Genomic DNA, 142,070 nt, shown 5'->3' with positions numbered 1-142,070 from the left:
CCCGAAAAACCGGCTAGGCCGTCTTTTCGGGGTGACTTAATTCCCCCTTGCATCCTCGGGTGGGCGGGCGGCGACAGCTTGATGTTCGGGAGACCTTCCATCACCGTTGCTTTTCCTTCTCCCTTGCTGCTGCGGCGTTACAGTAACGCCGCGGCATTTGGCGCAGCCATGTGCGCCAGTCAGGGCTCCTCCCTGCAACCGGAGCCCAGAGGAGACACTTGCTTCAGGCGCTTGTCACCGCCTTTTCCCTTTGCCTTCAAGGTAAAGCGAATTATTTTACAAAGCCTCCGCTCATCCCATCAGGGTCGCGCCGAGCCTTGCGAGCTGGGCAGAGCCGGAAAGCGAGCCGCGGATGTTTCCTGGTTCTGCCCAGCCCGCACGGCTCTGCCGCGGCCCTGGTGGGATGAGCGGAGGTTTTAAAATAATTCACTTTACCTTCAAAGGCAAAGGGAAGGCGGCGACAGGAGCGCCTGAAGCCAAGTATACCAACAACAAAAGGCAAATCCTCAAGGTGGGCTGGAGGAGGTGGCTATGTGCCCCCGGCTGCTTCAATGCAAGGTCCTGACTTGCAGCATCCTGCCGTTGCCGCCGCGTCCTTTTCGCCGCCGCCTCCCTCTCTGACTGCGAAACTTGTGTGCTTCGCCAAATGCTCTGAGCGAGGCGAGCTCTTTCATACATAGAGAGAGAGGGGGGAAAGAGGCGCCCGCTTTTTATCACGCCGCCGCCGCCGCACCACCGGCTCTAGGCCAAACCCCGGCCTCGCCGGAAAGCAAATACCGCGCATGAGAGGAAAAGACACGCAAACCCCGGCACAGGCGCCCGCTTGTTGACATGGGAAGGGAGGGGTGGGTGAGGCAACCCTGCTGCCGCGGACCTCCTTTGAGCCCGCCCCGCCATGAGCTCCAACCAATCCACAACTTTCAAAGCTTCGGCGCCTCCCAATGGGGATGTTTGCCAGGAAATGGCTTCGTCTCCTCCACTCGTCCGTGCATTTCATTGCCCGCCTTTGCCCGGAGCCGGAGGGTTCTGGCCATGCCCCATCGTGCCTTTCAGCTTCAGGAGCCCGTGCGCTGTTTTTTTTTTTTTTTGCACCCCGAGAGTTACGATCCCACCTTTCCGGAGAGGGGGAGGGGCGGCGCCTCTCAACCCAGCGCGTCCAGCATCCCATCCGTCTCTCCCCCCACGTGCGCTCCTCACGTGCTGAGCACTTCCTCCTGCAAATTACGCCTCGCAACTCTTCTCTCCCTTCCTCTCTCTCCAAAAAGATTGCCATCGTATCCCGCCGACTGGCTTCCAGCCACGCTGTGATCCACTAGTGAGGCTGCCATCTCGGATGGAGGCATCGCAGTCTCCTCTCTTGCTCGCTCTGAACTTCCCGTGGACCAAAATAAAAAGATCGCCCACTGTCATGTTTGAGCTGCCACTTCCGCGTTTGGAGCTCCAAATGGCGGCGGCACTCCAAACACGGAAGCGCCAGCTCCAAACGTGGCAGCGGAATGGGCAGAAGGGAAAGCAACAGCGGCGGTGCCAAAGGTGTCTGCAGCAAAGGTGTTTGGTGGGAGTAGGAGCTCTCCACGCTTCGCCATGATCGCCTGTTAGGAGCGGCTGGTGGCGAGGAATTCCTGCCCGCCGGGCGCTCCTAATGGCAAGTCTCCCGCCCTTCCCCTTATTTTGCATATTTTAAGATAGGCCTAAATTTGCGGGGAGGGCTTAATTTGATTTTATGCCCAAAAAACATGCTGGGCCTTCCTATTGGTGGAGGCTGTATTGTTGGAGAAACACGGTATTGTTTGCTCTTGTGTTGCTATGGTTAAAGCTGAAGTATTCATTGACAGGTAGGACATTGCAGTGTATAATTTTATATACTATACTTAGATCAGACCGAAGGCGGCATAGTTCTAGATTTTCTTGGTCTAGAATTTCAAGTCTGGTGGCATAAGGTATTCTGCAATGAATATATATATATATATATATATATATATATATATATATATATATATATATATATATATATATATATATATATATATATATATATATATATATATATATATACTGTATCTTTCTCTCTCTCTATATATATATATATACACACACACACACACACACACACACACACACACACACACACACACACACACACACACACACACACACACCACACTCACACTCACCGCTCTCTCTCTCTCTCTCTATTTGTTTTGTTAAGTTTTCGTGGGTATTTATATGTATGGTATTCAGCTTTGTTTGGTGTTTTCCCACGTCATTAAAAGCACAACTATAATGACGTGGGAAAATACCCAAACAAAGCTGAATACCATATATATATAATTATATATATAATTATATAATTATATATATATAATTATATAATTATATATATATAATTATATATATAATTATATAATTATATATATATATATAATTATATAATTATATATATATAATTATATATATAATTATATATATAATTATATAATATATATATATATATATATATATATATATATATATATATATATATATATAATTATATATATAATTATATTATATTATATATATATATATATATATATATATATATATATATATATATATATATATATATATATATATATATATATATATATATATATATATATATATATATAATATCTATTTTTCTTCTTTGTAAGATAAAGTATTCAAGATACCAATCTCATTTCTTCCATGGTTTTATTCATCAGCAGCCCATAAACTGTTATATTTTTTGGTGTTTTGGGGCTTGGAGTGAATGGAAACAAAGAGATGGAACATAATCAGGTGGATGTAGCGTCAATGCCTTTATAGAAGAACCCCTTTCCATTCACGCAACTTCCCTTCTTTGTGTTGAAAATCTGCACAGGACGCCGCTCAATAAAAGCTAAGCCAAACTGCTCTTCACTGTAGGAGCTGCCCTCTCATAAATAAAATGAAGACAAAATTTCATACATAAAAGATAAAAGTAAGGAAAAAATAATATATATTTTTTTAAAAAGGGAAAAAAATACATGCGAAATCTTAAGCAGGTTGTGCTGGAGAGAAGTGTGGATGTCTGGCAGTGATGAGTCCTGGTGATGATGGAAGAGTGTCCAACCGAAGGCCTTCAAACTCTTCACCTCATGGCAAGAGGCTGGTTGAAAATGTCCATCCGTAATCTGCTTGAATGGGCCAAGGATTCCCATGGACCCCATCGCCCTTCCTCTTCTGTTGCTCTCTGCTTACTGAAGAGGCCTTCCAGGTCTGATAATCCACGGACCTTCTCACACGTGGTCCTAATAGTAAGCATCTTCATATGCATCAGTCCGTAGGCAGTAAAGGATGGCTGCTCCCAGCATAAAGATGGCCGAACCCCAACCCAAACCATATCCCCAGTTGAACTCATGGTAGCTTCTCAACGGGCTGCTGTCAATGAACTTGATGGGGTAGAGAATTAAAGCGCAGATCTGGAGAACCACTGGATCGATGGAACAACAACAGGAGAAACAAGTTTGGTTAAAACCACTGGCCAAGGCGTCAATATTTATTTACCCAAAGGTGGGGAGGGGTCTAGAGAAAGGGAAGACCTACCTGCTGCAAAGAGGAGAATCGACACGATCCGATAATAGTATTTATAGTTTCCCAGGCAGAAGGCTATCAGAGACATGAGGAAGGCCAGCAGAGTGATGGTGGCAGCTGTCAGGATTAACACCAGGGTAGTGATTTGCCAATCTGCAAAAAAAAAAAAAAAAAAAAAAAAGGCAGAAGGGAAATGAAGAAGAAACTTAAGTCACAGTCAGTAACCATGGTAGGCAAATATTATTTTGGGGGTTGGGTTCTTTTGGTTTACTTTCTTTTAATTCTGAACAGAGTAGAACAGAACAGAACAAAATAACAGAGTTGGAAGGGACCTTGGAGGTCTTCTAGTCCAACCCCCTGCCTAGGCAGGAAACCCTATAGCATTTCAGACAAACGGTTATCCAATCTCTTCTTAAAAACTTCCAGAGCATTCACAATTTCTGGAGGCAAGTTGTTCCGCTGATTAGTTGTTCTCACCAACAGGAAGTTTCTCCTTAGTTCTAAGTTGCTTCTCTCCTTGATTAGTTTCCATCCGTTGCTTCTTGTCCTGCCTTCAGGTGCTTTGGAGAATAGTTTGACCCCCTTTTCTTTGTGGCAGCCCCTGAGATATTGGAAGACTGCTATCATGTCCCCTCTCATCCTTCTTTTCAATGGACTAGACACACCCAATCCCTGCAATGGTTCTTCATATGTTTTAGAAACCGTTCTCTTCAAACCAAATCAAATCAAACCTTTATTGTCAATGCACGATATGTGTACAATGAAATTGAATTGCTTTTACTTTTATATCCCAACAAGAGCTCTTGACCGCCTTTCTTGGAACTGAGCTTTTCAGAACCTCCAGGAATAATTTCAGTTTTTCATTCCCCGTATTTTTTTTAAAAAATGTTTTCTTTAAGAAAGGAAGCAAATGCTACTCGAAGGCCTTTTTTAAAAAAACTGTTGTTTCAGATGATGCAGCCAAATGGCTCTCAACTGGGTGCCTGGATATGTCTTTGTTTTTCCTGGAGAAGATCCTGCCAACATCTCCAGATACACCCTTCACATGCTGTGGTGTTCAAGTGGTGCTCCAGCTGTTCTGGGACTGCACTCAAGGCACCTATTACTATTGGTACTACACTTGCTTGCCATTATGATTATGATTATGATGATTATGATGATGATTATTATTATTATTATTCACAAAAAATGACAGTGGACACAGCAAACGAGATAACTATGCTGGGTTTCGTATCACAAATCACTAGTCAAACACTTCCCAAGCATTTAGGATTTTTATTATGATTATGATTATGATTATTATTATTATTATTATTCACAAAAAATGACAGTGGACACAGTAAACGAGATAACTATGCTGGGTTTCGTATCACAAAACACTAGTCGAACACTTCCCAAGCATTTAGGATTTATTATTATTATTATTATTATTATTATTATTATTCACAAAAAATGACAGTGGACACAGCAAACGAGGTAGCTATGCTGGGTTTCGTATCACAAATCACTAGTCGAACACTTCCCAAGCATTTAGGATTTATTATTATTATTATTATTATTATTATTATTATTATTCACAAAAAATGACAGTGGACACAGCAAACGAGATAACTATGTTGGGTTTCGCATCACAAATCACTAGTCGAACACTTCCCAAGCATTTAGGATTTATTATTATTATTATTATTATTATTATTATTATTATTATTATTACAAAAAAAATGACAGTGGACACAGCAAACGAGATAGCTATGCTGGGTTTCGTATCACAAATCACTAGTCGAACACTTCCCAAGCATTTAGGATTTATTATTATTATTATTATTATTATTATTATTATTATTCACAAAAAATGACAGTGGACACAGCAAACGAGATAACTATGTTGGGTTTCGTATCACAAATCACTAGTTGAACACTTCCCAAGCATTTAGGATTTTTTATTATTATTATTATTATTATTATTATTATTATTATTATTATTATTATTATTATTTACAAAAAATGACAGTGGACACAGCAAACGAGATAACTATGCTGGGTTTCGTATCACAAATCACTAGTCGAACACTTCCCAAGCATTTAGGAATTCTTCTTCTTCTTCTTCCTTCTTCTTCTTCTTCTTCTTCTTTTCTTCTTCTTCTTCTTCTTCTTCTTCTTCTTCTTCTTCTTCTTCTTCTTCTTCTTCTTCTTTTTCTTCAGCGTTTGTCTCGCGCTCTGGCGAGGGCCGCTAATGTCCTTGAGTACTGCTTCCACGCCTCTCTGTCTGCCACGTATGTCGGGTCTCCTTCGCGATCTCTAGATCGGCCTTGATCGTTTATTATTATTAATATTATTATTATTATTATTATTCACAAAAAAATGACAGTGGACACAGCAAACGAGATAGCTATGCTGGGTTTCGTATCACAGATCACTAGTCGAACACTTCCCAAGTGTTTAGGACTGTGTGATGTATCGGCGGATTATGCGAGCAGATCCCAGTAAGGTGGCCTTCTGCAGCTGACCAGTGGTGATCTTGTCAGTGCCAATTGTTTTTAAGTGCTTGCCTAGGTCTTTAGGCACAGCACCCAATGTGCTGAGTACCACTGGAACCACCTGCACTGGTTTATGCCAGAATCTCTGCAGTTCGATTCTCAAGTCTGATATCTGGTGACTTTTTCAAGTTGTTTCTCGTCCATTCTGCTGTCACCACGTATGGCAATGTCGATGATCTACACATTTTTCTTCTCCACAATCGTGATATCTGGGGTATTATTATTATTGATTAGGCTATATGCCATATCAACGTTCAAAGGTTCAAACACGTGTCACCAATGAAATCCTATACAAACAATTTAAAATAAGAGTAGGGTAAAACACAAGAGCTATAGGATAAAATACAACAATTGAATACAGCAACGTGTAAAATAGAATGACATAAAATTATATATCTGTATATCACCCCTGCAATCTACCCCAATCAAGTTGAGTTATCAATAAAGCAGAAGGTGGAGGGTAGCTGCAAATCACATGAGCTTTCTAGCTCTGTTTATGAAACTCACAGAGCCCTCTAGAACTGTGCTGCTGAAATTCAGCGGCAAAACACCTGTTTTCAGCAGAAAGTGGTTTGGTTTTGTCTTTTTTGTGTTTTGTTTTTGCACATTAGAATGGCAGGGTTGACTCTTGCAGAGGCTTCCGTTGTGTGGCTGAAACGGTCATGGGGGGCGGGGGGGCTTACATGAATCAGTAAATAAACACAGGGGAGGAAGGTTGTCCAGCCAGCTTTAAAAACATCTCCTTTCCCCAGTTTGCCAGAATATCCAGGCAAAGGTGAGGAGCAGAACGTGTGGCAAATTCCAAACGGAGTCACTGAGAAAGAGTGAGCATGTCGCCAACCGGGGAATTATTCCAGATCAACATGTGTGATGATGCACCAGCTGAACCATTTGGAATTAATATCCCTTTTGTAATGAAAAGGCTGGTTTCCCAGCTCTGATCATCAATCTTTAACTGAAGCTTAGATTATGTAAGAAAGAGAGTGTTTAAATTCTGGGAAGGGAATGGAGAGAGAAGGAAGGAAGGAAGGAAGGAAGGAAGGAAGGAAGGAAGGAAGGAAGGAAGGAAGGAAGGAAGGAAGGAAGGAAGGAAGGAAGGAGGGAGGGAGGGAGGGAGGGAGGGGGAGAAGGAGGGAGGGAGGGAAGGAAAAGGAAGGGAAGAAGGAAGGAAGGAAGGGAGGGAGGAAGGAAAGGAGGGAGGGAGGGAGGAAGGGAAGGGAGAGAGAAGGAAGGAAGAGAGGAAGAGAGGAAGGGAAGGGAGAGAGAAGGAAGGAAGGAAGGAAGGAAGGAAGGAAGGAAGGAAGGAAGGAAGGAAGGAAGGAAGGAAGGAAGGAAGGAAGGAAGGAGAGAGGAAGGAAAGGGAGAGAGAGAAGGAAGGAAGGAAGGAAGGAAGGAAGGAAGGAAGGAAGGAAGGAAGGAAGGAAGGAAGGGGAAGGAAGTAAAAGGAAGGAGGAAGGAAGCAAGGAAGAGAGAAAGAGAGGAAGGGAAGGGAGAGAGAAGGAAGGAAGGTGGAAGGGAAGGAGATGAAGAGGAAAGGAAGGAGGAAGGAAGGAAGGGAGGAAGAGAGAGAGAAGGAAGGAAGAGGGAAGGGAAGAAGGAAGAGGAACGGAAGGAGGAAGGAAGGAAGGAAGGAAGAATGAAAAAGAAAGAGAGGAAGGGAAGAAGAGGGAAGAGGGAAGAGAAGGGAAGGAGGAAGAGGAGGGGAAGGAGGAAGGAAGAAAGAATGAAAGGAAGGAAGGAGGAAGGAAGGAAGGGAAAGAGAGAGAAGGAAGGAAGGAAGAGGGAAGAGAAGGGAAGGAAGAAAGAATGAAAGAAAGAGAGGAAGAGAGGAAGGGAAGGAGAGGTGAGGCAGACGAGGGAAGAGGAGAGAGGAGGGGGAGGAGAATCTGACCATGTTTACAAACTTTCTGTCCAGCACCACTGCCAAACTCTTCCCAATGCCCACTTTTGAAATCAATAAAAACAGGGCCAGGCTGGTCTGAACTGAATGCCTGGTTCAAAGATTTGGAAATGGCTGTCAGCTCTTGGATGCCGCTTATGTGAAAATCTCTCCATCCCCACTGACTCTTTTGCCAACAGGAACAAATGACCTGCCCTTCGACTCAGCCCCAGAGAGCGTGCTCCCTTAAGTAAGAAAAAGATTTCCCCAGGGATGTTTAGACACGGATATATATATATATATTTCTTTTTAAAAGAAGTGTTTAAAAGTTGCAGGGAATTTTGGGACACCAAAATTAATTATTCTGTTCCTTCTCAATTGAGGAGTTGTAGTTAGTACTGGGGGCTCTGCCAACCAACCAACCGTATGCTAACTATGGAATAAATGAAGAAAAGTGCTCCCTGGTTTGCAAAGGGATTTAAAGAACAAGGGGCTCTTTTGTCTGAAAGGAGAGGTGGTTAGGCAGGCGGCTGGAAAAAGACTTCTTCGTCTCAACAGATGCTTCCTGGAAGGGCATGGAAATGGAGAAATCCAAAACTCAGTCTGGCTTTTTACCTTCTGTTGGTTTTTAAATTCAAGGCGATAAAAATCAAGGAAGGAGCAGGCTACAGGAGTTCTACAGAGGAATGATTGAGTCTGTCATCTGCACCTCTGTAACGGTCTGGTTTGGTTCTGCAAGCCAACAGGACAGACACAGACTTCAGAGAGTAATTAGGACTGCAAAAAAAAACAATTACTACCGATCTGCCTTCAATCGAGGACCTGAATACTGCAGGAGTCAAAAAGAGGGCTGTGAAAATACCTACAGACCCCTCACATCCTGGGCATAAACTGTTTCAACTCCTACTCTCAAAACAATGCTATAGAGCAGGGGTCCCCAACCTTTTGGACCTCAGGGACCACCAAACTCATAATTTTAAATCCTGCGGACCAAGAGACCCTGGGAAAATCCTCAAAAAAGTCTGCAGGAAAATCCCCCACCCTGTTTTCCTAGGAGGAGGCTGACTAGGCCACGGCCACCATGGCCACGCCCACCCAGAACCGGACAGAAAACTGGTTGCTGAAATTTTTCAAGCCCGCCCCCGGAACCATCATATGTTATTTGGGAGGGCAAAAAACTAATGTCTATGTTTACAGTTGTTGCAAAGCCACTTTTAAAAATATCTTTATTTTCCCCCTCTTTTTTCTTCTCTGTTTCATTTTTTTCCTCTTACATTTCTTTTTTCTACTTTTCTTTTTACGCTTCTGGGGCTTTCCCTGTCCTATTATCCCCATTTAATCGTACCCATTTTTTGTATTCTTACTCATGTTTATACTTATACCTGTTATTTTGTAAGAGATTGACAAATCAAATAAATAAATCTTCTCTCTGATCTCCCAGTTCCTGCAAATGGGTTTGTGTCCAAATAAAATTGCTATGTATTAAATGACCCGTCTTCCTTGGCTCGCTTTCCTTTGTCACCCTTTCAGCTTTAAACTCAGGGCTAGTAAGGAGTGTGGTTTTTCTCTCCGTTTATATTCTAGTGGCTTGCTCGGTCAGTGTTGGTGGGGGTGGGTGAAGAAGTTCTTTGGTTGTGCTGTTTAGTGTTGGTTTGCTGGGCAGCTCCAGACCAACAATGTTGGCTTGTTTAGCAGTTCTTTCATCAGACCAAGTAAACAATACCCCAATCAAGGAACTGCCAACAAGCCAACAGTAAGCAGCCCAACCAAAGAAACTCCAAATATGTAAAGTATACCTCTCCTATTTTCAGGCAAGAAAACACACACTCTTTTAAAACCTCAAAATACTTCAAATTAGGGACAAAATTTGAAATTTTGAGAAGATACTGCATGCTACTAATCACCAAACCCTTAAATTTCTAGAAAGCAAATATGTTTTACGGATATTGCAGTAAGAAAGAAAAAAAAAACAGACTCTCAGTTTGGAATAAAACCAACTCCACGGAATGTTTTTTTTCCCCTTGAAACATTTTGCCTAGATTATATTCCAATAAACAAAACTCAAAAATTTAGTGTCCTATATATAGAGAGCAATGAAACGAAAAACAAATCTCTTGTTTCCTTCTATAAAAGTCTCTTCCTCACAGAGGTGATGATGCTGTAGGGTGGACACTTTCTGCCAATGAAGTTCACTTCAGTGAGAATTGAGTCACTCCCACCAACACTAACAGAATTATCAACTGAGAGCAAGCCCCGTTCCTTACTAGCACTGATGATGTTACCTAGTTGGGTAATGAAAGGTCTGTCAGAAAACAACCAAGCTCAGAGAGCACCAAGGACCCCACAGTCCTCCTCCTCCTCCTCCTCCTCCTCCTCCTCCTCCTCCTCCTCCTCCTCCTTCTTCTTCTTCTTCTTCTTCTTCTTCTTCCTCCTCCTCCTCCTCCTCCTCCTCCTCCTCCTCTTCCTCCTCCTCCTTAGCACAAGTGATGTTACCTAGTTTGGGTAATGAAACATCTGCAAGAAAGCAACCAAGCTCAGAGAGCACCAAGGACCCCACAGTCCTCCTCCTCCTCCTCCTCCTCCTCCTCCTCCTCCTCCTCCTCCTCCTCCTCCTCCTCTTAGCACAAGTGATGTTACCTAGTTTGGGTAATGAAACATCTGCAAGAAAGCAACCAAGCTCAGAGAGCACCAAGGACCCCTGAGAGGAACATTATCGAACAGCAGTTGCCTTCTTTAAATAAGCAGCCTTATGTGCTTTGCTCCAAACATCAGAGGAGGTAGCAGAAGATTTGGGAAGCCAAACAGGTGGTCAAGTCAACGAACTGCGCATAAATCACCGGATTTAAGCACGGGGAGGGGATGGGGGGGGCAGTGTAGCCAATCTACACATCTGTTGCTCCTTGTTGCAAGCCTAAGCAACAGCCGCCTCCATTGCAAGACGAATCCAGCACACTGCCCTCACCCCATGCCCCCACCCCCTTTCAAATTTGCACGCTTGAACTGCGACAAAGAAAGAAAAATAAAAGTTTGCAGCAGGCTCCTGGCGCTGGCCCTCCTGCCTGGACCGTGTCTCCTGGTTTTCTTCCAAGAAAGGAGAATTTATAGGCAGGAATGCCAACCCTTGTCCTCTTGTTCAAGATGTTTGGTGTGGGGTTTGGCTCAAGCTTTTACTATACAAACTTGAACCGGAGAGTTGTCATGGAAACCGACATCTTGTTGAGAAGGACTGGTGTAAACAAGAGCACGTTAGATAGAGCTGAATCAGGCTTGACTCTTGCATGCATTCCTACAGAATAACAGAGTTGGAAGTCTTCTAGTCCAGGAGTCGCCAACCTTTTGGATCTTAGGGACCACCAAACTCACAATTTTAAATCCTGTGGACCAAGAGAACCTGGGAAAATCCCCCAAAAAGTCTGCAGGAAAATTCCTCACCCCGTTTTCCTACCGATCGATCATTCTTTATTTGGCATCGCAGGATATCATCTCCAGCTCTGTTCTCAGTGGGGGGAGAGAGAGAGACTTTTGGCTTCATGCAAGGAAAGCAGCAGAAGCAGCAGAAATTTTTCTTTCTCACCCCCAAACTCCGCCAGAAATGAGTCTTTGTGAGACTTGTCATGCTGGTGCAGCCTCTTGGAGCAGGAGGCCTTGCAGGGTCCCAAAGACTCATTTCTGGCAGAGTTTGGGGAGAGAGAAAAAAGACTTTTGCTGCTTTCCTTGCATGCAGCCAAAAGCAGAAGAAGAAAGAAGCGGAAAGAAGCAGCCCAGTGGCCAAGCGAGCTTTGTGGGGCGAGTGGGGCAAGTTCCCCACCTCTGCCCTTTCCCCCCTCCCCTCACTTCCTCGTGTTGTTTGCAATGCAAGCGACGCAAGCCTTGTGTTCCCGCACAGCCTGGATTAATTGCTTTGGGGGTGACGTTTCTCTGCGAACCACCAAAATTTTCTCACAGACCACCAGTGGTTCCCGGCCCACTGGTTGGAGACCACTGTTCTAGTCCAATCCCCCGCTTAAGAAGAAGACTCTAAACAATTCCAAACAAATGACTGTTCAATCTCGTCCAAAAAAAACCTTCCAGTGATGGAGCACCCACAACTTCTGGAGATTCGTGTAGATTTTTTTCTGAAAATAACCATGATGTGACTTGTCATTTTCTTCTTCTGAGAAATGTTTCCCAACTTCCCATTCTAACTTACAATTGGGGCACTTCTTCGTGGTCTCCTACCTCCAAACTCACCAGCTGAAACTTCCTTAGCTTTTCAAAGCTTTTCACCTAAAGTCACTTAGATGTTACAAGAAGACAGATGTGGAACAACTGTGTCGCAATTGAGGTAATTCATCTCCCATCCGCACTCAACTTTGAAGGAGTGAATTTTCGAATCTGCCTGAACTTCGTTGATTATGTTTGTAGCAACAGCAGCAAAATGTTTTGGAGAAAAGACACACATATTTTTTGCAGAAGGTCTACCTCCAGCAGTCACTCATCCCTTTCTAAAGCTAGATAACTACAATGTGCGGTAGAGGGGGATACTTTGGAAGGCTGTTTAGACAATTCACACATTTATCACCCAGCTGCCTATTTCCTAGGGAAGTTGGATTGACTTCCAAGAGCTGGTTGGGTGTGTGTGTGTGTGTGTGTGTGAGGATATATATCTGAATTATAAATGGAGACAGTTGAGTTCCAACCTTCTTTAGATGTTTTATACGGTAATCTGGATCCAGTCTTTTTCCCTGACCTGGAGCAGCAAAGGGACAAGTTTAAGCATATTTCCTGAATTAGCCACAATGGCTTGAGTTTGCACAACTATGAGGCACATCTTATGAACCACAATTGCCGGGTTCAAATGATCTCTGAAAACAAAGCCAAACCGAGCCAATTTTGCATGGCTGGGATGTCTCCAACCAATTTTACCCTTGTCTGGGATTAGATAGAGGATACAAGGAGGAGTGAACAGATGCTGTTTTGAAGACCTCTAGGACAGAGAAGGAAAACATCTCTACTGTGTTTTCTTTGCTTTTCTGTCATCTCCAGTTTCTTGGAATTTTTTTTTTTTTTTAAGCAGCTCATTTGGGACAGAGAAGAAGAAACATTCAGCCTTCCAAGAATCACGAGCGTTGCCATCCTTGGAAATGGTTGCAACAGAAATTTGTTTAATAGCTTGTAAACCGAGAATTATTTCCATTTTCTGGCAGCTCTTTCTCTTTTACTTGAGGTCTCTTTGACTTCTTCAATGACCAACTAGGGAACAAATAAGCACAGCTTGAATTTTCCAAAATCCACACAGGGTTATTTTTGGAGTATCTTCTTTTAATAGTGACTGCATGTAGAATTTTATAATCAAAGAACCAGATTTTTTTAAAAAAAAAATATTTCAAATTAATACTACTTTTTAAAACAATGGGGTTATCATTTCCCCTCTCTCTTCCACACAGCACTTCCATGGGTTGGGAAACCATTGCCCCTGAATGATGATTAGCCAGCAACTCTCAGGAAGTATGGTTAAAGTTAACAAGTGTGAAGAATAGAATTCTTTATTGGCTAAGTGTGATTGGACACACTAGGAATTTGTCTTGGTGCAAATGCTCTCAGTGTACATAAAAGAAAAGATACATTCCTCAAGAGTCAAGAATCATAAGGTACAACACTTAATAATAGTCATAGGGTACAATAAGCAATCAAATCATGCTAGGAAATAGTCAATAAAAATCATTAGGATACAAGCCACAAGGTTACAGTCATACAGTCACAATTGGGAGGAGATGGGTGAAAAGAAGGGAGGATTATAGTAATAGTGATAGTAATTCAGACTTAGTAAACAGTTTGACAATGTTGAAGGAATTATTTGTTTAGCAGAGTGATGCCATTTGGAAAAAAAACTGTTCTTGTGTCTAGTTGTTCTGGTGTGCAGTGCTCTATAGCGTCATTTTGACATTTCTCCTCAAAACCCTGTTATATAAGAGCAAAGATCCACCTCCATCAATCTTGTTTCTCCTATCTAGGAAGCTCTCGAGTTGTAAAGGATGTTTCCCCCCTTATTTATTTCACAACCTGACCAACAGCGATCGCCCATTTCTATATGCAGTTTCATTTCAGCTATACCCAGAAGACTCTCCGTGGGTCACCTATAGAGCACAACCAGCATCCTGTTTCTTGTAGAGTCATGGGACATCCACAAACTGGACCTGAAGGCAACAGCATGGCCATTTCACCCAGCTCATGATTATCCAGATGTGTTGGGTGACACATCAATGAATCAGCAGCGATGAACTGACTCCACACAAAGACTAAAATATACCCTTTTAGCTCTGAGAATTCCTGTTTGCTGGAGGACAAATTCATGAAGAAGGAATGTTCTTGTCTAGCTTATCGGATTGTTGCCAGGATCCATCAGGAAGGGGAAATGATGAAGGCTCTTTGGAGGAAATATAGGAATGACATGCAACCTTATAGAAAAAGCCGTGTATATTGAGATTCTCAGTCATCCAGCTCATGGTTGTATTATAAGCATTATAAGATCCCAGTATCATTTTCATCTTTGGAAAGTACACTGATTTTTGTCCCAAAGATGTTTTTTCAAGAGGCAACTGGACTTTCTGGGTTTTTTTCTGTTGAAGATGTTTTGCTTCTCATCCAAGAAGCTTCTTTAGCTCTGACTGGATGGTGGAGAATGAAAGGATTCATATTCCTTGCAGGCAGCTGGTCATTTGCATTCTTTTTAGAGAGTCGTTGACTTCACCATCCAGTCAGAGCTGAAGAAGCTTCTTGGAAGAGAAGCGAAACGTCTTCAAAAAAGACCAGAAAGTCCAGTTGTCTCTTAAAAAAAGCACTTTTGGGACAAAAACAGAGTACTTTCCAAAGATCAAAATGACCCTGGGGCTTTATAATACTCAGATCTGGAACCCAGTCCATTAGATCAGATAACGGTTCTCTTTTTCCCACTCTCTGATGGAGATTTCGCATATTTGATGGCAGCAGGGCAGATAGAAATTTTGAGAGACAGAATGTTACTCCCATATCGATGTGTAGAGTAAAACCTGGGACCAGTTTCTATCTGCCCTAGCAGCAATGCAGTGATCCCAGGGATCAACTGGGAAAATAAGAAGGAGAAACTCTCAAGGAAAAAAAAAACCCAACCAGAATAGAACTGGCAAACAATATATTGAAGTTAACGAAGGGATGCAAATTACCATTAAAAAGGTAGAACAAAAATCCTATTCAATCCAGAGTCTAAAAATGCAAAAACAATGTTATTGGTCCTAAAAGCATGTAATTGGACATGGCTTTAAAAAAATTAAAGTAAAAACTTGGGAGAAAGTTGCAAACTAGTCGAAATCCCATCCTCCTCCAGAATCACCCCCATTAGAAAAACCAGAATTGATTCTGTTCCAGCTGTTAGTTACCTTGATGCAGGTAGTCCTCAACTTACAACAGTTCATTTAGTAACCGTTCAAAGTTACAACTGCACTTAAAAAAGTGACTTAGGACCATTTTTCACACTTACAACCTGTCAACTCATAAAATATTTCTATGGTCTTTTTAGAGTTGCCAACAGAAAGGGCAGTGCGGCAGCTTGCAAAACCAAAACTGCATTCCATAAATGTTTTCAAAGATAGTAACTAGGTGACTGAAGTTTCTGCCATGCAAATATCTAACTGGAGAGCATAATTGATGACTCTTGGCTATGGATGTGTCCCATTGGAGAATATGAATTACGATACACCCAGAGAGTGGGGGGAAAGCAGAGTCAAGGGTGACAGTGAATTATGTGTCATGCCCCTGGTGGAGACTGACTCTGAGGGAGAGGAGGAACAGCCGACAGGGAGTGGAAGTTTGGCTCTGGAGGTTGTGGAGGAGGCTGGGGAAGGGCAGAGGCCGGCTGGGCAGTCAGAGGAAGACCCAGGCCCATCCCCTCTCCATCCTTGGTCACACAGGGAGGAGAGGATAAGGGAGAGATGTGGTCTACTCGGGAGGAGAGGGCCTTGATCCTCTTCCTGGGCTGCAGCTGTGACAACTGAATAAGAGGACGGACATGCGTACGGGCAAGTGCTGGAAACAAAGCATGGAAATATCTCTAGTTTATGGTTTCTTTCTGAGTTTGGCTTCCTTCCCCGTGTGCGTTCTGTTATCTGCGGACATCCTCCAGCCCTTATCTTGCCTGGTTTGTGTTGCTTTTCCCCTCCTTCTTGTAACTGTTTGTGTGGGAGTTTATTGTCTTCCATCAAGGATATTTGGAGCTTGGAAGCAAAGTGAAGGAATGAAAGGGGCTTCACTGGGTTTTTGTGACTGTGTTTGTTTTGTATCCTACCCTGGTTCATCACATTATGTGTCTCAGAGTCGGCTACACCCAGGCAGTGCTGGACATGTTAACTCCCAATAAATCCTTTTGAAGTTTTGGAAGTTTGGCTCGAGACTCATGATTTGAATGGGGGCAACTGCCAGGTTCCTGACATCCCCATGACCACGTGATCAAAATCCAGACCTTTGGCAACTGGTTCAGACTTACGACCATTACTGTGACCCTGGGGGTCCCCTTTTGTGACCTAGGATGAGCAAAGTCAAGGGGGAAGCCAAATTCACTTAACAACCATGTTACTAACTGATCAACTGCAGGGTTTCGCTTAGCAACGGTGGCAAGAAAGGTCGTAAAATGGAACACGACTCACTTAACAAACAAATTCACTTAACGGTGGCAAGAAAGGTCGTAAAATGGGACACAACTCACTTAACAAATAGATGTTTCACTTAACAACAGAAATTTTGGGCTCAGTTATGGTCATAAGTCAAGGACTATCTGTACTTTCATAAAATGAAATCTGTGCTTTTCATAAAATCTGTGCTTTTCATAAAATGTTCCTGCAGCCAAAAGCATGGCCATTTCATGTGTCTATTTATTGATTGTACAGCACTGGTAGATCTGACCTTAGTATCTATCACTCACTGATCAAACTACCGATAATTCTTGACTTACAACCATTCATTTAGTCCTCATTCGAAGTTACCGTGGCAGTGAAAAAAGTCACCTACAACCAGCCCTTGAATTTACAACCATCACACTATTCCAACGGTGGTTGTAACTTGGGGAGCAACCTGTCAAGCATCACCTGCTGTCCTCGCTTGGGGCTGGATGTGCCAGGTGAATCTGGGTATCATGGTTTGCAAGCTTGTGGTTTGTGATCTGGGCCCAACGTGTGAACCTCACCCGCTGTGGTTGAATCATTAAGCTGTGGTTAAGCACATCATTGCTTATGAATCCAGCTGGTATTATCCTAGTCTATCTGGCTTTTTAAAGGGACTCCTGTCCTAAACACTTAGGACGGACTTCCAGGAAGATGGAGATTTTTAAAAATTCCCCCTTGTATCTTACACCCCCTTTTCCCTGCTCCTTTGCCTTCCTTTGATTTCCTATTTTCTTTTCTTCTGTTTGTATTTTATATAACGAAACAAATAAAAAAATCAACACGTTAAAAATTTTAACGAGGTGCTAATGCCACTCTATAAAACCTTAGTAAGACCAGAGTCCTGCATCCAGTTTTGGTCACCACACTATAAAAACATGTCGAAAGTCTAGAAAAGAGTGCAGAGAAGAGCAACCAGGATTATTAGGGGACTGGAGACTAAAACATATGAAGAACGGTTACAGGAACTGGGCATGGCTAGTCTAGGGAAGAGAAGGACCAGGGAGAGGATAGCAGTGCTTCAATATTTGGGGGGCTGCCACAGAGAGGAGGAGGGGGTCAAGCTATTTTCCAAAGCACCTGAACGCCAGACAAGGAATAATGGATGGAAACTGAACAAGGAGAGATTCAACCTGGAAATGAGAATTTTTCTGACAGTGAGAACAATCAACCAATTGAATAGCTTGCCTTCAGAAATTGCTGGAGCTTCATCACTGGAAGCTTTCAAGAAGAGACCGGACTGCCATTTGTCAGAAATGGTGTAGGCTCTCCTGCTTGGGGGGGTTGGACTAGATGAACTACAAGGTCCCTTCTAACTCTGTTAATCTGTTAAGATAGATAGAATTCTTTATTGGCCAAGTGTGATTGGACACACAAGGAATTTGTCTTGGTGTAAATACTCTCCGCATACATAAAAGAAAAGATACATTCATCAAGAGTCAAGAATCATAAGGTATGACACTTAGAAGATGGTTTTGTGAGTATGAAATACGTAGTGAATTGCAGATAATAATAATAAAGAATAAAGAAACCTTTAGAGAGCATTTCACTGAGGCAGCCATGGTCGGCACCATCTTGGACCCAAGAGCTTTGGTTTACCAATTCCATAGCGAATTCCCTGACAAACCAAAAGGTCCCCTTGGAGGGGGGAGAGGAGGTTAAGGGCATCGCATTAACCCCTGGTTGTGTTTTGTTTATTATCTCTTTTAGGAGGTGAACTTCTCAAGGGGGGATGCCTGTCAGCTTTGGAAGCCACACAGCCCTAGAAAGTGGGAGGGGCGATCCCAACCGATCAGTTCCAAGCAGACAAAATAAAATTCTTTTCTTACTTCAAAGCCATCAAGTTAAACTTGGGAAAATAAGGAAGACCCTTAAAAAGCCATCCAAGTTAGCCAGTTGAAGTTGGATATACCATGCTCTGGCATGGCTTGGCTGTTCCCAACCTTCAATTAACAACCCCACGTGCAGCTTCCCACGATCCGGGGGATCTTCCCACGGTCTTTTCCCCCCTCGCGTTCCTGGACCCCCAGCTTACCACTTCCGAGGGGGGAGAAGCACTGCCATCCGCCCAGGAGCTCCCGACACTCCTTCCAAAGAGAGAGCGAGTAGCGTTCCGACGTGACCCAGGCCGGGCTCAGCAGCGCAGCCACATCCAGAGCCAGCGCCAGGAAGGCGCAGAGCAGCGCGATCAGCTTGAAGGGGCGCACCGTCAACCCCCGCTCTTCGGCCGCCGACATCCTTGCCCCGGAGCCCTCCACCCTCCTCCGACAGTTGCGGGATAGGAAAGAGGGAGAAGACCCGACGGGGGTAGGTGGGAAACGCGAGAAGGAAGCCGAGGAGCGCCTCGCCTTTTGCGCACTTCCAGCGGCGGAGTTGGCCAAAGGGACGCGCGGCAGCCGGCGAGGCGAGGGTCCCGCCCGCCCCGAGGTCCGCCCCCTCCGGCCCCCTTGGAGGACGGCCGTCGGATCCTATATAACCCACCCACCCCTTCTGAGCTGGACTGGGGAGCCCCGCCGCCCGGTGGGATTGGCTTTAAGAATCGGGGAGGGGGCGAAAATCTGAACCAGCTTCGGACGTCAGCACGGAGGATAATCTGTGCGCTCCCCCTGCCTGGGCTTCTGAGCTCAATGCGTTTTAGCCATGGGGTTAAGGGTCGCTCTCGACGGAATCCTGAAGGTGTCTCTACCTGCATTTATTTTTAGGATGTCTGTGGTTGTTTATTCGGGCCAGCCGAGTAGGGGAAACCTGCCCTAGGAACAGGGGTGCTGGCTTGCCAGTCGTGAAAGTTGGAGTGGCTGGACCTAGGAGATGGAGAGTGGAAGGTTCCGTGTGGGCAACTCGCCACGGCCAACTTGCCATGGCCAACATGCTGCGGGAGAACTTGCCACAGCTGACTTGTTGCAGGACAACTGGCTGCAGGACAAGAGTTACACTAATATCAAAGAAATAGTGGGATAGGATCGTTAAAGAAAGGATACCCAAGAAGGGTCAGAATGAGACGGGAATGGCAAAAATAATTAAATAGAATTGTTAAATTGTCCAACAACAAGTTGTCTTCCAACGAGTTGTCCCGTGGCAAGTTGGCCATGTTGAGTTGGCCATGTTGAGTTGGCTATGACGAGTTGGCCGTAGCAAGTTATTCTTTGGTAAGGTGTCCCATTCCCCCAGTTGATCTTGGAACTCTTGGTGATTTTGGATCAGCTCCGTTTCCTCCCTCCTTTCCTCGCCCTCCCTTTCTATGCCCAACCAACCTCACAGGGCTGTTGTTGAACAATGGGACTCAGGTGCCCTTTCTGGAGTTTCCCAGGGAAAAGTGGAATATCAATGCTTTAAAGCAATGAATGGAAGTAAAGAGGTGGAGTGTAAGTGGTTTAAATTAAAAAATGGATAAATGTAAAGAGGTGGAATAGAAATGTGTGAAATCGAGGAATAAATGAATGTAAAGACGTGGAATGTAAATGCTTTAAACAAATGAATAAAAACATGGAATACAAATACTTTAAACAAATGAATAAAGAGGTGGAATATAAATGCTTTCAAGAAATAAATGAATTAACATAAGGGTAGATTATAAATGCTTTAAATAAACAAGTCAGCCTTAGTGAATGCTTTAAATAAACAAGTCAGCCTATTTTGACATTAATGTCTTGTGGGAATGGAGGCGACTAAAAATGATAAAAATACTAGAGGTTAAAGGACAACAAAATGCAGCGCACAGCCTGTAGTGCTGCAATTAGAATTAAATTGTGTACAAAATAAACACAGGGCAACTCAAAACTACCATCTGGTTGGTTACTGTGGGAACTTTTGGTCTGTGGTTTAATCCAGCTCCCCTGTTGTTACATTCTTCTGCTGTCTAGTGCTGATAAAGAGTTTACCCACGTAAGACATGACCTGAATGAGAAAGAGCAGGGCGGAATAAGATGGAATAATACTTCTGAAAGCGAGGAGGCCCTTCGAACAGGACTTCAGCCCAGATATCGCACAATGAGCTGGATCAACCTTTCCAAATGCAGAAGAACATTTATCCTTTCTTGGAAAACCCATCCCATCCAAGCTAAAAAACAATGGGTGGCATTTAGGTAACTGATTGCAAAGTGGTTTAAAAAAAGGGACATAATATGGTTTCAAACTCCATCCATTGCAACAAAGAGAGATTCACACAATAAAATGAAAACGTGTGAATCTTTCTTTAATAAACACAGCTCGCATTCATATCGTCACGACTCTTGATAGCTTAGTTTTTTAGTTTACTTGATTGTCATTGCACCTCGTACAACGAAATTAAATGCCATCTTCAGTGTACATTATTATAACTATAAAAAAACAAAAAAAAACCCACATCTTTCACATTCTATATAATTGAATTGAAAACCCCTGATACTGCATTAATATTGCACTACGCAGTAGAATTCAATAGAGTTACTGCCCTGGGATAGAAACTGTTTTTCAGCCTGTTTGTCCTTGTTTTTATTGTCCTGTATCATCTGTCACATGATAATAGTCCCGTCCCCCCCAAAAAAAGGGTGCCCAGGATGAGATGGAACTATAGAATAGAATAGAATAGAATAGAATAGAATAGAATAGAATAGAATAGAATAGAATAGAATAGAATTCTTTATTGGCCAAGTGTGATTGGACACACAAGGAATTTGTCTTGGTGCAAATGCTCTCAGTGTACATAAAAAGAAAAGATACATTCGTCAAGAGTCAAGAATCATCAGGTACAACACTTAATGATAGTCATAGGGTACAATAAACAATCAAATCATACTAGGAAACAGTAAATATAAATCGTAAGGATTAAAGTGACAAAGTTACAGCCATATAGTCACAAGTGGGAGGGGATGGGGGATAAGGAATGATGAGAAGATGAATAGTAATAGCAGTGCAGACTTTGTAAATAGTTGAACAATGTTGAGGGAATTATTTGTTTAGCAGAGTGATGGTGTTGGGGAAAAACCTGTCCTTATGTCTAGTTGTTCTGGTGTGCAGTGCTCTATAGCATCGTTTTGAGGGTAGGAGTTGAAACAGTTTATGTCCAGGATGTGAGAGGTGTCTAAATATTTTCACAGCCCTCTTAAATAAAAAAACATTTAAGGATGTTTTGCACTTTCTTAAGGCAGCAGGAGCTATAAAGCTCTTCCAAAGAGAGGAGAAGGCAACCCATGATCCTCTGGGCAATGATGTTAACCCTCTGGCGCGCTGTCCTATATGCCACGGTGCAGTGGCAGATAGCTCATTTGGTGCAGGGATGACAACCTGATTCAAACTTTCAAAGTTTTTTTTAAAAAAGGACCAAGTTAAGACGTGATTAATAAAGGATCCAGCTCATTCTTTATGACTCTAGCGCACTGCACCTCCTCGAATGTTCAGAAATGACAGGTGTAAAGCTCAGCTTTGCGTCACGAGGGAGGAATGCACCCTTTTGTCCAGTGTGGTGCTTTATGTTCATGAATCACATTTCCCTCCACTCCACCTCCCTGGTGGAGTTTTTATAAATAGGCCGGCCAGCTGCCAGGGAGCCATGAACTCAGATAATGCCACTGTCAACATTATCCAGGAAGGACCAAGGAAACAGAATGGAATTCAAAAGCCTCTCGGAGAACCCTGCTCAGCCAATGCCGATGGCCTGTGTGGGAACAGAGTTCCTCTCCCTGATCGTGCTAACAGAACAACTTGTTGGCCAAAAATGGTGCCTGCGGGACCGATGGTTCCAGCAAAGGCAGGAATAGCAAATTCAATTGTTCGCATTTTTGTTGACGCATACAAGAAATGGGCACCACCAGCAGGTTAAAAAGAGAAGAGAGGTTTCGCTCCAAGGGGAAATCTGGGGAAATCAACTCGGCAAAAAATGGGACGTGTTCGATTCATGGATGTGTTTTTCCTGTTCTGCTGCATTTCACAGGATAGCTTGTGGTTTATCACAGCAGTAGCAGTAGCCGTAGCACTTAAGGCTTGTATACCGCTTCACATTGCTTTACAGCCCTCTCTAAACAGTTTACAGAGTCAGCCTATTGCCCCCAACAATCTGGGTCCTCATTTTACCCACCTTGGAAGGATGGAAGGCTGAGTCAACCCCTGAGACAGTCAAGATTGAACTCCTGACAGTGGGCAAAATTAGCCTGCAACACTGCATTCTAAGCCCTGGGAAGGAAGGAAGAAGAAAGGAAGGAAGGAAGGAAGGAAGGAAGGAAGGAAGGAAGGAAGGAAGGAAGGAAGGAAGGAAGGAAGGAAGGAAGGAAGGAAGGAAGGAAGGAAGGAAGGACAATAGCAATAGCTCTTAGACTTATATACTGCTTCACAGTGCTTTACAGCCCTCTCTAAGTGATTTATAGAGTTAGCATCTTGCCCCCCAAAAGCTGGGTCCTCGTTTTACCGACTTTGAAAGGATGGAAGGCTGAGTCAACCTTGAGACGGTCAAGATCAAACTGCTGACAATGAGCAGAATTAGCCTGAAATACTGCATTCTAACCACTGTGAAGGAAGGAAGGAAGGAAGGAAGGAAGGAAGGAAGGAAGGAAGGAAGGAAGGAAGGAAGGAAGGAAGGAAGGAAGGAAGGGAGGGAGGGCAATAGCACTTAAGACTTAAGTTTTATAGTCCTCTCTAAGCAGTTTACAGTCAGCCTATTGCCCCCCAACAATCTGGGTCCAACAATCCAACCCAACAATCTGAATTGCTGGGAATACATTGCAGCTGCTTTTAACAGATTAACAGAGTTGGAAGGGACCTTGTAGGTCATCTACTCCAACCCTTCGCCCAAGTGGGAGACCCTACCCCATTTCTGACAAATGGTAGTCCAATCTTTTCTTGAAAGCCTCCAGGGATGAACCTCCCACAACTTCTGAAGGCAACTTCTGTTCCATTGGTTGATTGTTCTCACTATCAGAAAATTTCTCCTTATTTCCAGGTTGAATCTCTCCTTGTTCAGTTTCCATCCATTATTCCTTGTCTGGCCTTTGGGTACTTTGGAAAATAGCTTGACCCCTTCCTCCTCTCTGTGGCAGCCCCTCAAATATTGGAACACTGCTATCCTGTCTCCCCTGGTCCTTCTCTTCCCTAGACTACCCAGGTCCAGTTCCTGCAACCGTTCTTTGTATATTTTAGCCTCGGGTCCCCTGGTTGCTCTTTTCTTTAATGTTTGATCAAATTTGTGCCATTTTATTAAGCAAGTATTCCCTGAAGCTTTTGCTGAGTTTTGCAGGCAGGTTAACTCCAGAGGTGGGATTCAAATTTCTTAACAACTGGTTCTGTGAGTATGTGGGTGTGGCTAATTTGTGGGCGTGGCTTGTGGTCATGTGACTGGCTGGGCATGGCTTGTATGTAAATATTATAAATATTGATGTAAATATTGATTTTTTTATACAAAAGAGCAACTTTTACCCAAAATCAGGCAGAGCAGGCAGGCAGATTGAGTTGCTCACAGAATCACAGATTCACTCAAGAGATCCATCTTTCTGCAATCGGCTATCCGAGTCTGTCACATAAAATTTGCTTGCAAGCAACTCATAAAACTTGCTAGCAAGCAAACTCACAAAATTAACTCATAACACGCTATGTATATAAATATTGAATTTTTTTTTATTAAAAAAGAGCAACTTTTACCCAAAACCAGGCAGAGCAGGCAGGCAAATTGATGTGACTCACATAATCATTTAGAGATCTGTGTTCCTGCCATTTGCTACCTGAGTCTGCACTGAATAATAGAAGCTTCAGGGTCAGCTCTGCTTCTGGATTATCTAGAAAGCAAGAAATCCAACGATTTCCTGCTTTCTAGCTCATCTAAATCTCCCGGCACAGAACAGCTGATGGTCGGGGGGAATAGGAAAAATAGCAACTTAGCAGACTAGTTTGATGGGGCGCAGGCCAGGTAAGGAGTGAGTGGGCGGGGCCAGCCAGTGGTACGATTTGCCGGTTCTCCGGCAGGTAGAATCCCACCCCTGGTGGAAGTGCATTTTGTGCACACATGTGCCGCCTGGACAGTTGACAAGCACTGCATGCGGGTGCATGTTTGAAAATCCTCTTCTTTCCTGCTTTTTCAACCTCAGCTGTGCTGTGCAAAGCATCTGAGGTTGAAAAAGCAGGAAATAAAGGACAGGTGAGAGCCTGAGCAGGCGGGTGGGCCAAACAGAGCAGCAGACATCGAACCAGTTTGGTGTCTGCTGCTCTTCAGAGCTACTGGTTCTATAGAACCACGCCGAACTGGTAGCATCCCACCCCTGGTTAACTGGTTAACTCCCAACCAGCCATGAAAAATATCCTCTTCCCTTCCTCCACCCTCCACTCCAAAATAGGGACGCCAATCCCCTGGAGATGCGGACCATCACAGAATCATAACCTTCAGGAAAGGAAACCTTCATCTGGCAGGCGGGCCTAAAGTTGCTGCCTTGATCTTTGGGAGTTATAAACATGAGATAAAGGCAAGATGGAAATCCAACCCAGGCTGGAGTTGCTTTGTCTGGGCTAACGGCTGGTCGGGAATTTGCGTACAACGCAGCTGCTTTGTTAAGAGAAGAACGCGGTGAGAATTTGCAGCTGCAGCCGCACTCTTTTGAGATGCTTCAGATGCCCTTCAGTTCTTCAAGGCCTGGCTCTGATCCTGGTCAAGAGCGGAGCCATTGTGTGCGTGTGTGTGTGTTGGGGGGGAGATGAAAGCAGATGCTCAAACCATCGGCGAGGGAACTTCAAGGCTGAGCATTCTGTAGCACCAGCAGGCTGAGGGGATGAAATGAGAGAAGAACACTGCTGCCAAAAGGGCGAGTCAGAGGGAGACATCTAAAGTTCCAATAAAGGAAGATGTTTGCAGCTCAGGGTTGAAAGGAGGTGTCCTTGGTGCTCCCAAGGCTGGTTTTCTTGCAGACATTTCATTACCCAACGAGGTAACATTGTCAGTGCTCGTAGGGAGAGGAGGAGGAGGAAAAACTGTGGGGTCCTTACTGCTCCTTGAGCTTGTTTGTTTTCTTGCAGATATTTCATTACCCAGCTAGGTAACATCAGTGCTAGAAGAGAGTGAGAGAGGACTGTAGAGTCTTTGGTGCTCTCTGAGCTTATTTTCTTGCAGATGTTTCATTACCCAACTAGGTAACATCATCAGTGCTAATAAGGAGTGCTGTTTGCTGTCAGTTTATATTCTGGTGTCTTGCCTGTCTGAGTGGGTGGGGACGCTCGAGATTCTTTGGTTGGGCTGTTTACTCTTGGCTCTTTGGCAGTTCCTTGATTGGGGGTATCGTTTACTTGACTGTTGGTCTGAAGTTAACCTTTGAGTTCATCTACTGCTGATCTGAGTTTTCTCTTTCAGGCTGATTGATTGTCTCTTTTACATAGCCTATAAATGTTAACATCTAGGACTTTCAGTCTGACAAAAGGAAGCCAGAATGAGATTCAACCAGCAAAGAATCATCTCCTATCTGATTCCTGCATCTCCTTGTTTGGCTTTCTGCGAAAGAGGAGTCCAGGAAATTTTCAGAATGGCTGCATTCTGTGCAATGGCCATTGCTAATACCCTGCTTATGTTCTTCCTCATCTTAAAGCAAGTAACAACCAATACACCAATTCAGATGTTAAATTCTTGTGTTTCTTCCTCCAGAGCCCATAAGTATAATATCTCTGTCCATAATTTGCCCAGCCTTATGGTTAAACAGGTTTCATTAGTTTACTGCTCTCCTAATGAGGCAGAATCTCAACGGGTGGCTTGTTTGTACATTCGATTGTGGCTTCCTTATAGGAAAAAAACAACTATCCCAGCTTAAATCTTAGACAAGCCAAGGAGAGGGGTCTTTCTGGCTAGTTTAATCACTTCGATTAAAAGAAAGAGCCATACGGGTGCAAACAGTTAATTTTGATAAGGTTTCCGCAAGGAAACACAATTTTGAAGTCCAGATTTTTTATAACGTACAATATAAAATGTTACGAAAATGTATTAAAATACTTTAATTGGGAGAGACTCTGAAAAAGAGCATTCACAGAAAGAACCCAACCATATGATATGAGATAGTAACACCATCTCCAGAAGTTGCAGGTGGGAACTAGCAGAAAATGGGAAAAACTACTATTTGTACACTGCTTTCGGATACCAGCAATGAACAGAACAAGGAGTCTTGTGCAGATTCCTCACTTTTCCCTTTGTCTGAAAATAGTAAAGTTTCCCCCCCCCCCCTCAAAATCAAAATTAACTCCTCTCGGTCCTTGAGGTCTTTAATTATGGAATGCCCTGGAAGGAAAATCTCCTTAGGATGAGCTTGTCCAGCTTAGATTTTCAAAGTTTTACTAATTAAATTCGGTTATAAAGCACCGGTTAGATTCACTGACTCTTCTGTGTTATTTGCGATAATTTTTTTCTTCTTCTTTATATGGAATGGAGCTGCAAGGGGACAACATTCAGAAGGAATCAAATCATTTGACTTTATTCCGTTTAAAAAGAGAGAGACATGCAAAATCCTTGTTCTGCAGTTAGAAACATGATAGGAACAAAAATGAGGCAAACAATAAAATAAAATATAGCGCGTTATCTTTGAGGACCCACCAGAACAGTGCATCCCGAGATAAATTAAGAAACAGTTGCTACTAAGTGCAGTAAGGACAATGGCTGCTGTGCTTATGTTATCTGACCTTGACAACTTCAAGACCCGTTATGTTAAAGAAAAAAATGAAGTCCACCATGTAAAAAAGTCATTCTTCTGCAATATCTGCTGTCCTGCTCGATGGAATCCTCACCGCCCTGAAATGCCATTTAGCAGGGGGGGCCTTGGCGTCCTCTTTAGCAGTCATGGCTGCAAGATGGAAGAAGGGGCTGGAGAAACAGCAGCAAGACAGCCTGGGGCCGAGCCCAGGAGCTCAGAATCCCTGGCCTTCCTCACTCCAAGGCAGCCAGTTCCTCTAGCAGCTCCTCTTTCTCCCTCTGCAGTTCGTGCATCCGTTGCTTGTTCTGCTCCAAGCGGTCCTCCAGCCACTGCAGCAGAGGCCCGCTGATGGCAGACATCTGGCTGCAGAGGTTCTTCGTGAAGACTGGCAAGAAAAAGAAGGGGGTGGCTGTGAGCATGCGTGGGAGTGGCAACAGGTGCCTCAAGGAAATGGTCGCAGGAAGGCCCCGAGCGGCTTTCAGCCCCCACAATGTGAATGACGCCAGTTCTCTCCGTGTTAAATGCTGCTAGCTCCTCCCCACTAGTTACCCAGTACAGTTAAAACGCCCTGTTGACAATTCTTTAAGGACCCAGAAGGGGTGGGAAGCCGTACCTGAACCATTGTGAATCTTGGTGATAGAATCCAGGTGGGTGAGGCTAAACAAGGGAAGAAAAGGTATCCCTGTTATTATTGAAACACTGATAGAAATTCCCCAAAATCACATCACGAGTATGTTTTTGGCCTAATTAGAAGGGACTCTTATTGGTGTGTGTATGAAAGAGAAAGAGGGAGGGGGAGAGAGAGAAAGAGGGAGGGAGGGAGAGAATGAACGAGATAAAATGAGCCTAAAGTCCTTCTCTTCCTCCCTTCTGGCCTAGTTGCTGAATGGCTTGACATTGGTCCTCCAACTCACCGTTATGTTAGTGTCACAGTGGCTACACTCAGTTATTTGCTTTATTAGAGGTTTATAATACAATCCAGACAGGCTTCAAAAGATTTCACTCGCCAAGGGACACCTTACCAAAAGTCTTCTTCCCCAGTGAGCCACCAGATATACAGAGAAGTTCATCCTTTCACCTTAGCAACAGGTAGCTGGTCACCAAGACAATGGCTCTCTACTAGAAGTTTCATTTAAATATCAAAAGGGACCGTTGAGCAGGCCGGTGGCTTTTCACCTTCACCTTTCGGGGCACTTTGCATATCCACTTCCATCCTCCTTTTGATGTTTCTGGGTCCGTAATGAGACAGCCTCCTACTTAAGAGTTGCCAATACATTCTTGGATGCTTTAGGACAGTGATGGCGAACCTTTTTGGCACCAAGAAAGCGGAATGCACATGCATGCCTGTGTATCTGTGCATGCCGGAGCACAAGAAAACTTAAGACCGGCTGGCCGATGCACACATGCCTGTTTTTTGGCCATTTGGGGGGGCCGTTTTTGGCCATTTTCAGGCTGTTTTTCGTGCCTGAAAATGGCCTGAAAAATGGCTCAAAAAAAAAAAAAAGAGGCCCTTTTTTGGGCCATTTTTCGGGCAGTTTTCCAGGCCAAAAAGGGCCTGAAAATGGCTCAAAAGACTGCCTAAAAATGCCCCCGCAAATGCCCCGAAAGACAGTCTAAAAATGGCCTTAAAACACCCCACAAAACGCCCGGAAAACTCCCTGAAAAACAGCCCAGAAAACGGCCTGGTTTTGGAGACCAGCTGGTCAGCGCACATGTGCATGCCAGAAACCCAAAGAGCAGCTGACAGTGGCGTGCATGGCCACTGAGAGGGTTCTGTGTGGCACATGTGCCATGGGTTCTCCATCATGGCTTTAGGAGGTGTGCATGGGATACTGGAAGACTCTGTGTAGGTTATCCCCCCTGCCCAGGTGATTTAAAAAAGGAAACAGAAAAAGGAAGCTGTCCCAAAGATGCTTTTGCAAGAGGCTACTGAGTATACTTGATTTTTTTTTCCTTGAAGAAGAGAACTAAAGAAGCTTCTTGGATGAAAAGCGAAACGTGTTCAAGGGGGAAAAAAAATCAAGGAACCCCAGTTGCCTCTTGCAAAAGCACCTTTGGGACAACCACAACTTCAGGATCTCCAGAGACAAAAAGGAAGCCGGATTTCACCTCACCTGTGGATTTTCCTATACGCATCCTGCTCCTCCTGGCACAGGATTTTTGGCAGTTCCACAGCAGATTCCAGGCACACTTTCCCAATGGTATTGTGAGGGACGACGTGGATAGGAATTTCAATCCTTTCATACCTACAGAGGAAACCGTGTACGCATCATGCAAACACAATTTAGTGTGTGTGGGGGGGAATCACACATTTTCTAAAAGCCATTTGTGTAACTGTCTTTTCCTGTTTGATGGTACTGACAAGAGTTTGGTAGAAGAGACTCAGATGGAAGAGGTATGCTACTTTTGAGCATGCATGCGACTGCCGACGCGGAAGTATAAGCCTGTCTGACCAGATTTTCTTTTCAATGCTGAACATCCCTCAAACCGTGTTTATTAATGTTGTTAGAGGAACATTATGTTATCATATTTTATTTAGCTATATATTAAATTACTGTATTTTATTCCAATTTCATTTTATTCCAATTTCATTTTAAATCGTATTTTATTCCAATTCCATTTTAAATGGTTTTTATCAGATTTTAGTAATAATTTGTGCCTGGAACTCTGCACTTTGATATGGCCCAAGGGCTAATCAATAAAGTATACTACTACATTGTTTATATAAATATGAAGCATTTCTGACTTTGCCTTTTTTCTCCTTTTCTTCTCCCACCCACCCTCTTCATCTGTTTTCTATTTAATATTTTAAGCAAGGGTGCAAAACTTGAAGCCTTTAACCCACCATGTCCTCTTTTCACCCTAGCTTTTGGCTCTCCTAGTGCCCACTTATGGCTACATTTCTCATCTGTTCTATGCATTTTTGTGTGTGTTATTTTTCTCTCTCTCCGCCTTTTCCTTTCCCTGAACCCTCTGGCAGAAATTCCTCTTCATCCCCTCTTCTCCAAACAATTCAAACCAAGAGAAAAAAGGTGCGTCCATGCGCCCTGTCTCCACCCTCCCTTCAAGGCAGTACGTAGTTCTACAGATGTCATGTTCAACCAAAGGCAAGCACCTTAAAACTGTTATCAAAGTAATCAAAGTCAATAAGATACTTATTCCATGCCATGTGTGCGTGCATGTGCACACACAGTGGATCTTATTTACAACTGTTTTATAATGCAGCAGGAAACTCTGGCTTCGTAATGTAAAAGGTGGGTAAAACAGCTGACATAGAATAGGATAGAGATAGGGATAGGATAGGTAAAGTGATAAAGATAAGTAGGTAAAGAGATTTGTTTTCTCTTCACATAGTTTACTACAGAGACAACATAATTACACACACTGGGGAGAAATACTAAAACTGAAATTGAAAGAAAAGTGTGATGAGAAGTTTAAGTTTGCTGCACGAATGTTCATCAAAATCCTTACTCAGAGCTCTTCTGGGCTTGAATGGACTGGAAACAGGTGTACAAAACCCGGCCCGTCTGTGTCAAAATGAAAGATAATAATAGTTGAGGGTGTGAAGCATGTTAGGGTTCAATCATTATTGAAATCCATAGGTAAACTATATAAAACCAATTTTGTTTTTTTCTAGGAACTCTGGATATCTGGACAGATGCTTTGAGGGAAGGGAAGCTGGATAGCTCAACAAATTGTTGCAAAGTTACCATCCTATTTAGCTGAGCTCATGCATTTTTCAAACTTTATGATTCTGTACAGGGTCACTGACACACTCAATTTACATATCAGGGCTGCAACATCATGCATGGAAAGGAAAATACATATGCAGGGAATCTACTTTTTAACACAATTTTAAAACCAACGTTCTTGCAAATCATGCTGAAATTAAAAGCAATAGAGTGGCACTATATGTTAACATCTTCTGGCCATGCTGACTAGAAACAGAGCAAAACACTTACTCCAGTATGAGGTCTGATAGCAAGATGCCCGTCCTATTAGAGGACCAAGTGCCATTTATTCATGTTCTATTTACCTTTGTGTTTTTATCTTCAATGAAACAAGAGAAGATCAGCCCCACAAAGCCTTGGTCCATCATCTGATACATTGCTTGTGTGCGCACATCTGTAGAAGATAATCAACAAAAAAGGAGATGAGATTTCAAATATCTCTCCTGTACAGTAACGGCAGTCATGGGACTATCAGCACCAGGGGATCAAGTCAAAGAAATGTTCCCTTTTTTTCCAGCAACAGCAGAAAGCTTCAGAAAAGGAGCTATCCAGAAGAGGACATTTGAAAACCAAAATCATGGTGAGATAATGAAAACAAGAGGACAGTGCAGCCATAGATTCCTAGAAACAGGCTACTAGTCCAGTTGCATTTTAAAATGTTGGAAAATACTGACTTCTTTTCAGTGTATCTGACTTAAAGCAGTATATTCCTGACCTCCCAAAAATATAATGAATTCTAGACAAGAGTTCAATAAAGCAGACTTTCCAAATAGGTGAAAATGTAATACTGTTTTGCTATAGGCCCAAATCAGTGCTGGATCAATGCATGAATATTAGAAGAGTTACACAGAGTTTAGTTTCAATGAAACATTTCTGTACTTCAATCTTCTCAGATCAGATTGGATAGAACCATAGCTTAGTAGGAGGTCAACGATTCAGTTCCAACTGCCAGACGTTTTTAGCTTATTTAATTAGAACTAATCAAGTTCAGTACAATGCCCAGCCTAAATGACTCCCTTCAAATCTTATCCAAGTCAACAAAGGCTCTCATTAGAACATTTTATGCATTCAAATAGTCTTGGGCAAGAGGTGGAAAAAAAATAATTTCAAGCATCTGATCTTATCCTTCCTACTGTTTGGGAATCTTACTCTTAATTACAGGACACCGTGTCTTACCTACATGTGATGGCCACACTGTTATGTGAGGATGAGAGTGATACCAGCCTACAACTCTCATGGTGCGTCCTGTTAATTCAGCCAATCTGTGTGTTAGTTAAGGGTGCTCAAAAAAAAGAAAAAGAAAAAGAACTACAAGAAAAATATGTACGATAGTAAGAATACTTTTTACGTTGTGGTACAAAAGCACTAAATTACATTTAGTTTATTTGCAGCCCCATCAAAACAGTAATTTAATAAATCCCTGGAATAAAACTTTTCTCACATTTAAACAAACAAGGTCGTTAAGAAGAAATACAGACAATAATCAAAGTAAACACACTTTAGTGTAAACTTCTGGAACTGGGATATGTCTAGTCTGATGAAAAGGACTAGAGGTGACATGACAGCAGTGTTCCAATATCTCAGGGGCACCATAAAGAAGAGGGAGTCAAACTATTCTCCAAAGCACCTGAGCATAGGACAGGAAGCAATGGGTGGAAATTAACCAAGGAGAGAAGCAACCTAGAACTTAGGAGACATTTCTTAACAGTGAGGACAATTAACCAGTGGAACAACTTGTCTCCAGAAGTTGTGAATGCTGCAACACTGGAAGTTTTTAAGAAGAGATTAGACAGCTATTTGTCTGAAGTGATGTAGGGTTTCCTGCCTAAGCCAACTGCCAACTGTTATTCTAAGTTCTCTTGCAGTATAGAAAAAAAAATAGTAGAAACTCCGTATCTTTTCTAGATCGCAAATATCTACCTGCTTTGAAACTACCATTAATCCATAAACTTAATAAAAAGATATCTCTGCTTCTGTTGAAGCAGCTGAGAGCTGCTCGGGAGAAATCTCCACACGGTCTTTTCTCTTATCTGACCTGCGCAGGATGATCACTGAGTGAATGTGAACAATTCGGCTTGTATCAACCTGGAGATAACAAAGAAGAAGAAGAAAAATCACTCATAGGCAATACAACACAAGGCCCATTTCACTATTGCTTTCTGCATGATATAGTAAGCCAGGTTACTTACTATAAAGAGATCCCTGCAAGCTATCATCTTATCTGTCTCCATCTCACCTCTCTGTGACACTTTTTTTAAAAAAATGCTGATATTTCCCTGCAGTTTTATGCATTGCACAAGCTTGGAGCAGCTACTCTGTTCAGTTTGTGAGTATAAGAATATGAAGCCAATCTTGTTTGATGTTCAGTTCCAGCTTGTGGAAAGGTGATTTTTTGCAAATGCCCTTGCACCACACTTCCACAGTAATAATAGACATTATTTCTATTCACTCACTGAAAATATGTGTGGGTGTGTGCCCGCACATGCTTCCTTCCTATCAATTCCCACTCTCTGGCACAATTCCCAATGTCAATTATTGCAATGCATATAATTGCACTGGGAACATGTGGAAACTGTTGTTCTAGGCCCAACTCTCCTTTTGCCGCAAAACCAGTTGCGCAGAAAGACAGTCGAAGGTTAGAGGCCTAGCATTACAATCCTGCCTTCTCTATGCAATATAGCCAGAAAGGGATGCTGTGGTGCCCAGCCTTGGGAGATTGAAGATAAAGGTTGTTGTGGGAGTATAGAAGACACGCATGCATGCAAACATATATTTATTTGTTTATTTTTATTTATTTTATTTGTCAAGCATGTATTAGATCAAGGGTCTTCAAACTTGGCAAGTTTAAGACTTGTGGACTTCAACTCCCAGAATTCCTGAGCTAACATGACTGGAGGAGGAATTCTGGGAGTTGAAGTCCACAAGTCTTAAAGCTGTCAAGTTTGAAGGCCCCTGTTAGATAATGTGTATAAGTTTAAACGTGATTATGAATACATGAAATGGATATGAATAAAAAGGGGACATTAGGACAGGGACAGTAGGCATGTTGCTGTGCTTATGCACGCCCCTTAAGAGTCTCTCTTAAGAATGGGGTGAGGTCAACAGTAGACAGTCTAAGGTTAAAGTTTTTGGGGTTTGGGGAAGAAACCACAGAGTTAGGTAGTATATTCCAGGCATTGACCACTCTGTTGTTGAGTTTGGAGCGGTTTACCCTGAGTTTGTATCTATTGTGTGCTCATGTATTGTTGTGATTGTAGCTGAAGTAGTCATTGACGGGTAGGGCATTGCAATGGATAATTTTATGTATTACAAAAGTGGTGTAATTCTATATGGTGCATGCATATGTCTATACATATGACTGTGTGTGTGTGTGTGTGTGTGTGTGTGTGTGTATATATGTATGAAAGTAGTGTATATTGGAGGTGGTGACTCTTTGAGAGCTGTATGCAACAAAATTTCACTTTAATGTATACTGAGTAGTGTGTATGTATGCCAATTATTGTCACATTCAAAGTGACAATAAAGTTATTCTAAGTCTTAGGGGAATGCATATGTGTGTGTGTGTAATGTATGTATGTATGTATGTACACACACACACACAAATATATGTATGTATATGTGTATTTAACTCGACGTTAAATAAACATAACACTTTATTTTAACACTTGAAGTATTTAGTAAAGGGTTTATTACGTTTGATATTATTTAATAAATAATAATTATTATTAAAGAAGGGACAGAACCACCATAAACAAAGCACTAACAAGCAAGCAACTCCACAAAAACGTCGGCTAACCCTAACAGATCCCGGGTATAGGCCGGGTTTGGTCTCTTCCCTGCGCGGCCCCCCAGCCAGGCGACCCCGTCGGCCGGGCACATCCGGCTCTCCTGCCCGCCGCAGCGGCCGTACCTCCCCGATGCAGAGCCCCATGACTTCCTCCTTCTCGGTGCTCAGCGCGTGGTTTAAGCACACCAGGAAGGCGTCGGCCTCCAAGTGCGCCGCCTGCACCGCCATCCCGGCTAGCTCCGCTCCTCTTCCTCCGGCGGCGGCGGCGGCAGCCCGTTCCCCGGCGCTCCAAGCAGAGTCCTTTTCCGCCTTAGGCCTGCGTTTCCCGGACAACGCCGACTTCCGGTCCGTTCCGCCGGAAGTACCCGGCCGGGCCCGAGCTGAAGCGGTCGTGAGTTCCGCCGGCGCCGCTGCCAGCAGGTCGGTTCCGGCCGGGGGAGGGGGGGCGCGCGGGGGAGTTGGGCAGCGCGAGCTGTGTGTGTCCGTGTCCGGCCGTGGGGCGAGAGAGACGCGGCCGTGGGGAGAGGGGGGGTTCTGTCTCCCGTGGGCCGCCTCCCCCACCTGCTTCGCTTGCCCTTCAGTGGTGTTGGGGTGGGTTTGTAGCGCGTGTGTGTGTGTGTGAGTGGCTGGCGAAGGGAAGAGCGGGTCGGTCTCTGCCCGAACAAGGAAGGCGGGCGGTTTGGGTCGACCCCCCTCCGTGGGGAAGGGGGCTGCTTTGACGCCCCCTCCCCCAGGGACGTTGTTGTGGGGGAGGGGCAGAGGAAAGGACGAAGCCCCTCCCCCGGGGGTTGAGGGAATCTCCGTCAGGCTGCAGTTCAACAGGCAGAGCCCCTTTCTCTGATGGGGAAGGTCGGACTTCGGAAGTCGTGGGGGCTTCCTCATCCCTGGAGGCTTTCAAGAAGAGACTGGGCTGCCCTCTGTCAGGAAAGGCGTAGGGTCTCCTGCTTGGGCGGGGGGTGGGGTGGGGTGGACTAGGTGACCTCCAAGATCCCTTCCAACTCTGTTAATCTGTAAAGAACAGAAGTTGCGGGAGCTTCATCATCCATGGAGGCTTTCAAGAAGAGACTGGACTGCCACCTGACAGAAATGGCTTAGGGTCTCCTGCTTGGGCAAGGGGGTTAGACTAGATGACCTACGAGGTCCCTTCCACCCTGCTACACCTCCTGGGGTTGGTTTCCTGTTTAATCACATTCCAATAAAGAGACAATGTTGGAAGGCAGACTTAGCTGGTCCAATATGCAGACGGCAGTGTTCACGTAACACATTGACATGGGGCTTGGGCAGGGTTCGCCAACCTTTTGGACCTCAGGGACCACCAAACTCATAATTTTAAATCCTGTGGACCAAGAGACCCTGGGAAAATCCCCCAAAAAGTCTGCAGGAAAATTCCCCACCCCATTTTCCTACCGATCGTTCTTTATTTGGGATCGCAGGATACCGTCTCCATCTCCATTCTCAAGGGGAGAGAGAGAGAGAGAGAGAGACTTTTGGCTTCATGCAAAGAAAGCAGCAGAAGTCTGTCTTTCTCTCTCCCAAACTCCCCAGAATGGTGCAGCCTCTTGGAGCAGGAGGCCTTGCAGGGTCCCAAAGGTTCATTTCTGGCAGAGTTTGGGGGAGAGAAAGAAAGACTTTCGTTGCTTTCCTTGCATGCAGCCAAAAGCAGAAGAAGAAAGAAGTGGAAAGAAGCAGCCCGGTGGACAGGACAGGAGCGTGGGGCATGTTCCGCCGCTCCGCCCTTTCCCTCCTCCCTTCACTGTTTCATGTTGTTCGCAATGCAAGCGACGCAAGCCTTGTGTTCCTGTGGGCCATGTGGGCAGCGCAGCCTTGTGTTCCCACACAGCCTGGATTAATTGCTTTAGGGGGTGCTTTGGGGGGAGACATTTCTCTGCGGACCACCAAAATTTTCTCGTGAACCACCAGTGGTCCCTGGTCCACTGATTAGAAACCACTGGGCTAGGGTGGAGATATATTGATAGGAAAGATTTTGGCTGCAAGGTTTCTCTTAAAATGTGGGAACGTGGGCCGCCCGTTTCCACTAGGCTTCCAAAATCTGAATGGAATTGACAATTGTGGGTTACCTCCGTATGTCATATGCAGAAAGCAATCTCTTTCCTTGTCCCAAGTTCAAGGAAATTGGGACAAGGCATAGGAACTCTGGAATATTGCAGAAAATTGATGCCAATTTTGCAGAACTGAGGGGCTGCAAATAAGATTTTTTTTAAAAAAAAAAACCAAATCTCATTGCTTTGAGTTGATTTATAAAATGTAATAAATAGCACAGGAGCCACTGATTCCGCCTTTTGGTACAGTTAGGAATTGTTGACTTCTTTCACTGCCTTCCATCTCTGTCTTGTTCTTTTTCTTGTAACAATAACTTCTATTTGCAATTGTCATCTATATATTTCTTTTTAAATTCACACTGATGCCTAGAAAAAGTAGTGAATACCCTCAGGACCCTATAAATGTTTTAGGAGGCTGCAAGGAATCTTGGCCTTCTAAAGCTGAACTTCAGAACAACTACTTCGAAACAGACAAACCGCTCTCACAAGAGGCTGCAGACTGCTTGCTTTGGGTCAAGGGTGCTGCAGCCACGATGCATGGCTTAATAATGCTGCTTATGACAGATCCACCTTTTGATTCAGTTCTGCCACCATCTGTACGCTGAGCCTTCTGTCTCGTGTTCCATAACAAGTCGAATTCAGCACTTAAGAAGAAAACCGAGCCAGGGTTTGAGGGTTGGGGAGAGAGAGAGAGAGAGAGAGAGAAATGAGCTGCTTTTCTCCCGATCTGGAGATGGCATTACAAAAAAATAATAATAATTACCAGGCTGGAGTACCACAACTACTCCCCTCTGGTTATATTTTCTTACTGCTCTGCACAAGTAAGAAGTCTAATAGATTTCAGCGAATGTTCTTTATTTTCTAAGCAAATCGCCGACATCAGAATTAATGGTATTAATAGAATGTGGATGTTGCAGTGATACATATACCGTATAATGCTCTGATTCTTTGTGAATAGGAGATTTTTTTGAAAGGATCCTGGTGCAGCTTGGGAAAACGTTTCTTCAAACCAAACATAGACAAAAATTCTCCCCTCTGAGTCACCCTCAAATATAGCTCCATGGTGAGAGTCGTCCTTTGTTGTTAGGGCACCAAGTGCTGCCAAAATACAAGCATGAGCATTTTTTTTTTACTCTGTTGGCTTTTTGAATTTGCAGCAACATGTTGACTCCGCAGTCCAACTTTGGTGCACCAGTTGTGTGTGTGAGAGAGAGGGGGGGGATGGACGCCTTATATTGAGTACATGTTTCTTGGGGAAAGTTTCTTGCATAGTGTGGATTTGTCCCTAATTGTGTCATTTGTGCAGCTCTTGATACATTTGGCATATTTAGACATTTGAGGCGAGCCCAAGAGGTTGTGGTGGAATTCTCAAGCCCAAAGAAACAGCTTGTACCTTCCTTGGCATACTCTGTATTCCTTCGCAGCAATGAAATGCAAAATGTTCTTTCAAAAGCTGGCCACCAAAGTGGTTAACCACATAGCTTTCTTTTCTGCTGCTACACAAAGTGTTTCTGATATGTGTTTCTTTTTCCTAGTAGCTTAGAACACCCTTAATTCTGCAGCCACCTCCATTCAACGCTAGTGTGTTAAATTTTAAAAAAACTAGAAATATATATATATATATATATATATATATATATATATATATATATATATATATATATATATATATATATATATATTATTTATATTTATTCCCAACATTTTCACCCCCTTTGCTTTTAGATTTCTGAATGTTTCTTTCCTGATTTGTCCTGGATATCAATGCTAAAAAGAATTTCACTTAAATCTTGTTTTTTTAAAAAAAAATTGCCAGAAAGAAGAGCTAAATTTGTTTGTCCTTATGCTGGAAGATTAATGGGCACCCCTGCAACTAATGCAATTGGGATACTAAATAATTTTCATTTCACTATGTTTTGCCAACTCTTCAGCAATTCAGTTTTACCCCAAAGAGGTAAAAGAATGCTCCTTTTGAGAGAGATTTTTGCTCTTCCTACTATTCCATATATCTTACTTTACTCAGCGCTTAAGCTGTTTCAAGTAGCAGCAGCAGAGAGTATATTGCCCCAAATCATCAGTTGTACCTATCTGTTCTTGATTTCAGATTGTGTAGGTTTTGTTTTGTTTTCTCCTCCCAAAATGGTCTAACATGGTTGTGGGGAGAGCAACTGAAAGAGAGAAAGGAATATTGGAAAGGCAAACTGGGAGTAACATCCAATGATGAAATTAATTACGAAGCACTCCCGAGGCCACATCCAGACTGTAGATTCACTTGGATTAGTGTTTTTCTCCCTCAACCACTTGTGGATGTATGGACTTCAGCTCTCAGCTGGCTGGAGAATTGTGAGATTTGAAGTCCACACCTCCTAAGGCTGCCTTGGTTGAGAAACATTGACTTGGTCCTAACTATTGATCAAGGCCACTGATAGCTCCTATAACTGTACCATCACACTTTTCTTCTTGAAAGACGTGTCATGCCCTTGCTAGAGTCAGACTCTGAGGGAGAGGAGGAATAGTCAACAGGGAGTGGAGGTGTGGCTCCGGAGGTTGTGGAGGAGGCTGGGGAAGGGCAGAGGCCGGCTGGGCAGTCAGAGGAAGAACCAGGCCCATCCCCTCTGCATCCTAGGACATGCAGGGAGGAACGGAGAAGGAAACGGCTTACGAGAGAGGAAGTGGCCATGATCCCCCTCATTGGTTACAGTTGTGGAGAATAGTATATAACAAAGATGGTTAAAACACAGCATTGCCAGAAGCAAAGCATGTTTTATTTTGGGCTGAAGTTATCTTGGCTGGCATCCTTCCAACAGAGTGTGCCCTGTTATCTCCTTGAAGTTGGTAATTACTTATCCTGGTCCATTGTGGAATTTCCTTCATTGTAGTTTGTTTGGTTTTTTATTTCACCTCTATCCGCTCATTGAGTTCAGACTGTATTGCTTTCTTTTGAAGACTATTTTTGAATAAGTTTTATCTCCAACTGAGAATTATTTGAACAGTGGGGCCAACTTAGAGGCATTAAAGGACATTTATTTACAGTTTGGATTTTGTTACGTTTGTGTTACATTCTGGGTCATCACAGACCTTTCCAGTGGAATCCACTTTATCTCCAAAGGGACAGTGACAGGCACAACATTTCTTAAACTCTCCCCCCCCCCCCTTTTTAACATGCTCTTCATGATGCTAGGACGGTGCATGCCACCCCTGGCCTTCCCTCCTTCCCTCCTGGTGCTGCTCCTTTGCAAGACTAACCATTGCGTATCTTTGCTCAGAGTTAAAAGAGGACGTGTAGACATGGGAACCAAGGGCGGGCCTTCCTAGCCAAATAGCAGGGCATGGCAGAAGGTGAGGAAGGTGGCAACGAAGCCCAGGTCCCACCTGTCCGCCTCTGGGTATGGCGGATGGGCGTCTACTGCGATGAGAACCAAGCAACATGGCTGGTGGCCCAAGAAGAGGTAAGCTCCCTCGTCTCCTCACTTCCGCGCCCAGGTCGGGTTAGAGCCGATTTTGGGGGGCCTGAGCTTATCCGTGACTTCTTTCTTGGGCTTCTCCCTCCTCTAGGAAGGAGGGACGCTAAAAGCCCGGATCAGAAGAATCCCTGTGCCCCTGGGTGAAGCCGTGCGCCCCAGCCGCCTTCCTGCTTCCCAGCTGCCCCATATGTGGCAGCTTTCAGCGGGGCCGCAGTACCGGGACAGTAACTCTCGCATCTGGGGCATTGAACAACACTCAACGGTAGGTTAAGTAAAACCTGGCTCGGTGGAGATCTGGGCCTGGGCCTGGCTAGTCTAGTGAAGAGAAGGACCAGGGGAAGACAGGATAGCAGTCTTCCAATATTTGAGGGGCTGCCACAGAGAGGAGTGGGTCAATCTATTTTCTAAAGCACCCAAAGGCTAGACAAGGAATAATGGATGGAAACTGAACAAGGAGAGATTCAACCTGGAAATAAGGATCAACTATCTGACAGTGAGAACATGGAACAGAAGTTGCCCTCGGAAGTTGTGGGAGCTTCATCACTAGAAGTTTTCAAGAAGAGACTGGACTGCCATTTGTCAGAAATGGTCTAAGGTCTCCCGCTTGGGCGGGGGGGTTGGACTAGGTGACCTACAAGGTCCCTTCCAATTCTGATTATCTGTTATCTGTCCACCGGCTGGGCTCTTACAGTAAACACGTCTTTGGGTCCTTGCAGGTCATGGGAGTGGAAGAACTGCTGCTGAAACTCCTGACCAGCAATTAAACCCGGTGAGCTTCTCTTCCTCCTCCTCCTCATCTCCCTCCCCATCCTCCCTTGCGTTCCTCCGTTTAGTTTCCGCTTTTCTCTGACGGTGGTTCTTCCATGCCGCTTTTTTCCCCTTGTCTTTCAGGAGCTGTGATGCTGGGACGGCGGGCCCGCTATGGTTTTTTTTAATGTCTTAACTCCTAGCGCTCAAAATGGCCGCTGCTGCCCCCCCGAGGCAGAGCACGGCGTGCAACTCCCTTAACACTGCCCACAGCAACGCCGCCCAAGAGCTTAGGACAGGCAGTCGAGAAGAGCAACATGGCCAGTTGAAAGCGGAGGGGCAGTTTTAGGTAGGCAGACCGGACCTGCCCCTCCCCTGCCGGAAAGCTGGTCAGGATACCATGATTTTAAGAGTGGAGGAACAAGCGATGCCCGATGGCCTTGGCTCTCTTGTCTGCAGAGATTCCGGAGGCCTTTGGGGGCTGGGGGAGGACGGCAAGGGGAGGGTCAGAATGGAAGGACGGACCCCATGGGTTTCTTGACCCAGTAAAACAGATCGCAGCTTCTTCCTTGGATGAACCGCCTTGAAAAGTACTGGGCTCTTTTGACCAACTGAGGATGTTGTGTGTTTGTGTTTTTTCATCTCGTTTATTTCTGGCAGCATCACCAGGCTTTTAACAGTGTTCCCTACATGTTTTTATAAGACCAGTGACTCAGAGGGGAGAATCTAGTTTCCAAAATGTAGCATGTTGGGGGGCCTTCCTCCCTTTTTTCCTCTTCATCATCCATCCTCCCTTCCTCCCTCCCTTCCTTCCTTCTATTCCTTTCCTTCCTTTTGATACCTTATGATTGACTCTTGATGAATGTATCTTTTATGTACACAGAGAGCATTTCCACCAAGACAAATTCCTTGTGTGTCCAATCACACGGCCAATAAAGATCTATTCCATTCCATTATTCTATTCTATTCTATTCTATTCTATTCTATTCTATTCTATTCTATTCTTCCTTCTATTCCCTTCCCTTCCCTTTCTTCCTCATGCACAAGAAACTACTGTCATTCAAGTTCCATTCAGTCAACGTCATTTCTTCAACAGCATGCAATCCTTTAAGTACTTTAGTTTTCATCCTTTGAGTGTGTTAATTATTTGACAAGTTTGCTTAATGGTGTTTGTAGTAAGGGAAGGCAGTGCCAATGTGTCTTTAAGTGTCATTCCAATATTCAGGACAGGAACCTACAGCTTACCAGTTGATAAAGCTCAGGATCTATTGAAGGAAAGATCATCTCTCTCTGCTTGGGTTTATTTATCATACTAAGCTAAAGAAGTTGTGATTATGACTTGGTCTATGATACGAAGCTATTTACTGTAATGGCGGCTTTTGGTTTTGTTGCATGAATCCATCAGATTTTGTTTTGGCAAGTCGGGTTTAAGCAAACCAAGTTAGCACATTGTTTTCCTTCTCAAACTTTGCTTGGCAAGCTCTGGGGAAGGCAGAACTCATGTGGACTCTGCCAGCTCTCTCAGGTGGCATGTGGGAGATTGACAGATGATCCTTTTCATGAGCAAGAAAATGGACTTAAAAGAGGATGAAGAAAATCCTTGGTGAGCTGGATCCTGTAGGAACCAATTCCAGATCGGTGATGTGTGGAAGGGGAAATGAAGTTTCTTTCAGATAGGGCCTTGGGAACTTTGGCCCTCTATTTTGCCAGGATAATGTTTTCCTTTCTGATTTTTTTTTTCTAGTTCCTTGGTTATGGCTGCAAAAGACCCCTGTAAGAAACATGCCTGTGAAATCCAAAAATGTTTGCAAGGTAAGCGGCTTCTCTTGGTTTTGTAGTATTTGATTTATCATTAAGTAAATAACATGCCCTTTCTATGCTTTTCAAAGTGTTTTTTTTGTGTGTGTGTGGAAAATATAGTTTAAACGTAAGCAAAATAATAATAAAAGTGGAGGACAGAAAAGCCTAATTTTAAAATTCACACTTAGTAGCAGAAATGGTTTAAACCCATAGACTGTTTGTGACTTCCCAGTAGTCCGTGTGCAGCGTTTACTGTTTGCTGAGGTGGTAGGGCTGAAAGTAACTTCTTTCTGGAACAAACAAGATTTCCTTCCAAGTTTAGCTATTCGTGTTTATCCTAAATTGGTGGAGGAAGTTGTTTTTGCCATGTTTTCTTACTTTGCGTTCTGTTCCTTTACAACTTGCTGTATTTTAATTACGTTGAAGCTCTTCTAAACAACAAAATGCTACGGATGTCTGATCTAGTCTATATTTGTGTGAATTTCTGGCACCCTGTGAGCAATTCTTGAAACGCCAGCTTAAATTGTAGCCTTTAATTAAAATCTTCCTTCCAGACATAGACGGAGAAGGGACCTTGGAGGTCTTCTAGTCCAACCCCCTGCCCAACGGGGGAGACCCAAAATAACATTGAGTATTGATATCGCGAAAATTTGAACTCACCAAGTATTTTGATCTCACTTTTATTTCTATTTTCATTCTAATACCGATTCTATTCTATTCTTTCATTCAATATTGATTCTATTCTAATCTAATTCTATTCTTTATTCCAATATCTATTCTAACTCAATTCCTTTACTCTATTCGGTTCTGTACTATTCTATTCTTTCATTCCAACATCAATTCTGTTCTATTTCTATTTTCATTCCAATATCGATTCTATTCTATTCTTTCATTCTAATATCCTATTCTATTCTAAATTCTATTCCAATTCTATTCTGTTCTTTCATTCCAATATCCTATTCTATTCTATTTTAATCCTATTCTATTCCTATTCCTATTCTATAAACCAGGGGTGTCCAACCTTGGCAACTTTAAGACTTGTGGACTTCAACTCCCAGAATTCCTCAGCCAGCAAAGCTGGCTGAGGAATTCTGGGAATTGAAGTCCACAAAAAGTTGCCAAGGTTGGACACCCCTGCTATAAACTGTGTGGAATGTGTTCATTTCTGGTTATAGGACTATTTTGAAGGGGATTCTGCCTGCCCAGCTGCCATTCCTCCACCACTGCTCTTCTTTCGTTGCAGCAAACAACTACTTGGAATCTAAATGCGAAGCTGTCTTCCAGGAGATGAGGCGTTGTTGCGCCCAGTACCCGAAGGGCGTATCCCTCTCTTGTTCAGGCTTCAAAGGGGTGGAAAAAGAGAGAGAGAAGCAGGTACCAGATTCCAATCATCCCCCCACTCTGAAGCCCTGAGTGAGCCCGTTCTCTGGGAGGGCCCGAGCAGCCTTACCTGCCGTCTACGTAGCTACCGCGCTATACCTCAAACCTGTTCTCTTGCGTGGGAGGGTTACTCCCAAGACGCAAGCCGGCTCCTCTTTCAGACCCTGACGGAAACCCGAAGACCACTGCAGACCGTCGTCGGCCGAAGAGTAGAAGCCCCTAGCACTTTTGTTGTCGAAACGATGTTACTGCTGTAGCCTTATTGTAAAGTAGATTGGAGTAGAATGCCTTGATTTGTGAATAGTCTGTGTCCTTTGTTCTGTTGTCCAGAAGAGCAATATTCCACTTGGGAAGTTGAAATCCAGCCTGGTTTTTTTTTGTTGTTGTTGTTTTTGGCTGGACGTCGAATTTCAGACAATCTCGTTTTACGTGTGGTCCGTGTAAGCTAAGTCCTTTGTTGAAGCAAAGTCCTCGTTCCTCAGTCTTGTTTGAAAGTTGTCCTTTTCCGCTAAACGGGAACAAGCTGGCAACGGAAGCCCCAGAGAGCTAGCTGTTTAGCTCAGCGGTAGGATTCCCATAGCTGAGATAAAGCCACCTGGTTTTCTGAGCTTTTGATTTCAGGAGCGGTCAACACCTAATTGCACAATATTGGTTTTATGTCATGCTGTGGTAGAAGCAGCTGATTTCAGGGATAGCTACGTTGTGTGCTGTGTGGCCTCCTTCCCCTTATTTGTAAAGCAATAGGCACTTTTGTGGAAAGCCGGAGTTGCAAGTATTATTTTTAAAATTCAACCATTTTGCTATTTATCCGGATGAAACCCCATTTCTATGAAGGGAATAAGAATGTTAAGTGTAGCACCCCCTTTCCTCTTCACCCCCTGCCCCCAATTTAGACTTAAATCAAATGCTCCCCAAGGGATTTTTTGAGCACCCTTTACAAACTCTCGCTGTTCTGTATCTCGTGCCTCCTAGGTGTCAAAACCATCGCAAAATAACTTCAATGTTGTGTATACCGTAAGCAGGCTTTAGCAAAGCTGCTGGAATGAGATTCTGACTCCTGTTTGCAGTTCAATAAAATACTCAATCCATACAAGGATATGATCATGTTTATCTTAATATTTAAAGCCCGAGAGAATAAACGTATTTTTTGAATCCTTTCTTGGACAGAATTATGCTGAAGACAAGACGAATAACTTTCTCATCTTATAGTAAAATCTAAAGTCACAGAGAAATGCAGTTGTTAAAAATTGTGAATGATTGCCAAGAGAATCCCTTATTCAAATCTGATGACTGTCATGAGCAAATATTCAGTAGCCGAAGTCAAACCACGAAATCCTCCAAATATATATTTCATGTCTGCAACTTTCTTTCAGTAAAGTGTTTCAAGTTATCAGGATTGTTGGGAATTTGCAGGGAGAGGCTATATAGCTCATTAGGGCAGTGCCTGGTTTCTAGATATGAGGCTCTGAGCTTATTCTCTAGCTTTTCCAAGTAAAATCGAAAATGCACTAGAATGGAATTCTGTATTCCTGTTGTCAGCTCAGCAATAAACTAGCATAGTCAGAACCACGTGAGGAGTTATAGTTGAAGGCCAGACATTGATAATACAGAGCTGGATAGACCAGTGATCTGAGTTGACTGTAGTTTTCCACGCTCAGGAAAAGAATTATTTGTGATAGAATACTACACAGCCTGGAATTAATAAAAAATGTCTGTATTGAAATATGAAATAGACCCACTGTTTAGTAGGGCATACAACAACTCTGCTTTCTAATTTCTTGGAAGTAATTCCAAGGATCTTTGGTCACTAACTAATATGAATTAGCAAAGCATCAGGTTGCCCTCTATTCAGCAAACATCAACAGCCTCATGAGATGAAAATTATTCTGAATAATTACATTCATAACCCTTCTCAACTTTTCCTTTTAATTCTTCTAGGCTTAATTGAAAAATGAGCCCCGCAACTTACAAGAGATTTTCCATTTTCCAAGAGATCTGATGGCATACAGATTCAATAAATAAAAGAGACTCTCAAAAACCATTTAATTCTCACTTCAAAACATTTGACTATTGTATAAAAACTTAGAACCATAAAATTCCTCTAAGTCTGACACAGAGGGCTGATTGGATTTGAATTCAGTTTTGCAACTGTGCCCCACCCAGGTAAATTAAAATTGATCCAGTTTCTATAATGGCTTAACTTCAATCTCCAACACCAAGCAACTCTGCATTGCACAGTAATAGTTTCTAGGAGAAAGACACATCTGTTTTACAATATTGTAGACAAGTGGGCCATTCATATTCCTGCAGGAAAAAAATATATTTTAAAAACATTTAAACAGATGACTGAATCCAAAGTGCTGCATAAAAGAGCTGTCAGTTGAAGGTCTTCTACTTAAGTGCTTTTAAAAGATTTTTTTTCTTTCCTGCATCCATTCTTTATCCCCCAAATCAGCTCAGTCAGCTTATTCAAGCTCCCTCTTGTGTTTAAAGCCGCCTTAGCATGGCATCTCCTGGTAGATAATAAAAACCTTGAAACTGGCCTCTGGTCTCCGTGAAATTCACCAAAGTTCTAAGGATCTTTGTAATTGTTGAAACCAGTCCTGCAAGAGCTTAGAATTCTGCTGCCCAAGGACTACAGCAACCATCAATTTCCTTTGAGGAGCAGGAACGACAAGACACATATGATTACATATAATCCCACATGTCTACTTTAATCTTTGCTCAACTACTAGAAAAGGCCATTATTCAAGATCAGCGTTTCACAAACTTGGCAACTTTAAAGACATATGGACTCCCCACATATACCGGCTGGGAAATTCTGGAAGGCAATTACTTTAATTTTTTTTTAAAAAAATGCTAATCAAGACCATGGCAAGCCACTGCTATTCAGAGATGACAATCCTTGGTTTAAGAATTCAGGGGTCTTCAAACTTGACCGCTTTAAGACTTGTGGACTTCAACTCCCAGAATTCCTCCTCCAGTCATGTTAGCTCAAGAATTCTGGGAGTTGAAGTCCACAAGTCTGAAAATTGTCAAGTTTGAAGACCCATGGTTAAGATGAATCAACACCTCAGTTCAATATATGGTAGCAAAAATGTCCTGCCTCCCAGATTTGGAAGTTCATGGTCAGAATCATCACCTAAAACCAGTGGATGGACTCAAATAATTTGACAACCGGTTCACTTGCCCCACCCACCACCCTTGCTTCCCCCGAGCATTTTTTCCCCTAACCTAATTTCCAGCTCTGTCGCATTTCCCCGTCATGTTTCTCACCATCATGTGCAGGGAAACAAAAGTTTGGGACTAAAAACAAAAAGTTCAATCAATTCCAACTTCGCGAGATCTTTTTTTTCTTCCCCATGACAAGTTGGAATTGATTTATCGCAAGAAGTTGGAATTTAACTTTTTTTTGAGTCCCACAAACTTTTGTTTCCCTGAACACGATGGTGACAAATGCGGCGGAGCTGGAAATCAGGTGAGCAAAGAAATGCTTGGAGGAAGCAAGGCCATCTGGTGCCAGGCGCTGAAACGGATTCGTTTCCCACCGGTTTGCCGAAAAAAAGAAAAAAAATTAAGGAATCGGTTCTATCAAACCGGTGTGAACCGGCTGAATCCCACAACTGCCTAAAACCAAATAATGCCCTGGGCTTGTCTTCCGGTTTTGTAGTCTTTGTAGGTTTTAGGAGCCGAGCAGCAGCCGCTAAATCCATAAAAGTCCTCAACTTAGAACTGTAGAAGTACTTTCACCAAATGATTCTAAAACTCAGGGACAAAGCTATGCCGGTAGCACTTGACTCACGATCACAATCGCGACTGGAATGTCTGCCACCAGGCCGTGTGGTTATTGAGGGAGGAGGTACCCAATTTTAGAACTTTGGCCATGGTCATTAAGCGAAAGACGGGGCAGTTAAGCAAATCCCCTCCCCCTCCCTTGAGACGCTCCCTCAGGTCACCAATGGCGATCATGTCCCCACGACACTGCGGCCATCGTAAACATGCAAAGAGCCGAAATTTGGATCATGTGGCTAGGGAGATGCTGTGGCTGTCCTAAGTCACTTTTTTCAGCATCACCGTAACTCCGTTATGAATGGTCGTAAGTCCAGGTCTACTTGTACTCTCCACAAAAGCAGTGGGCAAACAGAGCTGGAATTTCAAGGTGTTTCCAGATTGCTTAACGGGCCCGAGAAAGAGGAGACATTATGTGTCCCAGAGGTACTTTTTTCAAGAGGCAACTGGACTTTCTGTTTGTTTGTTTTTTTCCTTTGAAAAAAAGAGCTGAAGAAGCTTCTTGGATGAGAAGCGAAACGTCTTCAAAGAAAAACCAGAAAGTCCAGTTTTGCCTCCTGAAAAGAAGCACATTTGGAATAACCAATGATCTGGATCACTGAGAACCTCCATAGACAGGAAACCTAATTTGTTAGTTGATGCTGAGCAGGTAACTTGCAGTGACTTTTTGCTAGTCCATCGGCTGCAACAAAAGTTTCCTCGGCGTTAGCCATTAATAAACACATTTTCCTAGAGCTCACCTTTCTTTCACAAGTCTAGGCCAACCTAGTTTCCCATCTGTGCCAAGTGAAGACAAGCAGCACCAGCGACACTCGTACACACACCTTCCGCTTTCCCTAACCCGAGGTTCTTCAAATGTGACTGTCTAGATTTCCCATTACCCCATCTCTATGGTTGAAACACACCACCATGGGGATGGCTCCTTGTCTGATCAAAACCCTACGCTAAGGATGAAGTGTTCTAGTTGCCTTCATTCAGGTGAGGAGATCAGTGATTGGCTGTGACAGCCCGTCGGCCTTTAACTCTGGAGGGTCCAACTTATTAGAATATCAAGCTGGTTGTTTTCCTCGGATAGTCTCATGAAAACCAGAGGATGGAGTTTTGCAAGGTAGTCCTATATGTTCTTAGAAACATTCCATGAATCCTGAGGGCACATATAAGCCCTGATGGCGCAGTGGGTAAGAATGCAGTACTATATGGCAAGCGGACTCTGCCCAGTGCCAAGAGTTCGATCCTTATGGGGCTCTAGGTTGACTCAGCTTTCCATCCTTCTGAGGTCACTAAAATGAGGACCCGGACTGTTGCGGGGCGCAATATGCAAATGCTATTTCTACCTTGTAAACCACCCAGAGAATCCTGTAAGCAACTACAGGGCGGCCTGTAAGTATACATGCTATCGCTATTGCTAAAAAACACTCTTGGGAGGACGGTGTAAGCTTTTAATGGCACAGAGTTCTACCTATGAAAACCAATGAAAGAGGTTCTAGGCCAAGAAAGCTGCTGTTATTCAATAATGTATGCATTTATAGGAACTGGGAGGGGAAGAAAAAAAAAAGAAAAAGGATGACAGCTTTACAACCTATTGTTGCTATCCCACAGATGAGGTGGCAAGAACCTCAGGAGGAAGCACACATATATCTTCCTGCTCCATATCGCAATTCCTATAAAGGGAAAACAAACTTCAGGCAATGGAGCCCAGAATTTGGCTGCTTTTGCTCTGGGGTAAAGTTAGTTCTCTTATGCAGTGCTCAGGGCATAAGCAAACCCACCCAGCTGCCCCTTCACCCTTCAACCCACCGCCCAGGAGCTCTGAACCAGAGAGTCGAGGCCATCCACATTCATTCCACTCCCGGGATTCACTAGCGGTCTCGGCCGAGACTTGGGTTTATCTCGAACATCTGCAAAAAGGCCAGGCTCTAATCCTGCAGCCCCTTCCACTATCAAAGAACCCAGTTTTAAGATTATTTTCCTTGAGAGGCAGCGCTACCAAATCTTTCCAGGCCTCCAGGTCAGACAACAGAGGACTACAGAGAATCCCAACACGGCAGAGTCAAGAGTTTCCACAGATTTTTTCCAGCCATCTTGTAGTATAAATGAAAAAAGAAAAAGAAAAAAACAACCTTGGATGAGCGAGTCCAAGAAGCTGTTGCTCTCAGGCCCGGGCTTTTGTTAGGAAGCCGGGGAGAAGCAGCCATTTCTGGATGGCAGTTATTTCACAGGACATGCTCTCGTCCCGTCCTGTTGACCTGCTTGCTTCTCCTAGGTGGTGGAGGAGGTACTCTTGACACTTAAGGAGAGGATGAACACAAAAGCAGGTGCGATGGGTCCTTCCACAGTAAGTTGTCTAGGTTATGCCAGTAAAGGAAAAATAAATAAATGTGTGGGAGGGAAGGAGGAATTTCTGCAGATTCTGGCATCTCAGGCAGGGATTGAAATGCATCTTGAAGATCGATCCAAATTCCCTCCTGTATCGAATTAACAAATTTGGGGGTGGCGGGGGGAGAAGGGAAGAAAGGCTAGCAGTGGTGTTTCCGGATGCTACTTTGCAGGTATCGAAAGAAAGGCAAGTCAGGAGGCCGAATGCTTCAGCGGGCTAAATCAGGCAGTATGAGGAACGGAGCGGGAGATGGCCGCCAGGCCAGCCGGTGGAAAGGCAGATTGGGGTGGGGATTCCTTAAGAAGCCATGCCGAGCAAGAAGCCACCCACGAAGCCTCCGGACAGCAGGACGTTCCTCTTCAGGAAACTGACCGCCTGGAGTGAGAAAGGATAAAGTTTACAAGGGCCGGGCTTGGACTCTTCGTACTTCTGCTGCTAGAGCTATTAAAAGTCCGCACAAAGCAGGATTCCTCCGGGAACAGCGGGGAGATAAAATGACACACCGAGTAAAGCCAGCTACTTGGACTACTTTTGTGGTCTGTTGGCCAACGCCGGCAGCTGAACCAAGAGGAGGAGGAGGAGGTGGTGTGGGAGTCCGGGTCAGCAGTCAAGGCAACTTGAGAGCTCGAGGGGAAGAGGGAATGGAGCTGGCAGAGGGGGGGGGGAGAAAAGGGGGGGAGAGAGAGTGGGAGAGGGAGAAGGACAGGGAGAAAGAGAGGGAGAGGGAGAGAGAGGTGGAGGCCTGGGCTGTCAGTTAGCCCTCAGATGGAGAGTCAACAGCCCCCAGGTCTGGAGGTGGCTGATGAGGAAGGGGAGGAACAGCTGGGTCCAGTGCCTGATGCACAGATGGCAGAGGAGAGGAGAGCAGTGGAAATCTATGGGCCGGTCCTTGGGATGGAATAGCCACCCCTGCTAGCAAAGCCTCACCCTAGCTCTGGGGATAAAGGGCAGGGGGTGGAGATGAATAAGTGTGGCAGACAACTATTCATCTCCCTGCTAGACAGACTTGTTAGCCTGCTGTGAGAGAGAGAGACAGAGACAGGGACTTTTTGCTGGGGCTGCTGGCCCTCCTAATAAACTAAACATTTATTTAACTACAGAGGGTTTGTTGTGTTTGGGGAGCTGGGTCAGAACAACTACAATGGATCAAAAGCAGCACTCGGCTAAGCTCTCCTGCTGTCCAGAATTGTCTCCCACTTCCAGCTTAGAAAATACCTAATTCCCATGCAGTTGGGCACCTTTACGTGCACTTTGTAGCTGGGCACCTTTGTGCAAACTTCAATTCTATGTCTTTAGTATGTTGGGTGAACCCTGCTATTCTGGTTCGCAAACAAAGATTTACGCTTGAGCAGTGTCTGCAGAACCAGCGTTTATGGTTTCTCCCAAATTCTGTGGCTCAACAAGCCAAAGTTTAACACGCGTTAAGTCCTGTCTAATAACTGATTGATCAGCTCATGGAAGACTTACAGATGAGGTGGAGCAAAGATCCCAAAAGCTAACGAAGGGAGATGAGCAAAAACTACTGACTAATTTAGAGGATTTCCCCAAACGGGGATCCATCAGGCCACATGCAATCTAAGCGGACATGCCCTGTGGATATCCAGAGTTTTGTCAAAGTTGCTTTGAGGGGAAGGTGACAATGCAGGGGCGTAGTCCTATCTACACAGATTTGGGAAGGAGAGTTTGCGAAACTCTGTTAGGACGTTCACTTGACGTGTCTGGCTGGCTTTATGCTAGAGAAAACTGTGCCGCTGATTTTCCACAATTGTGTGACTGTTACTTAGCTTGGAAGGAAAACAGAGCCCTGGGAGGGCTGCAGATGGCTAACCCCTAATTCTTTTGTCTCTCCTTCTCTATTGCACAACCCTCCTGCTTTTCTTACTCACACCCCAGTGGCCATCTTTTCTGCAGGTTCTGGCCTTCAGTCTCACCTCGTCGAATTGGCTCTTCACCTCTGGCACCAGCTTGCTGGAGGTGCTGCCAGAAAACTTCAGGTGCTTCTTGGCTTTGCTCACGTCTCTCTCCACCATCTTCCAGTCGATCTTGATGTAGCCCGTGTGGTTTGCAAGCTGGAGCGGGGAGAGGTTTCGTGAAGACGGGGTTTGCACATAAAACCAGGTTTTCCCCTGGACAGTGCGCTCATTCCCCCTGTTGACTCACTTCGTGACAAGGGGGGAAAAAATGGCGTGCAATGCAGACGTTCCCTCCCCAGGGATAAGCAGAATGACTGCAGAGCAGGACCTCAAACCACCTGACCCTTGCAGGCAGCTCCAAAGGATACCACCATCTTATAGCTAGTCAAACTGCAAGGCTGGTAGGGGTATGAAAGACCCCAGACCCCTCAGCAAACTGTCCTGATGTTATTGAACTACACAGGAGAGTCATATGTTCCCTGGTCCTGATCCAGAGGTGACATTCAGCAGGTTCTGGCCAGTTCTGGAGAACCAGTAACAGAAATTTTGAGTGGTTCGGAGAACCGGCAAATCCCACCTCTAACTGGCCCCGCCCCTGTCTATTCTCCGCCTCCCAAGTCCCAGCTGATTGGCTGGGTCTTCTTTGGTTGCTCTGCATGGGAGAACGGAGCTGGAAAGCAGGTTAGTGGGTTGGGGAGGGAATGGGGATTTTACAGTATCCTTCCCCTGCCACACCCACCAAGCCACGCCCACAGAACTGGTAGCAAAAAATTTTTTTTGAATCCCATCACTGTCCTGATCTCTACAAGCCAAGATGTCCTATTGGTAACATCAGGGTATCCCACGATACACAATATGAGCTGGCCAGAATATGTCCCTAGTCTAAAAAGGTTCTATATTAAAAGGTGAGTGGGTCAGATCTGAAAGTGCCACATGGCCAAGTCAGAAAGCAAGAGACTTAAGGGCTCCACTGAACTACTGCCATTACTATCACTGCTAGGGAGCGATGCGGTGGCCTAGAGGTAGAACTCTCGCCACACAATCTGGAAGCTGTGAGTTCAATCCTAGGTAGAGGCAAACATTTCTTGCTCTGGGAACGTTGAGATTATATCTGCTGAATAGAACCCCGCGCTGGTGACAGGAAGGGCATCCGGCCAGTAAACACTCTGCTCCATTCAGTGGCCCAGACTCCACTCCGCAAGGGATTATGGGGGTCATTCAAAGAGGATGATTGCTGTCGCTGCTACCATGAGATAAAACCTGAGGGTGAAGCTCTTGCTGAAGACAGATTCCTCCTTGTACCGCTGACCACTCCCAAGCCCACAGTGGACAGAAACCAACCTGGAGCAGAAAGAAACCTCCTCCCACTGCGGTCGCTGCTAGTTTGCCAACCTTCTGGAAGATGAATCCAGTGCACCTGCGAATCAAAACAGAGCATCAAATAAAACAAGGGTAGATGAGAGTCCGTGGTTCGGGTACCAGCTGAGAATCCAGGAGACTGAAGTCCCATCTTAGGCATGAAAACTGGGCCAATCGCCAGGAGTTCTACCAGGAAAGCTAGTTGGGTGAAGAGGAGAATGTGAGTTCTACTCCCGCATTAGGCATGAAAGCTGGCTGGGTGACCTGGTATATTTATCACCAGGAGACTGGGAGTTCTAGTGCTACCTTAGCCATGAAAACCAGCTGGGTGACCTAATATATTTATCACCAGGAGACTGGGAGTTCTAGTGCTACCTTAGCCATGAAAGCTGGCTGGGTGACTTAGTATATTTATCACCAGGAGACTGGGAGTTCTAGTGCTACCTTAGCCATGAAAGCCGGGTGGGTGACCTAGTGTATTTATCACCAGGAGACTGGGAGTTCTAGTGCTACGTTAGCCATGAAAGCTGGCTGGGTGACCTAATGTATTTATTACCAGGAGACTGGGAGTTCTAGTGCTACCTTAGCCATGAAAGCTGGGTGGGGACCTAATATATTTATCACCAGGAGACTGGGAGTTCTAGTGCTACCTTAGCCATGAAAGCTGGGTGGGTGACTTAGTATATTTATCACCAGGAGACTGGGAGTTCTAGTGCTACCTTAGCCATGAAAGCTGGGTGGGTGACCTAATATATTTATCACCAGGAGACTGGGAGTTCTAGTGCTACCTTAGCCATGAAAGCCAGCTGGGTGACCTAATATATTTTTCACCAGGAGACTGGGAGTTCTAGTGCTACCTTAGCCATGAAAGCCAGCTGGGTGACCTAATGTATTTATCACCAGGAGACTGGGAGTTCTAGTGCTACCTTAGCCATGAAAGCTGGCTGGGTGACCTAATGTATTTATTACCAGGAGACTGGGAGTTCTAGTGCTACCTTAGCCATGAAAGCCGGCTGGGTGACCTAGTGTATTTATCACCAGGAGACTGGGAGTTCTAGTGCTACGCCATGAAAGCCGGCTGGGTGACCTAGTGTATTTATCACCAGGAGACTGGGAGTTCTAGTGCTACCTTAGCCATGAAAGCCAGCTGGGTGACCTAGGTGTTCTAGTGCTACCTTAGCCATGAAAGCCACCTGGGTGACCTAATGTATTTATCACCAGGAGACTGGGAGTTCTAGTGCTACCTTAGCCATGAAAGCCAGCTGGGTGACCTAATATATTTTTCACCAGGAGACTGGGAGTTCTAGTGCTACCTTAGCCATGAAAGCCAGCTGGGTGACCTAATATATTTATCACCAGGAGACTGGGAGTTCTAGTGCTACCTTAGCCATGAAAGCTGGGTGGGTGACTTAGTATATTTATCACCAGGAGACTGGGAGTTCTAGTGCTACCTTAGCCATCTGGGTGACCTAGTATATTTATCACCAGGAGACTGGGAGTTCTAGTGCTACCTTAGCCATGAAAGCTGGCTGGGTGACCTAGTATATTTATCACCAGGAGACTGGGAGTTCTAGTGCTACCTTAGCCATGAAAGCTGGCTGGGTGACCTAATGTATTTATCACCAGGAGATTGGGAGTTCTAGTGCTACCTAAGCCATGAAAGCTGGCTGGGTGACCTGGGGGGTGGGATATTTGAAGCCAGGTATTATGGCACCACTTGATTGACCTCGCTCCTCCATCACCCACCCTTCAATCCACGCACAACCTGCATACGCACCATCCTGTGACACCTCCAATCGCCAGCTGGGTGGCCACGTTGTATTTTTCCTCGTTGGAAGTTGAGCTCGGCCCAAACAGTTTGCGCCACCACGGTTGATTCTTGGTGTATTCAGCCAGGTCCAGCACATCCTCGTCACTGTTCTGCCTCCCTAAAAAATAAAAAATAATAAATCAGGCCCAAATCATAAAAGGGGATAAAAAAGATAAAACAGTGTCTGTGACTTACAAAAGAAGGGAGTTTACTCTGCAGCAATAATGCAAAAAAGTAGTGAAGTGGCGCACAAGTACTTTCTCAAATGCAATTCAATCAATCAATCAGAATAGAGCTGGAAGGGACCTTCAAACACTGCTTTCAGCTATGGATTGTTACCCATAATTTATTGAGTGGATGGAAAATGACATCATTTGCAAAAACAAAAAAAAAAAACCAATGCTTTGCGGGCAAAAACATTAATAAATCATAATCAAATCACAAACAAGTCAAGCATATTTTAGCCTAGCATATTTTAACCGTGCAGTGGTGCAGCTGTGATGACCCAGGGCATGGAACAAAGGCCACACAGTCAGATAATCAGTAGGAGTCCCTTTATTAGTTCCAACTTTGCCCCCAATGTCTTGGTTACCTTCTGGGCTGGAGAAAAACTTTCCCAGGAACAGCCTTTGGCTGCAGGGAATCAAGTCCAAAACACGGTCAACAAAAACTGTAACTATAAGTCTAATCAAGGCAAAATGAGGTAATTAGTTTGGCAGGGTAGGAGCAAGAATTCCAGACATGAAGGCATGGCAAAACTCACATGGTTGGGAAGATGCCAGGAACACAGATAAGCAAAGTCAACACAAGATAAATTCATGTTTGCTCCCAGCAGCTGCCGCAGTCAGCATGCATATCTTTTAAACTCTCATTCTCAGCTGTGGCTAATGAAGGGAATCAGGGCCCTTTCCTCCCCCGTAAGCCATGCAACCCACTTTGCTCTCTCCTCTCTTCCTCCCTGCATGCCCTAGAATGAAGATGGAGTGGGTCTGGGTCTTCCTGTGAACTCCCTCTCCCTTGTTCTACCTCTTTCCTGCTCTGCCCAACCGGACTTTTCCCTCCTCCAAACGCTGTTCATCTTACTCCTCAGTTTCAGACTCCGACACTAGCATTGCAAGCTAATTCATTGCTGACTGTAATATCAACAATAACAACAATGCCTACAACTGTATTGGGTGCAAAGCCCGACAGTGTTATAAACTTGATACAGAAAAGAACTTTTCATCTCAATTTTCTTCCAGAAAGTTTTACCTTTCCAGAAAGTGCAAAAGCTCCTAACACAACAAAACACAGGCCATGGTGATGGAAAAATCAAGAAATACTGAATACTTAATGAGAACCAACTAAATAGCTCAAGAGTGCACAAATGTTTATGTTTTCCAAAACTTTTCATAGCATACAATTAGTTGTTGTTGTTTCTTACATCTGTATAGGGTTTATTTGTATCCACTAACATGGAATACAAACATATTAATGACCTGAATGGAAAGAAAGTTTCATTAATTTGCTACTTTGCTTTCTAAAACTTTACATTCAAAACTCTGTATACTGAAAATTAATATCAACTGAGATCCAGAAACATCTGAAACTGTAAAAAGTATCCTTGTCTTTTAGTTTAGTATTATTATTAGTTAAAGATCACCGTCTTTTGAGCTGCTTTGTGTTGTGCCTGCATTCAGCTGAGGTTTTCAGTAAGAAATTATTTAGCTGCAATAAATAAATCTGAATTAACATGTCCTAAAATTTGTCAAATTAGTTCTTGACATTGAATTCCTTACCAGAATTTTTAATGGTGTTTTAAACTTGCTGTATTGTTGCAAAGGACCTAATGTATTGGTATTTTTGTATTTCTTGCTATGCATCTTTCCTTCCCTCTGTAGCTTCTCGGTTTTTTTTTTTAAATACTTTATTAAATTTCCGCAAAAGTTAAAACATACAAAAACCAAGAAAAGGGTTAAAAAGGAACACACTAAAGAAAAAGAAGGTGCAAAGGAATAATAGAAAAAGGGGGGAAAAAGCAAAGTAAAAGGTGTTCTGAAGAATTCGGAAGGTTGCACATTCTTTTGTTTTGTTTTGGTCTGTCCCTATTAAAGATTTTATTCAACCATGGATTTTGAACTGCTTCCCATAATCTACTTTCAAGCTGCAAAACCAGAAAAGGGCATACTGAAATCCTCTGCTTTTTTAACGTTACTTAACAGAATAACAGAGTTAGAAAGGACCTTGGAGGTCCTCTAGTCAATCCCTGCAACAAACAGGAAACCCTATACCATTTCAGACAAGTGGTTCGCTCAGTCTCTTCATAAAAATAAAAAAAAAACTCCAGTGATGGAGCACCCACAACTTCTGAAAGCAAGCCATTACATACTATACTGATTAATTGTTCTCACTGTTAGAAATTTCTCCTTAGTTCTAGGTTGGATCTCTCTTTAATGCGCTTCCACCTTACTTCTTGTCCTGCTCTCTGGTGCTACAAAAAATAGGTTGACCCCCCTCACCTCTTCTTTGTGGCAGCCCCTCAAACAGTTGAACACTGCTATCATATCGCCCACAGCCCTTCTTTTCTCTTGACCAGCCATACCCTATTCCTGCAACCGGTCTTTGTATGTTTAACTCCCAGCTAAAACATACAGAGAACCGGCAAATTAGTTGATTGCTAACAGAAGACGGGGTAATTTTTCAAGGGCAGCATTTTTTTAGTGCAGCCAAGTGCTGTGTAACTGATACCTAAGATGCAGCTAAGTCATATGTCCCATTTATACACACCAGCGAGTAACTTCTGATCATCAGTCACACTCTCAACTCAACACACTTGGCAGGACTGTGTAAACAATCCTTATGTGCTTTTTCCCCAAAACAAAATGTACACATAAATAAGTAAAATGATTTTTTGGGAAAAGAAGAATGCCAGGGGTAGGTTTGTGGGAGGGGCAGTAATGACTCATTAAGAATGGCTTTTTGAATCACTCATGAAAACGCACAGTTTTATTTTTAGTGTACAGTGCAAAAGGATGAGGGGGGAGTGGAATAAATGCGAAATAAGGCTTTTTCTTATTTCCAGCCATAGATCCAGTAGCTCAGTTGAAACAGACTGAGCAAGAACAGGCCTTCAGGGCAGTCCTGAAGGTGGATGGATTAAGTGGTGGTGGTTTCTCCTTCTTCCCAAACTTCTCTTTGAATGGAATATAGAATAAGAGTTGGAAGGGACCTTGGAGGTCTAATAGTCCAACCCTCTGCACAGGCAGGAAACCCGATATCATTTCTGACAAATGGTTATCCAATCTCTTCTTTAAAACTTCCAGTGTTGGAGCCTTTACAACTTCTGGAAGCAAGTTGTTCTATGTTCCACTGGTTAACTGTTCTCACAGTCAGGAAATTTCTCCTTAGTTCTAAGTTGCTTCTCTCCTTGATTAGATTTCCACCCATTGCTTCTTGTCCTGCCCTCAGGTGCTTTGGAGAATAATCTGACCCCCTCTTCTTTCTGGCAGCCCCCTCAAATACTGGGACACTGGCTATCATGCCACCCCTAGCCCTTCTTTTCATTAGACTAGGATGTGGTAAAGCCACAAGCAGGACGTCACAGCTCTGGATCAACGTCACTTATCTTTAGTATAAAGGAAGCCTAAGAACTCCCTGCAGAAGTGGTTTCTAAACTATCTGACCCAATTACTGCTTTTCCAGGTCTCAAATAATACCATTACTCCCAACACGCATGTACATACAAGTACAGGGATACACGTACAGGGACTTGTTTAAACAAGTGTATCAGCTGCAACAATTCCAAATTGAGTCAATTCCAAACTGCTCCAATTTCTCCCAAGTTATGTTACCAATATTATCCCTTTGGGACAATGGCCTGCAATTTAAGGATGGTTGCCCTAGATAGCTATGGCCAGGGTCAAATGAGCAAGAGAATGTTCCAAGTTGCTATGAGAAAACTCTGAGCATGAAATAAACGCTATATGTGTGTGTGTGTATGGATATGGATGCTTAATGTTGTGCAAATGTACAAAATGAAGTGGGATATAGTAATAATAAGTAAACATGAGTGGATAGAAGCTTTTTTTTAAATAGTGTGTCCAAATAAACTATTAGGCAACTCAGAATAGCCCAAAGCACGGAGTGTTTAAATTAAAGGGCCACAATTTCTAAATTAAATGTCTAAATTAAAGGATCACAATTAAAGGATTTGCTAAATTAAAGGATTTCTAAATTAAAGTTCTAAATTAAAGGACCACAATTGCTAAATTAAATGAAAGAATTTCTAAATTAAATTTCTAAATGAAAGGACCACAATTTCTATTTCAATGTTTGTCAAACCTGGCAACTTTCAGAGACCTGGACTTCAAACTCCCAGAATTGCCCAGATATATATATATATATATCAAGTACATATATAATGACGTGGGAAAATACCCAAACAAAGCTGAAGGCCATATATAGGTGTTATTAAAAAGTTAATAATTTAATTTTGCTTCCAGGACCATACATGGAAATGGATTTCCTCTAGCACCTTTCAAGGGAACTTCCCTGATTCCATTCCCTGCCCTTTGGGGCATCTTCCTTACACCCTTGTAAGGTAGGACCAGCCACAGGGGTAGAGGCGTGTGGTCCAATCTCCCAGAGGCTGGGGAAGATGGGTAGTGGAGTCCAACAGGTGCAAGGGATCCCCTTCAAAGGATGGGGGAGAGGGAGGGACTGAGGGGGCGGAGCTAGCCGTCAGACCCGCCTCCCGCGGTGACGTCACTCCCGCGGTGACGTCACTCCTTTATTCCCAACGGCGGGCAGGGGGCAAGGTGAGGGAAAGGGGGCGGCGGGCGTCCCTCACCTGGCATGATGGTGTAGAGCCGGCGCTGCTGTTGCTGCGCCCGTTTCCTGCGCTTGGCCTCCTGCTCGAGGCGGATGAGGGAGGAGCACGAGTGGGCGCCGCGGCCGTAAGGAGGCTCCACCTCCTCTTCTTCCTCCTCCTCCTCCTCCTCCCCCGGGTAGGCGGAGCCCTCCATCGCGGTCCGGAGGGCGCATGCGCACTCTTGCCTGCGCGTGGAAGGAGCCGACTAGCAGTGCCGCCCCGAGCGACGCGGCGTTTTTGTGCATCACCTAGGCGACGGCGCGGTGGGCGGGGCCAACAACACGCTCTGTTTGTGGGCGGGGCTTGTGGCGTCATCGGCTTAGGCCCCGCCCCCTTGAATGCTAGAAAAGGGGGTCTGGACGTCCAGAGGTGGCTTTCAATCCCCGATCTGGGGAAAATAGTGCCTCTGAGAGTGTGCAGAGTTTTTTCTTATTATTCTTCACCCTCCTGTGCCACTGAAAGCCATCCTTGCTGTGCAGGGTACCCAGGCAGCAGCCTCACTGAAATAACATGGCTCAGGGCGTATGTGGCACATTTTTTCAAATGTGTAATACGTGTGGAAGGATTCGTGCAATATGTAGAATTACCAGCGCAATCCAATTTTTTATTAAAGGACCCAGCCAGATCCAAATAACATCCCACAGGGTCTACACAGCCGTGGGAAAGTAAATTAAAACAGCACTATTCTCAGAAAAAGTAATTTATTGCAGCAATTGTGACATTTGCAAATCCTGGACTGCAACACCAAAGCTTTTCATGTAACACCTTGCAAGAAAGGAAGAGTTAAGTTTTGATTCATACAAGGATACCTAAATGAGACAGGGCTGTCTTAATGCCTGGGCCTGATGGGAACTTGCCAGTGGGCCCCTCGAGCATAGCCCACCCCTCATGCTAATCTGTGTATTTTAACCTTTCAATGCACCTTGTATCATATAAATACAGCAACATATTTATTACATTTTGCTGCATTTTTTAAAATTAATACTAGCATGCATTAATAGAGATTAACACTGATTTTATTTTGTTGGAAGTGCCAATAAAATAAATATATGTTTAATTTTGTCGACCATGTATGTTTTTATTCCTGTGAGCAGTTGTAGGGGCCCCAGTACAGTGCTTTGCCCGGAGCCCATAATCCTCTTAAGATGGCCCTGAAATGAGAATGCAATCAATGCAATCCGATTTTATTAAAGTCTAGCCAGATCCAAATAACATCCCACAGTGTCTACACCACCAGGGAAAGTAAATAAGACAAAGCAACATTCTCTGAAAAAGTAATTTATTGCAGCACTCTGACATTTGCAAATCCTGGACTGTGCAACACAAAAGATTTTCATATCTACAAGGATACCTGAGAATGATAATTACTAAAACGGGTTTATAGCATCCAGACTTGCTCATTCCACCCACCACACTTTAGAATTAGAATTAGAATAATAGCGTTGGAAGGGACCTTGGAGGTCTTCTAGTCCAACCCCCTGCTTAGGCAGGAAACCCTACACCAATTCAGACAAATGGTTGTCCAATCTCTTCTTAAAAACTTCCACTGTTGGAGCATTTACAACTTCTAGAGGCAAGTTGTTCCCCTGATTATTTGTTCTAACAGTCAGGGAAATTCTCCTTAATTCCAAGTTGCTTCTCTCCTTGATGAGTTTCCACCCATTGCTTTTTGTCCTGCCTGCAGGTGCTTTGGAGAATAGCTTGATTCCCTCTTCTCTGTGGCAACCCCTGAGATATTGGAACACTAATATCATGTCACCCCAGTACTTCTTTTCATCAAACTAGACATACCCAGTTCCAGCAACCGTTCTTCATATGCTTTAGCCTCCAGTCCCCTGTCTTATTCCGCAGCCTGTAAAATAAGGCATGTTTAGGCGCCATGGATGGATAAATCAGATTCTCCTGGAAACTCCTGCTTAACTACTCTTATCATGCTTAGGGAGCTAGTTCCTTGCTAGTCTAGAACAGTGTTTCTGAATCTCATCAACTTTAAGCTATAGCTTATGACTCCCACCATTCTGATAGTTGAAGTCCACCCCTCATAAAGCATGCTGGCTGGGAAATTTTGGGAGTCTAAGCAATGGTGGGATTCAAATTTTTCTACTACCCGTTTTGTGGGCATGGCTTAGTAGGCATGGCAAGGGAAGGATACTGCAAAATCCTCATTCCCTCCCCACCCCACTAACCTGCTTTCCAGCTCTGTTCTCCTGTGCAGGGCAACCAAAGAAGACCCAGCCAATCAGCTGGGACTCAATGGGAGGCAGAGAATAGATGGGGGTGGGGCCAGTCAGAGGTGGGATTGGCCGGTTCTCCGAACTACTCAAAATTTCCGCTACCGGTTCTCCAGAACTGGTCAGAACCTGCTGAATGGCCACCTCTGAGTCTAAGTCCACCCATCCTAAAGTCACTGAAATTGAGAAAAATGGACTTAAATGAGGATACAGTCCTTTCTATTGATCAAGTCCACATCATAGCATAACTGAACCCAGCACCTGACAGACATTTCCAGGGTAATCCACTTTACCTTGAGGATCCCCAAAGGGACAGGAGATGGGATACCTTTTTTAAATTTGACCCTCTTTCCTTGCTGGGAAGGTTGAGAAACACGGAAGGATAGAAAAGTCACTTGTGGAAGGAACAAATTGTTCCAGTTGTTTCAAAGGTGGAAGATGGCAGTAGGCTGTGATGGCACAAGAAACCCAGTAATCAGATGTAGCTGTTGGTATTATCGGACAGATCCTACACCAACTACTGAGCAGCCTGTTCACATCAGGGTCTGGAGTTCTCTCCATTGTTTTCAGAAAAAAATATATTCATGGTTAAAAAGAGAGACGGCTCAGTAGAAGAAAGTCAGTGGTTCCTGCCCTGGCATTTCTAAAAAGCTTGTGCAAGATGCTGACTTCCTAAGTCCTAAGAGATGGTATGGTTCTGAAACATAGCAGTGATGGGTTTCAAAAAGATTAATGATGTGGGGGTTTTTTTTTCCCCCTGGCAAAATAAGGGCACCATTATTAAGTGCTAGCCTCTTCCTGTGTGTTCATCAGGTTGTCCAAGTTGGAAAGAGAAAATAAACCACCTATGACTGCCAATGAACAAAATTAGTTCAAACTTGCTGGACTGAAAATCCCTCAAGAGGATAGATATATTAGAAGCTGGATTAACATCTAAAAAATTATGCCTTAAGTTATTATCTAGTGGTTGTATAGAACAAACTTCAGCGAGGTTTACTTCGACTTTGAAATGAAAAGAGTAGATTTCTCCACCCAATCCCAACCAAAGGACTTTGTGCTTATGCTTACAATTCAACCATCCTTAGCTCTTAAATCCAAACTGGATTTTAAAATTAAATTTAAAATAAGATGAAGATAAATTCAAACCGAATTAAGCTGAGATAAGATTACATGAAATCCAAACCAATTAAACTAAAATCCTCACTAAACAGAGAAATCACCTTTCTATGCAAACCTCTTGCTCCTCTTCACTCAAACTTTAGTCCTTTCCCCCAACAGGTCTTAAGGAGCTGGAATGGCAGTTCCATATTTGGGATCCCCAAAACCTTGCTGATTTAACCCAGGGGATCTGGATATTTACAATTGCACGCAGAATTATCTTGTTCCTGATCTAGAAATTCCGTCTCATTGAGCCGCTGAGTTTAACTGTACTAACAATCCAAGCTTGCCTGCGGTGGCCCAGCATGGACCATTTCTCAGATTCTCCAGCTCTCTGGCTACAGAGCAATGTATCGGCTCCAGCCATAACCCCACAATACCATTTTTTGACACCCCAAGCAGAAAGTTGTGAGAACCAGCCTTTTCTGTTGGCTTGATGTCAATGCCCAGTCTCTCTCAGCATAGAGAACGTGGCAGATTATCTATCCAGCTTGGGACTCATGGAGTATAACGGCGCTCCACTCACACGGTTCAAGAGAGGAAGCATTAATGCACCTGCTCAGCTGCGGTCTGACAGCCCTAGATGATGAGGGAAGCGCTTCTTCCTTCCTGCTGCAAGGAGAAAGAAGACTAAGAAAAGGGTGCATCGTGCACAATCTGTGAATTAAGGCTGGCCTGCCTAGCACTTCCTCTGCTATGGGCAGCAATGACAGAAATCAAAGGCTGGCTCTTATATGTTTTCCAGGCTCCCACATTTCTTAGGCTTGCAACACCACAGATGGCAAGCAAGAACATGCATTTTTTGTGAAGGCATCTGGCCAGCTTAAGGGAGACCACTAACCTCAGGGTAGAGCCTTTGAACCTTCAGTGCAGAAAAGTCCAGGAAGGGAGACTTTGAGATGGTGAAGCCCTTCTTGGAGCAGATCTTCTTCAGCAGCCTGTTGGGTGGTTGCTTTCCAGTTTCAGCCTGAGGAACTGCGGCCCACCCCTCCATACACCACGAGAAGGAAGACGTGAAAGCTTCGGCTTGGTCTCATCCTGGTCACTGCCACCCTGCTCTGATTCTTGTGAACAGAATGTCAGGACAGACTCAGGGTATTAGTAGGGCTGCCAAAACCTTGTGAATTCCCCTCCCTCGGTTAGGCCAGCTCTGTTTCTTCTTACTCATCCTACCAGGGACAGCCCCAACTATTCACAACTGCTAGCCGAGCGTTTCTAAGATACCTCAAAGTGTGATCTTCAAAACAACTAACAGAAAAGAAGCTTGTGGATATTTTTTCTTCTTCTCCTCCTCTTTCATTTTCTGGAAATGAGCATGCTTCGTTCCCGATGCTTCATGTTGCTGGGGGATTTTCATGGGCCTGTGTGGATCTAGATGACTTTAAAGACCTTGATAAGTAAAAGGTAAAGGGTTTTCCACTGTCCAATGGTCTCCATTCTTATGGGGCAGTGTTTATCTCTGCTAGGTAGCCAGCATTGTCCGAAGACATTTTCCATAATCATGTGGCCAGCATGGTTATACACCAAAGACACACTGAATGCTGTTGTCTTCCCACTGAAGTGGTACCTATTTATCTACTCGGATTTGCATGCTCTCGAACTGCTAGTGGGCAGGAGCTGGGGCAAGGAATGGGAGCTTACCCGTTGCGTGGCACTTGGGTCTCAAACCTGGGCTGTCAGCTTTCCAGCTGACAAGCTTAGTGTCTTTAACTGCTGAGCCATTGTGCCCTCTCTTTTTGATAAATTAATAAATGAATGTTAGAAACTGGCTTCAAGAGCACTACGGTACCAAATTGTGTGCCACAGTCGGTCAGCCATTCTGAACAACCGGGTTTGAGTGACACAGCTGTCTCCAAACCTTGCTACGATTTAGTTTTTAACTTGCATTTAAGCCATTTCTGAACTTTCTGGAGTTTTCCTTAATACCCAGTTTGGTTGGAACAAATCATATTCTGTCCATACATTTATGATTTCGAAGGGCACATCAGACCAGGCAAACGGAAACTGCCTGGAGACTCCAGAGAGAGAGAAAAACAGATATATAAAAATAAAACAGGTTGTTGTCCTTTTTATAATGTGAAGGGAATCCAGATATAGGTATAATAAAGAGTATTGTTTACAGCAGGAGGTGCTAACATCAATAGAAAGCGAACTGATATTTCAAAGTCTGTAGTTCTATTAACACACACGCACACACACACACACACACACACACACACTGTCCCGAGTTCAGTGGCCATTTCCATAAGGCAGAAAAGCAGGACACTGATTATATTTTATTTATATATTTATTTACTATCCTGCCTTTATTGTTTTTATAAATAACTCACGGCGGTTAAACATAACTAATATTCCTTCCTCTTCCTATTTTCCCCACAACAACAATCCTGTGAGGTGGATTGGGCTGAGAGAGAGGGAGTGGCCCAAAGTCACCCAGCCGGCTTTCACGCCTAAGGTGGGATTAGAACTCACCGTCACCTGCTTTCTAGCTTGGCACCTTAACCATTAAACCGAACTGGCTCTCATCGGTTTTGTCCTATCTCAGCCTCCATTCACTGGTCAAGTGGTGCAGGGTTCCTGCCTAAGCAGGAGGTTGGACTAGAAGACCTCCAAGGTCCCTTCCAATGCTGTTATTGTATTCTTATGACCATTTGGAGTTATAGCAGCCCTGGAAAAAGTGACTTGTGTTTTTCACGCTTACGACTGTTGCAATATCCCCATGGCCATGTGATCAAAATTCAGACGCTTGGCAACTGGTTCATACTTAATGACGGTTGCAGTGTCCCAAGTTCACATGATGCCCTTTTGCGATCTTCTGACAAGCAAATATTAACGGGGAAGCCAGATTCATCGAACAACTGTGTTACTAACTTAAGCACTGCAGGAATTCACTTAACAGCTATGGCCAGGAAGGTCATGAAATGGGCCAAAACTCACTTGACAACTGCCTCAGCAACAGAAATTCAGAGCTCAATTGTGGTTGTAATTCAAGGACCATCCATATTTGCCATGCCATTGTCATACCCCTGTCAGAGTTTGAATCCAAGGAGGAAGACGAACAGCTGACAGGGAGTGGGAGTGTGGCTCCATTGGCTGTGGAGGAAACTAGGGAAGGGCCAAGTCCAGCTGGGCAGAGCAGAGAAGAGGTAGAACAAGGGAGAGGGAATTCGGAAGAAGACCCCCAACCCCACCCCCTCTTCATCCTAGGGAACGCAGGGAGGAATGGAGAAGAGAGCAATGTGGGTTGTGTGGCTTACGGGGGAGGAAAGGGCCCTGATTTCCTTCATTAGCCACAGCTGGGAATGAAAGTTTAAAAGAACTGAATGCTGACTGCAGCAGCTGCTGGGAGCAAACGTAACTTTATCCTGCATTGTCGTTGCTTATCTGTGTTCCTGGTGTCTTCCCAACTGTGTGAGTTTTGCCGTGCCTTCATGTCTAGAATTCTTGTTCCTGCCCTGCCAAACTAATTACCTCATCTTGCCTTGATTGGACTTATAGTTACAGTTTTTGTTGACCATGTTTTGGACTTTATTCTCTGCAGTCAAAGGCTGTTCCTGGGATAGTTTTTCTCCAGCCAGAAGATAACCAAGATATTGGGGGCAAAGTTGGAGCTCATAAAGGGACTCTTACTGATTATCTCACTGTGTGGCCTTTGTGCCACGCCCTTTGGGTCATCACAGCCATGCTTCTTCCATCCATGCCTGAATCTAAAAAACACACATATTTGACTCCTGTTTTCTGCTTGAAGAAACTGGTTCGTAGAACTGAAACTTCACTGGATGAGTATAAACCACATTTAGCTGGGGGAAAAAAAGACAGGTTGTAAAATTGGACGTTTGGTTCTATTCCAGAAATGCAACGATTGACTCACCAATGACACATCCAGAGCTGTGAGTTGTGATTTGATTGTGTTTCTTCAAGGGGTTGAGCTGTCAAGGAAATGAGCAAAAATCTGGAGGAAAAATATTGATGCCTTTTCCCGCTCCTATTATTGTTATGGCTGCTTCAGCCAGACAGGCATTATTAGTTCACCTCTTTGACTGGTACTTTGAATGACTTTGCTATCCGTTTTTCTCCTGGAAAATAAACATCAAGCTGACAAAATTGACACCTGGATGTTGTCCCAAAGGTGTTTTTTGAAAAGCAGCTGGACTTCCTTTATACTTTGAAGACGTCTTGCTTCTCATCCAAGAAGCTCCTTCAGAACATCAATAGAATAGAATAGAATAGAATAGAATAGAATAGAATAGAATAGAATAGAATAGAATAGAATAGAATAGAATTCTTTATTGGCCAAGTGTGATTGGACACACGAGGAATTTGTCTTGGTGCAAAATGCTCTCAGTGTACATAAAAGAAAAGATACATTCGGTAAGAGTCAAGAATCGGGGGGAAAAAACAGCTTGGAGAATGTCTTCAAAGAAAAACCAAAGTAAGTCCAGTTTGCCTTTTGAAAAATATATTTGGGACAGCTGTGATCTGGATGACTGATCTCCATAGAGATGTACCTGAAAGGTTTTTTGCAACCACTATTATGTGCAGTTTGAGGAAGATTGCATGATGGGGGTTGTTAGGCTTGGAATACATTTTGCGATTCAGTAGCTAAAAGGGTGAATGCAATTCTTGGCTGAATCAACAGTCCTCCAGTACAGGTAATCCTTGATATGTAGTTGGTTACTTAGCAACCGTTTGAAGTTACAATGAACTACATTGCTGCTACTTACACCTGGATTGAAAATTCCTATGATCGCAGCCCTTCCCTGTAGCCAGGTGACCAAACTTCCGGCTCTCAGAAAGACAGCCGCAGTTAATTTCTATCCCACCTTATTATTTTTATAAATACCTCAAGGCAGTGAACATATTCCACACACCTGCCTATTTTCCCCACAACAATAACAACAACCCCAATTTATAACAACCCCTGTTATCTTATAATTGCTTGACAAAATCAATCAATCAATCAATAAATAAATAATAAATAAAACCCTGTAAGGAGGGCTGAGCTGAGAGAGTGACTTGCCCAAAGGCACCCAGCCAACTTTCAAGCCTAAGTGGGACTATAACTCACAGTCTCTTGGTTTCTAGCTTGGGGCATTAACCAGTAGACCAAACTGATTCTATTTATAGCTGTATGCAGTGTTCTTCAGTCATGTGACCATGATTTATGATGGTTTTGCTGAAAACAGGCACTAACTTCTAGTTTTTGGCAAAACTGCTTATAGTGAACCATTGGTCTTCCTTCCTTCCTTTCTTTCTTCCTCTCTCCCTTCTTTCCTTCCTTCCTTTCTCCCTCCCTCCCTTCTTTTCTTCTTTTCTTCTTTCCTTCTTTCCTCTCTCCCTCCTCCCTCCCTTTCTTCCTTCTTTCCTTCTTTTCTCCCTCCCTCCCTCCTCTCCCCTCCCTTTCTTCCTTTTTTCCTTCTTCCCTCCATCTCTCTCCCCCCCTTCCTTCATCCTTCCTTTCTTCCTCTCTTCCACCCTTCTTTCTTCCTCTCTCCCTCCCATCCCTCCTGCCCTCTTTCCTTCATTTTTAAAACATTGGGTAGTTTTTTTTCCTTCGTTTTCGTTTCTAATTCATGGGGGTGGAAATGGTGGGAAACGAAGCAGGGAATGGATGTTCTAGAATGGTTGGCTGGATAGCCTGGTTTGGTGAACAGATCTATGAATGAAGGAGGGCATCTCTCCAGACCTTTAATGGCTCAGTTCAAAAAGTAGATTTCAGGAGAAACCAACCTGTCCCATAAACTTCACTGACTGGAATTTCTCTCCTAAGTTTCTTACTTTTTGCAGTTGAAGCTTACTGGTGGAGATTGTGTCCCATCCTCTCCAGAACCTAGAACGGACATTGGTGGCAAGGTATCTTAGGGTGCTTCGCTACGTGTTTCTTTGTCTGTGCGTGGAACCTTGAAGGACATAATCTAAACAGTGTGGATTTCCTGTACTAAACCCAAGGAAATGGAGAAATCGCCTGAAAAACAACAGAAGTGATTTTTCGAACTCTTTGCTTCTCAGCAGAACGTATTCCATGCATGACCAAGATGAGTTTTTTGGAAGTCAAGGGGGAAATTGACCGAGGCCAGGGGCTCATTGCTTTGGGCTCCCCAAATGGGCCCCTCAAATTTTTCTAGGGGCTCTCCCAACTGAGTAGTCGGAAATATCAAGTTTCACAAGCCACCTACACTTTCCTGCTTATTATCTGGGGAAATAAAACCCGGTAGCTGTAACCACCATCCATTCTTCAGGGAAAGGAGATTGGGGTGGGGTAGGTTTTCCTGGACGTGAATGTGGGACAAGACAGAGTCTGAATTTAAAAAAAAAAAATGTTTACTGGCAATCCTATGAAAGAAAGGAGGAGAGGAGGGGGGAGGGGAATTCTTTTTTCAAAAAATTATTCATATTTTGAGTTTGCTCTGAGGTTGTGACCGATTTCCTTCAACTATTTATGAGAATTATCGAAAGAATGCAAACAACTGGAACTAGAGAACCCAACTAGGTTGTCCATAAGTGCCATCGTGATCGGCAACCGGCTATTTAAAATGCCGACGTGTTTCACTAAATTGCCTGTTAGACAAAGCACTTGTGGGGTCAGTTTTTCTTTTTAGAAGAAAAAGCAATCTGTGCATTATTTTATTTATTTAGAAAATTTATATTGCTGCCTACTCGCACATGATACTTATTTGAAAAATAATGTGTAAAATGTTTAAGATTTAAATGAATACTAATATTAACAATAGATTTGAATTGATATGGATTGTGGTTTTAATTATATTATATATTTATAATTTTTTCTCTTTTTAAAATATAGTGTGTAACTTTAGAATGTACTAAGCAGAATCAGAATGGAAGTTATGCATTATACTAAGTGTTATAAATTTAGGGGAAAGATATAAAGGTGTCATACTCCAATCAGTGATTACAGGAGAAATTTTGTTTAATGAGAAAAGATAATAGACCACTGGAAACAGGACAGACAAAGAATATAAGTATAATGATCTGAATTGAGATGAAATAAATAAAAATAAAATTAAATAAGTTAAAAGAGGGGAGAAGCTATACAGAAAATGTAGAATGGTAATAAGATATGGAATGGTATATAAAATGAGCATGAATTTGAATTTGTGTCTGTACGAAGAGATGTAACCCAGGATCAAGCTGCTTTCAAAAAATATGTTTTATGTTTTTATGTTTTATGTTTTGTTTGTTTATGTTTGTTTTTAAAAATCAATAAAAAAAATTATTAAAAAAAAAAAGAAATGGAAGGATTTATATTCTTTGCAGACCAGCTGGTCATTTGCATCCTTTTAGAGTCATTGAGGCCACTTGGAGATTTGTCTGTGTCCTCAGGGTCACCTGAGTGGTGCAAATGCATGTAGAGCCTTCTTGGAACTGCTGAAAGGACTGGGTTGTGGAGCTGTGCGAGAACGGATTTCCAGAACAATTGCAGACTACAGGAACCATTTGTTTGAGATGGTATAGGTTCTCCTGCTTGAGTGGAGGGCTGGACTAGAAGACCTCCAATGTCTTTTCCAGCTCTATTCTATTCTATTCTATTCTCTCCTCTACATTCTATTATATTCTAATTTCCTTGTTCTGTTCTCTTCTGTTCTCTTCTAATTCTCTTCAAATTCTCTTCTATTTTATTCTCTTCTATTCTCTTCTATTCTATTCTATTCTATTCTATTCTATTCTATTCTATTCTATTCTAATTTCCTTGTTCTGTTCTGTTCTCTTCTAATTCTCTTCTAATTCTCTTCTATTCTCTACATTCTATTCTATTTTAATTTCCTTATTCTGTTCTGTTCTATTCTATTCTATTCTAATTCTATTCTGTAATACTATTCTATTCTAATTCTATTTTACTATTCTGTAATTCTATTCTAATTTCCCTATTCTATTCTATTCTATTCTATTCTATTCTATTCTATTCTATTCTATTCTATTCTATTCTATTCTTCTAATTTCCTGGTGCTGTTCTGTTGTATTCTATTCTAATTTCCTTGTTCTGTTCTATTGTATTCTAATTCTAATTCTAATTCTAATTCTAATTCTATTCTATTCTATTCTATTCTATTCTATTCTATTCTATTCTATTCTATTCTATTCTACCCTACTTTACCCAACTCTACCCTACCCTATTCTACTCTACTCTACCCCACTCTACTCTACTCTACTCTACTCTACTCTACTCTAATCATGCTTCAGTTTGAGATGCAGACAGCATAGACTCATCCCCCACAGCCTGCGCTTGGATTCAACAATGAAGGGACACAGGGCACAAAACATCCTGCAGAAAGCACAGCTCCACAACACACAACACCATGACTTATGAGCTTGTGTCAGACTTGGGCTACACCAAGGTAGTTACAACATTTGTGTGATAATGTAGTAAAGTTACTTTATGGACCCTATTGTTTATGCACTCTGTTGTTTCAACCATTTAATTTTCTTCCAACCCGATCATTAGAACTTTAGAATACAACTTTACAAATTGTGTCTAAATCTGCTCTTTTCCTTCCTTCCTTTCCTTCCTTTCCTGACCTGGTTGCGGCTTTGTCAACCTTGTCCTTGTTATTGCTATTTCGGGGACAGGGTCTGCCTGAAGGTTGCAAATCTTTAGGGAGGGAAATGATTTGGGACTTGCTTGTCAGATTATCTCTAAGGGAATGTAGCTCACAACAAGGACGTGCATTTTCTACACCAATCTGTAACATGGAATTATCTTTGAAATAAACCAGAAGACTGAAAAGAACAATGCCCCATATTGTTTTAACATGTTCCCATCCTATGACCGTGTGGTGTATCTGTTTTGATCAGGAATACAAAATATTTTGGTCCTGTACAGTTAAGAACCAAGATATGTTTTCATACAAGGAATTGTGTTTCGACAGTCATTTTAACATGAACATGTGATTTACATAAAAGTTTGAATGAATCACCCCACATCACCCTTTGCTGAATCCGAAGGAGGAAGAAGGGTTTTTGATCAAGTGAAAAGTGAAAAGATTGCGAGGGAAATTCCTCATTTCTCTTCGGTCTCTGTCTGAGGAATGACTCAAAAAAACCCTGTTAATTCCAGACCCAGATGTTTCCCTACTAGGGACCAAACGAGGCAAAACAACATCTGTGAAATTTGCAATTGTGTTGACTGCATTTGCAAAATAAATAGCGTTTGAGAGCTCTAAGCTAGGAAGCAGGAGGGTGGAGGAAGTGGGTTTTCTAACCAGCAGATAGAATTTCTGAATATTGGTGGCCTTGGTAAGTTCAGCTCAATTTCACACAACCTTCCAGAGACTGCAAAACATGTAATAAAACTCAGCAATTGAGCCCAAAGGAGAGAAGGTCTTTTAAAACTGAAGAAAGAGAAAATTAAATATGTCAAAAACCTCCAACCTGTTGACTTTTGGAAACAAAGGAACATAAAATAGCGACACTGATCAAATCAAAAGAACATCTCATGTCGGCCAATCCATGTAGGAAGACTCCAGAAGCCATAGTTTCAACAAAAATAAACAGATTCAGAACTAGGAAGTACAAGCAATTAGAAGTTCTGCAAATAAGAAGTTAGAACTGGACCTGGGAAGAGAACACCAGAAGTGGATAGAGAGAGAGATAAAGGATTCTCTGCGTAAGCAATTGAAGAGATATCACATGGAAGGAGCTTGATGGCTTATTTTTTTATCATCTGAGACCATAGGACAATGGCATAATGGTCTTACAGGAAGGCAAATTCTGATTGTTAGAAAAAGTTCCTATGGATAAGAGTATTTCAACAATAGAACCAGTGACTAAATGAGACAGAATGACCATCTGTGTTGATGTGTCCAAGCAACAGAAGTTGGACAGTGATGTGTTGGGAATGTTTGGGTCTCTATTTCCATCCCATTAATGGCCAGAAAGCATCTCCAATACTTTTTTTTATCCAGGAATCCAGAGACATAGAAACAAACCCAGGTTTACAATATTTACTGAAGACTTCCTAAACTAAGAATGCACTTATCTGCACATCCATGCATACCTGTCCAGCTCAAGGTTTATCTGGCCTGATTAAACATGTATCAAGTTCCAGAAGAATCAGGTAGGACATTTACATAGAACCCAGGGTTTATGGGATGGTTCCCAAGGATTATTATTCAGATGCAATTGTTATACTTTCTACCAGAGTCTTTCCTCGGCATCTTTCTCTTGGTATACCTCTTGGTCAATGTCTATGGAGATTGTCAATCATTCTGATCATGGTTGTCCCAGAGCAGTGGTGGGATTCAAATTTTTTTACTACCGGTTCTGTGGGTGTGGCTTGGTAGGTGTGGCAGGGGAAGGATACTGCAAAAACCCCATTCCCTCCCCATCCCACTAACCTGCTTTCCAGCTCTGTTCTCCTGTGCAGGGCAACAAAAGAAGACCCAGACAATCAGCTGGGACTTGGGAGGCAGAGAATTTAGATGGCGGTGGGGCCAGTCAGAGGTGGTATAGGCCTGTTCTGCAAACTATTCAAAATTTCTGCTACCGGTTCTCCAGAATTGGTCAGAACCTGCTAAATACCACCTCTGTCCCAAAGGTGTTTTTTTTCCCAGCTGGACTTCCTTGGTTTTTCCTTGGAAACATTTTGCTTTTCATCCAAGAAGGTAATGACCAGATGACCACTAAGAATATAAGTGCTTCCGTGACCATTCAGAACTGAAGAAGCTTCTTGGATGAGAAGCGAAAAATTTTCAAGGGGGAACCCCCCCCCCCCAAGAAAGTCCAGTTGCCTTTTCAAAAAGCACCTTAGGGTCTTGATCCTTTTTCATTATGCATCTCTTGCCTTATACAGTTCATTAGAGTCTGGGTTTTTTTTTGACAATCATGGTTTGAGTCTTCTTTAAAATCATCCTCTCCCCTGTGTTGCATAAGCTAAAATCTCCATTTTCCCTTTTGGTTGGTTGGTTGTTTCAGTGTATTTGATTTTGATACCATTCAAGTTATCTTTTGTACATTTCCATTTACTGAAATAAAGCTAATCATTGTTACTAGATCAGGCAGTTTATAATGAGAGGCATTACCATGATAGTCTATTGATTATATCGTGGCATTAATATACTGCTACATATTTCTTTAATTAATGCTGTTATACATGCCAATGTACTCTAATACTTGTCCTGTGCAATAATTGCACTCAGGAATGTGTCTAATTGACCTTTTAAAGCTGTCCAAGTATGCAGTTTTCATTCATCTTGGTTTTGCTAAATTCCACCTATTAATTGCTCATTGTGAGCCAAGGTATTTCTGTTATTGGTCCAGAATCTTCCAATGTTCAGTTTGGTGCCTGATCTTGCGTTATGAGAAACAACAGGGGGGAAAAACTTTTGTGTATCTGATCAAGTTTCCTCCCTGAAATTTCTTAGTCCCTTTCCCCCAAGTTAAAAAGTTTGTAACCCCATATGCCTACTTGATAGGGAAGTTGGATTTGAAAGTTCAACTGCATTTTTCCTAGAGTTGAGAAAAATAACTCTAAACCGATCACAATGACCAGAATACAGTTTTGCAGGCTGCTCACTGCCAGCCTGACTAGCTCAAGACTGACTTAGCCGGACTTCCGGTTTGTCGGCTTCGCGAGCGGCAGGGATTTCGCGAAGCTGCGCGATCCCTGCCGCTAGCCGCTTCTGGGGCTCCGACCCAGACGGATGCGGAGCTAGGCTGCCCTGCAGGGGCAGCTGAAGGTAGGGGGATCCGGAGAGGGGTTTGGGGGTGTTGCAGACCCCCTCCCGGCCGGTAGAACCCCTTTTCCCAGGACGTGCAGCGGCGGTCCGTAATGGCCGCCACAAAGAAGCTGGCAGCCGGGTAAGAATGCGCAGGAGGAAGTGGAGAAAGTGCTTGAGAGGAGAAAGTTTTTCTTGGCTCCTAGGACTCTAAGACATATTTAATAAAATTCCTGAAAAGTATGACTTTCTGAATAATACCTGCCAGAAGAGGAAAAAAGCGGCTGTTTGATGGTGCTGAAAGGATAGCTTTCCCTCTTTTCCTACGGAATAAATAACTGGATATTAAGAAACCTATTTTTTTAGGTGAAAATTGGTTTTAAGCGATGAGTGGGAAGAGAGAGGATTAAAAAGAAAATATTTGTATGCTAAGACTTTGTTGGAGCAGATGCCTTAAGGATTTGAAGACTAGAAGATATTGCAATAAGATTTTAAACAGATTTGGACTTTCTTTCTCTTTGATTGATATTACCCCAGAAGGAGAAAGTGAGAACTCTGCCTTGGTTTGGACTGACTGATAACTTTGGGACTGTTTTATTTTTTTTATTTTCTTTTGAATATTCTGGTTGTTGTAAGAAGAAAGAAGGGGAAAAGAAAAGAAAAGATTTATAATGGCTCTTTCTGTTGAGGAACTAAGAAAAGAATATGAACAAGCAAAAAAAATGGTAAAGATGGTGTGGAAGAAGCTTTCCTTTTTTTAGAAATGGCGCTACTAACTATCAACAAACATTACAACAGATGAAGACAGCAGAGGAACAAGAAAGAAAGGAAGGAGCCATTTTTAATGAATCTCAGAATTTGATCAAGAAAGAAGGAAGAGAGAAAAGAAGAAAACTAAAGGACTTAAGATCTAAAAAAACATTTAAGAAAGGGAAAAATAAGGTGCAAAACCAATATGATGATAGTAAACAAAAGGGAAAAGGAATACGACAGAGAAGGGAAGCCGGTAAGGCAGAGGTTAGAAGAAGGGGGTAGAAAGGTTTGTTGGGAGAAGAAAGAAAGGAAAAGGTGGAGAAAAGCTACAATGTTTTGAAATTAAATGGAAAAAGAAATTTTTATGGATAATGGATAAAGTATAATTTTTTTTAAAAAAAAAAGATTTTGCAAGGTACATAAGATGAGATGGTAGTATTGTAATGGTTTAAGAGTTGATAAGAGATTAAAATGTTAAAATGTTTAAAAATGATTGGCTTTAAAATTTAATAATAGGGGAGGTTTAGAATACTGTTTTAATTAAAGAGTTTAATAAGATTATGGTATTGATGTTATTATAAAATTTTTATTATAGTATCTTTTTAATATTTGGATTTATTGTCTAATTATGTACTTAATTATTTTGGATGTATTAGTGCAATAATTGCACTCAGGAATGTGTCTAATTGACCTTTTAAAACTGTCCAAGTATGCAGTTTTCATTCATCTTGGTTTTGCTAAATTCCACCTATTAATTGCTCATTGTGAGCCAAGGTATTTCTGTTATTGGTCCAGAATCTTCCAATGTTCAGTTTGGTGCCTGATCTTGCGTTATGAGAAACAACAGGGGGAAAAACTTTTGTGTATCTGATCAAGTTTCCTCCCTGAAATTTCTTAGTCCCTTTCCCCCAAGTTAAAAAGTTTGTAACCCCATATGCCTACTTGATAGGGAAGTTGGATTTGAAAGTTCAACTGCATTTTTCCTAGAGTTGAGAAAAATAACTCTAAACCGATCACAATGACCAGAATACAGTTTTGCAGGCTGCTCACTGCCAGCCTGACTAGCTCAAGGCTGACTTAGCCTTCCAGCCTTCCAGCCTTCTGAGGTCGTTAAAATGAGGGCCCAGATTGTTGGGGGCAAAGGCTGACTCTGTAAACCACTTAGAGTGGTCTGTAAACCATTGTGAAGCAGTATATAAGTCTAAGTGGTATTGCTATTATGCCAACCTTATAATGCTGTAACACTTGAAATATTCAACAAGTTATTTTTGGGTTTCTCTGAACGGCTCTGGAAAGAATCTTGCTCAGAAAGGTCTTACAAATTCCCACAATGGAAGAATGGACAGTGAAATTGACAGAGATAGTGAAACGGACTGCTTTGGTTAAAGGAAAGACTTCACCTAATTTGGTCTCTACTTGGAAACTCAAAGAAGTGAAATTTTAACTTTGGGATCTGAAGATTAGAACTGTTTATGATGACTGTTTATTGTCTGTTTATTGTCTACTAGGGCTAGCTTTAGAGCAAAAGATTAATATATTTTCTTTTTCTATTTGTACCGAATAAAGTTGGAAGTTACCTTTTTTCCCTATATTTTTCTTCTCTTTTCTTGTCCTGCACCCCAAATTGCTTTTCCCTCGAGCCCCCCCCTTTTTTTAATTTTTCATTTCTCTTTCTCTGTATTTTATCTTTTGTTGAAACTTAATAAAGTCACATTTTTAAAAAGAGAGAACATTCCTCAGCCTAACCCTCATTCCCAAGACAGCTAAGTCTGCATTTAAAACAGTAGAGATACATGACATAATCTCCCATTTTAATTATGAGTAAAGGCAGAGACTTGTATTAAAGAATGCATTGTTTACTGGCTGAGGAACTCTGAGAGTTGATGTCTACAAGTCGTAAATTGCCAAGGTTAGAGATGCTCAACACTGAGAATTGTTGCATTTTCATTTGCTATTATGGATCCCCTCCTGAGCATTGAGGTCAATGAAATGATCTCCAAGATTCATTCTTGATCTGTGATTCACTAAGGTTGTCCTTACAAGAGTTGGTGCAGTTCATTTGCTCTCATTGACCCAGAAGATCTATTCTGTGATGATGATCATAATGTCTACGATTTGAATATTGCCTTTCCCTGCATACTTAAATTGTGCATTGCCTTATCTTGCACCTTATTACGACTGAAAACACATTTCATCAGAAGTGCCATGTTATTTTAATATAAATGTAGATGATCGCTTTTGATACCATTAAAAAGTACCGTTTGTTCATCTATCAAAGAACAGGAGCACGGAACAAACCGACCTACACAGACGCAACCCAACATTTTTGCCTGCTGTTGATTTTACAGAATGATTAAAGCCCCATAAATCCCAAAACTTTTGAAAATGATTTTATCTCGCCCCGGTGCTCATATTTCAGAAGGGAGTAACTCAAATATGAAATATCAATTTAACCTTGGCAGACAGATAGAATGCCTACATTTTGAAGTACAAGATAACTAATTTGATCTATCGGACGCAAAAAGAAAATTCAAAAGGGTTGTGGGCTTCCAGAGCTCATCTGCAAATGTGATTCCTAAGCTGCTCCAAAAAGAGTTTTTATCTTAAGATACAGACTAACAGAGTTGGAAGGGACCTTGTAGGTCATCTGGTCCAACCCCCTGTCCAAGCACACCCTGCACCATTTCTGACAGATGGCAGACCAGTCTCTTCTTGAAAGCCTCCAATAATGAAGCTCCCACAGCTTCCAAAGGCAACTTCAGTTCCATGGGTTGATCGTTTCTCACTGTCAGAAAATCTCTCCTTATTTCTAGGTTGAATCTCTCCTTGTTCAGTTTCCACCCATTCTTCCTTGTCTGGCCTTTGAGTGCCTTGGAAAATAGCTTGACCCCTTCCACTCTGTGGCAGCCCCTCAAATATTGAAGCACTGCTATACTGTCTCCCCTGGTCCTTCACTTCACTAGACTAGCCATGCCCAGTTCCTGCAACTGATCATTGTATGTTTTAACCTCCAGTCTCCAAATCATCCTGGTTGTTCTTCTCTTCACTTTTTCTAGACCCTTGACATCTTTTTCATAGTGTGGTGGCCAAAACTGGATGCAGCATTCTAGGTGTGGTCTTACTAAGGCTTGATGGAGTGATGTTAGTACCTCCCTTGGTCTTGATTATATCCCTCTGTTAATGCAATTTAGGATTGCACTGACAAGATGCTTCTAAGAGTTGGAAACCTGCGGTGAACAAGAGGTTAAACTTTCCTTGGTTGCTTTTCCTTTTCCCCTCTCTCATCCTGTTTCTCCCCACCCTGCTGTTCACTCATAACTTCCAGCACACTGATAGCGTGTGTGAAAACATGTTTCTCTCTCCAGTGGCAGGTCAGAAAACCCACTGGTGTTTCACAGCAACCTGAGGATGGAGTTTGCTGAATAGGTCCTTCTTCTCCAGGATTTCCCTCTGAATCAGACACCATTGGCAGATGTTGGTAGACCATGTGGAAGTTGCTTTCACTCAGACTTATTTTGTTGTGCTGCATCTTTCAGGAAAGCATTGGCATCACCAGACGATATTACATTGGAGCAGTGGAGAAGGAATGGAACTATAGACCCACCAGACAGAATGGGTAATAATACAGCAACAATATATTATCTACTAAAGGTTTGGGGACTGTAGTTTCAGTGCGGAGTAGAGTTGGGAGGTCCTGCAGAACTTGGGAACATCAACTTTCATCTCCACTAACCAATTCTACCTGTGTCAAAAGATTGTGGTTCCAGTTGCCTCGAGGATTATAGAGAGAGGTTATGGTTTTATGATATGGTATTATGTTATAGTTTTGTGCGTTTCTATCCTTAATTTGTACCACTTGGCTCCTCCTGTTCGGTTTCTGCTTCTAATCTCCTTAGCCCTGCTTGACTCCTTTCTGCTGGATGTCCCAAGAGTGAAGGGAAAGGAAACATTTATTTAATGAAGTGTTGGCAGCCTGGTTGGCATTGTGTTCAGCAAGTCACAATCTTGAAGCCTTTCTAGATACCAGCCGCAGTTGATGAAGAACCACTTGGTCAAGTAAAATGAAAAGGGATGGAAGGAGCAGGGTGATTCATAGAAGAAGGTTTGCTTCCAGTGGCTGTTATTCAGTTTTACTTTTTGGAAAGGGAGCAGAGTACAATGATAGGTGGACCTTTTGGATGTAGGAGGTCCTGGGTTCTACCCATGACATTTCCAACTAAGATAGCTCAGCAGGTGATGGGGAAAATGTCAACTGGAGGCACAAGAGAGCTGTTAATGCCATTAGCTTATATGATGCCCTCAAGATTTATTTATTTATTTATTTATTTATTTGATTTGCCAATTGTTTACAAGATAATAAGTATAAGTGTATACATAGTTGTGAATACATGAAATGGGTACATATAAGAAAAATAAAAGAAGAATAAGAGAAACAATAGGACAGGGACGGTAGGCACGTTGGTGCGCTTATGCACGCCCCTACAGACCTCTTAGGAAAGGGGTGAGGTCAATAGTAGACAGTCTAAGGTTAAAGTTTTTGGGGTTTGGGGAAGAGACTACAGAGTCGGGTAGAGTATTCCAGACATTGACCACTCTATTGCTGAAGTCGTATTTCCTGCAATCAAGTTTGGTGCGGTAGGTGTTCCTATGGGAGTAATAGCCTAATGAACATGTGGATGATGAAGAAGAACACATGCTGGTCTAGAGGAACCAGCAATTTGTGCTTCTTTTGTGGGATTTTCTTGAGGTCCCATCTCATAATGTTGTGGTCAAGAGGGGAAAAACAGAATAGAGTTAGATCTGGATTTTTCCAGTTCAATTCAGAATAGAACTAGAAGGGACCTTGGAGGTCTTCTAGTCCAACCCCCTGCTCAAGCAGGAGATCCTATACCCTTTCAGACAAGTGGCTTCCAGTCTCTTCTTAAAAACCTCCAGTGATGAAGCACCCACAACTTCTGAAAGCAAGTTGTTCTCATTGTTAGAAAGTTTCTCCTTAATTCCAGGTTGCTTCTCTCCTTGATAAGTTTCCATCCATTGATTTTTTTTTGTCCTGCCCTCTAATTTAATTCAAGTTAATTTAAGTTAAATTAGCTTCTCCTTTTAACTTCACAATAACATTGTGAGGTTGTTCGCATGAATCGTTCAAAATCACCCAGTAAATTTTGCAAGTTGAAGAAGGATTTAAACCTAGGTCTCAACAGAATGTCTGTAGTTCAGGGCTGAACTGTGGAATTCTTCATGTTCTCTGAGTTTAGTTATTTGCTTGCAGATGTTTCATTGGCCAATTAGGTAAGAGTGTCAGGGCACCAAGGAATCCAGAAATTGAAATCCCTACCTTGTTCCAGCTTTGGTTCCTGTTATGGTCCATTCAGCTCCTCAATTTCCATTCTGCATGAGAATAAAGCACAGCCCATTGCTTTCTAACATGCTCATCCTCTTCAATTTTCATAGCAGTTTTGAAAAAAAAAAGTATTGCATGATTAAAACTAATTAATTAATACCTCAAGAATCGCCATCCTAAAAATATCAATGAATTACCTAATTTTGCTATATTGTGCATATTTTTATTTATTTATGGTGTACAGTAATGTATTGCATGCACACATTTTTGGTATTCAGTAATGTATTACAGTAATGTATTACATGCATTACTTAGGATCCAAACCTGAAGAACAGAAAAACTATTTTTAAGAAAATACCAGAAATAAAAATGCTGAAAGTCAGTTGATGACAGATATTTAATGAAATAAAGCTTTACCTCCATGATCTACAACTTACGAGGTTTTCTGGGGCCAATCATAAATAGTCTTAGAACGAATAGCCTTTGGGAGACTGTACTATAAGTCAGTGGTCCCCAACTGAGCACGAGAATTACTCTGAGTTAAGGACACTGAAGGAAGGTTGATCAGTGCATCAAATATTCTACGTTTCCTTTAATTCATCTCAAGAATATCTGCAAGAGAGCAAGAATAATGCCAAGAACATCATCTGGAGCTATCTAAACTCATCAGGGTCTAGCTCTGAAGTTCTTGTCCAGAATGGTATAAGGTCTCAAGCCTAAGCAGAGAGTTGGAGTAGATGATAAATTCCTTGTGTGTCCAATCACACTTGGTCAATAAAAAAAATTCTAATTCTAATGACTTTAAGGTTCCTTCCAACTCTGTTATCCTGTATTGTGGTCCCCACTTGGCAGCCCGGCTGGTGGCGGGGGGTGGGGGGAATGGAGTGGGGAACCAAGCTGGGCAAGTTGAGCTATATGTGTGTGCGCACACTCTGTGCTGATGTTCACACAGACCTGTTCTGAATAGGCTACAGCCTGATCGTGGGCTGTGGCCCAAGGGTTGGGGAAACCTTCTGTAAGATTTTTCTGAAGTAGACCACATGCTCGTACAAATAAATTAGGTTTTGAATTGCCGCTTACTTTCTCTTGTGGAAAGAATCATCCAAAAAGCCATCACTTCCAGGAATTAAATTAAATATATCTCAGAGTCCTGGATCGACCAAGAAGACTTTCACTTTTAAAAACTTTCTCCTCTTCCTCCTGCGCATACTTGCCCAGCTGCCGGCTTCTTTGTGGCGGCCATTACGGACCGCCGCTACACCGTCTTGGTAAAAGGAGGTTCTGCCGGCCAGGGAGGGGGTCTGCAACACCCCCAAACCCTTTTCCGGATCCCCCCCTACCTTCAGCTGCCCCTGCAGGGCAGCCTTGCTCCGCACCCTTTCGGATCGGAGCCCCAAAAGCGGCTAGCGCAGCAAGGATCGCGCAGCTTCACGAATCCCTACCGCTCGCAAAGCCGACAAACCGGAAATCCAATAAATTAGGTTTTGTAATTTGTCAGATGGAAAACTTTACGTTCAGTCAAAATGAGTCCAGAAAGATGGAATGCAGATGTGACTACACTAAATCCAGGATGTTGATTTAGGGACCATGACAGAATTGCTGCTGGGTTTACAGGTTCCAAATATCTATAAAGAAATAACCTCCAACTCTGTTGTTCTATTCTATTCTATACAGTCACTAGAAGCTTTCAAGAAGAGACTGGGCTGCCGTCTGTCAGAAATGATGTGGAGTCTCTTGCTTGGGCAGGGGGGGTTGGACTAGATGACCTACAAGGTCCCTTCCAACTATTCTATTCTATTCTATTCTATTCTATTCTATTCTATTCTATTCTATTCTATTCTATTCTATTCCTTATTCTGTTCTATTCTATTCCATTCTATTCCATTCTATTCCATTCCATTCCATTCCTTTCCAACAAGGATTCATATATCACCACAGGGTGATATATGAATCCTTGCACACCACAGGGCTATGTCTGCTTGCAGATGCGAACAAGCAGGGGTGGGGATTCAACCAGTGTAACAACCAGTTCGGTGAGCGTGCAACCTTTTGCGCACACGCAGCATTTACAACTCATCTACCGCTGCAAGCCCTGTGTGTAAAACAGCTTACACGCTGCAATCTGCTGTACTACGCAAAGCAGCTGAGCTGGAAAACCCAGAAATAAGCACAGACTAGAGCCAGGGCAGGTGGGTAGGCCCAACAGCTGATTGTCAGAGCAAACTGGTTTGTTCACAGCTGATCTTCAGAACTACCGATTCATTCTACCGAACTGGTAGAATCCCACCCTTGCAAATCTAAATCTATGGAGATTCTCTTGTCTATAGAGATCTTCAAAATATTTTAGGGCAATCTTTTTTTTCTCTTCTTTATTATTTTGTAGTATTCCTAATTCATCATGAAGCTGCTGTATTATTCTTTTTCTTTTTTCAATTTATAGGCCAGCCATCTCCCCGGCTTATTTGCATTTTCAAAATAATTTTGTTTCATAAATTTAAAATCCCTAACAATATCAATAGGTTTAATTTGTGTTTGGCCAAATTCATTTGTTCCTTAATTTGATTACTCCCTGGGTTTTTTTTTTTGCATTAATTTTTCTAAATCTCCAATCTCTAATTGTAATGTATTTTGTTGCCCCCGTTTCTCCTTGTTTCTTTTTGCAATGTAAGATATTGTTACCCCTCTGGTATATGCTTTCATCGTGTCCCATAGGGTTTGCAAAGATGTTTGTTGTTTTTTATTTATATCAAAAAAATATTGTCAATTCATTTGAATTTTTTAAAATAAATTCTTCTAGTAATATCTGGGGGTTCCACCTTTTTCTTTTCTTTTTCTGGCCTCTCCAACTTACTTTAATGGGGTCGTGGTCAGCCCAGGTGTTTGGGAAAATTTCAATTTTCTCTATTTCTTTACCTAAGTCAATATTTGTCCATACCATATCAATTCTTGAATAAGATGTATGTGGATTTGAGTAAGTATGTAAATTTTTGTTCCATAGGGTTTAATGTTCTGCATACATCTATTTGGTTCAATTCCTCCATCATGTCAAAAAATGTTTATGGCAGTATATTCCTTTTTTTTCATTTTTTTATTATCACAGACATAGTATTTTATAGTCTCTACTATTCCATTATAGTCTCCGACTATGCATATATCTTTCTGACCTGTCTCAACAATTCTTTCATGAAGTTTTTTGTAGAATTCTTTTTGGTTTTTGTTAGGTGCATATATATTTACTAGTAGTATCTGTCTTTGTCCTATTTTTATCTCTTGTATTAATATTCTACCTTTAATGTCTGCATAAATTTGCTTTGCTTCTATCACTTCTCTGATATATATCACTACCACCACCCCTTTTTTTTTCTTCTGCGGAGATTCTTAGTCATCCAGGTCCTGGTTGTCCCAAAGTTGCTTTTTTTTCAAGAAGCAACTGGACTTTCTGGTTTTGCTTTGAAGACATTTCGCTTCTCATCCAAGAAGCTTCTTCAGCTTCTCTCAGAAACGTCTTCTGCTCTCAGAGATTTGGGACAAAATGCAAAGAAGGTAGCTGGAAAAGTGAAGAGATTAAACAGAGCCAAGTCCAGAATTAAGGGATAACAGTTCATCCAGAGGAGGGGTGAGAAATCAACCTACCAAAGGGTTAATACTTTTGGACCAAGTGAAATAGTACCAAAACCTTGAAGAGGTTTTTTGTATTATGTTGAATTACAACAACAACCAAACATTTTGCAGCATGGTAGAAAAGAGATAGTATGACATGGTTTCAGAAAAACAGAAACTATTATTTAAGAATAGAAGTAATTTTATGGTATCACTACAATCGATGCTCTCTCTTCCCCCAAAAAAAAACATTATGCAACTGTTCTTCACCTGATTGTACCCAAATTGCCAAGGACTTCCTCCTACAGGGATCACCCATTCTTCTCCCCAAAGGTCACCATTCTGTTTCCTAGCCAGAAAAGACCAAATTGTGATCGGGAACTTGTACACAATGGCATGGAGTGTTATTTCTGGCCTCGATATGGAATTTTGCAGACCGACGACAACAAATCCTGCCAAATGCTCCAATCACTCAAAACGTCCTCTCTTTTTTTGCAGGTTGGCTTTTTCTGAGATGATTACTATTTTGAGTTTGGAAAGTCTTAACTGGAGCTTTGGAATCTGTCCTTCTGTATATTCTCCTTGTACTTTGGACTCTGAGCTCCTTTAATTGTGCTTTTGTGGTGCTGCTTAAATTAAAATCTGGTCTGTTTCTAAATTCTAAAAGAAGGAAATCCTTTTGTTTCAAGCAGAACTACGTTGTTTGGGGTGGGGAAGAAGGTACTTCTATAAGATTACCTGGCCTGATTCCCCCCCTCAGTTCAATTATCTCGAATTCTCGGAGACTACCTGGAAAAATTGAAAAATCCCTGCAGTTTTCTTGGCAAAGCTTTCCGGACATGGTTGGTCTTTGCCTCTTCCTTTCTAGGGCCCAGGGAAAGTGACTGGCCCAAAGACGCCCACCTGGCTTTGTGCCTAAGACAGAACTAGAACTCAAAGTCTCTTGGCTTCTAACTTGTTGTTAACCACGACATCAAACTGGTTCTCCCTGTGCTGATTTACTACTCCTGATATGAAACTCAAAAACTGCAGCTCCCCTTTATTTGTTTTGCAGTTGCTCCTAACTGCCCGGATTTCCTTGGCTGATCTGAGTCATCCTAGAGAGAAACTCTTGGAAACTTGCCTGACCTCTGATAGCTACCGGCCCTCCAATGTTTCCAATACTACCAGTAACAAGGTAGACATGCTGAGGTCTGTTATCTGCTTCCTTCCTACATGCCCTCCCGGGTACAATAAATGTTGGAAAGCAGAGCATGACAAAATCCTACGTCAACTTTGGAGAAATGTTAGAAAGTATGTTTTTAAAAGTATCTATAAAAGAGAAGATTTGTAGCTGAGGGTTGAAATGAGAGGTCTTTGATGTTCCCTGAACTCGGTTGTTTTCTTGCAGACGTTTCATAACCCATCGAAGCAGTGGTGGGATTCAATTTTTTTTACTACCAGGTCGGTGGGTTTGGCATGGCTTGGTGGCTGTGGCTTGGTAGGTGTGGCAGGGGAAGGGTATTGTAAAATATCCCTCCCCACGCCACTAACCTGCTTCCCAGCTCCGTTCTCCTGTGCAGGGCAACCAAAGAAGACCCAGCCGATCAGCTGGGACTCGGGAGGCAGAGTATCAGAGGTGGTCTTCAGCAGGTTCTGACCTGTTCTGGAGAACCGGTAGCAGAAATTTTGAGTAGTACGGAGAACCAGCAAATACCACCTCTGACTGGAGATTTTACAGTATCCTTCCCCTGCCACACCCACCAAGCCACGCCCACAGAACCGGTAGTAAAAATATTTGAATCCCACCACTGCAGAGAACAGATGGGGTTGGCGGGGCCAGTCAGAGGTGGTATTTGCCGGTTCTCTGAATGATTCAAAATTTCCACTACCGGTTCTCCAGGACTGGTCAGAACCTGCTGAATGCCACCTCTGCATCTAAGTAACATCGTCAGTGCTAAAAGAGAGTGTGGTTTGTGGAATGATGGAGGAGCAACGGGAGAAGGGTAGTGGTTATCTAGTTGGGTCATGAAACGCCTTCAAGAAAACCACCAAGGACCCCTCATTAACAAAAAAATAGTATTCGGGTGAAGTGTTTCACCTGGCCATCTACCCTTGGCATGGTACGCTCCAAACAATGCACCTGAAACAGTTGAGTTTCTTGAGGCAGTGTAATTTCCAATGGGCTGGAGATTACAGGGGAGGTAAAAGGAGAGCCCTCAAACCTGGAACATTTCTCTAAATGCCCCAATAATGCTACCAGGGTGTGGTTGCAAAGCCTATTTGCAAATCCTAAATTTGAGATGTCCTATAACCATGATGGCGGACCTATGGCATGTATGTGTGCCACTTTTGGCACAAACATGCCATAGGTGGCACACAGAGCCCTCTCTGTGGGCATGCGAGCCATCACCCCACCTGAGCCTTGCCATGCATGCATGTGCGTGCCTTCTGCTGGCCAGTTGATTTTCAGGTCTCTGCTGTGCATGCATGGGAGGTGGCACAATTGCGCAGGGTATGCACGTGTATGCATGAGGGTAGGGTTAGGGATGTGCGTATATTGCATTTTGGGGGTGCGCATGTGCTTTGGGCACTCAGTGCCCAAAAGGTTAGTCATCACTGTCCTATAACTTTACATCACTGTAGGTAGCGGCACCTAGTTGACCTGGGCTAGTTTTGGAAAAAAATGAAACTGGAATTAGTCTTGTTAGGTATTGAATCAACACCCATGAATCTGGATTAAGTGGAGGCAAGGAAGCATTCCAAAAGAAAGCAATACTTTCCTACTATTGCCAGAAAAACTCCAGGATTGTGACTATGGAGCAGAAACCAGACAAAGCAACATGAAAGAGACATTGCTTTGATATATCTTTGTGCTACACATCAAGTTTCTCCTTTTTCTCTTCCCAGCTTTTTCAACCTTCCCAAACTGGGTGTTGTACCCCACACTGCAAACCTGGGACCGTTGGGTAATGATGGGTGAGGACTGAGTTGAAGTCCCTAGTGCAGGGGTGGGCAAACTTTTTGGCTCGGGGGCCGCATTGACTTTTAAAATTTGACAGACGGGCCGGGTCAGCACAAGATTTTTTGGGAATCGCCCCCCCTCCCCCCCCCTCTTCTCCTCCTTCCCCTCCCCTCGGAGGCTCCCCCCCTCGGAGGCCCTCTGAGTCAGGAGTTGCTACCGCGGCGCGACTCACGCGGCTCCAGTCCCGCGTTGCCTCGGGAAGGAAAGGCAAAAAGGAAAAGCCACGGCGGTGCTTTGCAACGGAGCAGCGGCACCGGAGGCTCAGGCTCAGCGGCTCCTGGTTTTGCCTTTTCCTTCCCAAGGCAACGCGGGACTGAGCTGCACGGAGCTGCGCCGGCGGTAGCAACTCCTGACAGCCCCAGCCGGACACCTGAGTGGAGCCCGGGTGAAACTGCCTCTTGCTGCTGCTGGAGCACCGCCGGTCGCCTCCTCCAAGCAGCCTGCCCGCCCACCGGGCTTCCCCTCTGCCGCGCGGCTCGGGGCCAGGCGCAAGTGCCCGCGAGTTAAAGGAAGCCGAAAGTTGCTGGGAAGTTGCTCGGGTGCTGGGAGCAGGCTTTAAAGTGCCGCCCAAGCACAGTTTAAGCAGCCCGCCCACCCGCCGGGCAGAACCCTTCCTGCTCCTCGGCGGGAAGACGCTCCAGCCTGCAAACTTTGCCTTTGCAAAGTTTAAGCCTGAAGCCCGGAAACCCAAGCAACTTCCCAGCAACTTTCGGCTTCCTTTTAACTCGCAGGCGCTCGTGCCTGGCGGAGGGAAGCCCGGAGCCTCCTCCAAGCAGCCTGCCTGCCTGCCTGCCGGGCTTCCCTTCCGCCGCGCGCTCGGGGCCAGGCGCGAGCGCCCAGCGAGTTAAAAGGAAGCCGAAAGTTGCTGGGAAGTTGCTCGATTTTCCAGGGCTTTGCAAAGGCAAAGTTTGTAGGCTGGAGCGTCTTCCCGCCGAGGAGCGGGAAGGGTTCTGCCCGTGGGCGGGCGGGCTGCTTAAACTTTGCTCGGCGGCACTTTAAAAGCCTGCTCCCAGCACCTCAGCAACTTCCCAGCAACTTCGGCTTCCTTTTAACTCGCGGGCGCCGCGCCTGGCGGAGGGGAAGCCCGGAGCCTCCTCCAAGCAGCCTGCCCGCTCGCCTGCTGGGCTTCCCTTCCGCCGCGGCTCGGGGCCAGGCGTGAGCGCCCGCGAGTTAAAACGAAGCCGAAAGTTGCTGGGAAGTTGCTCGGGTGCTGGAAGCAGGCTTTTAAAGTGCCGCCCGAGCAGGACCGCCGAGCCGGGAAACAGGGCACCAAGGCAGGGCAAAGCTCCACCAGCAGTGGCCTAGCTTTAGGTGGCTCCAAGCAGCCCGCCCCACCCACCGGGTGGAACCCTTCCGCTCCTCGGCGGGAAGACGCTCCAGCCTGCAAGCTTTGCCTTTGCAAAGTTTAAGCCTGGAAGCCCCGGAAAAAAAGGGGATCGGCGGGGACTCACCTTCGGAGAGGTCGTACTCGAAGGTGATTTCGAACTCCCAGCCGAGGCCTTTGCAAATTTCTTTCTTTCCTATCCCTAGATCGCTCCGCACTGTTTTGCAGCTTTGGGGGCCACGCGGCACAGGGCAATTACGCCACGCCCAGCGATTTTTTTTTCAGGGCGGGCCGGATTGGACAGACCAATGGCAGCGATTTTTTTCAGGGGCGGGCCGGATTGGACAGACCAATGGCAGCGATTTTTTTTCAGGGGCGGGCCGGATTGGACAGACCAATGGCAGCGATTTTTTTTCAGGGGCGGGCCACATTGGACAGACCAACGGGCCGGATGTGGCCCGCGGGCCGTAGTTTGCCCACCCCTGCCCTAGTGTCAGACATGACTGGACAAGGAAATGTTTACTTTTAGTATAAGTTTAGTCTGGCAAGATTCTGTCTACTGGTGTGAGCCTTTAAAGAACTGATCTTTGGCTAGATTGTTGTATATCATTCTTGGGCTTGATAGAATCAGGATGGTTTAAATGGCTTTGGAAGATGAGTTAGGGATTAATCTCAGGATACTAGGAAGCTGAAATGAGCAGTGATTTGAATCCATTGTGATCAACGCCAATCTCAGATACTTGGGACCTGTCCTGGATATCTTGAGAATACTGTTGTGGAAGATGCTCCAAGCCACCACTCTGGTGGGTCCTCATCACGTAGGAACAGCTGCACACAGAGATGGGGGCATTTGGTTTTAGTTTAAGCTAACTCTCAGCAAAGCAAGAACATAACAAGGCACTCAAAGGCCAGACAAGGAATAATGGATGGAACTTGATCAAGGAGAGATTCAACCTAGACATTTTCTGACAGTGAGAACAATCAAGCCATGGAACAGAAGTTGCCTTCAGAAGTTGTGGGAGCTTCATCACTGGAGGCCTTCAAGCAAAGACTGGACTGCCATTTGTCAGAAATGGTGTAGGGTCCCCTGCTTGGGTTGGACTAGATGACCTAAAAGGTCCCTTCCAACTCTGTTAACCTGTAAATTAATAAACTTGGGGCGTTCCACGGTGACTGTTAATCTGTTCCTCATAACCGTGCAGGATTTGAAATGCAGACCCTAGTCTCAATTCTCTTCTTTGACTAACTCTTTTTTAATTTCTCAGGTTGTCTTCCTCCACCTCAGGCCATCCATATAAGAAGGCAATTTATTTGGAATATACAGATTCTACGTTCAGAGAAGTAAAACCCAAACCTGCTTGGATGGGTAAGCTAAAGAGTCTGGGTTTTTTTTTGCTTACAAGATTCCCAGCTCAATTGGGGAAACTTACTGGAGTTATTGCTGCACTTAAAAATGTCTTAAGTTGTTTGATTGCTATAATGCAGAGTCCATGCAACTTTTTAGAAGACTATTCGGGAAGCAGAATTGCACGTGCAAAAGATATTATCTTATTTACTAACTGGGAAGAGGTGGGGAGAACATCTTGATAATTGTTAGTGAAACAGCTACATTAGCTTCAGGTGTATTTACCGATGTGTTGCCACACGTTAAAAGCAATGAAATGACAAACAACAACTCCTCTACATTAATAATGTGTATTTGCTTACCCAATATAAGGAAATTAAAAGAGCAAGAGAAGGCTGGAAAATTATGTATGCCTTGTTTACCTGGGTTTGTGAATGAGAACAAGCTACGTATGTACTTGAGGAAGATTTATCCCAGGAAAAGAAATTCAGTCAGCAGATGATGACGTAATAGTAGCTGTGAACCTATAATAGTGGTGTGTGAATCGAAGGTTTTCAAGTATTTGTAAAGAAAGAAAGAGCGGGTCACTTTCACTCAAAGAAATCCAAACCCATCCTTGGAATTTCTCCCTGCTCAGTGTCAGAGGGGATGGAGGAGAGATCCAGATCCCAATTCCCACCTCATCTTTCCAGTGGTGGCATTCAAAAAAATTCACTACTATTTCTGTGGGCATGGCTTGGTGGGCATAGCTTGGTGGGCATGGCAAGGGAAGGAGACTGCAAAATCCCCATTCCCTCCCCACCCCACTAACCTGCTTTCCAGCTCCGTTCTCCTGTGCAGGGCAGCCAAAGGAGACCCAGCCGATCAGCTGGGACTCGGGAGGCAGAGAATAGATGGGGTTGGCGGGGCCAGTCAAGAGGTGGCGTTTGCCGGTTCTCCGAACTACTCAAAATTTCCGCTACCGGTTCTCCAGAACTGGTCAGAACTGGCTGAATTCCACCTCTGCGTCTTTCCTTTGCAATCAGCAGAAGCTCAGCCTGTACCAATTTTTCTTCTTTCCATCAGGTCTTTTGGGGCCCATCGTCCAAGCCGAAATCTATGACAAGGTGGTCGTGACCTTTAAGAATATGGCTTCCCGTCCCTTCAATATCCATGCCAAAGGTGTATCTTACTGGAAAGCTTCTGAAGGTGAGAACAACACCCCAATTGTCCCTCCTGCATGCTCTTCAAATTCTTTCCACTGTTGGCTAGAGGTGCAGTGGTTAAAATGCAGTATTGCAGGCTAATTCTGCTGACTGCCGGCTGCCAACAGTTCGGCAGTTCGATCCTGACCGGCTCAAGGTTGACTCAGCCTTCCATCCGTCCAAGGTCAGGAAAATAAGGACCCAGATTGTTTGGAGACAAGAGGCTGATTCTGTCAACCACTTAAAGCATGGATGACAGTGCTTCTACAGAAAAATTATTGAGTCTGTCATCTGCACCTCTATAACTGTCTGGTTTGGTTCTGCAACCCAACAAGACAGACACAGACTTCAAAAGATAATTAGGACTGCAGAAAAAAAAACAATTGCTACCAACCTGCCTTCCATTGAGGACCTGTATACTGCACGAGTCAAAAAGAGGGCTGTGAAAATATCTACAGACCCCTCACATCCTGGACATAAACTGTTCCATCTCCTACCTTCAAAATGACGCTATAGAACCCTGCACACCAGAACAACTAGACACAAGGACAGTTTGTTCCCGGATGCCATCACTCTGCTAAACAATTCCCTCAACACTGTCCAACTATTTACAAAGTCTGCACTATTATTACTACTAATCTTCTCATCATGCCTTATCACCCATCCACTCCCACTTGTAACTGTATGACTGTAACTTTGTTGCTTGTATCCAGGGGTGGGATTTAAACTTTTTAACAATCAGTTCTGTGGGCGTGGCTTAGTTGGTGGGCGTGGCTTGATGGTCATGTTATTGGCTGGGCATGGCCAACTCAATGTCATTCACATTGAGGCATGCATCTCCTCGCCTGGCCTCTCATGACTGTGGGGATGCTGCAACAGTTGTAAGTGTGAAAAAGGGTCATAAGTCACTTTTTTCAGTGCCATTGTAACTTTGAATGGTCACTCCACACAAGCAAAGTACCAGCAAAGGAGGGAAAAAGAACTCCAGAGAAATTCCTGAAACAGGAAGTCTAGTCCTGCCAAGAATGTAAAAAGGGTTAACGGAGAGTTTCTGTAAGCAACACCAGAATGTTTCCTTCCTGCCTTCCTTACAGGATTAGGCCAGTAATTTCTTCTAACAACCGGTTCTCCGAACTGCTTAGAATGTTAACAACCGGTTCTAGCGAATAAGTGTGAACTGGTAGAATCCCACCCCTGCTTGTATCCTTATGATTTATATTGGCTGTTTCCTAGTATGATTTGATTGCTTATTGTACCCTATGACTACCATTAAGTGCTGTACCTTCTGATTCTTGACTCTTGACGAATGTATCTTTTCTTTTATGTACACTGAGAGCATTTGCACTAAGGCCAATTCCTTGTGTGTCCAATCACCCTCAGCCAATAAAGAATTCTATTCCTATATCTTTTCAGGGGCAGGCTATGAAGATCTGACCAGCCAGCTAGAGAAAGAAGACGATGCTGTGGAACCTGGTCACACCCATGTCTATGTGTGGGAGATCTTAGAAGATCAAGGGCCAACCGGATCGGACACACACTGTTTAACTTATGCCTACTCCTCTCATGTGGACAGCGTCAAGGATATTAATTCTGGATTGATTGGACCACTGTTGGTCTGTAAGCCAGGTGAGATCAGGTTCTGGAAGTAAACCATCTTCTTGAGAGTCTATTGAAGATTCTCAATCATCCAGGTCACAGTTAAAAAAGCACCTTTGGGACATCTTGAGAACTACTTATCCATATTCCAGACTTTCTTCAGATTCACATGGACCTGCTAGCATTCATCAAGTCATTTTTTGTCCCTATATTCATACCAGATTCACTTGCAAACCCAATGTGGGCACTTCAAAAATCTTGTTTTCTTCCTGGAAAAGCAAGATAATCCTTTGTATGACATTCCAAATATGCTCCTACCATAACACCTGGCATTTAGACAGCATTTTTTTCTGAAACATTCCAGTTTAATCCCATGTATTATCTCATGCATGATTTTAGTTATGATAGCACTGTGAAATTAGGGGAAAACATCATTATTGCACAGAGCATAATATAGAGTGTGTAAGGACTGAGAAATAAAACTACTCCATGAACTTGTAAGTCCTTCCAAAGTCTAGCTACCTGAGTATAACATGGATGAGCCTTCAGGTGATGTAGTAGAAGACAGTTAAGATGTTTTAGGATTCCTGTTTTGCACCAGTTTAGAAAATTGTCATCTGGTTTAAAAAATCTGTGGAAAGTCTTTGTGTCATTTTGTTTTGATGGTTCTACCGAGTTTCTCCTTTGCAGGAGCTTTGATGAGTATAAAATCCAGGGGAAAAATACAAGAATTTGTGCTGCTGTTTTCTGTATTTGATGAAGGTAAGAGAAGAATGAGGGGGAAGGAGAGAAAAGAATATGCTTATGCTCAACCTGTACTTGTGTTTTTATTCTATTGAATAAAGTCATCAGCGGTTAATACACCTTCCTGTAGGATTTAGGCTTCGCTTGTTCCTAATTCTTCATGTCCAACCAATATTCTAGATTGGGGTCTCCAACCTTGGCAACTTTAAAACTTGTGGACTTCAACTCCCAGAATTAAGTGGGAGTTGAAGTCCACAAGTCTTAAAGTTGTCAAGGTTGAGACCCCTGTTCTAGATTGCATCTCTTGGTTATTTGCATATTGTGCTATCTAATTTAGCAGATTCCAAGGGGATTCTTATTTCATTTTTATTCTAGTTTAGGACTGGCTTCTACACTATATAAGGGTGCAGAACTGGACAGAAAAACAGGATACCAATTACATGGTTTATGGCCAAGGACTGTTTGTCTTCCAAAACTAATTCCTCCTGCCCTGTAGGAAACTGGTGATAAGTTCTACCTGAAAAGGTTTAACGTGGTGTCTAATTCTGATTTTCCTAAAATGGGCCTGTAGGGCAGAAACAGTGGATAATGGTGGGCTCTTTTCTTGACAATTTGGAGTTCCTTGAATTAAACTCAATTAAACTTGCATCCTTCTCTCTCCCTCTTCAATGCCTCCATCAGACAAGAGCTGGTATTCTCCTTCTCACATCAGAGGAAACTCACAGTCTCCGTTGACTCAACATCAGTTTCATACCATCAATGGGTTCAGTCATTCTTCTCTGCCTGGTAAGAGCCTGGCAAAAAGGACAGCACGTTTGATAAACCATGTTAGCCAATACATGACATTGGAGATAGGCCATATATATGTGATGGATGATAGATAGATAGGTAGGTAGGTAGGTAGGTAGGTAGGTAGATAGATAGATAGATAGATAGATAGATAGATACATAGATAGATAGATAGATAGATAGATAGATAGATAGATAGATAGATAGATAGATAGATACAGTAGGTAGGTAGGTAGGTAGATGATAGATAGATAGATAGATAGATAGATAGATAGATAGATAGATAGATAGATAGATAGATAGATAGATAGATAGATGATAGATACATAGGTAGGTAGGTAGGTAGATGATAGATAGATAGATAGATAGATAGATAGATAGATAGATAGATAGATAGATAGAGTAGGTAGGTAGGTAGGTAGATGATAGATAGATAGATAGATAGATAGATAGATAGATAGATAGATAGATACAGTAGATCGATCAAAATGTGGAATATTTCTATTTCTCACAACTTGAAGAATTTTTTGGTCTTTGTCTGTCTGATATAACTGGAAGACATCTCTGGGATTGCTCAAAGAACCATTCGGATCATGTCACTTAACAATAATCAACTGAATGAACTAGAAATAAAATGAATGAATAAAATGATAAGAAAAGACAACTCTTTCAAAGATGCTTTCCGTTCTTCATTTTTTGTGACTGTCTGTCCGTCTTCGTTTATCACTCTTGAACATTTATTTTGCAAGTTTTGCTCTAAGTATTCACATTCGTTTACATTTCTACCAACGCATGCATTTTTCATTTGCCCTAATATAATGCATTTTGTCACACTATTTCTAGGAGCAAATGCATTGATTCCCAATATATTTGTATCACTGTTGATTGTCATTATTAGCAAATTGCAGGGCATAATACTGTGAAGGGCAAGTTTTGAGTGCTAATTTGAATTTGGATTCCTTGCTTGGTTTGAAAATACGAAGTTGGAAGCTTGCACTCCTGCACGTTGCCTTGAGTATTACTAAGCATCTCACCTAAAACGTTGTTCTTTTCTTTACCTGCAGATCTCAGGCTGTGTGAGAAGAGGCCTGTCTATTGGTATGTCATTAGCCTGGGCAGCCAGCCTGAAGTTCACTCCATACTTTTTGAGGGTCACAGTTTTCTGGTGAGAGAACATCGCCTTGCCACTCTGGATATCTCCCCCGCCATTTTCCTCACAGCTGAGACGACACCCAGAACCAACGGCACATTTCGGATGTTCTGCCAGATTCCATCACATCAGCAAGGTACCTGTTTTAAGAAATTAAACAACATGATTGATGGCATCAGAGCGGTACGGTGGCCTAGGGGTGGACCTCTCACCTCACAATCAGGAGGTTGTGAGTGTTCTGACCCAGGCTTCATCAAACTTAACAAAACACAAATTGAATTTAAAAGCAAAACCTATTTTAATGCGACGCACACAGTCTTTGGGACCCTGCAAGGCATCCTACCCCAAGAGGCTGTGCCAGTGCAACAAGTCTCACAAAGACTCATTTCTGGCAGATTTTGGGGAAGAGAAAGGAAAACTTCTGCTGCTTCTGCTGCTTTCCTTGCATGAAGCCAAAAGTCTCTCTCTCTCTCTCTCCTGAGAACGGAGCTGGAAACGGTATCCTGCAATCCCAAATAATGAATGATCGATCGGTAGGAAAATCAGATGGGGAATTTTCCTGCAGACTTTTTTGGGGATTTTCCCAGGGTCTCTGGTCCATGGGATTTAAAATGACGAGCTCGGTGGTCCCTGAGATCCAAAAGGTTGCCAACCCCTGCTGTAGAATACTTGCCAACAAACAGATGTCCAATTAAGGCTTAACATAAACCAACCCAAAAACTCGGAAAAAAACGACCAGAGTACAGAGCTTCAAGACGGACTTGGAGATTACTGAACTGCTTTGCTTCCTGCAAAGCTCTTCGTCATTGAGGTCTGACTTTTATCCCTTAGGGGAGGGGCAATCACCTCCCAGCCTTACTCCCGAGTCACTCCTTCTGCTTCAGCTACTCTCACCTTCTAGCAGCCCTGCGCACACGCGCACTGGGAACAGGCTCCCCGGGGTCCTCTGCTTCACTGTTGCCAGTTTCCTAAGGCTCTGAAGGCAGCTCCCCACTCCCAGATGGTCCTGGCCGCATCTCTGCATCGGACGCAGGACCCTTGTCCGAGTCCTCTCCAGACTCCCTGACTGGTCCCCTTTCGTCCCCACTGTCCGATACCTCTGCCGACCTCACTGGCTACTGGCAAACCACAACAGTGAGTTTGATCCTAGGTAGAGGCAGATATTTCTCTCTCTGGGCACAATAAGAATATATCTGCTGGGGGGAAAATCCTCCTCATTGGCAACAGGAAGGGCATCCGGTCAGTAAACACTCAGCCCCATTCAGTTAACCAGACTCTACCACACAAGGGATTATGGAGTCTTTGAAAGAAGATGATGATTGATGGTGTCAAAGATACAGAACGAGACTCTATCATTTTCCATTTAACATAAACGTAAACGGTAGGCTTTAAAACCAAGGGTCTTCAAACTTGGGAAATTTAAGAGTTGTGGACTTCAACTCCCAGAATTCCTGAGCTAACATGACTGGAGGAGGAATTCTGGGAGTTGAAGTCCACAAGTCTTAAAGCTGTCAAGTATGAAGACCTTTGCTTTAAACAGTTTGTGCTTGTAGACACATCCTGTATCAATTCAGAGGAATCTCTTTTTGGGTGTCTACTAAAATCCTTGCCCTACCTAATTAAAAAAAATATTTTAGTTTTTTAAAAAATGCATAATTATATGTAGATTTCAAAACAAAGTACAAATCTATTTCAAATCATTCCTTTGGATCCTTCCTGGGTTGCATGAGACTTCTTAGAAAACAAATATTATTGAGAACTATTGCTTTAGGTGTTTATCTGCCTGTTAAAGGACCAAAGTACACTAAGGTTGCTAGAGAGATTTTCAGTTTCCTTTTCTCAAATCTTTGCCTTTGGCCATGCCCAACACAGGAAGCATTTTGGCACTTACAAGCTTCCCCAAATTATAGCAACCATCTGTGAAAGAATCCAAAGAAAGGCTCTCAAATTCAGTTCTCTGCAGGTATTGCTGGAACATGGGCATCTGACTGTGGATTTTCACATCAAATTCAATTAGGCCCAAAGCAGTGGCCAATTCTTCTTTGATTTGGCCATGGCTCCTTGCTGCTGCTGCTTCAAGACTCTCAAACTCCTTGCAAAAATTTGATTCAGCGTGGCAAACCAGATCTTGCGATCCTAATGTAAATATTATATACTGTATATGTTAGATATTGGGTCAGTTCGATTCTTAGGTAGAAATATTTGTTTATATAATATATTTTTCTTGCTAAATAAGAATGAGACAGCTCACAACTATTTGCAGATCCATTATGTAAGGGGAGAAGAATTTGTTGTTGTTGTTTTTTTAAATTCTTTTCAGCATCCACTAAGGTAGATTTTTTCCTATGTTTAATTTGGACTTATTTCCTTTTTTGGGTCTTTTCCCCCCTGTTTTGTATACATTTTTTTTCTTTTTTGTTGTTATTGTTATGGTTGGATGTATATATTTTTTTCCCAGGTCTTTTTTTTTCTGCTTTGTATTTTATTCCCATTGACAAAACATAATAAATATATATATATATATATTTTAAAAATGTGTTGTGCCAGATCCAGAGGTGGTATTCAGCAGGTTCTGATCAGTTCTGGAGAACCGGTAGCGGAAATTTTGAGTAGTTCGGAGAACCAGCAAATCCCACCTATGACTGGCCCCGCCCCCATCTATTCTCTGCCTCCCAAATCCCAGCTAATTGGCTGGGTCTTCTTTGGTTGCCCTGCACAAGAAAAGGGAGCTGGAAAGCAGGTTAGTGGGGTAGGGACGGAATGGGGACTTTGCAGTATCCTTCCCCTGCCATGCCCACCAAGCCACGTCCACAGAACCGGTAGTAAAAAAAAATTTAATCCCACCACTGGCGAGATCATGTTGTAGGAAAAAGGAACATTCAGTAAACATGCAATCTGGAAGTAATATACACCAGATCTGAAGTGCAGGTTGACTGTCTTAGCAAGCACTAATCCCGGGATGGTGAACCTATGGCACAGGGGTGGGATTCAATTTTTTTAACAACCGGTCTGTGGGCGTGGCTTAGTTGGTGGGCATGGCTTGGTGGTCATGTGACTGGGTGGGCGTAGCTTGGTGGTCATGTTATTGGCTGGGCGTGGCCAACTCAATATCACTCACATCAAGGCATGCATCTCCTCGCCTGGCCTCTCATGACTGTGGGGATGCTGCAACAGTCGTTAAGTGTGAAAAATAGTCATAAGTCACTTTTTTCAGTGCCATTGTAACTTTGAATGGTCACTCCACATAAACAAAGTACCATCAAAGGAGGGGGAAAAAACTCCAGAGAAGTTCCTGAGACAGGAAGTCTAGTCCCACCAAGAATGTAAAAAGGGTTAACGGAGAGGCAGTTTCTTTAGCAACACCAGAATGTTTCCTTCCTGCCTTCCTTACAGGATTAGGCAGTAATTTCTTCTAACAACCGGTTCTCCGAACTGCTTAGAATGTTAACAACCGGTTCTAGCGAATAGGTGCAAACTGATAGAATCCCACCCCTGCTATGGCACCTGTGCCGGAAGTGGCACGCAGAGCCATTTCTGCCGCCACATGAGAGGTCACCCAGAACAGCCCTACTGCACATGTGCGTGGCCCCCGCCAGCCAGCTGATTGTTGGGTATCTGGCATGCATGTGCAGGGAAAAACACACACACAGGAGATGCACGCATGTGCAGGGGTGGGGGTCACACAGGGGGCACATGTGCATGCACAGAGGTGTGTGGCACAGGGGGTCATGCGCACATGTGTAGAGGCATGTGGTGCATGTGCAGGAGGGGTTGCATGTGCATTGCATTATGGGTGGAGGCACACACGCATGCGCACACACACTTTTGGCATGCGACGAGGAAAAGGTTAGCCATCACTGCACTAAACCTTGCTTCCAACAAAAAGAAAGTGAAACTTGGCTAACATCTGGTTTATCGTTGACTTTCAGCTGGCATGGAAGCCTTAATCCAAGTGGAAGTTTGTCCAGAACTTATTGAGAAGAAGCTGAGGCTAGCAGAGCCGTCGTCAAGTGAGGACTATTATGATGAATATGGGGAAGAGGATATGGAAAGCACAGTGATAGACTTGGATGAATTTTCACCAAGGATTGTTGGGCGTTCTCGGGCCAAAAGACGACCTCTGATTTGGACGCATTATATTGCTGCGGAGGAAGGTGATTGGGACTACGCCCCAGTGAAGCCCACTCACCTGGACAGGTAAATCACCTCAAGCAGTTATGATGTTTCTATCAAGCCTTTTGTGAAGGGCAAACTCAGAAACAAGGAAGACTTTTTATCGATAGTAAAGTACACTCTTTAAAGAACTATTGTAATTCTGCAACTCAGCTTATACCTAGCATAACTAAGATGGAATAAATCTTTGTCAGACTTCTATCTTTCTTGGGTTAACTTTTGCAACAGTCCTGTTTCCTTCCCGATAGTTATAGGATCTGCTAGAAATTCCTTTAATTCATAAGGAAAGTCTTGTTGTTGCCCCGCCAGCAGCCGGCAGAGCTGGCAGCAGATTTGGACAATAAGGCGGTTGGGGAGGAACATGAGCCAGTCCTGGAGTTTGGGGAAGGCTCTGATGAGGGTCTGTGTCGGAGGCAGAGATGGGGCCAGGGCCGTCCGACAGTTATCAGCTCCCTTTGGAGTTGGAGATCAGTGGGGCAGAAGAACAGCTGGAGCCTGTTCCCAGTGAGTGCACGCGCAGAGCTGCCAGAAGAAGGGAACAGCTAAGGAACAAGGGTCGACTTGGGAGTAAAGCCACAGGTGGATGGTAAATGGACAGTAAGAGGTGGTGTTCAGCAGGTTCTCACCAGTTCTGGAGAACCAGTAGCAGAAATTTTGAATAGTTCGGAGAACCGGCGGTAACCTTCCCCCAGGAGTCGGATGGAATGGGGATTTTACAATTTCCTTCCCCTGGAGTGGGGTGGAAATGGAGATTTTACAGTATCCTTCCCCTGCCATGCCCACTAAGCCACGCCCACAGAATCTGTAGTAAACAATTTTGAATCCCACCACTGGATCAAACACAACTCTAATGTGTCCCTCAATTAAATTGAGTTTGACACCCCTGTGAAAAGAAGTGAAAAGAAAGTGCTAATTCTTTAATCTAACATGATGAGTTTAGGAGGAGGGATCAGGTTATGGCAGTATGGAAAACACCAAGTTGGAAAATTATGGTCTGGGAGCAACGCAAGCAATATACCGAACATTTCATTTAAGCACCTTAGCATTTCAACGATGCTATAAATAATCGGTAAATAGGCATTTGATTAATTAGGGAATTGTGAAATCATTACCGACCTAACATTCTCTTGCGTTCTATCCCTGGTGTTCTCTTCTCCTCTGTAGCACTTATAGCAAATCTCTGGAAAGTGGCCCCCAGCGGATCGGGTCCAAGTACAAGAAAGCAATGTTTGTGGAATACGAGGATGGGACTTTCAACAAGCAGAAGGCACCCAAAGCAGATCATTTGGGCCTCCTGGGACCAGTCCTGCAAGGAGAAGTTGGTGACGAGTTTGTTGTAAGTTGATTAGATGCTCTCCTCCGAGAAATGTTCTCATGAGCAATAGAGAAATATTGGCGCCATGTAGACATATCCTCTTGGCTCAGTCTGGGAATCCTTTGGCTCTTGAATGATCATGGAACCCTGGGCTTGGAATGGATGGGATCTTGAAAGGAATCCTCAGATCATTCCAGATCAAGGGCTGTCCAATCTTTTCTTGGAAGCCTCCAGTTGATGGAATATCCATGACTTCAGAAGGTTGGCTCTTCCATTGTCTAGTAGACAGTCTTTGATGAGCAGCCAAGGCTCCACGATCAAAAATACAGAAGGATCCTTGTGTAGTTTCCTTATCAACCAGGATGATTAGGGGACTGGAGACTAAAACATATGAAGAACAGCTGCAGGAACTGGGCATGGCTAGTCTAGCGAAGAGAAGGACCAGGGGAGACAGGATAGCAGTGCTCCAATATTAGAGGGGCTGCCACAGAGAGGAGGGGGTCAAGCTATTTTCTAAAGCACCCAAAGGCCAGACAAGGAATAATGGATGGAAACTGAACCAGGAGACATTCAACCTGGAAATAAGGAGGAATTTTCTGATAGGGAAAACAATCAACCCGTGGAACAGAAGTTGCCTTTGAAAGTTATGGGAGCACCATCACTTGAGACTTTCAAGAAGAGACTGGGCTCCCATCTGTCAGAAATGGTGTAGGATCTCCTGCTTGGGCAGGGGGTTGGACTAGATGACCTACAAGGTCCCTTCCAACTCTGATTATCTGTTATCTGTTAAAAATTTTAATGAATTCTATCAGAAATGTTCAGTTCATTTAGTTATTTTTTGATCTGCATATGTGGGACTGATTGGGGTAGATTGTAGGGGTGACACCGAAATCTAATTTCATCATATTTTATCTAAATCTTAAACTATTGTATTTTATTCCAATTTCCTTTTACACTGTAGTTTATTCCAATTTCATTTTAAATTGTATTTTATCCAATTCCATTTTAAATGGCTTTTATCAAATTTTAGTAATAATTTGTTTCTGGGACTTTGATATGGCCCTAGGGCTAATCAATAAAATTAATGAATAATTTATTCTTTGGGGTGGAAAACATTTGAGGATTATCAGCTGTCTTTAACCATTAAGTTGACTTGGGCATCCTTTGAAATTGATTCCAAAGAATCATTTTGGACCTCTTGTGCATACAACCTCACGGGGATATTCATGAAAGTTGAGAGCCAAGAGAAGAAATACAGGTAGTCTTTAACTTACAAGAGTTCATTTAGTGACCCTTCAAAGTTACAACGGCACTGAAAAAAGCGACTTATGACCATTGCAACATCGCCATAACCACGTGATTTACATTCAAATGCTTGACAAGGAATTCACATTTATGACGGTTGGAGTATCCTGGGGCCCCGTTTGCGACCTTCTGACAAGCAAAGTCAATGTGGAAACCAGATTCACTTAATGACCGTGTTACTAATTTAAGAACCTCAATGATCCGCTTAACAAAAGTGGCAAGAAAAGTCATAAAATGGGGCAGAACTCACTTAACAACATCAATTTTGGGTTCAATTGTGGTCCTGAGGACTACTTGTATACCCTATTAAATAGATGAAAAAGGAGGCAAATTGATTCCACAAAGACTTTGCTATGACTAAGTTCCTACGCATTTCAAAGCAATACCTCTTCGTTAAGAGGATAAAACATTAAAATAGCACAGGATACTAAACATTATAAGAGTGAATAGGATGCTGGAACAATGCCCATTCAGTAATATGAATCAATAAAAACTGTGTTCACCAAAGGTTTGGTCTACCCACATTTTTTTAGTCAGTTGGATTGAAGACCTTTTACACCAATGTTCTGCTTTTTTCCACCAATTCATTAAAGAATCTCATTTCCCCCCACCAATAGAGCATATCAATCTTGATATTGACCGCACCAGGTCTGCCTGAGTTAATTAGCAGTAAATTGATTGCTTTCATTGATTGTAAACTCTATCAAGTTTGAGGGAAATGAGTAATTGATCCATAATTGCATTGCATAAATAAACAAGCAAACCAACTGAGCAAGCTGTTTTCAAGAATCCATGAAAGTTTGAATAGAAGGAGGTCAGCTCCTTAAGAAATTCACTCAATTTACCCTGTTTCCCCAAAAATATGACCTACCCTGAAAGTAAGTCCTAGCTTGATTTTTACACGTGCGCCCAGTATAAGCCCTACCCCCTCCAAAATAAGCCCTAATTAAGATCCTGCCCACTCCAGAGTGCACGGGTAAGTGTGCCCAAAATAAGCCCTACCCCCTCCAAAATAAGCCCTAATTAAGATCCTGCCCACTCCAGAATGCACGGGTAAAAATTAAGCTAGAGTGAGGATGGAGGGGTCGTGGAGCTGCCCTACTACTTACCTTTGGACAGTTTTAGCCAGGCCTCGCGCACCCCGACAACTGCCTTGCCGGCCCATTTGATCTGCAGCCAGCAAGGCTGGCAAGGCTTTCCTGAAGGCCTCTGGAGCTGAGAACAAAGCTCTGGATCGATCCAACACTGTGTTCTCAGCTCCAGAGGCCTTCAGGAAAGTATTGCCGGCTGCAGAAGAAGAAAATCCTGAAAGCCTCTGAAAGCGAAAAGGAGGCCAGGAGTGACGCACGCAAGTGAGGTTAGTCAGTGGGTGATATCCCCTCAAAATAAGACCTGGTGCCTTTTTTGGTAGCAAAAAATATATAAGACAGGGTCTTATTTTGGGGGAAACTCTGGTAATTAAGATGATTCTGAAGTCTGAGAAAAAAAATTTAATGAAAGGTGGTGTGTTCACATTCATTTGTTAAAAATGTAACTATCTATGGAGATTCTCAGTCGACCAGTTGACCAGGTTCAACCATGATCTCTTTCTCTTTCTTTCTAACAAGCATTCATATATGCACATTGTACAAATGTGCATTACATTACAAATGCAAAGAAATCTATGGAGATTTTTCAGTCATCCAGGTCATTTGTTGTCCCAAAGTCATCCAGGTCATTGGACTTTCTGGTTTTTCTTTGAAGACGTTTTGCTTCTTATCCAAGAAGCTTCTTCAGCTCTGACTGGCTGGTTGGGGAGTGGAAAATTGCAGACCACAGAAAAAATTGCAGACTACAGGAACTATTTGCACTTCAGTTTGAGATGCAGAAGAATGCAAATGACCAGCTGTCTGCAAGGAGTATAAATCCTTCCATTCCCCACTATCCAGTCAGAACCGAAGAAGCTTCTTGGATGAGAAGCAAAATGTCTTCAAAGAAAAAACAGAAAGTTCAGTTTTGCCTCTTGAAAAAAGCACCTTTGTTAAAAATGTAAGATATTTATTCTTGGTAACAAAACAATCTTTAATCTGATCTAAAAGTAACTTTCAAACATTTAAACTACAAACGCGGAAGAATATCCATACTTTCCTATAGTCCTTGGTTTTACAATATTCACTGCTATAATATCAACAATACATGCTTTTGGTTGTAAGATACAGTACCCCAAAACCTCTGCTATAATAACACACATTGCTGTATCTCAGAAGTGGATATTCAGCAGGTTCTGACCAGTTCTGGAGAACTGGTAGCGGAAATTTTGAGTTCGGAGAACCGACAAATATCACCTCTGACTGGCTCCACCTCCATCTATTCTCCACCTCCCGAGTCCCAGCTGATTGGCTGAGTCTCCTTTGGTTGCCCTGCACAGGAGAATGGAGCTGGAAAGCAGGTTAGTGGGGTGGAGAAGGAATGGGGATTTTGCAGTGTCCTTCCCCTACCACATCCACCAAGCCACACCACGCCCACCAAGCCATGCCCACAGAACAGATAATAAACATTTTTGAATCTCACCACTGCTGCATCTTTCGATTGGTAGAAAATATTGCTTTTTCCAAAACAGAGAAGTCACACATTTCCAGAAATCTTTTGTTGACACCAGGAATATAACTTTTCCATTCTTTTCACTGCAATATGTAGTATTGCAAAACATTGGAAAGTTAAAATATATAGGTAGACCTCCACTTACAACCAACATTGAGCCCAAAACGTATGATGTTAAGTGAGACATTTGTTAACTGAGTTTTGCCTCATTTTACAACTTTTCTGACCACCTTTATTAAAGAATCACTGCAGTTGTTAAATTAGTAACATGGTTGTTAAGTGAATCTAGTTTCCCTGTTAACTTTTCTCCTAAGAAGGTTGCAAAACGGGATGCCATAGATTCTGGAAGGCTGCAACTGTCAAAAATGTGAGATTTTATAATAATTTTAATAATAATTTTAATAAGATTTGGAGTTAAACACGATTTGAAAGGTCCCAGGTCTTCATTTCTCTATTTTGGTAGATTTGATACATAATATTGTTCCATGTAGGGGCGCAGTGTCTCAGACGCTGAGCTGGTCAATCAGAAAGGTCGGCAGTTTGGTGGTTTGAATCCCTAGCGCCGCGTAAGGGAGTGAGTTCCTGTTACTTGTCCCAGCTTCTACCAACCTGTTGTGGTTAGCCGGCAGCAGGTGCGGATGGCTGAGGAGAGCGAGGACTCAGATGAGGGGCCAGGACCATTAGGGAGTGGACTGCTGCCTTCAAAGATTGTGGGGGCTGGCAGCAGTGATGAGGAGGTTCCTGTGAGGAGCCTGTGCCAAGTGCTCATGCACGCAGGATTGCTCGCAGGAAAGAGCAGCTACAACAGCACAGGTGATTCGGGAGTAAGGCTGCAAGGTAATGGCCCCTCCTTCAAGAAGATAAAAGCCAGCTGTGAAAGGAACGTACTTTGCAGAAGGCAAAGACGTTTTGAAACTCCAGCCTCATGGGCATTCCAGTATCCTGAGTTCGTATTTGAAGATTCTTGTATTGCAAATTATTTCTTGTCTATTATCTTTTGGCAAGTCTCGCACAGTTTAGCAAGGCTTGTGCTTATCACAGCTAATTATTTTGCAGAAGCATTGCAAGGTTTCTGTTCCCTTTGGATTGTGTTTGATTTGTTGAAAAAGGGTGTAGGTCAGAACACTACCTAGCAGTTCGAAAGCAGGTAAAATATGCAAGTAGAAAAATAGGGACCACTTTGGTGGGAAGGTGACAGCATTCCGTGCACTTTCGGCATTTAGCCATGCCAGCCACAGGACCACGGAGACGTCTTCGGACAGTGCTGGCTCTTCGGCTTTGTAACGGAGATGAGCATCGCCCTCTAGAGCCGGAAACGACTAGCACGAGGGGAACCTTTACTTTACCTTTTATTGTTCCACATCTGGAATGCTGCAAAGAGACTGAATGGAATATCAAACTGTCTCGTTTCAGATTGTGTTTAAGAATTTGGCCAGCCGGCCATACAACATTTACCCTCACGGAATCACCAATGTCACTTCATTCCATCCTATCGGAAGTCTCCGACGTAAGACGGTTGGAAGTGGGGAATCACTTGGGAAGTGGCTGTGGAAGGGCGGTGGGGATGACTCTCATGCTGCATTCACATGTAATCTGAAAGTAGGGTGAGGGAGGGAGGAGTCAAACAAGCCAAGTTGGTTTGCAGATCAGGCTGAGCCTTCAGCCTGATCTGCAAAGCCCGTCTGAAGATTGTGTTCTGTGTTCAATCAAACATCATGATAAATGAAGCGTAGGGAATGGTACAGTGGTTTAGAGGTGGAGCTCTCGCCTCAGGAGGCTGTGAGTTCGATCCTAGGTAGAGGCAGATATTTCTCTCTCTGGCCACACTGAGAACATATCTGCTGAACAAAACTCTGCATTGGCAACAGGAAGAGCATCCGGCCAGTAAAACACTCTGCTAGCTCCATTCGGTTGCTCAGACTCCACCCCAGAAGGGATTATGGGGTGATTAAATGAAGATGAGGATGATAAATTGAGCATCTGCAGCTAATCTAAGAGGCCAACATTATTTGCTTAATGTTACATCATCTATTCTGTCTGCTAATAGAAGGAGAAAACAGGAATAGTGCCTCTTCTGGTTCATATCTGCTGCTTCCAGTCAGAGCTGACCCCAGTTTTCAAACTAGCTTTGTTTCTTTCAAAAACTAGGAATGTGTTTATTTGAATATCAAGCCTGAAATTGCAGATTAGACCAGCCTCATCTAGTTTGTGATGAGTTTTAAAGTCTATGGATAGTCCTCGACTTATAACATTCAGCGACCGTTCAAAGTTGCAACGGCACTGGGAAATGTGACTTATGACCTTTGCAACATCCTCATGATCATGCGACCAAAATTCAGATGCTTGATAATTGGTTCGTATTTATGACGGTTGCAGAGTCCCTGGGGATCATGGGGTCCCCTGTTGCGACCTTTTGACAAGCGAAGTCGATGGGGGAAGCCAGATTCACTTAACAAGCATGTGACTAACCTAACAACTGCAATGGTTCATTTAACCACTGTGCCAAGAAAGGTTGTTAAATGTAGCAGGTCTCACTTAACAAATGTCTCACTTAACCGCAGAAATATTGGGCTCCCATTGTGGTCGTAAGTCGAGGACTACCTATAGTATGATTCTTGGAATAAGGGCAGATTTCCATTAAAATTCATTTTTTTTTTTGCCCTTTTCTTCATTCCGGGGTGTTTTTTGCAGAGCTCTGCTCTCTTCCAATCAAACCATTACCCCCATTTGTTCTGCCCTAAGGCGATAAAATCTGTCTTCCACACATTTTGTTTTCTCTCTCTGTCTGTCTCTGTCTCTGTCTCTGTCTGTCTCTCTCTCTCTTTCTCTGTCTCTCTCTCTCTCTTCTTTCTTTCTTTCTTTCTTTCTTTCTTTCTTTCTTTCTTTCTTTCTTTCTTTCTTTCTTTCTTTCTTTCTTTCTTTCTTCCTTCCTTCCTTCCTTCCTTCCTTCCTTCCTTCTTTCTTTCTTTCTTTCTTTCTTTCTTTCTTTCTTTCTTTTCTTTCTTTCTTTCTCTGTGTCTGTCTGTGTATGAACAAAATTACTATCTAGCTTTCTAAAAACCATTGCTGCCCTCTTGTGGAATTGTAGAAGGCTATGGGAGCAAATTTATTTGTTGAACTTCTATAGCTGCCTATCTCAGATGCTGTATGTGCATATATACCTTATCACCTAATATGAGAGTGTTTAAAGTTTTATTTTGGTATGATATAGTCCAGTGGGCTTTCTAAAGCCATGGTTTGTAGCTTAGCATAGTGCAGGGGAACTTCAAACTTGACAGCTTTTAAGACTTGTGGACTTCAACTCCCAGAATTCCTCCTCCAGTCATGTTAGCTCAGGAATTCTGGGAGTTGAAGTCCACAAGTCTTACACTTGCCAAGTTTGAAGACCCTTGGCATAATGTCTTGTCCAGGCCACCGTGCCTTAGTTGTGCAACAAACGTGGCTGCAGCAAACCAGTAGGAAATTAAACTGTATGATTTTGTGGTTTGTTTCTTCCTAGATCAGAATATGAAGGTGGTACCGATACGGCCCAAACAGGTGTTCACGTACAGGTGGAAGATAATGCCAGAGGATGGGCCGACCAGATCTGATCCCAGTTGCCTGACTCGCTACTATTACAGCTCAATCAAACCGGCTAAAGACTTAGCATCTGGGCTTATTGGACCCCTCCTGATCTGTTTCAAAGAATCCATGGATCAGAGAGGCAATCAGGTTTGTTGATTGCTATACCGTGGCAGAAACAACTGGGATGTTCACCACACATTATGACTGGATGTAGTAGGTTTGATATGCTTCTCTTGAGAATTGAGACTTCAGATCTCTTGGAAGCCCTCAAGGGTTAAGATGTAGATCTTGGTCCCATCCATGTGGGGTTACTTCAAGTAAATGTTGTAGCTTTTTTTTCCAGATCTCTTGTTTAAGCATCTTATAAACAGGGTATCTGGTGCTACATTTTCGCCAGGTTTCCAAGGTTGGTGTAATGGCTAAAGGATTGGATTGGGATTCAGTCATGGAAGTTCACCGAGTGCTTTTATGATTATCCAAGACAGCCTACCTATTCCACATGATCCAGTGGCCTGAGCCCAGCTCTTGTGGCCTAGAAGTGGAGCTCTCACCTTATAATCAGGAGGCTGTGAGTTCGATCCTGGGTAGAGGCTAATATTTGGAAGAGACTCTCCTCCTCGAGCAGGGGGTTGGACCAGATCAGTGGTGGCTAAACTTTTTGGACTCCTGCCAGCACCCAGAAGACAATGTGCATGCTCTCCCATGGCCCCTGCACATGCACACACAATCCCCCTGCTGCCGCCACCCCCTGCCACCCCCTTACCTGCACTGTACCTCACAGCTGATTTTCGGCCAGTTTGAGGCCTTTTTCAGCCTCCCAGAGACTTGAAAAAAAGCCTCTGCAGGCTTTGCAGACCGGATAATAGGCCCATTTCACTTCCAAACTATACCTAGAATGGAACTGGAAAATGAGGTGGGGAATATTTCATAAGAGCAGCGAATAAATATAATCAGCATGGTGATGCTTCACAACAGTATGGCTATGTTCTTTTGCATCTGCTAAAATCTCTCAATCTCTCCAGAGTGAGCCCCACATCTAATATGTTTCGATCCCCTGATTTAGGATGCCACTTGACTATCAACAGTGGTAAAGTAAGACACGTCCCTTAGAACTACTGTTCTTTCCGTTGCAAAGAGGATTGTCCCCAAACCCCAAAAACTTTAACCTTAGACTGTCTACTATTGACCTCACCCCTTTCCTAAGAGGTCTGTAGGGGCGTGCATAAGCGCACCAACGTGCCTACCGTCCCTGTCCTATTGTTTCTCTTATTCTTTTATTTTTCTTATATGTACCCATTTCATGTATTCACAACTATGTATACATTTATACTTATTATCTTGTAAACAATTGGCAAATCAAATAAATAAATAAATAAATAAAAGGTTATTTGTCCTTCAATGAGGTCAATTTTTGGGAGAAGAAAATACAGTTTTACCAGCAACTAATTCTCTAGAAACATTTGATCCATAGCCTGGCATTATTCAAAGAGCAGAGACATCCCTGTTATCATTTTGAAAGATAGTGGCAATCTTACGATCAGCAAATACATTTTTGGATCATTGGTCTTTCCTGGTCCAGCATCTTAATCTCTAGTTCCCTCACCCAAATTCTGACCCACTAATCCTCTACTTTTGTCATCCCTTCAGATGATTGCCGATGAAGCAAGATTTGTGCTGTTTTCTGTCTTTAATGAAAATTGGAGCTGGTACTTGTCAGAGAATGTCAAGCGATATTGTTCCGATGCAGCCAACATTAAGCCTCAAGACCCTGAATTCTATGCATCCAACGTCATGTACAGTGAGTAGCTCCAGATTTTTTTTAAAAGGTGGCGTGAAGAACAGTGAAAGGAAGTTAAGATGTTACATGTGCCTTTCTTACACATAGCTGAAGCTGTTGTGGAAGATCTAATAATGCTACTTGATTGCTTATTGTACCCTATGACTATCATTAAGTGTCGTACTTTATGATTCTTGACTCTTGACGAAGGTATCTTTTCTTTTATGTACGCTGAGAGTATTTACACCAAGACAAATTCCTTGTATGTCCAATCACACTTGGCCAATAAATATTTCTATTCTATTCTATTCTATTCTATTCTATTCTATTCTATTCTATTCTGTTCTATTCTATTCTATTCTATTCATGTTCTGAAGGAGCTTCTTGGATGAATTCTGTATAACCCACCTCAACTTCATTGGGAAAAGATGAGATATAACATGGTAATTATGCTGATAATCATGATCAATAATCAGATGAACTTTCCCCAGATCTAGACCCACTTCTTTAGATGCATCTGGACTTCGCAGAGGTCGTGCTGGATGGATGTAATGAGATTGTAGTCCAGCCTTTGATGACATGGTTTTTCCACATATCTTGGATCAATTCCCCAAGGGCAGCAGCCCCAACCTTTTGGGCACCGGGAACTGGTTCCATGGAGAGAGTTTTTTCCAGGGACCAGAGGGGGCATGGTTTCACATGCTGTCTGTGTTCTGACCAAGGCTTCCTGTGACCGTAATTAATCACACACTTAGTCCAAACTCTTGTTTCATTTCAAGGCTGGGAATTATCTGCATTCCCAGCTCGTAATGAGTCCCAAACAGTCCCTCGAAATAAGCACCCACCTTTATCTCCTTTGAATTGCTGCCAACAACTAAAATGCCAAATTAATTGTAAAAAACCAATTGAAGTACAAAGTCCACACAGAGCTTCAAGGATTAATCCGAACAGAGTGAATGACTTTGCTTCCTGCAAAGGTTTCTCTACCTTTGCCTTTCCTTTATACCTTAGGAGAGGGGCAATCACCTCCAAGCCGTACTCCTGAGTCGCCCCTTCTGCTTCAGCTGCTCTCACCTTCTAGCAGCTCTGCACACATGCACACTGGGAACCTGCTCCCCTTGTTCCTTGGCCTCACTGCTGCCAGACTCCTGTGGCACCGGAGTCAGCACCCCACTCCAAGATGGTCCTGGCCCCATCTCTGCATTGGAAGCAGGACTCTCGTCTGAGTCCTCTCCAGACTCCCAGACTTGTCCCCATTCTCTCCCACTGACTGATTCCGCTGCCGTCTGCAGTGGCTGCCGGCGAACCACAACAGGTTGCATCCCCAGATGGAGCTTCGCTTGTTTGCACAGCCCAGTTTCTGGCATACCGTGGCCCAGGGCTGGTCCACAGACTGGGGGTTGGAAATCCTGCTTTAGGATGCTACCGAGTATTGAAATTCTTTGGGCTTCATCATCAGTATTTTTTCCTCACTCTTCTTCCAGGTATCAATGGGTATGTCTTTAATAATCTTCAAATGAAACTCTGCCAGAACCAGGTGGTCTATTGGTATGTCCTAAACGTGGGTGCCCAGAGCGAGATCATCTCTGTCTTCTTCTCTGGAAACACTTTTAAGCACAACACTGTCTCTGAGGAGGTCCTGGCAGTCTACCCCTTCTCTGGAGAGACGGTTATCATGTCCATGGACAATCCAGGTAAGGTTGACGTCCATTGTTCTTTGAAAAACCTGGTGCCTTCAGGGGTTGATGAACTAGAATTCCCACCTTTATTGATCGTTGACAACAGGGAAGATGTTGCTACAAATTGGAATCCAACAGATGTCCTCTTGATACTCGGGGTGAAAATGTACCAGTTATAAACCAATATAAGTTGGTGCATAAGCGCACCAACGTGCCTACCGTCCCTGTCCTATTGTTTCTCTTATTCTTTTATTTTTCTTATATGTACCCATTTCAAGTATTCACAACTATGTATACACTTATACTTATTATCTTGTAAACAATTGGCAAATCAAATAAATAAAATAAATAAATAAATAAATAAATAAATAAATAAATAAATAAATAATATCATTAAGTCCCTTCATCCAAATCCCAGATATAAAAGAGGACACAATTAAAAAAACTTCTGGAAAGAAAGTAGCCCAACTTTTAGATATTTCCTAAAATCCGACAGTTAAGAGTTATAGCTAGCAGAAAGTGCAACCAATGCTGAGTTATACAAAATAGGGAGATCTTTAGGGCTGATTTTAGAATTGGGGAAAAAATGGGAGTAATTGAAAATGTTATTAATGATGAAATGATGGACATTTCAATTCAGTCTGAGATAGAAAAAAAAACAAGCTAGTTTGCATTCAATGACAAAGGGATTTAAATAGTTCTCAGAATCACTTTAATGGGCTCACTATTCCATTTTCACAATGCTCTTACCTCCTTGACAACAAAAAGATTGACCAATGAGATTCATTATGAATCTTTATTTCTTATGTTGCTAGAAATTTGACAGGTGTGCCCCTGTTTGAGGGCTGAAGGCCATTCTTGGTTTCTGACTGGCATATCAGTGGTCACACTCCCTGACTTAAACCTTTTCTCCAGTTGCAACAATTTGGTAATAACCTTTGAAGGTTTCGTCACGGTTTCCAGATCATACTAACTCAGATACCAGGTCCTAGATAACGCATTTCTGATATAATGTGTATGTTGTTTAAGTCTTCCTCTCATTTTATTTCTGGGTTTTTCTTTGGTTTTGTTTTTCCTTTTCTCTGAGACAGGCAAATGGATGCTGGGATGCTTGAATCCTAATTTTCGAAAACAAGGAATGAGAGCTAAGTTAAGTATTTTTGTATGTCGCCAAGAAGAGTACGATGGCAAGGACTATGAAGATTACTATGATGAAGGCATTCCATCAGATTATATCGGTGAAGCCAATACCCTACAGGCAAGAGGTTTCTCCAAGACAAGTAGACATCTCCAACTATGCCCAAATGCTACCTCACTTTCAGAAGATGGAAGGCTGAAGTGCCTTGAGCAATCTAACCATCTTCTCAAAAAAAACCACAACAAGAATTCCACTCACCCCCTCATCTCTCCTGGGGAACCCTTAACCTTGGATGAACCCTTGTTGGACATGTTGCCCATGGATGCTTTCTCCATCGAAGAACAACCTCTACCGAAGCAAAGTTTTGAAGAACATTCTCCTTCAGAAAACTCACCACTCGCACAGGAAATATCACGTCATAATAACCTTTCGTTAGCAAGTTCAGCCAATCTAGATAGAAAAGCTCTTGATGCAGGAATTCATGGGCCAACTAATGGTCCTGGAAACGCTACATCTGTAAGCGAACTTCTTTCTCTTGGTCATAACGATATTCATACAGTGCCCCACAATGAAGCAATCAATGCAAAACCTCTGAGGAAGACTCCGCAGGGTAATGAGAGGGAGAAGATTATGGAGCTCAAGATAAATCGAACTGTTGGGTTGCCAAATCTTTTGAATGGAAAAAAACCCTTATTTCCAAAGAGAGAGGAGGCGATGAGTTCAGGTAAATGGATTGATATTATGGACAGGTCTCTCCATGATAATGATATTGAAAATGACAATGACAGGTTCTCTATAAATCTCTCTTCTACTAAGACTGGAAGAGATAGCTTGCCTCTCCCAGGAGATTTTCAAGAAACAGACCAAGATAAGCATCTCTCAGGAAAAGAATCTTTGCCCAAATTCAAAGCTGCATCCAGTAAGACCAGTGTTACAAATTCCCATAGAGTCCTGAATGTGGAGCAAAATGTTACGCAAAACAGGTCAATTTTAAGGATTCCCCAGGTAAATTTATCTGGGAAAGGAGATATTTTACACCTAGAAGGAACCTCTCCATCGCAGCCAGCTGGCCTGGGGAAGAATATAAGTTCTAACCCAGAAGAGAACCAGTCAAAACTAAACCAAGAGAGCCCAGAAATGACAACACATGGGACAAAGTCAATGGCCTGTCTACAGCATTCCCGTGGTTGCAGGAGACGCTTGAGAGAGAGGTCTGCAAAATCACAGGAAGTCCTGTTGGATGAAATAGCTGCTAGAACAGATTCCAAAGCTAAAACTTCTAGAGAGAGCGATGAAAGAGTTCAGCCATTGCTCAGCTTCCTCAAGACAAGCGATAAGACTGAGTCTTACATAACAGGACCTCCCTTAACAGGTAGAGCTAAAGGAGATCATCCGATAACAAATGATGCAAGAACCACAGCTTCGTATTATTCTCTATGGAACATCATCCAATATAATCTAAGCTTATCCCCCGCAATGAACAATGTATTCAATACCACTGCGACTCCTCATCATGTTAGAACAGAAACAAGAGACCATAATATGGAAACAAAGCAAGGGCTAACTTCAAATGTTTTTGCAGAAGGAAATATTTCAGAAATCAACTTTCTTTCTCTGAAAAACACAGAACCAGCACACACATCTGGCCCATTTAGCTCTCCCAAAGATGCACCAATTATGAGACAAGCTCGACCAGAAACTCTTTTGCAGTCACACTTAAGGAAGTCTAGTGGAGATCAAGAACAAACATTAAGAAACGGATCTTTGAAAGCTACTATTAAGCGAGAGGAGGTGAAAATCTTGCTGCAACAAACTCCATCAGCAAACGATAGGTTTTCTCAAGAGCTTCCATCATCCAACCAGAGCATTCAAGGGCAGCTGTTGAAGGACATCAATAGCTCAAAAGAAATGAATGGGTTTAATGATGAACAAAGCGAAACTCCCAGCTTAAAAGACGAATCAGCAGTATTCAAAGGAAAGGAAGAAGTGGGAATCCCACTCAGCAAAGATTCGGGGGCCGAGTTTCATGTGAAGGTCTCCAGAACCTCCTTAGATGTCAACCCACCAGCAGGAGAAAACTTCTCAAGACCTATGAAAGAGAAATCTGACTATGATGAATATAGCAATACAGAGGAGACCGAGGAGGAGTTCGATATCTATGAAGATGAACAAGATCCCCGGATGTTCACTGGGAAAATCCGTCCATATTACATTGCTGCAGTTGAGGTGACATGGGATTACGGTGGCTCTATTCCCTCCCCATATCTGAGAGACAGGTAAGTTTTTCCCATCCCTTTGCCCAAATGACTCAGGTGGGCTCCGTGGCTAAATTAAACCCTGTTTTTATTTGTTAGTTCAAAGTCAATATTAATATTATTTAAATAACAGAATAACAGAGTTGGAAGAGATCTTGGAGGTCAACCTCCTGTTTAAGCAGGAAACCCTATACCAGCGATGGCTAACCTTTGCTGAAAATTGTGCATGCACTCGCGTGGCAGCACCCAGAAGGCAATGTGTGTGCCCCCCCCACGCCCCCTGTGCATGTGCGTACGATCCCCCCCACGCCACCCCCTTACCTGCAACACACACGCGCCCACCTCCCAGCTGATTTTCAGCTGCTTGAGGCCTTTTCGGCCTCCCAGAGGCTTGAGGGAAGCCTTTGCAGCCTTTGGAGGCCGAAAAATGGGCCCATTTTTCGGCCTCCAAAGGCTGCAGAAGCTTCCCTTGAGCCTCTGAGAGGGCGAAAAAGGCCTCAATGGGTCAAAAATCAGCGCATGTGCAGTGCAGGTAAGTTTGGGTGGGGCTTGCATGTCCGCACAAATGGCTCTCTGAGCCACCTGTGGCATGCGTGCCATAGGTTTGCCATCACAGCCCTATACCATTTCAGACAAATTGTTATCCAAACCCTTCTTAAAAACCTCCAGTGTTGGAGGCACTCACTTTCTGGAGGCAAGCCATTCCACTGATTAATTGTTCCCACTGTCAGGAAATGTTTTTGTTAGAGCAATATTGCCACTTGATTGTAGAAAGAGAACAGAGTCAGAAATAACAGTTACGACTGAATTCATGGGTGGAGTTCAATACTCATTTTATACTCTTTGCCATTAAACTATTGCTGTGGTTCAGAACCGTAGAACAGCTGCCATTTTTGTAAATAGAAACATTCACCAAAGATTTGAGAAAAGACAGTTTGCTCAATGCTAGCCAAGAGCTGTAATTAACCAAGTAGCATATAACTAAAACGTACACTACCAGAAAGCATAAGAAGAACTCATTGCAGATGAGTTGGGATGTGGGACTAACAAGACTAACAAGAGAGAAAGGATGGTGGAATATTACAGATTACATGCAGTTTTAGCCCATCTAGCTCTAGATACAAATAAAAGGTTTTATTTCATCACATCAATTGCTTGTGTTCTATGTGCAGTGATCCGAGGACCAGCTGGAGAAAGCTCTCTAGAAGTTATAAGAAAGTTGTTTTCCAAGAATATTTTGACAGCAGTTTTACACGACAGATAGTCCGTGGAGAGCTAGATGAACATTTGGGTATTCTGGGACCATTCATCCGTGGACAGGTTGAAGATACAATTGTGGTGAGATATAGATCTGTGGGTAGAAAATATTAGAGGGTCAAATCTCCGATAATTAAAGTGGACTTTTTTTTTTATAAAAAAGGAATATTTTGTCATTTAAATCCCTCTTCTATGTTTGCCACATTGAAGTCTCTAGCCTATCTTCTTTGCAATCTCCAACTCAGCCATTTTGAGACTGTCAAGGTGAAAATTACAGCAGTTCTAAGATGAAAATATTGGATCACTATCTGACAACCCCAGGATGAGTTGTGGGATAAAAGATGGCTCTAGTTCCTTGTTCTCTTTTTATTCTTTCTCTAAAGGTGAACCAGCCAATGTAGACATAACAGGTTTTTTTTTGTGCGAGCAATGTCGGAACCTGAGGGTTGGTTTGTTCTGCTCATCTGGTGTGTAACTCACACCCAAAATATGATAAATGAAACCAGCTTTTTGAAGGTTCTAAATAAATCACACCTCCTTGATTTTATTTGCTTGTTTCCACTCACCACAATCCTAAGGCTCTGCAGTAATAGTTACAATCATTCTGGGCATTATGGTCACCAACGAACTTCTGGAAAAATTCTGTTTCTAATGGCTTCCTAAAGGTAAAGACCAACCGTGCTTCAAGTGGCTTTTGTTGATGGTTTCCTCCATTAAGATTTCCAAGGATCTAGAAAATAGCAATAGCCACTTAGACTTGTGTACCATTTCATAGAACTTTTTACAGCCCGCTCTAAACAATTTACAGAGCCAGCATTTTGCCCTCAACAATTTGGCTCCTCTTTTTACCAACCTTAGAAGGATGGAAGGCTGAGTCGACCTTGAACTGATCAGGATCAAACTACTGACAGTGAGCAGCGAGTTAGCCTGCAATACTATATTCTGACCACTGTGCCACCATGGCTCCTAGAATAAAGAAGGAAGGTTTAGGATCTCCCACAGCTCAAAGTCTGTGGGTTCTTCACCCTTCTCCTAATTCTACTTCGCGTATTTCTCCCTCATATTAGGTGACTTTCAAGAACATGGCTTCCCGACCTTATTCTTTCCATTCTAACTTACTGCCATATGAAGGCAGTCAGGAAGATAGAGAATACGAGAGACCAGAGGCTGTTCAGCCTAACCAGGTTCACCAATACTCCCTCAAGGTGTTGCCTGAAATGGCTCCTGGTACCAGTGAATTCGACTGCAAAGCATGGGCCTACTTTTCCAGTGTTAACTTGGTAAATGGCGAATTCTTATTTACTACTGGGGTTACCAATATCAGATGTTTAGGGCAGTGGTGGGATTCAAAAAATTGTACCACTGTTTCTGTGGGCATGGCTTGGTGGGCATGGCAGAGGAAAGTTACTGCAAAGTCCCCATTCCCTCCCCACCCCACTAACCTGCTTTCCAGCTCCGTTCTCCTGGGCAGGGCAACCAAAGAAGACCCAGCCAATCAGGTGGGACTCAGGAGGCGGGGAATAGATGGGGGCGAGGCCAATCAGAGGTGGGATTGGCCGGTTCTCTGAACTACTCAAAATGTCCAGTACCGGTTCTCCAGGACTGATCAGAACTGGCTGAATACCCACCTCTGGTTTAGGGATACAGCAACCTAAAAAATCAGATCAGGAATTTGCACAGATTGAGCACCACAATCTCTGTTCGGACGAATTCTTTAAAAAAAAATGATGTGCAAAATAAGTTAGGAAGGCTTCTGTCAAATTTAAATTTTGCTTTCCAGATAAATGACCCAAATAAGCGAGAAAAGTGCATTTTCGAAAAATATATAAATTCCAAAGGACTGTCCTTTATAATAAAAGGATGTATGGCCAGTGTACATATACGCTGGTTTGTAATAAAATAACAACTAATATAATAATAAAGCGATTTATGATGCAACGGTTTGGATTATAATAAAATGGTGGTTTATAATATAAACGGTGGGTTATTAACTAAGCCAGCTCTTTCGACACAAATTAAAATAGCCTTGTGTTAGTTAAGCACATTATATCTCTGTTGTAAATTATACAGTTACAACTGTGAATTGTAAAGCCAGCATTAAAGCCAAATATATTAACATTCAAAGCAAATAATAAAAAGACAATTTCAAGGGTGTTTTAATGCATTTCTAATGATAAACAAACACACACCAGTAAGCATTACCTGGGATGTTCTGAATGAAATTTTTGTTTTTTTAAAAAAATAAGACAGTTCTAAAGCAATATTATTCTTTTTTTCTGCTTCTCTTCCTCCCTCTTCTGTTTCAGGAAAAAGACTTGCATTCCGGGCTTATTGGACCTCTGATTATTTGCCAGGCTGGGGTTCTCCGCACCACACACACCAGACAATTGTCTATTCAAGAGTTCTCCTTACTCTTCACCATCTTTGATGAAACGAAGAGTTGGTATTTTGCTGAGAACTTTGAAAGGAACTGCCCGTCTCCTTGCCGAATCCAGATGGATGATCCTGTCCTTAAAAGCAACCACACCTTCTACGGTAAGGACCTTCCTTCCATCTCTGTTCTCTCCTGCTTCTCTTTCTAGACTCCCAACTTGTTGTGGTCCACCAGCGGCCAGTGGAGCTGGTGGCAGACTCGGACAGTGAAGAGGTTGGGGAGGATCATGGGACAGTCCCGGAGTCTGGGGAATGCTCTGAAGAGGGCTCTGCATCAGAGGCAGAGATGGGGCCAGGGCCTTCTGACAGTTATCAGCTGTCTTCGGAATCGGAGATCAGTGGGGCAGAAGAACAGCTGGAGCCTGTTCCCAATGTGCACATGCGCAGAGCTGCCAGGAGAAGGGAAAGCTAAGGAACAAGGGTCGACTGGGGAGTAAAGCCACAGGTGGAGAGTGAATGGCCCCTTCATAGGGAATAAAAGAGGAGAGAAAGGGAAGTGGTGTTTGCAGGAGACAATTAGTTCGTTTAATTAGTGTGAAGATTTGTTTGTGACTCTCAGAGACTCCTTGCCAAGTATTTCTTTGTACAAGTGTTGCACTTGGAAGCTATCGGCCTGCAAATCTCCCAGACTGATTAGGTCTGTGGTTGCAATTCACCCTTGAAAGACTGTTTGCCAGGACTTTGCTGGATGTGAATGCTAGGAATTCACATTAGCCTAATAAAAAGGGGTTTTGTTGGGACGGGGAGTCTGCTTCGTGATTTTGGTGAAGCCTAGGTAACTAACCTCCAAAATACAGGTAATCCTTGATTTACAGCGGTTCATTCAAAGATATAATAGCTCTGAAGAAAAGTGACTCATGACCTTTTTCACACTTACGACCGTAGCAGCATCCCTAAGGTCACATGACCAACATTCAGACACTTGCCAGAGGCTCGTATTTATGACGGTTGCAGTGTCCCTGGCTCATGTGATCCCCTTTTGCGACCTTCAGACAAGCAAAGCTGATGGAGAAACCAGATTCATTCAACAACTATGTTACTGCAGTGAATTTTCATAAAGTTTAGTTTAGTTTACTTTATCGTCATTGTACTTCGTACAACTAAATCAAACACCATTCAATAGAGTTACTGCCCTGGGATAGAAGCTGTTTTTCAGCCTATTTGTCCTTGTTTTTGTTATCCTGTACCATCTGCCAGATGGTAATAGTTCAACAAAAAAAAAGGGTGCCCAGAATGAGATGGATCTTTGAGAATGTTTTGAGCTTTCTTAAGGCAGCGGGAGCTATAAAGCTCTTCCAAAGAGGGGAGAGGGCAACCAATGATCCTCTGGGCAATGACATTAACCCTCTGGAGTGCTGTCCTATCTGCCATTGTGCAACTGGCAAACCATACAGAGGTGCAGTAAGTTAAAATACTCTCCACGGTGCAGCAGTAGAAGGTCACCAGCAGTTTTTCATTCAGTTGTTGTTTTCTGAGAAGTCTCAGGTAGTATAATCTTTGCTGGGCCCTTTTGACCAGTGCTGCAATGTGGGCACCCCAGGTCAGGTCCTCTTTTATGGTAACACCCAGAACAGTGGTGGGATTCAATTTTTTTTACTACCGGTTCTGTGAGCGTGGCTTGGTGGGCGTGGCAGGGGAAGGATACTGCAAAATCTCCAGTCAGAGGTCTCCATTTGTCGGTTCTCTGAACTACTCAAAATTTCCATTACCGGTTCTCCAGAACTGGTCAGAACCTGCTGAATATCACCTCTGACCCAGAAACTTAAAACTGGCCACTTGCTCCACTCAGTCCATTGATAAGCAAGGGCTGGATGTCTGATCTGTTCCTTCTGTAGCCCATTATAAGCTCCTTGGTCTTATTAGTGTTGAGGACCAACTTATTGTCTCCACACCATGAAAGCAACTGTTCCACCTCATCTCGGTAGGCAGACTTCTCCCCCACACCCCCCGGAGATGAGTCCCACCACTGTTGTATCATCTGCAAATTTAGCAATAGTATTTTTCAATTGTACTTAAGACTCCAAGTTGCTAATTAAGACGGGGCTGAATTATATTTGAACTGTTCTCCGTTCTCTTTTCCTCAGCTATCAATGGACATGTGAGAGACACGTTGCCAGGCCTTGTGCTGGGTCTACATCAACGGGTCAGGTGGTACCTGCTGAACGCAGGTGGCATTGAGGACATCCACGCTGTCCACTTCCATGGACAGGTGTTCACTTTCCGAATGGCTGAGGAGTACCGTTTGGCCATCTACAACCTCTTTCCTGGTAAGGCACAGTATGAGTGGCTGAACCTTTTGCCGGTTCGTGCCTGAATTTAGTAAGAACAGCTTCTTTAACCATGGAAGGATAAACTTAGAGGTAGCCACATACATCCTCTAGTTCGTTCCTGACAGGTCACTGTATTTGAAGCAGCTGTTTCTCTCAAGCTCAGCGACTTTCAGATGCGTGGACTTCAACTCTCAGAATTCCCCAGCAGGTCATTAATTCTGGGAGTTGAAGTTAATACTTGTTAAAGTCGTTGAGGTGGAGATAAACTGATTTACAGAGATACAAATAAGCTTAAAATGAGCCAGGGTTTTTTTGTCATCTTTGACCTCTCCTCCCTTTATTTCTGGGAGAACACAGGAATGAAAATGGATTTAAAAATCATTTACTTCAACTTTTTCACAATGCAGAAATTCCATGACTAGATTACAGTATTCCTGATAAATTCCTGCTTAAGCAGAACCTGATCCGTGGAAGAGAAATTGCATAAATAAAACTAAGCCAGTGAGGAATCCATAATCCACTGAAGCATCATCTTCTCCTTCTCCTTCCTCCTCCTCCTCCTCCTCCTCCTCTTTCTCCTTCTCCTTCTCCTTCTCCTCCTCCTCCTCCCCTCTTCTTCTCCTCCTCCTCCTCTCTCCTCCTCCTCCTCCTTCCTCCTCCTTTCTTCTCTTCCTTCTCCTCCTCCCTCCTCTTCCTCCTCCTCTTCTTCTATTTCTCCTCCTTCCTCCTCTTCCTCCTCTTTTCTTCTTCTCTTTCTCCTTCCTCCTCCTCTTCCTCCTCTCCACTCCTATGCCACCAATGATTTACAAGTATACTAGCAATCCTTAAAATCAACCTATCATATGGGCATGGACACTATCCTTATACAACCAGAGTAAAGATTGAAATCTTGTTCCATAAAACTTAGCAGCCAGAACAAGGGATCCGTTGATTGTCTGTTATTCTTGCAACTTCGGGCAGGTGCCTTTGAGACTGTGGAAATGAAACCATCTCATCCCGGGATCTGGCGAGTGGAGTGTGTGGTGAGTGAACACGAACAGGCGGGAATGAGTGCCCTCTTCCTCGTGTACAACAAAGGTGAGAAACTGAGCGTCTTTAGGGAGGTCCTCGACAACAGCTTCAAGTCACAGCCGCTTGAAGTTGTATCTAACCTAAAAAAAGGGGGGGACTTATGTCCAGGGGTGGGATTCAAAAATCCCAGCAATGGGTTCACTGCCCAGTGGTTGGGTAGGCATGGCCATGGTGAGTGTGGCCTACGGGAACTTTCCAAGGTGATTTTCACCTTCCCAAGGGTTCAGAGGCTTCCCTCGGGCCTCTGGGAGGGCAAAAACGGCCTCCCCCAGGCTCTGGAGGCCTTCTGGAAGCTGGGAACAGGCCCATTTTGCGACTTCCGGTAGTCCCAAAAGGGCCATTTTCCCGCTCCCAGAGCCTCCGTGCAGATCCTGCACTTACCTGCATCAAAAATGGGCCACATGGAGACTCCTGGGAGGGGAGGGGAAGGGTGAGTAGGGCCAGCTGGTCAGTTCAAAATACTGGTCCAGCAAACCACATGCAAATTTAACCTCCGGTTCACACGAACTGGTCCGAACCGATAGAATCCCACCCCTGTTTACGTCCTGAAAGTTATAATGGTTGCGCCCCACATGGTCATGTGATCACGGTCAGGTTGTCAGGTACTGGCAACATGGCCATACAGGTGCTCCTTGGCTTACAAGAGTTCATTCAGTGACCAAAGTTATAATGACATTGGAAAAAGTGACATGACCATTTTTCGCACTTACACAACCATTGATTGCAGCATCCCCAGGGTCATATGATTTACATTTGGATGCTTGGCAACTGGTTCATATTTATGACGGTTGCAGTGTCCTGGGGTCATGTAGTCCCCTTTTGTGACCTTCTGGCCAGCACAGTCAACGAGAAAGCCATGTGACTAACTCAACAACTGCAGTAATTCGCTTAACAAATATGACCAGAAAAGTCATAAAAAGGTACAAAACGAATTTCTTACTCAGCATCATAAATTTTGGGCTCAATTGTGCTCGTAAGTCAAGGACTACCAGTATTCATGACGGTATGCAACATCTCATGGCCACGTGACCCTTGTTAATGACATTGTTGCCAATAACTGGCAGTTCCTTCTGGCTTTTGGCATAACCACATCCACAGAGAACCGTCGGTTTGCTTAAGGACCGCGGCATTCGCTTAAGGACCATGCTGCGTGCTCATTTTACTTCTGCCACAATGGCTTAAGGTGTCAGGATTGCAGCAACTGCCCTAATTTAATCATGATTCTCGAGCCAAACTTCAAAAAACTTCAAAGGATTCATTAGAGGTGACATACTGGCAATGCCCTGTATGAAGCCAACTCTGGCCTATATAATTTACAGTCATCTGTGACCCTGTTTCCCCCCGGATGTGTCATCCATCAGATTCTCCAATTGAGCACGTTCACAGGGCTGGGTGTCATCATTCACGTTCTCCAATTAAATATATTCACGGGCAAAAACTCTGGTATTTTAGTTACAATCTTTTAAAGATAAAGAGTTGGAATGTACTTTCGCTTTGCTGCACTTGCTCTTCCAGATTTCCTTCCCCCCCCCCCCACTTTTTTTTTGTAATGGCAACTACTAAAACAGGCATCGGAATGTTTTATGAGTTGACATAAGGTCTGCCACAAAAAAGAACTCAAAAATCGGGTCTATGGTGTGATCAACGGTCATTTTTATTGCCGTATTTTTTTTACCCTTTGGTTTCAGATTGCCAGAGTCCTCTGGGCTTAGCTTCAGGATATATTGCTGACTCTCAGATCACTGCTTCAGAACACTCTGGTGAGAATTAGAATCTTGGTTTCTTCCCTGATTGGATCCTGGTTTTCTTCCATATATTTTTTTGGGTTCGGTTAAGAAAGAAGGGGGATTTTGTGTAGACATGGCCAGTCAGAATAGAGCTGGAAGGGACCTTGGAGGTCTTCTAGTCCATCCCCTGCTCAAGCAGGAGATCCTGTACTATTTCAGACAAGTGGCAGTCCAGTCTTTTCTTAGAAACCTCCCGTGATGAAGCCCCTACAACTTCGGAAGGCAAGCTATTCCACTGGTTAATTGTCTAGGAATATTTTATTGTGAAAAAGGAGCAGTGAGGTGGCCTAGAGGTGGAGCCCTCACCTCACAATCAGGAGGCTGTGAGTTTGATCCTAAGTAGAGGCAGATATTTCTCTCTCTGGGCACAATGAGAATGTATCTGCTGAACAAAACTCTGCATTGGTGATAGGAAGGGCATCTGGCCAGTAAACACTCTGCTCTGTTCAGTTGCCCAGACTGTCCAGTTGCCCAGTTTATGGAGTCATTAAAAGAAGAAGATTGTGATTTTATTGTGAAAAAGACTAACAAATATTCAATGAAATCATAACATTACCTGCAATTATATACCTTCTTGGATGGTTGCTTCTATCACCAGTCCATCTATCCATCTATTTTAATATAAGTAGTTTGGGGAAGACAAAATATTATTGTAGTGTTGTGGTTAGCTGGCAGCAGGTGCAGATGGCTGAGGAGAGCGATGACTCTAATGAGGGGCCAGAACCATTAGGGAGTGGACTGCTGCCTTCAGAGATTGTGGGGGCTGGCAGCAGTGACGAGGAGTTTCCTGAGGAGCCTGTGCCAAGTGCGCATGAGCGCAGGAGGATTCGTAGAAGAGAACAGCTGGAGCAGCACAGGTGACTCGGGAGTAAGGATGCAACATAATGGCCCCTCCCTCCAGGGAATATAAGCCTGGTTTCAAAAGGGTTTTGCCTTTGCAAAAGGCAAAAACGCTCTAAGGACCCAGCATTGTGTGTGGAGACTCCAACTTCTCTAAAGAATTCTGTCAAGGTTTTTCTGGTTGGACTAATTGGCTGCAAGCCATCTTTTATCCACAAAGAAGTTATTTGTAGATTAAAGCTGAGAAGGTTTGAGTTGCTGCGTTTGTTTGAGATTTTCTTACTGGTAACAGGGTTGGGTCAGAACATGCGTGGTTGCTCCAATGAGTTTGAGCGTCACTCTCTTTGCTCAGATATTGGCACCATTTTTGGTTACCACTGCCCCATTAGCTATTTACTCTTTGCCTCATTTGGGTCACCACATGGGCAGGAACCCCTTAAGGCTTTGAACTTAAGATCCAATCCAAGGTCCACCACTAAGGAAGACCAGCTGTTGCGAGGAACAACTTGCCAAATCTTCACGTTCTACTCTCTTGTCTTTTTCCTTTGGTCCAAGGTGGATGGGTCCCCAGTCTGGCCAGGTTGGACAACTCTGGCTCAATCAATGCTTGGAGGAGTGATCAAAAGAACTCCTGGATCCAGGTAAGCTTGACCGATAGGATGGAGAGGTTCTATGGGTAAATAACAAACAAGCATTATAAGATGCATGATTATCAGCTCCTCTTCTTCTTTTGGACGATAGAGAAAGTGAAAGTAATTCACTCAAGTGACCTTGTAATACACAAGAACTAGAACTTGTCACGCTATTTAAGATTAGCAGCTTTATTGCACTTGGAAATTTTCAAGCTAGATTAGGTCTAATATATCTGAACAGCAATGATTCCTCTGCCACCATTTGAAATGGCAGTCACCCTTTAAATTCCCTACGGTGATCTTAAGTGGTGACATTTGGTCTTAAAGGGAGGTAAGGTGACCGGTGGTTCATGTATGCTACCATGTAGTACGTATACTAGGAGGGAAGCCCAAGAACTAGATCAACAGTAGGTTCTTTGAAGGTAGTAGGACCTCAACAGCTCCTAAGGAGACCAGTGGCAGTACGGATGTTGGTCAACAGCCCTTTCTGTTTAATGGACAAATGTCCTTTTGACATAGGCAAAATGGACAGCTTCCAGATAATTATCCTTATGTAAACCTTCTTCTTCTTCTCAGAATCTTCTGGAAGACCTTATGTCCTATCTTATCATTTCCCAATGCAAGAGAAGCAATGCATTTGAGTTCTGTAGCTAAGCCATTCCCTTCCCTATGCATTCTGTCGATTTCTCGTCCTTCGAGATGGAAAAGTTGAAAATGCCATCATCAGTCTTGCTTTTCTAGTTTGCTTTGTGAACGGAGGAAGCTACTATTTACTAGTAACAAGGGAGAATATTTGTAGCTTCAGGGTTGACCTGAGGGGTCCTGAGCTTGGTTGTTTTCTTGCAGATGTTTCGTTATACGACTAGCAGAGGGGGTATTCAGCAGGTTCAGTTCTGGAGAACCGGTAGCAGAACTTTTGAGTAGGGGTGGCAAATGCCACCTCTGACTGGAGATTTTACAGTATACTTCCCCTGCCATGCCCACCAAGCCACATCCACGGAACCGGTAGTAAAAAAAAAATTAAATCCCACCACTGCCAACTAGGTAACGTCATCAGTGTTGACAGCAAGGATAATGCAGAGCATTGCTGAGGTTAGCTAGTTTGGGTAATGAAACATCTGCAAGCTCAGAGAATACCAAGGACCCCTTATTTTTTTTTACTAGCTTAGGCCATTGATATATTTAGCTGTGATCCATTTTGTTCCATCTGCCAATAACTTTCTACTATGGTAGCCTTTTTCAATGTGTGCTGAGTCCATGATTGCTGTGTTGAATTTGGAACTCTGGGAGGTGCACTCCTAAACATCTGGAAGGTGAGGAAAGATGCTTTATAGAAACTTTGCTTTTCTAAAGAAAAGAGTGTTCTTGTTGTCCAGGTGGACTTGCTCCAATCCAAGATCATCCATGGAATCAAGACCCAAGGAGCTCGGCAGAAATTATCCAACTATTACATCTCCCAGTTTCAAATCTTCTACAGTCTGGATGGAGAGACTTGGAAGAGTTATAAAGGCAATTCTACCAACTCTCAAATGGTAATTTTTTTTTTTGTTAGCGATTCTCTTGTAATCAGAAAACAGAAAGATGTTTGAAAATGTACCAATACAGTTGAGAATGCAAACCATCATTTCATGCTAGAAGGCATGTTCTGTTGTGGTCCACTGGAAGCCTGCAGAGCTGGCAGCAGAGTCAGACAGTGGGGAGGAACATGGGCCAGTCCGGGAGTCTGGGGAGGGCTCGGTCGAGGGATCTGCATCCAACACAGAGATGGGGCCGGGGCCATCTGGAAATGATGTGCTGACTCTGGAGCCTCCAGAATCTGATAGCAGCGAGGCAGAGGAGCCTGTGCGCTTGCGCAGAGCTGCCAGAAGGCAAGAACAGTTAAGACAAAAGGAGCAACTCGGGAGTAAGGCTTGGAGATGATTGGCCCCTCCCATAAGACATAAAGGAGGAGCAAAGGGACATGAGCCTTTGCAGGAAGCAACTTTGTTCATTCTGGTTGGTTTAAAATCTGTAGCTCCATGTTGACTTTGTGCTCCGTTTGGCCTTGCAGAGCTAATTGGCAATTTAGTTGTTGGCAGCATTTCAAGGGAGATAAAGGTGGGTGCTTATCAGCCTTATCCCGAAAGACTGTGGCAGACTTCTGTTGGACTGTTTGTTTGGGACTCATTACGGGCTGTGAATGCATATAATTCACAGCCGTTAAAATAATTTTAAAAAAGGTTTTTGGGAACAGCATGTGATTGCTACTGTTTCAGGAAGCCTTGGTCAGAACATGTTCAAGAGGGTCAACCCGTAAATAAAAACAGCAGTACGCTTCAGACATGTTGAGTTTGCAAATCTTTAAATTTGCTATGTGCAGAGTTGAAGTTTAGAGCTGGTTTCCACTTTTAGTTATCTCCTGATGATTGCAATAATAACAATGGATTTAATACATCCGGGATGGAAAAGGCTGCGTTAAATCTGAGGTTGCAGTTGCCAAATAATTCTTCAATGTGAGAAGTTGCCTCAAACCAAAAACATTATAATTGGAGTAGAAAAAAAGGCTAAATAGAGGATTACTTGTGCCTGAGAAAGAATGCAAGAATAAGCTATGTTCCCGTCTTTCTTAAGCACCACAAAAGTAGAACAAAGCAAGAACATAACACAGCATTTCGAATATTAGGCATATCGCTGAAAAGAATCCAGTGTGTATTAATGCAGAATGTGGATTTGCTTGGCACAAGGACTTCAGGAGCTTTTACAGCCCAGATTGTACTTGCTGATAAATGGGATGCATACATGAATGACTAACAGGAGGTGGCAGTGCTATAATCTATAGAAGGACTATTAGGTTTCTGTAACAGCTTTTTTGCTTGTGCCATCTGTGTTGTAAACTCGCAAGATTCTTCCTCCCTCCCCCGCCATGTATATGTATACATTCGAATTAAACTGTGATGTTTCTCTGTGTCATATACAGTATGTGTGTATACATGGGGTAAATGCATAATGGTTATATTTTGAGAGCTGAATTCAGTGAAATTTTATTTTAGTGTATGCTGACTAGTGTACATTCAAAGTGACAATAAAATTTCTATTCTATTCTATTCTATTCTATTCTATTCTATTCTATTCTATTCCATTCCATTCCATTCCATTCCATTCCATTTCTAATTCTCTTCTCTTCTGCTCTACTCTATTTTACTCTACTCTACTCTTCTCTATTCCTAATTCTATTCTATTCTATTCTATTCTACATTTAAAGAAAAGGGTATATAGGTACGGTAACATGTACATTCTTCGTTTTGAAAACCTTCCTATTTTCTAAAAGGTTGGTTTTTAACCATGATCTGTTGAGCAAGCAGTTGAATCCAAACCAAGTTAAAGCCCTATTGCATTGTATGAATCCTATTTTAGCATCCCAAGCCCACTCACACACTGTTGAAAGAAACAGGAGGAGATCCCTGAAGGATTGTTGGGTTATGAGTAACTCTCAGTGGGTTCCTCCTTGGCTTTGGTTAACTTATATGGGAAGCACAATTCTATTCTATTCCCTATTCTATCCTGTTCTGTTCTATTTCTTCATTTGGGTTATATATAATCTGCTAGGCAGTTAATAATAAGATAAGACACCACAATAAAAAATCCACCATAAGGCAAATTAAGAATGATGCATGCAATATTTGAACAAACAACTATATTGATAACACAGTAACAATCACAGCCTCAGGGTTCAATTAACAATTAACAATGAGCAAACCTTCATGGGGTTGGTTTGATCAGCAAAAAGCTCCCTGGAACAATGCACATTTTAGCATCTTCTGGAAAGAAGTCAAACCAGGGCGAATTATTCAGCTGAGCTTGGCTGTGGCTAGAAAGAAGCTAAGCAGGGCTTGACCTGGTTAAGATTTGGATGGGCATAAAAATATTGGGGCATGGGCTAGATTGAGAAATCAAAAACTCAGTTCAGAGAATGTTGTGGAAAAGCTCTTCCATGTTGCAACCGAGAAAACTTTGGAGCTCTGTCCCTGAAGTCTTTTAGATTTGATTTCTAATAAATGAACTCAAAACAGGTAATAAATCTATACCTATAAAAGTGAAATACCACACAAAATCTCCAGAACTGTAAAGCCTACAAACTTGAAATTTGGCACGTATGTTCCTCTTGCGTTCTAGGTGCTGACTAAGAAAGGATTTTTTTTTAATGACCATCAGAGCATTAGTATTTCGTATATTATTATTAACATGTTCTACTCCCCTTCCCCACCTGAAAAGAAATCTGTTCCAAATGCAAAACACAAGCAGAGGAGAGAAGTTTCACAGCACCAAGCAGCTTTAGTCCAGAACAGTTGAGCTAAGCCATGCCCAGGCTCCTTGTTGTCTCCTTCTTGCTCACAAACAGCAAATACTGTTTCAGTCTCCAAACAGTCCTCAACTCTCTCACACACTGACAGGACTTTAGCCAGATGAATACCGATGGATGCTGGTAGGTAGAGGCAGAATTTTTTTTCCCTTATTTTCCACCCCAAAAACTAAGCCTGTCCACATAGTTTCGTAGCGAAGCACGGGGATCGAGCTAGTTTCTAATAAATGAACTCCAAACAAGTAATAAATATAAACAAGGAACATTTAGAGAGTTGGCGTTTCTCTTAATCCATCCTGGAGATGTTGAGGCCCAAACATGGATTGGGCTGTTTGCAAATCAGGTTTCTTTTTTAATGTTCAGTCATGTCTTTTGGAGACTGCCTAGACAAATCCCTGCAGTTTTCTTGGCAAGGTTTTCAGAAGTAATTGATAAGCCTTTCTAGGGCTGAGAGAAAGGGACTGGCCCAAGGACACCCAGCTATCAGGTGCAGGAAAGCCAGGATTTCTAGATTAAGTTCAAAAGGAGCACAAGTTTATTTCATGTTACCTATACACAACTTCCAACTCTGTTAATCTGTTAAATCTGTCACTAACAATCTAGATGGAAGTACCAATGGAATCCAGTCAAGGGGGCTGGACATAGATCTTGTGAATCCAAACTGATGGTGTGTTTGATCCCATCCTTGGGCTCAGCCTGGTTATCTCTTACACCAGCTGGCCCCTAATAACAGCTCTTGTCCTCCTTTGCATCATCATCATCTTCGTTTAATGGCCACATAATCCCTTGCGGGGTAGAGTCTGGGCAAACTGAATGGAGCTAGCAGAGTGTTTACCGGCCGGATGCCCTTCCTGTACCGAATGCCCTTCCTGTCACCAGTGTGGAGTTTTGTTCAGCAGATATATTCTCAACATGCCCAGAGAGATAAATATCTGCCTCTACCCGGGATCGAACTCACAGCCTCCTGATTGTGAGGCGAGAGCTGCACCTCTAGGCCACCGTACCACTCCTCTTGTCCTCCTTCGCATGTCCCAATGGAAACAGAGCCGCTTTTCGCTTCTTGCCTGCAGATATTCTCTGGAAACGTGGATGGAGTGAGCGTGAAGGACAATGCCTTCGACCCTCCCATTGTAGCCCGTTATCTCCGTCTCCACCCAACGCATTTCAACTTTCGCAACACCTTGAGGATGGAGTTGCTAGGATGCGACCTGAACAGTATGGAACAAGAACTTTCCTTCTTTTTTTCCATTCATAGGATGGTGGGGTGGTTGAGGCAGTGGGGTCTCAGAAACTACCAGGATGACATGCAACACCACCACTCCTGCCACACACGTCTCTGCGCACATACGCACAATCGCACATCTATGGTAGCTTGAGTTTGACACCCCTGGGGTAGTAGACACATATTGCCTACCATGGACTGGTCATCCCAATGAGAACGTTTAAGGTCCATAATTCAGAGGTGTTCAAACTTGACCCCTTTAAGACTTGTGGACTTCAACTCCCAGAATTCCTCCTCCAATCATGTTAGCTCCAGGAATTCTGGGAGTTGAAGTCCACAACTCAAACTTGCCAAGTTTGAAGACACTTGGATGAGAGAGAGGGAGAGAGAGAGAGAGAGATTAGATAGATAGATAGATAGATAGATAGATAGATAGATAGATAGATAGATAGATAGATAGATAGATAGACAGATAGACAGACAGAGATGGAGATGGAGATGGAGATGGATAGATATGGAGATGGAGATAGATACTATAGATCAGGGGTCTTCAAACTTGACAGCTTTTAAGACTTGTGGACTTCAACTCCCAGAATTCCTCCTCCAATCATGTTAGCTCCAGGAATTCTGGGAGTTGAAGTCCACAACTCTTAAACTGGCCAAGTTTGAAGACCCTCCACATCAAGCACTTTTCTCACCTGGAGAGAGACATACAGCTACTGAAGTTGCTTAAAATGCCACAAAAAGACGTTTCTCCCTAACCAATATAATCCGCAGTTCTGTTATTTGTTATTCTTGTATTCATCAGATTTGCAAAAGACAGCTTTGCTACCTTTCCTATAGGAGCAAAAAACCTGCTTAGTACTTTCTTTCCCCATTTTTCACCAAAGCAATAACCCTTTGAGGTGCTTTGGACTAAGAGAGGAAGACAGGCCCTAAGTCTCCAGGGAGCTTCTGTGGCTAAGGTTGGACTCCAAGCGAAGTCCCAGTTCAATGTCTTAATCACTCCGTCTCACCGACTCTAGTAGTGTACAACTGTACTTGGGAGAAAGGTCCATGTGTGTTAACTGCTGAGCAAACAAATATAAGATTGCATGGTTAATAAGAAGATAAATGACTAACTTTGTAATGGGTAAAAAAAATAGTATGATTTTAAAAATCTGGGAAAAAATTCACTGCTAACCAGGTCCCCACGATGAAGGCAACAAGGATGCTTTGATCAAAAGCAGTTGGATGCAACGTATACAATTGAATGCCATTCGAGGAATGAAGATCTGGCACAAGGGATAGAGGTAGAGAAAAGAGGCTACTGAAGCTAAATGGACAAGAGTGGACAACCATTTGACCACAAATAGTATAAGGTCTCCTGCCTTGAGAAGGTTTTGGGCTGGAAGAACTCCAAGGCCTCTTCCAGGGCTACGATTCTATGTTCTAAATGTGGCTTACTAGGATTGTCTATTTTCTTTCCCTTTAGGCTGTTCCATGCCGCTAGGAATGGAGAGCAAATCCATTCTTAATGAACAGATTACTGCCTCGTCTTGGGTTGACAATGTGTTTGCTACTTGGTCTCCCTTTTTGGCCCGGCTCAATTTGAAAGGAAGAATAAATGCATGGAGACCAGAGGTAAATTGAAGGTCTACAGCAGTGTTTTTCAAGCATGGCAGCTTTAAAATGGGGGGGACTTCAACTCCCAGAATTCAATTCCCTTCTCTATAAGCCTTCCTTCCCGAAAACCTCTAGTTTTTCATTGTATGCACCGTGTCTTCCGTTATTTTGGCTCCTTTCATTTCAGCTGCAGTGATGGCTTTGCCCAACTTCCCCTCTAACCTATTTTTAGTAAAGCTAAAGGCTCCCCTCGCGCACACGTGCTAGTCGTTTCCAGCTCTAGGGGGCGGTGCTCATCTCCATTACAAAGTCCGAAGATGTCTCCGTGGTCATGTGGCCGGCAGGACTAAACACCCAAGGCGCACGGAATGCTATTACCTTCCCACCAAAGGGGTCCTTATTTTTCTATTTGCACTTTTTACGTGTTTCGAACTGCTAGGTTGTCAGAAGTTGGGACAAGTAACGGGAACTCACTCCGTTACACGACGCTAGGGATTCGAACCACCGAACTGCCGACCTTTCTGATCGACAAGCTCAGCATCTTAGCCACTGAACCACTTAGCCACTGAGCCACTACCTTTAAATGAGTCTTTAAAAGATGTCTGTTTTGTCCCAGGTCTTGGATAAATGTCTAGTTGGGCCTTTTTCATCAGATGGGGCAACCATTTTGTGGTATTTGCTGCGTCCAGATGTCCATTGCTTTTTTTATATCGTACAGGTAGTCCTTGACTTTCAAGCACAATTGCACCCCAAATTTCTTTTGCTAATCAAGACATTTGTTAAGTGAGCTTTGTCCCATTTTACGACCTTTCTTGCCACAAGCATTAAGTGAATTGTTGCAGTTGTTAAGTTAGTAACGTCGTTTAATCTGGCTTTTCCCCCATTGACTTTGCCTGTCAGGAGGTCCCCAAAGTTGATCCCATGACCCCGGGACACAGCAATGGTCATAAACATGAAGCCGTTGCTGAGCATCTTAATTTTGATCAGGTGACACGGGGGATGCTGCAACCGTTGTTAAGTGTGAGTCACTTTTTTCAGTGCTGTTCTAAATTTGAAAGTCACGAAGTGACCTTTTTTGTAAGTTGATTCTTTTAACCTGTATTCTTTTAACATAATCCGTGATTGGGAAAAGAAAGTAGAAAGGCTGAAATTTAGTTTTCCAAGGATGGAGCGTGTTGTGGCCTGTGGGCCACTGCCGAATCAGAGGAGGAGGAGGAGGAGGCGTGGGAGTCAGGGTCTGCATCAAGGCAACCTGAGAGCTCTGAGGGGGAAGAGGAAATGGAGCTGACAGAGAGAGAGAGAGAGAGAGAGAGAGAGAGAGAGAGAGAGAGAGAGAGAGAGAGAGAGAGGTGAAGCCTGGGCTATCTATCAGCCCTCAGATGGAGAGTCAACAGCCCCCAGGTCTGGAGGTGGCTGATGAGGAAGAGGAGGAACAGCTGGGTCCAGAGCCTGATGTGGGATGCACAGAAGGCAGAGGAGAGGAGAGCAGTGGAAATCTATGGGCCGGTCCTTGGGACGGAAGAGCCACCACTGCTAGCGAAGCCCCACCCTAGCTCTGGGGATAAAAGGCAGGAGGCGGAGATGAATAAGTGTGGCAGACAACTATTTATCTCTCTGACGGACAGATTTGTTAGCCTGCGAGAGAAACTTTTCGCTGGAGCTGCCAGCGCTCCTAATAAAGGCGTCTTTTGAGTTTGTTGTGTTTGTGGAGCTGGGTCAGAACAGAGCGACTGTAATTTCCGCTCTCTTTCCCCCAGGTTGACAGCACAGCGGAGTGGCTTCAGGTGAACTTTAAGAAGATTGTACGGGTGACAGGATTGATAACTCAAGGCGCCAAATCTGCCTTCACCCATATGTTTGTAAAGGAGTTCAGTCTTTCCACCAGCATAGATGGCCAAAACTGGACATCCGTCCTTCAACACGGGGAGAAACAGGTTGGTACCATTTCTGCCTACAGGGAGTCCTCGACTTATAACCACAATTGAGCCCACAATGTATGTTGCTGCGTGAACCATGTGTTAAGCGAGCTGTGCTGGACTTTTCCTTCTTTTGTTTCGATAGGACTAAATGTTCCCTCATTGGGGATTGCTCTCCTTATGGTCTAATCCAGGGGTGTCCAACCTTGGCAACTTTAAGACTTGTGGACTTCAACTCCCAGAATTCCTCAGCCAGCAAAGCTGGCTGAGGAATTCTGGGAGTTGAAGTCCACAAGTCTTAAAGTTGCCAAGGTTGAACACCCTTGGTCTAATCAGTGTTTCTCAACCTTGGCAGCTTTCAGGTGTGTCAATTTCACCCTCCAGAATTCCTGAGCCGGTTATACAGGTCGTCCTCAACTTACGATCACAACTGAGCCCAAACTTTCTGTTTGTTCTGACCTAGGCTTCCTTAGGAAGCATAGAACACTATCTTAGTCCCGGCAAAAACCTCTTTTATTTCCACGGCTGTGAATTACGTTCATTCACAGCCTGCCAAGGCTTCACAAACGGTCTTTCGGGGGAATGTTTATAAGCACCCACCTTATTGCACTTGGAATGCTGCCAGAGAACGAATTGCCAGACAGAGGGCAAGTCCAAACTGGACACAGAGTCAAATGGAACTTTTCAAAGCTTGAATCGACCAGATGAACTTATTGCTTCCTGCAAAAGCTCACATCCCGTTCGCTCCTCTTTTATGTCCTATGGGAGGGGCCAATCATCTTACTCCTGAGTCGATCCTGCTTTGTCAATTGTTCTTGTCTTCTGGTAGTCCTGAGCATGCGCAGGCTGGGAACCAGTTCCAGAAATTCCCCCATCTCACTGCTGTCCGAGTCTGAAGGCAGCTGATGACTGCCAGCCTGCCCTGGCCCCACCTCTGCCCCTGATGCAGAGCCCTCATCCGAGCCTTCCTCAGCCTCCAGGATTGGCCCATGTTCCTCCCCAACCTCCTTACTACTGTCCGACTCTGCTGCCACCTCCGTCAGCCCCCGATGGGCCACAACACTGTTGCTAAGGGAGACCGTTGCTATAAGTAACCATTTCCCCATTATACAACCTTTCTTGCCACCGTTGTTCAGTGAAGCACTGAAATAGCTAAATTAGGAACACAGGTGGTTAAGGGAATCTGGTTAGGGTTATCCCCATTGACTTTGCATGTCGGACGGTTGCAAAAATTTAAATTATATTCCTTTTCTTACTCAATCTACTTCAATCAACCATGGTATATTATACTATTATCACATATTTCAATTTCTTCCTCTTCTGCCTAGCCATTCATAGAATAAATTCCAAATTTTATAATAATCTTTTTCTTCCTGTTCTCTAATTGCCATTGTCAATCGACTCATTTCTGCACATTCCATTATTTTCTTCATTGTTTCCTCTTCCGTCGGAATTTTTCCATTTGGTGCAAAGATGAACTGTTGTAAGTTGAGGACTTATCTGTAGTTCATTTTGTTTTTCCTGATCAAGTGAAAAGGGTCTGAGAAAAGTGACAGTTACCGTCCTCTCATTTTTCAGGTTTTCCAGGGAAATCGCGATTATTTCCAGCCCGTGATGAACTTTCTGGACGTCCCGTTCTTTGCCAAATATTTGAGGATACACCCACTCAAGTGGAACAAACATATTGCCCTGAGGATGGAGGTGTTGGGCTGCGACAACGAGCAGACAGACTCCTAGTCAAGATCAAACCATCTTTGGCTTTTGCTGCAAACGCTCAAACAAGTAGAATATTCTCCTGCCCAGCCCACCGCAATGCTGTACATATATCGTCATAAAATATACTTCCATTACTCTTGTATTTTTTGCCAATGGTGTTTGGCTGCATAAGGAGCAACGTGAAGGCACTGCAAAATGTTGCAATGGTATATATATAGCCTGTGACATGTGTCAAGTGTGGGTTTTGTTAGGATCGTATTCTGGAATTGAGGAACAGCGATATTTCTTCGCTCGCAAACTTTGTGCAGGATTTCTTAGAGGCCAGGACATTAGCTGCATGAATTCCTATGATGGGCTTTGCATTTTTTGGTGGTGGGAGGGAGGATTTGAAACGAGCACTTTCTTCCCCACGGTCACTGTTCTCGTGATGGTTCATCAAGAGAGGTTTTTAAGAAGAAATTAAGACAGCCACTTGTCTCAAATTGTATAGGGCCTCCTGCTTGAGCAGTGGTCAGACTAGAAGACCTCCAAGGTCCCTTCCAGCTCTGTTCTGATTGGTTGGTGGTCTTCCCAAAGATTCCACTGATATCTAAAGAAGAAGCTAGTACTATCAGCAACATCTCCTACTTACCAAGGAAAGAGGAAATGTTTCGTTTTGGGGATACCTGAGCATAGATCTTAATTGTTGAGTATTTGCTAGCCTCTAACATTTTGAAGAAGCTCCTTTGAGAGCCCCAACAGAAAGCTCCTGGAAAGCAAATTAACCTGTAGAGGCCCAAAACATCCAGTCAACCTGTCTTGAAGTCAACCATAGATTTATCCTTTTACTAGAACCAGCCATGGCTTGACGTTGGACTACAAAAAGTCTTGTAGGTTGTGATGGATCGGAATTGTCATCTGTCAAATCAAAAAAGCTGTTCAATTAAAAAAAATTGTTTACTGCTACTCTTTAATTCAGGGATCCCCAACCTTGGCAGCTTGTGGACTTCAACTCCCAGCTATGCTGGCTGGAGAATTCTGGGAGTTGAAGTCCACAAGTTTTAGAGTTGCCATGTTTGGAGACCTCTGCTTTAATTCATCCCTACTAGTAGGTATCTCCATATCTGAGGTGGTCAAGCTACCAGTAAATGTCTTTTGCTTCTAGCAATTGTCTAAAGGGAGGTGTCGCTATTTTATTCAGTCTTGTCCCCAAAGCCTGTCAAGCAAAATCCAATACAGGTGGGCCCTTCAGGTGCTACCCTAACTGCATATTCAGCATTTGCATCTCATTTGCTCGACGTAGACATGAATGTAGCTGGAGAATACAGCGATGTAATTAAAGAATGTTTATCTCCTGAAGAACTGTACTTTCTTCCCTTGTTTTTCTTGATGGCCCAGCACAAAGTCTTTTTAGTAGACTGAGTCAGCATTAATACTAATAATAATTAATTACCCAGTGAGGAATGAATCTTCCCCCATGGTAGGTTTTAAGGTTTCTAAATGCAACCTCAGAATTAGTCAGAAGAGCTTGGTTTATTATTTTATTTCATGGGGGCTTCGTCTTTCCAAGTGCATTCTTTCCAGCCCAAGATAAAGGTAGAAGTAAAGGTCCCCTAACACAGGGGTCCCCAATCACCGGTCCGCGGACCGGTACCGGTCCATGAACAGGTCCTACCGGCCGCTGGCTTGCTGGGCGCCGCCATCTTTTTGATGAAAAGTGCTTCCGGTGAGCTTTTCGGGTAGAAAGCTCACCGGAAACACGTTTTCATCAAAAAGATGGCGCAGCCTCGTGAGCTTTCGAAGCCACCGAAGCAGTTCATCAAAAGAGCAGCGAGCTTTTCCGGTAGAAAGCCATTTCTACCCGGAAAAGCTCATCGGCGCGCACGCTATCTTTTGATGAAAAGTCCTTCCGGTGAGGTCACTGGAAGCACTTTTTCATCAAAAAGATGGCGGCGCCCAGCTGATGCCGGTACCGGGCCGCGGCGCCCAGCTGATGCCTGTACCGGGCTGCAGCGTAAAAAAGGTTGGGGATCACTGCCCTAACACATACGTGCTAATCATTTTCAGCTTTAGGGGGCAGTGCTCATCTCCATTACAAAGCCAAAGAGCCAGCGCTGTCTGAAGACGTCTCTGTGGTCATGTGGCCGGCAGGACTAAATGCCCAAAGTGCACGGAATGCTTTTCCTTTCCCACCAAAAGGGTCCCTATTTTTCTACTTGCATTTTTTACATGCTTTCGAACTGCTAGGTTGGCAGAAGCTGGGACAAGTAATGGGAGCTCACTCCGTTACACAGCGCTAGGGATTCGAACTGCTGAACTGCCGACCTTTCTGATCAACAAGCTCAGCGTCTTAGCCACTGAGCCACCACGTCCCTCTGCCAGTCCAAAGAGTACCCCAAAGAAAATGGGCCGGCAAAATTTGAAACAGGATATTAGAGCCTCTGCTTGTACACAATGAAAACCAATTGTGAGAAAAACCCAGGAGCTTTGCATCATGGTTAAAGAGAGATAGGGAAGATTTTAGACAGGCAAGGGTTGTATAACCTGGGTTCCATCACAAAAAAAGGCCCAACTCTTAATGACTAAAGGAGGGCTTTCGAAAGCCATTCCAGACCATCTACCAGGCATGAAGAATCAGGACCACATCTCATGCCTATTCACAGAAATTGAATCAATTAATGGTCAACTCTAAATTGGCACTATATAAGGCTCAGTACAAGGGGACGTAGTGGCTCAGTGGCTAAGATGCTGAGCTAGTCAATCAGAAAGGTCGGCAGTTCGGTGGTTCAAATCCCTAGTGCCGCGTAACAGAGTGAGCTCCTGTTACTCGTCCCAGCTTCTGCCAATCTAGCAGTTCGAAAGCATATAAGAAATGCTGATGATCATCCAGAAAATCTTAGAGTGCGCTGAAATGGATAGATTAACTCTAACACTAAAAAATAAAGAATCCTCAATCTACTATAACAACTGGAACCCTTGGTACAATTGGCTAAACCAAAGATAGATCACTGTGAAGAGAACTTTAGCCAAGGGCAACCCAAGTAGAGATATCGATAAGTTCTGCTTATGGCACATTTGAAGAAGAAGGGATCTTACAGACTGTTACAAAAGACATGGTTCCATTTTAATCGTTTTTCCCTTCATTTCCCCCTTTTCCCATATTCCCCTTTTTCTTCCCCTATTTCTTTCTTTTCTTTCTTTCTGGCCTCTGTCAAGGCCTGCTCTTTCTTTCTGTGTATATTTGTAGATGTGTTGTTTTTTAATGGTAAAACTAATAAAGTTTGTTTAAAAAAAAGAAAAGAAATGCAAGTAGAAAAATAGGGACCACTTTGGTGGGAAGGGAACAGCCTTTACATTAAGGCTCAGCAGAATTCAAGAAGTTAAACTTAGACCATTTATGGGAACGTAATGATTCTAGGCTGATGGCTCATTTGACTCCACCCTCGGGCTCTGCCTACTCTTCTCCTACTGACACCATAGTAGTTTTCCATGATTAGAAGCGTTCCTTCAGAAATAGCAAAGCTATTGCTTGACAGGCAACACCACCACTCCTGCCACACATGTCTCTGCACACATGTGCACATCTATGATAGCTTGATCCTGGGAATGTGAAAGAGACCCCCTCTCCACTGCAACACTGCCTGGAATATTATGATCCCAACGTGCCTGAAAGACACTGAGTTGATGAAGGTTGTGTTACAGATGTTTAAGTGACATCATAAAGGTTGCCAGGTTCCATGTGTGTGTGCAAGCAGTTGAAATCTGCTGGGCGCACCTTGGCTTTGGTCTGCAGTTTGTTGAGAGTAGCCTTCTAGAAGGGCTTCTAAATTAGCCCCCAGAATATTGGATTGTTGTTTCTGGAACGGACTGTGGAGACCACCCTGGTTTCTAATCATTGGGGAAGAGTTTTGGTTCTACACTTTTGACTGAGTTTCAAATGAACTTCCTGATTTGGTGTTTTCCCAACATTTGCAGCGTTGCAGGTGTGCGTGTATGTGGTGTGTCCAAGAGGCAGTTCTAACCGACCTTACCTGTGTCTGATAAGCCATGGATGTCATGTGGCAAGAGATCGTTTGCTTCCAGGTGCTCTCGATGGCCATTTCTCCAGACTATGTCTGGGGGGTTTACGGGGCTAGGATGCCCTCAATCATTTTTCACGGCAGGCTTCGAAGACGCAAACCTGAAAAGCAGCTTAAGCAACACCCTTTGCTCCTACGTGTGACCACAAGGCCAAAGACTGGAAATCTTGGACACGTGATCCGACGTAAGTTTTTAAAATAGCCACATGATGGTTGGGTGGAATGGCCTCCCACGGAAAGGAATGTCTTCTCTAGCTTAGGATGCTTAAGAGTCACAAACTGATACTAAACTGGCAGGAAGAGCCAACACCCTAGATCAGTGGTAGGGTTCAAAACTTTTTTACTACCGGTTCTGTGGGCGTGGCTTGGTGGGCGTGGCAGGGGAAGGATACTGTAAAATTTCCAGTCAGAGGTGGTACTTGCCAGTTCTCCGAACTACTCAAAATTTCGGCTACCGGTTGTGCAGAATTGGTCAGAACCTGCTGAATACCACCTCTGCCCTAGATGATGGGCACAAGATCCAGATGGATCTTGACAGACTTGAACACTGGGCTTTAACTAACAAAATGAAATTCAATGCAGAGAAAAGGAAAGTATTGCGCTTAGGCAAGAGAAACCAAAAGGACACATATAGACTGGGTGAAACCAGGCTCAATAGCAGGAACTGTGAGGGGGATCTTGGCGTCTTAGTGGACAACCAATTAAATATGAGTTTATTTAACTATTTAAAGACAATACAATCCTAAATTGCATTAACAGAGGGATGCAATCAAGATCACATGAGGTACTAATTCCACTCTATAAAACCTTAGTAAGATCACACCTAGAATACTGCACCCAGTTTTGGTCACCACAATATAAAAATGATGTTGAGACTCTAGAAAAAGTGCAGAGAAGAGCA

At 43.3% G+C, this 142,070-nt stretch overlaps 6 protein-coding genes across 9 annotated transcripts; 3 read left to right on the top strand and 3 right to left on the bottom strand.

Moving 5' to 3' along the window:
* Nucleotides 1-2,698: 2,698 nt before the first annotated feature.
* LOC113416668 (transmembrane protein 47-like) lies at nucleotides 2,699-19,158 on the bottom strand. Its single transcript, XM_087972356.1, has 3 exons — nucleotides 18,697-19,158; nucleotides 3,589-3,729; nucleotides 2,699-3,475 (listed from the first exon to the last, which is right to left on the bottom strand). Exons 1-3 carry the CDS (start codon nucleotides 18,896-18,898, stop codon nucleotides 3,294-3,296), a joined length of 525 nt encoding a protein of 174 aa, XP_087828482.1. The 5' UTR covers nucleotides 18,899-19,158; the 3' UTR covers nucleotides 2,699-3,293.
* Nucleotides 19,159-27,037: 7,879 nt separating this feature from the next.
* BRCC3 (BRCA1/BRCA2-containing complex subunit 3) lies at nucleotides 27,038-35,155 on the bottom strand. Its single transcript, XM_026674690.2, has 8 exons — nucleotides 34,922-35,155; nucleotides 32,977-33,096; nucleotides 32,188-32,275; nucleotides 31,317-31,405; nucleotides 30,752-30,807; nucleotides 29,395-29,526; nucleotides 27,894-27,937; nucleotides 27,038-27,665 (listed from the first exon to the last, which is right to left on the bottom strand). The coding sequence occupies exons 1-8, from the start codon at nucleotides 35,024-35,026 to the stop codon at nucleotides 27,514-27,516; spliced, it is 786 nt and encodes a 261-aa protein (XP_026530475.1). The 5' UTR covers nucleotides 35,027-35,155; the 3' UTR covers nucleotides 27,038-27,513.
* On the top strand, nucleotides 35,130-42,860 carry MTCP1 (mature T cell proliferation 1). Of its 4 annotated transcripts, none has more exons than XM_026674691.2 (5): nucleotides 35,130-35,218; nucleotides 40,125-40,307; nucleotides 40,414-40,584; nucleotides 41,039-41,091; nucleotides 41,214-41,349. In XM_026674691.2, exons 2-4 carry the CDS (start codon nucleotides 40,188-40,190, stop codon nucleotides 41,084-41,086), a joined length of 339 nt encoding a protein of 112 aa, XP_026530476.1. In that variant the 5' UTR covers nucleotides 35,130-35,218; nucleotides 40,125-40,187; the 3' UTR covers nucleotides 41,087-41,091; nucleotides 41,214-41,349. The 4 variants fall into 4 exon arrangements, with proteins under 4 accessions (XP_026530476.1, XP_087828478.1, XP_087828479.1 ...); XM_087972352.1 differs by lacking the exon at nucleotides 35,130-35,218 and adding an exon at nucleotides 35,298-35,389; XM_087972353.1 differs by lacking the exon at nucleotides 35,130-35,218 and adding an exon at nucleotides 37,836-37,921.
* On the top strand, nucleotides 42,814-45,342 carry CMC4 (C-X9-C motif containing 4). The gene is made up of 2 exons (XM_087972355.1): nucleotides 42,814-42,881; nucleotides 44,113-45,342. Exons 1-2 carry the CDS (start codon nucleotides 42,824-42,826, stop codon nucleotides 44,280-44,282), a joined length of 228 nt encoding a protein of 75 aa, XP_087828481.1. The 5' UTR covers nucleotides 42,814-42,823; the 3' UTR covers nucleotides 44,283-45,342.
* Nucleotides 45,343-46,275: 933 nt separating this feature from the next.
* Nucleotides 46,276-60,589, bottom strand: FUNDC2 (FUN14 domain containing 2). Its single transcript, XM_087972351.1, has 5 exons — nucleotides 60,326-60,589; nucleotides 55,465-55,615; nucleotides 53,670-53,745; nucleotides 52,347-52,484; nucleotides 46,276-50,790 (listed from the first exon to the last, which is right to left on the bottom strand). The coding sequence occupies exons 1-5, from the start codon at nucleotides 60,498-60,500 to the stop codon at nucleotides 50,713-50,715; spliced, it is 618 nt and encodes a 205-aa protein (XP_087828477.1). The 5' UTR covers nucleotides 60,501-60,589; the 3' UTR covers nucleotides 46,276-50,712.
* An 18,881-nt stretch (nucleotides 60,590-79,470) lies between these two features.
* F8 (coagulation factor VIII) lies at nucleotides 79,471-138,449 on the top strand. Its single transcript, XM_087972128.1, has 26 exons — nucleotides 79,471-79,776; nucleotides 90,695-90,795; nucleotides 91,840-91,962; nucleotides 93,372-93,584; nucleotides 94,245-94,316; nucleotides 94,980-95,084; nucleotides 96,152-96,373; nucleotides 100,167-100,434; nucleotides 101,575-101,746; nucleotides 107,024-107,117; nucleotides 109,110-109,321; nucleotides 110,822-110,972; nucleotides 112,436-112,645; nucleotides 113,722-116,044; nucleotides 117,196-117,361; nucleotides 118,348-118,560; nucleotides 119,587-119,815; nucleotides 121,798-121,980; nucleotides 122,944-123,060; nucleotides 124,743-124,814; nucleotides 126,237-126,322; nucleotides 127,690-127,845; nucleotides 131,723-131,867; nucleotides 133,349-133,497; nucleotides 135,237-135,413; nucleotides 136,974-138,449. Exons 1-26 carry the CDS (start codon nucleotides 79,646-79,648, stop codon nucleotides 137,130-137,132), a joined length of 6,249 nt encoding a protein of 2,082 aa, XP_087828254.1. The 5' UTR covers nucleotides 79,471-79,645; the 3' UTR covers nucleotides 137,133-138,449.
* The last annotated feature ends 3,621 nt before the right edge of the window (nucleotides 138,450-142,070 follow it).

The sequence above is a fragment of the Notechis scutatus genome, chromosome 10 (genome assembly GCF_049901735.1).
Source record: "Notechis scutatus isolate UNSWTSFEM ecotype Mainland chromosome 10, rNotScu1.2, whole genome shotgun sequence".
Taxonomy (NCBI): Eukaryota; Metazoa; Chordata; class Lepidosauria; order Squamata; family Elapidae; genus Notechis; species Notechis scutatus.
Note: the sequence above shows the minus strand (reverse complement) of the source record. Positions and strands in the feature narration are given on the sequence as shown.

Excerpts from the sequence above, each read along its gene's own strand:
- F8 (XM_087972128.1), top strand. The coding sequence starts at position 79,646 with ATGTGGAAGTTGCTTTCACTCAGACTTATTTTGTTGTGCTGCATCTTT. Across the intron at positions 95,085-96,151 it reads CAGTCATTCTTCTCTGCCTG|ATCTCAGGCTGTGTGAGAAG; the intron begins GTAAGAGCCTGG and ends CTTTACCTGCAG. Across the intron at positions 119,816-121,797 it reads AAGCAACCACACCTTCTACG|CTATCAATGGACATGTGAGA; the intron begins GTAAGGACCTTC and ends TCTTTTCCTCAG.
- FUNDC2 (XM_087972351.1), bottom strand. The coding sequence starts at position 60,500 with ATGGAGGGCTCCGCCTACCCGGGGGAGGAGGAGGAGGAGGAGGAAGAA. Across the intron at positions 53,746-55,464 it reads ATTGGAGGTGTCACAGGATG|GTGCACTGGATTCATCTTCC; the intron begins GTGCGTATGCAG and ends TTTGATTCGCAG. Across the intron at positions 50,791-52,346 it reads TGAAGAGCCAATTCGACGAG|GCGGTCAGTTTCCTGAAGAG; the intron begins GTGAGACTGAAG and ends TTCTCACTCCAG.
- BRCC3 (XM_026674690.2), bottom strand. The coding sequence starts at position 35,026 with ATGGCGGTGCAGGCGGCGCACTTGGAGGCCGACGCCTTCCTGGTGTGC. Across the intron at positions 33,097-34,921 it reads TGGGGCTCTGCATCGGGGAG|GTTGATACAAGCCGAATTGT; the intron begins GTACGGCCGCTG and ends TGTTATCTCCAG. Across the intron at positions 31,406-32,187 it reads AGTGTGGCCATCACATGTAG|ATGTGCGCACACAAGCAATG; the intron begins GTAAGACACGGT and ends TATCTTCTACAG.
- CMC4 (XM_087972355.1), top strand. The coding sequence starts at position 42,824 with ATGGCTGCAAAAGACCCCTGTAAGAAACATGCCTGTGAAATCCAAAAA. Across the intron at positions 42,882-44,112 it reads AATCCAAAAATGTTTGCAAG|CAAACAACTACTTGGAATCT; the intron begins GTAAGCGGCTTC and ends CTTTCGTTGCAG.
- LOC113416668 (XM_087972356.1), bottom strand. The coding sequence starts at position 18,898 with ATGTCGGCGGCCGAAGAGCGGGGGTTGACGGTGCGCCCCTTCAAGCTG. Across the intron at positions 3,730-18,696 it reads CTTCTCCCCCCTCGGAAGTG|ATTGGCAAATCACTACCCTG; the intron begins GTAAGCTGGGGG and ends TTTTTTTTGCAG. Across the intron at positions 3,476-3,588 it reads GATTCTCCTCTTTGCAGCAG|TGGTTCTCCAGATCTGCGCT; the intron begins GTAGGTCTTCCC and ends CCATCGATCCAG.
- MTCP1 (XM_087972354.1), top strand. The coding sequence starts at position 40,188 with ATGGCAGAAGGTGAGGAAGGTGGCAACGAAGCCCAGGTCCCACCTGTC. Across the intron at positions 40,308-40,413 it reads GGCTGGTGGCCCAAGAAGAG|GAAGGAGGGACGCTAAAAGC; the intron begins GTAAGCTCCCTC and ends TCCCTCCTCTAG. Across the intron at positions 40,585-41,038 it reads GCATTGAACAACACTCAACG|GTCATGGGAGTGGAAGAACT; the intron begins GTAGGTTAAGTA and ends GGGTCCTTGCAG.